At 34.0% G+C, this 144,179-nt stretch overlaps 2 protein-coding genes across 2 annotated transcripts; both read left to right on the forward strand.

Annotated features, from left to right (window-relative positions):
* Positions 1-450: 450 nt before the first annotated feature.
* On the forward strand, positions 451-59,015 carry LOC135962225 (uncharacterized). The gene is made up of 2 exons (XM_065514039.1): positions 451-635; positions 58,755-59,015. Exons 1-2 carry the CDS (start codon positions 521-523, stop codon positions 58,799-58,801), a joined length of 162 nt encoding a protein of 53 aa, XP_065370111.1. The 5' UTR covers positions 451-520; the 3' UTR covers positions 58,802-59,015.
* Positions 59,016-102,491: 43,476 nt separating this feature from the next.
* Positions 102,492-105,223, forward strand: LOC135961239 (uncharacterized). Its single transcript, XM_065512733.1, has 2 exons — positions 102,492-104,865; positions 105,120-105,223. The coding sequence occupies exons 1-2, from the start codon at positions 102,492-102,494 to the stop codon at positions 105,221-105,223; spliced, it is 2,478 nt and encodes an 825-aa protein (XP_065368805.1).
* The last annotated feature ends 38,956 nt before the right edge of the window (positions 105,224-144,179 follow it).

The following is a 144,179-nucleotide window of genomic DNA, read 5'->3' on the forward strand; positions in this document are numbered from 1 at the left end:
TATGCCATTCGATTCCTATGGGTGTCCACTTATCGTTCCCATTCCCAGATATGATGCCCAAGGCCTAATATAATTGTAGCAATATTTTTTCCAATTTAAAACATTTTTTTATGGCATCAAAGTTTGAATGGGCCTGCCCCCTACGTTTAAGTTTTTCTAAAAGAAGTTAGTATGCCATTCGATTGCTATGAGTGTCCATTTATCATTTCTGTTTCCCGATATGATGCAATTTGGCAATTTTTTTTTTGTATATATCAAAGTTATTAAAATTGTTTTTATGATTATTTTATTTTAAGGTTATGTTGCGGTTTGTTCATTTGTAACAAACTTCATTTTGACATTTTAACAAAGTATTACAATAACAAATTTTATTTTTTATATTCACCACACCAAAACAAATAAAAACATCTACTGCAACAAAAAACAATCAGCTGTTTCCAGTTTGTTTTCTTCAGGTTGTTTTGTTCACGGGCGTACATTACATTTTAAATAATAAATAAATAAAAAAATAAATATCGTTATGACTACTCTTAAAGGATTTCGTTACGTATTATTTATTACTGTGCTTGGTGGATTAACCGGTCTTACTTTATATCCGATAGCTATAAAACCATTGTTTAATGTTGATGACTACAGTAAGTTTATTTTGGTAAAAAAAACTCCATAATTAGCATGGCCGGTATATTTCAAGATTTTAACAGCTTGCATTTTAATTAATATAGTTGGAATCCCCCTTTCAAATGACAAATTGTTGAAATAAATCAATTGTTTAATATTGACACACGACGTTTACTTGAAAAATTTATGTCTTGGAATTACAAATTATTTGAAGACAATTTTTAGTAAGCGAAGCCAGTATTCGACATGACATTGGGGATAAAATTCTTCAGTCCGGGTGGAGGCCGGCAATGCAGGAAATCTAGATTTGTTCCCTATTTTTGTTTTTACACAAATAGTTTATTACATGGCTTATTATTTATTTTTCTGGTGGTGTGCAAAACATTTTCACTAGTGATGAGTACATTATGATAACGTGCCATCAATAAAATTTGTTGAATATATAGAACAGAGAATGGATTGAAAACATTTACGTTTTCTGCCTATTCATAAATTCATTGCTATTGCATTGCCTTTAATCAACAATAACAAAAAATATGCCGAGCTATGCGTAAACTCATTTATTTTTCTGATTGCCATATGAAAGAATCTAAAAACCATAGACAACAACTACATAGGTGGCATTTACACTTTGATTTAAAGTCATGTCGTTTTTTTTGTTTTTCTTTTAAAACCCCTACGAAAATCCCCTTGCATTTATACGATGCCTTTTTTTGTCAACCACGTTTGCCTTTTTTTGGCATATAATCGTATCAACAACCAATCAGAAAAGAGCTCAAAGCAGAATATCAAAAAAGTCTTGAAAAACAGAAAACTTGCCTTTTGTTTAGACGTCACAATTTGGTAACTGAGAACTAGGGTTTTTAATTTCCCAACCTTTGTTGAATCGGGAAATTTTTTTCTACATTCCCGGGTACCCGATACTGTAAATTAGGAATATTATAGCCAAATTTCATATAAAAACTTAGTGTTATAATTATTAAATATCAGAGCTTCGAATTAATTAATAAAATTTGAGCTAAATTCACTAAAATCTTAATCCGTAATTAAAAAATTTCACTCCATCCATCCATACCTAATATTTTAATTTTGTTTAAACTGAATTAATTTTAAAGTTAATTAATAACAGAATTTATTCAAACTTTGAATGATTACATTTTTATTAAATCAAATCATTTACAAAATTAATTGAAAAAATTGTCTTAAGCCTTTTTGTACTAGATTTGAATTGAAGAAAAATTTAATCATTAATTTTTAATTCCCGGGATTCCCGACTAAAAATCCCGGGAATCGGGTAGTGAAAAATTGGCAAAATTCCCGGGAAATTTGTACCGGGAATTCCCGGGATAAAAACCCTACTGAGAACCAAAAACAGTGATGAGATTTGAACATTCCCAGCGGATTTTTTTCCCCATACATCTTCCAACTGAGACCAATGACAATGTAGATGCGATTCAGTTTCCACTTACATTTACCCAGCGATGGCCTAGGCCGTCATAATGGTCCAACTCTACCGACAATGTAAGCGAAGGTCGGATGGGTCCAACTCCACCTACATAGTAAAGGAAATTTTCAGCTTTCACTTTTTTTAATCGTCTTAAATTTATAAATAAATAACGGGACAACGGCTGAACCAAAACTACATTACTTAGCCATCCAATTCGTGTGCAAGTACGATGACAACATTTTATTCGATTTTGTCTTGTTCTTTAATTTTAATATTGTTACGTTTTAACCTTTTCAAAACGCTGGTTTATTTCCTTTAAATAAACCGGATACTTTTGATTGCAAATTAAAGCCGCTTAGTAGTTTGAAAATTGTAACAACTCTTTATTTATTTAAAATGTACAACAACTGAATTAAATAGTCACTCAATGTTTTTTTTATACACGTTTATAAATTCTCAGAAATACAGACACTTTATAATGTATACGAATTCACTTGAAAAATACAGCACACTTTAAGGCACTCAGTTGATGTTTATTCAAATAGCGTCTCTGATAAACTGACTCACGACTGCAACCTGTGCCACTATTTATAACACTGCCATCTGCATTCTAGATTGCTCTTTAACTGTCAAAATTCGAATATTCTAGGTCTTACTAATACATACGCCATCTGTGGTGTACTTTCTACAATGTTCTTTAACTGAATATTCGAATACAGCGTTGCCAACTTACGATCAAATCAACTGAAAGCTTTTATTTAATAATGCCCACAGATATGTTACAGTTTGCTATTACAGCACTGTTATTTGAAAGCATTATGCTACTTTTAAATCTGCCCTTAAAATCGTTATATTTGAATTCAAGTACAATTTCGTAACAATATGTATTTCATTTTACAATGGAATAGCAATAGGACTCATCTGAATCGGATACTACACCATTTCCAATTGTATTTCAGAAATTTCTAATTATATTTCAGAAAATTCCAATTGAATTTCAGAAATTTCCAATTATATTTCAGAATTTTCCATTTATATTTCAGAATTTTCCAATTATATTTCAGAAATTTCCATTTATATTTCAGAATTTTCCAATTATATTTCAGAATATTCCAATTATATTTCAGAATTTTCCAATTATATTTCAGAAATTTCCATTTATATTTCAGAAATTTCTAATTGTATTTCAGAAATTTCCAATTGTATTTCAGAATTTTCCAATTGTATTTCAGAAATTTCCATTTGTATTTCAGAATTTTTAATTTATACTTAAAAAGTTTCTAATTGTATTTCAGAATTTTCCAATTGTATTTCAGAAATTTCTATTTGTATTTCAGAAATTTTCTTTTGTATTGCTATTAGAATTTTCTGAAATACAAATGGAAATTTCTGAAATACAATTGGAAAATTCTGAAATACAATTAGAAACTTTTTAAGTATAAATTAAAAATTCTGAAATACAAATGGAAATTTCTGAAATACAATTGGAAAATTCTGAAATACAATTGGAAATTTCTGAAATACAATTAGAAATTTCTGAAATATAAATGGAAATTTCTGAAATATAATTGGAAAATTCTGAAATATAAATGGAAAATTCTGAAATATAATTGGAAATTTCTGAAATATAATTGGAAAATTCTGAAATATAAATGGAAAATTCTGAAATATAATTGGAAATTTCTGAACTTCAATTGGAATTTTCTGAAATATAATTAGAAATTTCTGAAATACAATTAGAAATTTCTGAAATACAATTGGAAATGGTGTAGTTGTATGCTCTTAAAAAATTTTATTTTATGTTTTCCTATTGACATAATAGTATACATTTGGATGTGTTTTAAATTGTAATACAGTCTTGCTTAGGCAATTGCCGTGTAAACAAGTGTTTTCTTCTGCTGTGTTAATATAATATAACGGTGTTCTGTTTTATTTTATTACATAGACATCAACAACAATAAATAAACGTGGTTTACTTTACTCTTGTATACCAAAAAAATAAAAAGTGAATTTTCCTGAACATTTACAATTGTTTTATATATTAAATATCCATTCCGTGTGGGATGGATGGTTCGGAATCCCTTGGTTCTAACGAAGACCTCTCCAACAATAGCAAACGCTTCCGCAAAGAATACTTTGTTCCTCTTCCTGAATTATGTTCCTCATTATGAAAAAAACTGAACATGAGAAGTTAGTACCAACTGGTGCCGCAATCCTGACTTTCGACTTAATTAGACTCCCAGAATACATCAAACTCGGCTGGAAAAGGGTTAAAGTAAACGAGTACATCCCAAATCCAATGCGGTGCAAAACCTGTCAAAAACTTGGCCATACGAAGAACCGTTGCAGAAATGCGGAACTATGTAAGGATTGTGGTGATTTGGTGCCTCATGAACCATGCAAAAAGAAATTCTGTGTAAATTGCAATGTCGAAACACACACCTCATATGATTCCACGTGTCCCACATTTCTCAAGCACAAATCAGTCTTAAAAATTAAAATAAACCGCCGTTGCACTATAAGGGAAGCCTGGAAAATTTATAATGCCAATCCTGAAGCACATAAAATTTACACAAAAAGTAACCCCAAACACACATTCTCTGACGTTACAAAACAATCAAGAAAACAACACAAATAATACAACTATTATTAATGACACAAACGAAACACAATCAATCCCATCAACATCAAACAAACCAACTACTGTAACCAATTCTACAACTAAACCCACCACAACAACTACAACAAAAAACACAACCGTAAAACCTTCAAATCAAACAAAATCATTGCCAATAAAAAATCAACCCCCATCACACCCTCTTGACATCACTTATACCGATATGGAACTTGATAACGTCCAAGACTGTGTATCATTAATGATGGTAACCCTACCCATTTCTCTACACATAACACATTTACTAATATCGACATTACAGCTTGCTCTCCATCCTTTCTTTCAAAAATAGCTTGTAATACGCTTGTTGATATGTATCACAGTGACCACTTCCCCATATTGACCACAATTACAACTAATTTCAACCAGCTCCGAAAATCTCCTTTACATAAATTTAATTTTAAAAAAGCCAACTGGCTGCAATTTGAATGCTTTGTAGATAATAAACTGGAACACTTGAAAACCTCAAGTAACACTAATAAAGATAATGCAATTATTACAAAAACTATAAGAACTGCAGCTAACTCCTTCATCCCGCAAACTTCTCCCGGCCAAAAACGTTATGTCCCTTGGTGGAACACAACTCTAACTCAACTACGTAAAGACAAGTTGGATAAGTGGCATAAATTCAAAAAACACCCTACGTCTGTAAACCTGATCTCATACAAAAAGGCAAACTCTAAATTCAGATTGGATTCTAAAAAGGCCAAAGCGCTGTGCTTTGAAAATTTCTGCAAAACTATATGCAGAGACTCTCCATTATCTCGCTTATGGAAAAAAGTAAACACATTATCTAGTCGTGATACATTCAAACCTGTAACAGTTATTAAAACTGACAATGAAATTTTAACCGATTCAAAAAATATTGCTGATTATTTTGCAAAACAATGGTCAGATTACTCTTTAGACAAAAACTTTTCTCCAGAGTTTGTTACTGCCAAAAATAACTCCCTAAATTACTTAATCACAGAAGCAAGTAATGCTGATGCTCAGACAATTAATTCATCTATAACAATGTGCGAGCTAACAACAACTCTTAAAAAAGTTAAAGGAACCACACCCGGCCATGATCGCATATCGTACCATATGATTAAACACTTAGGCAGCAGTAGTAAAAATCAACTACTTAAACTATATAACCAAATATTTGAACATGGCGTAATTCCACATTCATGGAAAACTGCAACAATAGTAGCTGTACCCAAGCCTAATAAAGACTTAACTTCATTCTCCGGATATAGACCCATCTCTCTTTTACCATGTCTATCCAAGATATTGGAAAGTATAATTGCCAATCGCATCAAATGGTATATTGACAAGAAAAAGCTTGTTGCTGTAAATCAACTAGCTTTCAAACCAAATAAAGGCTGTACAGATGTATTATTGCATATTGATCACTACATTTCTAAAACCCTATCATGTAGAAACCACGCATCGATACTAGGTATTGATTTTGAGAAAGCCTTTGACCGCATAGGAATCCACATCATTTTAGATACATTACGAAAGTGGGATGTTGGCGCAAAAATCATAAATTATGTTAAGTCTTTTCTATCTGGAAGAACAATTCAAGTTACAATAAACCAGCATATGTCAAACAAGTTTCCACTAAATAACGGAATACCGCAAGGCTCATCGCTGTCTGTCATACTATTTCAAATTGCATTCAATCAAATTAGTAATATCATCAGAACCCACAAATATATAGATCATTGCCTTTATGCTGGTGACCTTTTCATTCTATGCAAAAAACAGCGATAACTTGAAAATCAGCGATATGCTTAAGAAAGTACTCAGGGACATAGAGACTTGGACACAACTATCTGGAGCAAAAATTTCTCTCGTAAAGTCATCTATTAAAAGATACTAGGAATAATATTTGAAAAAAACTATCGCTGGCAGGAGCCGATTCTAATGCTTAAAAAATCACTCATTCCCAAAGCCAACTTCCTAAGGTACTTGGCGACAAGGAGTTTCACGCACACTAACACGCTTACTTACCTTGTTAAAACACTTATCTTGAACAAGATTGAATATGGTCTATTTTTGTATGACAACTCCTCAAAAGCGAAATTAAATATCATAAAAACAATATACCACCAAATAATCAGAGCCAGTACATATGCATTCAGAACTACTCCTATACCAATTTTATTAATTGAATCAGGACTTCCATCGCTGGAACAAAAAACTTCTGAATCCCTTAACAGATTGCTCCATAAAGTACTTTCTTTTAACAATTCTATCATAGATGCTGATGTAGCATCTATTATATCATCAAGAAAAAACCCTAGAACCAAATCATCTCTTTATAAGATCGTTAATAATAATTTACTTACCTGCAGAGATAAGCTTTATAAATACAACCCTAAACACCCAACATGGTTATTTGACAACAACTCATGTAACGTGTCTCTGTCGACTTTCAAGAAACAAAACACATCTAATGAAATGTATATACAACTGTATAACGAACTTAAAATAACTCTTGGGGGACCTACCTGGCAATATCTCTACACTGACGCATCAAAGGATAATGAGAATGTAGCATACGCTGTAGTTGATAAAACTGGTAAAGTACTCATAACTAAGTCACTTTCTGACACATCTTCCATATTTACAGCAGAGACAGCTGGAATCATCCAAGCATTATATATAGCAATCAAAACGAAAAATAATTGTCTTATTTTTTCTGATAGCCTTTCCGTTTTATCAACCATCAATAATACATCTAATATAAAATGGCAAACGGTAAACAAAATTCGAGACCTGCTAATTAAATCTAAGAACAAAATAAAAATATATATACCAACGTCCCCGGTCACGTTGGTATATTGGGTAACAACTTTGCGGATCTAGCCGCAAAAAATGGCTGCTTTGCACCTATTGTTAGAGATCCAATAATTGAAAAAAATGACCTCCGTAACACAATCATAAATAAACTTACAATACAAAGAGGAAATAAGCTTAAAGAATACCATTATCCCCACTTTTCACAAATTAACTTAAATTACACACCGCCTATATATCCAACCAACATATGTAAAAACAGGATTAAAATATTTTCAAGACTGCGTATGGGTCACACAATCACTACACACATTCATCTTATAAAAGAAAATGTTGCCAACACTTGTGCCTTTTGTGGATCATCTAATAGCGTAATACATATTCTTTCAACATGTAATCATTTAAAAGACTATCAAAATAAATATCTATCTGGCAACGGAATAAGCCTGCTAAAAAACCCTACAGAACACAATATAAATTCTATTTTTAACATTATCACTAAACTAAAAATTAAAATTTAAAACAACATTTATACTAAACCTAGCCGATGGCCTTGGCAGCCAGTGCTGTTATTATATATTAAACTTATATTTATATACTTTTAATATCAAATAAATAAATAAATTGTAATAACCTGCGGACTGCTGGGTTTATATTTAGTGCCAAATTGATGTATAAATTGTGCCAAAACTACTTTTCACAAAATAAACCGAATTCCTTTTTAACACAATTATTTTATAAATAGCAATTTGTTAAAAAGTAATGGTAATTCAATTGAAACATACTACTTCATTTGCTATTAGTCTCTTTGAATTCGTACAAAGCAAGGCGAATTTACTGTACAGGTGGCGTTGATATTACAACAAGTACAACATTGCAATAACAACATTGTGATTGCGGTGAAAATGTTACCGCTAATGCTCCAAATGTATTCACTTGGCAAATGGTTGTGATTGCTCGAATGCACTCCGGAATTAGACGCTTTGTTGTACTTTTAACAAATCTTATAAACTGTTTTTAAAGCTAAAAAGGTAAACAAAACAAATTTTGACATAAAATAAATTCGTTTTGTAAACAATTTTAGACAAGTTTGCCCCCAAGGCGAACAAAAATAGCAGATCAGCTGTGCTGTTAACGCCACCTGTACAGTTGTTGTTGTAACAGTTCGACTGTGACCGATTGTTCTTTCCTGAAATTATAAGAGTAAATACTATGGGGCGCAAATTTGTAGACCTGGTGGGACAATTAAATAAGTGCATTGTATCGTGAGGAATTTGATGACAGGCAGGGCAACGGTTTAAAGTGCCAGGAACGATACGTTCTCGGTAGGAGTTGAGGAAACTGCACCAACCGACTCTTAATTGTGCTAATATAGTTCTTGTATGCCTTGGTAATTGTCTCTCACAATCCGATATCGCAGGGGTTGTTCATTTAGGACATCTGTTAATGGCTTCAGTAACCGCCGTTTGATGCAACGATTTCCGAGCACTTGCAATAGACAATCTGTCGACGTCCGATTTTATGACGTCTTGGATGTCGCTGCGAAAGCGTCGAAAGTCCATCCGGTTGTGTCGGGGAAGGAGATCCTGCATCAGAATCTGATGGTTGGGGTGACTCGGCAGATGGCATGCCAACAGGAACTGTCTAGGCAACAACTTGTATGTCGCTACAATCGTCTCTTTATTCATGCCCCAAGAGGTGCCAGCTAGAGCTTTAATGACCTTGTTCCTATTTCTAAAGTTTTGGTTGATGTAAGTCGCGTGCCTTGAAAAGTGAAGGAGGGTGTCGAAGACTACCCCTAAAATTTTCGGCTTGGCAAGATATAAGTTGAAGAGCATCGGTGATAGTACTCCTCCTTGAGGCACGCCCATCTTTATCTTGCGGTATTTTGAATTCTGGCCTCTGAACTCGACAAGCGCATGTCTTCCACATAGATAGTTGGCTATCCAGCTTTTGACATCTTTTGGAAGTTTGGAGTTCACGATGTCATTAATCAGCATCGAGTGATCGACCGTATCGAATGACTTGGATAAATCCAGTGCGGCGACACGGTCGTTGCTGATTGAGGCCATTGGCGATCTGGGAGGTTATCTGAGTTAGAGCCGTTGTTGTGCTATGCGCTTCCCTGAATCCATGTTGATATGTGGCGAGCGGGAAATGCTCTTTCAGGGTGGGTAATAGTAGGGATTCTAAAATCTTTGCTATTGGTGACAATAAGGTGATGGGGCGGTATGATTCTCGTAGGGTAGCTGATTTTTCCGGTTTTGGAATTGGGATAACTCGAGCCACTTTCCAGATATCTGGAATCACCAAATGGTGAATCGAGAGATTCAGAAGGTGGGTGAGATATTCCAGACCTACTATACCGAGCTTCTTTAGCATTACCATTGAGATACCATCCGAACCTAGAGCTTTGCGATTTGGAGTCAGTTGATGATTCAGCTGGTCTAACCATTTGTTGCGGCGATGTTCGTCGACAATAAAGTCAATTTCAGCCGTCAACTGCACAATTTGCTCATTAGCTGGATTGCTACCACGTAGGAGATCGCGTTCTTGAGCCAATCGTGCTGCCTGTGATGGAAAATTTGGTCTAATATTCGGTATTCTTCCTGCGGGGATAAAGCGCCTTGCCGCCTGAAGGACTATATTTCTAAAGATTGCTCCACCCCTTCTGGCACATGTGGGGGGGGGGGGGCGGCAAGTGACGTAGTGAATCGTCTATGTAGTTCGTAAAGCTGTGCCAGTCAGCTTTGTTGTAGTTAACGAATGTGCGCTTATCTGGCTCCACAAAGTCGCTAGACTTCTCTACTGTGATCAAGATAGGGATGTGATCGGAGTTTAATGCCGTTTGGGCTTGCCAGGTGGTATGGGCAAGAAGCGACATGCAGACGATGGAAATGTCTGGGTAGCTTGAACATCGAGCAGTTATTCTCGTAGAGAAGTCTTCGTTGATTGCAGCGAAGTTCGAGTCGTCTATCTGGTCTGATAATGAAATACCGCGAGGATCGTTTGGTAGCTAGGAGAACCAACTCTCGTGGTGAGCATTGAAATCGCCAAGTATTATTCTGTTATCTCCTTGCAAAAGGTGGGCTATGCTGGGATGATAACTAGTCTGTAACGGTCCATACTCCTCATGGTCCTATCTCTCAGGAGACCTGCGCTACCTTATTTTACGACCGTGGGCTAATGGTGTGGTGTTCTTGTCTCAATCAAAATTGGTTAAGAACCGTTAATAATTAAATTTAAAAGGTAGCTAAATGAAACCGTGTTAACCGAAAAATAAATAAAAAATAGATAAAAGTTAAAATAGGTTTGAAATCTAACGTCATTAGTTATAAACTAGTGCTCGTTATTGTTTAACTCTCACCGCGTGTGCAGTGTTTTTAGTAAAGTTCTCTGCGAATATTTAAAAAAAAACAAAACCAAAAACAAAAACTCTGTTGTTAACGATAAAGTATTATTCTTTCTTTGTCTTTCGGTTTAAAAAAGACATTTTCCAGCAATATAATTCATATCTACCGTAGCTCCCATCATGGGAGGTATTCTCTTTGATAGGGACAAATCGGTCTGTAACCCTAACTCTATACACCCTTTATTCCTAATAATGAGCAGAGCCGGTGTTCATGCAGAAAGTGGTCTTAATAATGTGTCTCCTTTTCTTATACAAAGATCCATTGATGCTGTCGCAGGAAAAGTTAAATATTGCAAAAAATTAAGATCTGGACAACTACTTATACAGTGCTTCAATGGAAAACAAGCTAACAAACTAATAAATATCTCTTGATATAATCGTGAAAGTAGAAGAACATAATTCACTCAATAAATCTAAAGGAATTTTTTATTCCAATGAACTACGGAGTTTATCTGATGAAGAACTTTTGTGTGAAATACGTGAACAAAACCCCAACGTCATAGAAATTAAAAGACTCAATAGAAGAGACCCCGAAAGCAGAACACCGAGATCAACCGATATTGGATTGTATATCACAACATTTAACGTAAGCGAATTGCCGGAAAAAATTTTACTAGGATACATGTACACTACAGTAAAACCATATATTCCCAATCCTCTTCGATGCTTCAAATGTTTCCAGTTTGGCCATGTGTCAGATGAATGTAAATCACAAGTAAAAATTTGTCCACATTGTAGCAACATTGAACATACTCCAATCGACGAAACTGGCAAACGAGAAAAATGCAACAACCTCACAACAGCTTCTCTAAACAATGTGCTATATATAAAAAGAATATTATATACAAAAAATTAAAGTAACACAGAAAAAAACATTAGCTGAAGCACGAAAAGAATATGATAAACAAAATCAACTACCATCAACATACGCAAACGCAGTCAAACCATGCAAATGTCAAGAAGAAACAAAGACTATTAATACGAATGAAAACGAGAAAGAAAAAATAACAGCTGATTCCACCATAAAAGCAACACCCAATTCCCCAGTACGACAAATAGACAAACTTGATGGATCCAAAATTGATTTGCTGCCAAAAAATATATCAAAGAGGAAAAAACGAGAACTAACAAGTGCCGAAAAAAAGAAGAAAGATAATTCAACAAAAGCATTATCAATGACAAAGACAGCCTAAAACAAAATAACGAAGATAATAAAGATGACTCCAGCGACTCTACCTTAAATGAGTAATCAATATAAAATAATTCTCATAATTGTTTATGGGACTCTTCTAGAACGAATTCAAGAGGAAGAATAGTGGAAAAATTCATAAATAATAACAACCTTAATATATTAAATAAATCTGAGTGTGCTACACACTTTAGTCCTGCTTATAAATCTTTTAGCAATATAGATTTAAGTCTAGTAAGTCCAAACATTATTTTTCGAGTGGAATGTTTGTGAAGATTTGCATAATAGCGATCATTACCCAATTATTATTAGCTTGAATAATTTCTCACCAAATTTCGAACGAAGAACTAGTTGGAATATAAAAAGAGCAAAATGGGAAGATTTTAAATGTTCGTTTACAGAAGACCTATCAAATGATAGTAACATAGATACAATAGAAAAACATATAACTAGTACTACCTTAAATTCTGCTAGTGAAGCTATCCCTATAAATAATATGATCCACAATGTGGATCATATGGAATGGAATGAGAGCATAACATCTCTCATTAAAGAGAGAAGGAAAATGCTGAAAAGATTTAAACGAAATTGTAGCGCTGAGAATCTAGCAACATTTTTAAGGGCTAAATCTAAAACTCGTAGGGCAATTAGAGAGAGTAGGAAAAAGTCCTGGTCAAATTTTTGTGAATCGATAAACCTTCGAACATCTTCGGCGGAAGTATATAGAAAAATTAACTTCCAATGATGATATTGCTAATTTCTTGGCTCAACATTTTGCACGCAATTCATCATCTTCAAACTTTGCGAGGAAATTTTATAATTATTCAAGAAATACAAATTTTTCGATTAATTTTACGAATAATCATGAGGTTTATAATGAAGCTTTTACTTTAATTAAATTGAAATCAGCTCTTGGCTCGTGTAAATGTTTAAAAAAAAGGTACAGATGCTACTAAATATCTCTTAGATTTCTACAACATTATTTGGACAAATCAAGTATTTCTAAGAAACTGGAGGGATGCTGTAGTTATTCCAATACTAAAACCTGGTAAAGACACTCTGAAATCAAACAACTACAGACCAATTTCACTCACTAATTGTATATGCAAGATTCTGGAAAGAATGGTAAACAGGAGGTTAGTTTATCACCTAGAGATGAATAATATCGCTGGCTTAACATGCAAAGGCTCTAAGTCCATATTTTAAAATTTTACAGGAGAGACAAAAAACATTCAAACTTTTTTTTGCGTAAATATTTTTGAATTCTGTAAACTCAATTTTTTTGTATTTTTCTTTGCTTTCGATGTGCGTAAAAGCAAAATGATAACATAAGTATTTGCCGAGATAAAAGGTTTTTTGGACTTAGAGCTTTTTCCATTGCTTAGTTTGTATTTTTTCTATGGACTTAGGTCGTTTTCTTAGAACTTGTCTTTCATTTCTTATTTACTAGTTTTTATATCTGGATTACTAAGTCATTAATATATCTAATGATAGAAATTTCAAAGTCCATTGCAACGATTTATATAAGGCTAAGTTGGTTGGACCTACAATGGGTCAAAATCAGGAAAAATATATTTTAACACGAATTTTTTTTTTCATCAAATATTTTTTTTGACATAATTTTTTTTTTAGTTTTTAAAAATTTAAAAAAATTGTCAAAAATTTAAAAATAAAAAAAAGCTCTACTACATGTTTATCACTAATAATTTTAAAATATTTAAAAAAAAATTTTTTTTTTTAAATTTTAAAAAACAATTTTGAATTTTTTATTTTTTTAAATTTTGTATACCTGTATATTTAAAATTTGTATTTTAAAGTACAATTTGGTAAAGGATATATAAGATTCGGCACAGCCGAATATACATAGCTATAATACGTTTGAGTAGATGTTTGTAACGCCCAAAAATATTAGTCTAACACCCACGTTAAATTATACCGATAGACTCAGAATCAATTTATGAGTCGATAAATTTTTAAGACATTGCGTTAAAATGTGATATACAGACTTTTTTTAGGCCCAAGGACGAAGCCTATTGAAACTAGCTGAAATCAGTCAATTATTTCCCCTAGATCCCATACAAATGTCCTTCCGAAATATTTTATACTATGGAAATAATGTCACCTAATTTCATGGCGATCTATAATTAGTCATATCTCCCATATAGGGCTCGCTTCCAAAAATCACTTTAACGACATAAATCTCTTAAAAATGTTGGTATACACATAAAATTCAACGCAAATAACTAGTCATAGGTCCATAATTAGTCATAGCTCCCAAATAAGACCCTCTTCCGAAAATTACTTTTAAATTTTAAAAGAAAAAAATGGTTGGGCATGACCGACCATTTTTCTTATTTGTTGTAATACATGTCATTGAACAATTTGACAGAAATGATTAAACTGTACTTTTTATAGGGACTTAGAGCTTTTTCTTGTCATAAATTGTGTTAAATTGGACTAAGCGCTTTTGCTCATCACTACAAAACAACAACAAAATGCGAGATAACTCCAATTTTTTTCTTTGTAATCAATGTATTTTTACTTATTGTACATTACTGCATTAAAATCTCAATTTCTAAAAAAAGTGGACTTAGAGCCTTTGCATGTTAAGCCAGCGATATGCTAAATATAAATCAGTCTGGATTCAGGAAGAATAGAGGGACAATAGATAACCTAGCGATATTACAATCTGACATTTTGGAAAACTTTTCCTTGAAAAAGGATGTAATAGCAGTATTTTTTGACATAAAGAAGGCTTATGATTGCGTTTGGAAACAATTAATATTTAAAAAGCTAAATGCTCATAATATACAGGGAAATGTGGCAGCCTTCATTTCGAACTTTCTGCAAGACCGAAAATTCTATTGTTTAGTTGGAAACTCGCCATCAAACTATTTTTATCTCGAAAATGGAGTCCCCCAGGGATCTGTTATAAGTGTCACTCTTTTTCTCTTGGCAATTGATGACATTTTAGATCAGTGTCATAAAGATGTAAAAGCACTCTTGTATGCCGATGATCTTGTAATATATTGTTCTGGTAAAAAACACTTATCCATAATTAATGAAATCCAATCGATTAATAAGCTGGAAAAATGGAATGATAAAAGCGGATTTTAATTTCATGTGGAAAAAACAGTGGCAATTAAATTTTCTAGACGTTTAATATCTTCCGACAATACCACAATAAAATTATATGGCAAAGATATACAATTTGTAGAAGAACAAAAATTCCTAGGTGTTACATTTGACAGGAAATTAACATTCAAATCTCACATTAAAAAAATTAAAGCAAACTCAAAATTGAACATAATTCAGATGTTAAGGTGCTCCCAATTTGGATCTGATCCACAATCTCTTCTTAAAATTTTAAACTCAATCGTTCTTCCCACTTTTTTAAATATTTTAGAACCCATTCAAAATACAGGAATTAGACTTTCTATTGGCACCTTTAGAACTAGTACCGCATGTAGCCTTCAAGTTATATCATCATGTCCTCCTTTACACCTTAGAAGATTGAGATATTTACTTAACTACACACTGAAAATTCTCTCAATGCAGAATCACCCCTTGTATAAAATGATAACTAATAATACGAAAATAGAACATTTTAGGCAAAAACAACCAAGAAACTATCCATTCTATGTAAAATCAGCATTAGAAATGTCCCAAATAACTTCAAAATACACAATAGATAAAAATACCATAGAAAATTGTGTACCATGGTGTTTTTCCGACATTAAAGTTGATTTATCTCTTGCAATATGTAACAAACGCGATATGTCATCTACTGAGATTCAACAGAAGTTTTTGGAATTAATACTAAATACTCGATTCATTATTACTTTTTCACGGATGGCTCTGTAATGAATGAAAAATCAGGATTTGCCATTTATAGTAATATTGTTACCATCATGAGATGTATTTCAAACTACTCCTCCATATATATGTACTAGAGCCCTGCATGGGTGACTCTATTTGTCACACACAATGAGTAATCCATTGCTTTGCACTCAACTCATTTGTTGTTTTGAATATTATTTACAAAGTGTACGTACTTTTGATTTTAATAATTAAAATTTTTGTTCTACTCAATCATTGCGAGTATTATTATGTATGTGTACGTCTACATTCAAATCGAGTAAGTAAACAACTTACGTATATAAAAAGAATACAAAATAAATATTCTGAATCGAGTGAATCGAGTTTTAAATGGCAAAAGAAAAATAATTAAAGCAAATAATAATAAAAAAAACATGAAATCCTTCGTATACAGAATATTGATTTAAGAAATATAACTGCTGTTTTCGACATAATTTGACCCTTTGAAGAAGCCTCGAAGATACTAGAGGGTATTTCTCTCCCTCCAACAATTCATTTGGTCTACATTTATGTAAACAGCCTTCTAAAGAAATACGCTGAAAACAATGAGGATATAAGTATTGCCAAGGCTTTGAAAAACGAGCTTAGGCACTACTTGGAAACTGTCGTTTTTTCTAATTTGGCCACCTGGCATCGAGTTGCACTATTTCTGTTCCCACCTGCAAACAAATTGCTAAGTTTCTCTGAAGAAGATCGAAATCTCATAAAATTGAAATGTATTGAGTTGATACAAAGCCTAATACAGAATTGTGAGCCTATGACAGAACCACAATAACAATCAGTAGCTCCAATCTCATCGAAAAATTTAGAACTGTTTTCAGATTTTATTCGATCATCTGATTTTCAAACCAACGAGGATTCAGTGGCCTCAGAGCAGAGAAGCAAGCCGATTCAAAAATTTCGGCGGCGGCTTATGAGCAACAATTTTCGGCGCCGGCGGCTAGCCGGCTCTACGCCGAGTTTTCTAACGGCTGAAAAAAAAATCAGCTTAGCCGAATTCAAACAATATAAAATTAGCTTTTTAAGCGAATTATAAAATATTTTCATGTCAATTTGTCTCAACAGTATTCCTACTTTTTATAAATACCCAAAAACGCTACATTAAATAAAAATATTTTTATTTATTAAAAATTAATTACAAAACAAATAAATCAAAAACCAAGTTAAAGGTATTCATTTCAAAAAAATGGAAAATTACACTCTGATTTTTTGACACTTTTACACAACAAACACAAGAACAAAAATCCACAAAAATTTGTATTTTTTTAAAAATTTTTTCTTGTGTTTGTGTAAAAGTGTAAAACAATTAGAGTGTAATTTTCCCTTTTTTGGAAATGAATATCCTTTAGATTTCATTTGTGAAAAATATAACTTTTATGAAAAGTAATAACTGCTATGGTTCCTGACAATAATAGATGTGTTCAGATTTTATATGTATATCTTAATTAAGCTTCACACAAAACAGTAAAAACAAGATAAATGCATATATATGGTATCACTGCCACTAATTCAATTAAATACCGATTTTCGTTAGTATTCACTGATATTAAAAAAGAACCAAAAATTAATTGTAACTTAATATTTAATAAAATACGATAGAAAAAATGAAAATCGGCTAGGAATTGAGCCGCCAACCAGCCGAGTGATTCGGCGGCGGCGTGGCTTGTTGAAAAAAATTGGCTGAGCGGCTAGCCGTCTGCCGCGCCGATACAGCTTGCTTCTCTGCCTCAGAGTTGAGACGATACTAAACAACAAAAGTGGCCTTTTTTGATGATTTCGACACACTTAAGTGGTGGGATTCGCATAAGAACGAGTTCCCCTTTTTATACAAATTGAGCTGACGAATCTTAGCAATACCTGCAAGTAGCGCACCTTCATAAAGGGTTTTCTCTTGTACCCGTAACGTAATTTCTGAAAAACGATGCTCGATTGCCTCAAATGATATTGCGGTAAATCAAATTATTTTTTTACACATGAATCACAAAAAATGCAGTTCTACAAGAAGTAGATGCTCTCTTCTTGTGGTCCTTATATTTTATATTTTTCAATTTACAGTAGTTTTGCATACATCTCTAAATAACATTTAAATATAATTATTACATGAGTTAGATTAATAAAATATACATGTAAACAATAATGCGTTTTATTTGTAATCTCGCTATAAAAATTCATAAGAATAGTAATTCGTTCAAAGAATTTCATTATAATTAAATCACATAATAAAGCCCTCTATGATTCGATTCACTCGCTGTTTTGCACTCGATTTGAAACACAGAAACACTCTCAATACTCATATCATGCTATACTCTTTACATTCATGTATTTTGCTTTATTTGAAATTTTTGTCAAATACGTTTTTGTTTTGAATAAATTATTATATTCATTCAAAAAACAATGAGTGAGTCAAAAACAGTGCTTGAAAAAAATTAAATGTTTTAAAATATTATTTAAGTCACTCATGCAGGGCTCTAATATGTACCTCTGAATTACTTGGTATAAAAATCTGTATTGATAATCTTACAAGTTTTGATCAGAAAACTCTTATTATATCTGACAGTAAAAGTGCTTTAGAGGGATTACAAAATCCTTTTAGTAGCAATAAAATCGTAAACCAGATAAGAGAATCCCTTACGAAAATTCCTGGGAATATTAAAAGTTGTTTGTGGATACCAAGCCACTTGAATATATCTGGAAATGAAATGGCAGATTTCTTTGCAAAAGATTCATTGAAACAAATAGTAACATCAGATTACAAATATCAACCATCAGACTATAAACAATGGATTCGAAGATACATATCTGATATTTGGAACTATTCATGGAATAATAACAATGGTCCATAATCATAGTCAAACACTAAAGTCGGTTCTTTTTAAAAACAACTTTAAAATAAAAACCTGCTTTTTATTAATTTGCAACCATAGTCAAAATTAAAGTATGTTTTAAATTGAACCGACTTCAACTGGGTGCCACCGCAAATGTAGAAAATGTTTTCATACAATATACAACAAAAAACAGACAAGTGGCAACGCTGAACAGCTGACATACAAAATTAAAAAAAAAAATCACAAAAACGTAAACAATAAAAGTAATGCATTAAACACATTCAAGACAGCAGGCTACCAACTTCAATCTGTCAAAAATAAAATGCACACGTTTATATGGAGAAGATTATTTTAACGACAGCACAGCTACACGGCCACACGACTACTCATGCCGATGTAGCCGAATTAGGCTAATTTCTATTTTTGTCAACGACAAAACAGAAATAGTGTTGCTAATATAATAAACAAATGTAAATCAAATTAGTGCTTAAAAAAATGTATTTTTTTACTTAATTAAGAGAAGTTTCTGATAACCATATTGAAATAAATTAATAACAGGTACATAATTATTTATAACCATATATATATTTTTACTCAAAATAATTGTTTCAATCTTAATTACTTTGGAATTTTGTACGGTTATTTTTTATTAAAGTGGCACCACTGAATTATAAATCAGCTGTTTTCTTTGTAGCTGTCGTCTTTAAAATAATTCAGTAGCTGCCACACGACTACAACTGTAACCAGCAGAATTTGTGTTCGTGTAGCCTGCTGTCTTGAATGTGTTTAATGCATAACCGGGACATCTAAAGAAAGAAAGTTGTTTGTTGTGGAAAAATGGAAAAGATAAGATTAATATCATAATTACGATATTTTGGTACTAATTTTATTGATAACTGTTCAATAATTGCAAAATCTCTACCAATATCTTGTAACTTAAACATTTTTTACTTTGTGACGAACTTTTTTACTCGGCGAAGAACAGCTGATGCTGTTGTTAAACGAGTTAAAAACAACTTCAGCTAGTTTTATATTTAGAGTCGACTTCAGCGTCAGAAGTATACTTTAACTTGTCTATGATAGACCTAAAGTCCACTCTTAAGTAAAGTCGAGTTTAATTCTCTTAAAATGTACTTTATTTTTGACTATGATTATGGGCCAATATGTCTAAATTATATCAAATCCAGAAAAATATTGATTTTAAATTCAAAGGAACATCTTTACCGAAATCTGATTTTATTAAACTAAATAGACTGAAAATTGGTCACTGCTTATTCTCCCATAAACATATAATTGAGAAAACACAACCCCCACTTTGCGAATGTGGGAATGCTCTAAATGTTCTTCATATATTTAATGAATGTAGTCTTTTACAATAAAAACGAGCGAAACACAAAATAAACAATTGCTATATTTGCTAAAGAAAACAAATTTAAAAACATTAAAGATTTCATAAAAACATAAAGATATATATATGTATATTTTATTTTTATTATAATTATTATACAATATTTTTATTGTATCATACTAAAATTAGAATATAAGAATTGTACATAACCTAATAAGTATGTAATGGCCTATATAACCTTATAGTATTGGGGCCCTAAAAGAAAATAAATAAAATTATAAAATCTATTATGTGAAGCGATGACTTTACTTCCCTATGATCATAACCCTCCCTGCCATGATATCCTATCACAGAACTTTTTGATAGCCCTAATATGTCCCTAACCTTTGTAGATTAAACGTTCATGGAATAAAACAATTATTTAAACCATCATTATATAAAATAACAAATTAAAAATATTTATTGTTGACAGTGAAAATTAACATTTTTAATGAATTAAGTGAAATAAAATTGTAATGAGGTGTATGTAATTTTTGTTAAGAAGTGTATTTTATTTTAAATATTCTAAATTGTAAAAAACGTAATCAAAAAATAGAGGTGGTTTTCAAATGTTAATAACATAAAAATGTTAAAATATTATGTTAATAACATACAATTTTAAAATAACATTAGCTTCAATTTAAAATAGTATTAAATTTAATTTAGAATATTTATATGTAGAGAATTTAAAGAAATTTTAAAACATTTAACCAGATTTTAAGACTCACCAAAATAATATCCAACGATGACAACAGGCCTGATGTGATGCTGGTATTGTTTATATCTCAAAATTTAAATTCTCATAACGTTTTTTTATAGTTTTAAAAATAAATATTGTAAAATTTTATAGCTTGAACCGTAAAGATTTACAATATATTTACCCCCATTTTCTCAATCTCTGGTTATTTTTTATCGTGACGATAAACTGACAGTTCTCATACAAAAAAAATTTTAATTGGAGGCTTATCGTTACGAAAAACGATAACCAGATATTGAGAAAATGGGGGTTAGTCTATCTGAAATTAGTTTCTGTTCATGTGAAAAACATGGATTTTCTAGATTTAGTCCGCAAATTTGCAAAGACTGACCTTGAGCTTTATCAATTGTCATTGCAAATACTAAGCAAATAGGAAACTGCAATCGAATAAAATCAAATGGCATTTCCGAAGTTATAATTCGGTCATTCCGATTAGAGGTCGCTCCGATTAAATTGTTCATAAATTGCCTTACTGTAGGTCGAGTTCCACTACAAATACGCAAACAATCATACATACAAACAAACACACATTGACTTTTATATATATATAAGGGTTTCAAATGTATACAAATTTTAACATTTACTTAATATTGTTGGTAGTCCGCGCACTTCTGTACTAAAAATTAATATTGATAGCTGCTATAGCTTTCCCTATATATAATTTGTCATTATATCTATGGAAGGTGCCACGCCCACTTTTGATAGTTTGCCCATTTTTGGCCTAAATATGTAATTCATACAAAGTTTCATTGCTTTACATATCAAAATTATACACATAGATATGGTTTCTAGTATATAGTTTGTATGGGATGTGCCACGCCCACTATTGATAGTCCTCCCATTCTTGTCCTAACTATTAATATTGATGATAGAATAACCGTGCAAAATTTATGGACTCTATCTCTTATTTAGTATCCCATATAATAGATTTTAATTACTCTTTGTATGGGAGGTACCACGCCCACTTGAAAATTCAAAACAAAAAGTATCCTATTGTTCCTTCCAGATATAGAAAAACATACAGTCAAAATTTCAAGCAAATATGGTTAGCCGTTTAGCCGTCTATAGACGTCAAACCAACAAATATACATATAAACACACATTCACTTTTATATATATAGATGAGTGTATGTGGTAAGTGTGTATGTGTGACAGTGTATAAGTGTTAAAATGTATAAGTGTTTTAGTGTTAAAGTGTGTTAACAAAATTAGTTTTCATTTTAAATTTACGTTAAATTAATTAAGAATTAAGTTAAATTAAATTAGATTTAAGTTAAATTAAATAAGATTTAAGTTAAATTAAAGATAAAGTTAAATTCGATTTAAGAATTAGTTAGATTTAAAAAAATTTAAGTTTTAGAAAAGTTAGTTTAGATTTAGTTATTTAGGATTTGTAATTTTAAGATAAATTAGGTTTATGTTTAGTTAAATTTAATGTAAATTAGTTTATGATTAGTTAAGTAAATGTTAGTTAGTTTTTATGATGATATTTGATTCAAATTTTAAGATAAATATGCCAATAATTGATCTTCGTGGGTTTCAAAATTGTTTGAAGATTATAAATTCAAGTATCGATGAATAAAATTTGCAGGATTTTGTTGTAAATATATTCGTGGTTTTGCCGTTTTTATAACAGAGCCTCAGTTTTTATATAATTATTAATGATCTTGAATGATGCAAGGAATGATAATATCAATCTTGTGTGGAGAACACTTCCCTTTTCTGATGTACAAACATGTCCTTAATTATTGTTCGAATATTAAACCTTTATAATTATTACCTGTATTTATCTTTTCTATATATTTTCTTCCTCAGGATTTTGAAATTAAATAGCCCCACGATTTGCCATTATTATCGGATACTTAATTTATATATTTTCTATTTCTTAAGTTTTTAGTTCCGTTCTAGTGAAAATTTTATTTTCAAATGAAAAAATTTGAAATACAAATTTTTCAATACTAACAAAATGTTTTGTTATAAAATATTCAAAGTATTTTAAACCTAATGAACATTTTATACAGAGATAGCCCTCACAAAACAGATACAGCTTCCCGATATGCATAAGCATATCGATAACTGGATCTGGAAAGGGCAATTATCAATATTTATGGAAAATCAAGTCGGTCCTTAGGTCCAAATGTCCTTAGCATGGTATATACCAGTGGTATCGCTGTCTATATCCTGTAACTCGTATTTGATTTGTCCTATTTTGCGCAAAACTTTAGCCTGAATACCCACTGGAGCAAGTTTTGAATTAAAGTTATTTATTTTTATATATTTGATCACAGTCTGTCCTACTTTAAATTCTTTTGACCGAGAACGTAAATTATATATTCTGACGTTTTTGTCGTAAGCCTTCGTAATCAGATCTCTAATTTTGTCTCGTATAACAGATCTCTAATTTTGTCTCGTCTTGTCGTTCTATTATTGAATCACTGTCAGCCAAAAGATTAAGTCTTCTCAAAAGTTTGTAGTCTTTGCCATGAGTAACTATTGTCTGTCCAAAAACAACTTGATATGGGGTCCTTCCAATGAATTGATGAATACTGTTTCTGAGCGAACAATTTATACTGTAAGTATATAAATCCCACTCCCGTTGATCTTTTCTTATGAAGGAACGCAAAGCTTCGTTGATGCAACGATTAACTCTTTCACTTGCGTTCGCTTGTGGGCTATATACGGCAGTTAACATATGTTTAATTCCATATTTACTAAAAAGTTTTCAAAATCTTTTCTCTTAAATTGAGACCCATTGTCTGAAACTAAAGCTTAGAGTCTAGAATAATTTCCAGATACTTAGCACTATCCGAGAGCTTAAGTTCCACTCCGTTAAGGCGCGGTAATGAGAACGAGTGGATTTTGTACCTTCTGGAGAAAAGCACAAGCTCCGGATTCACACCAAGTCCACTAGCAGTGCTCCACTGGCTGAGTGTGCTTAGTTTGTAGGCATTGTGATAATGTGTCCAGGTGTTTCCCAGAGACGGCTACAGCAACATGATCAGCATATGCAACAGTTTTACATTTCATGGAATCTAGTTTCATGAGCAGTATATTATTGGCAAGATTCCACAAGAGTGGCGATAGAACCCCTCCCTGTGGAGTGCCTCGGTTCGCTAATCTAAAAATAGTAGCAGTTCCCATAGAGGAGATAATGACTCTATTGGTCAGAAGTCTACCTATGAAGCAGATAATAGACTGATCTATATACAGACCGCCTAGAGCCGAAAGAATCGTCTCTGGCGTCACATTGTTAAAGGCCCCTTCAATGTCCAAGAAGGCCACCAATGCATATTCCTTGTGCTCGAGTAATTTTTCTACGAATCCCACAAGCGAATGTAGAGCCGTCTCAACAGATCTGCCCTTCATGTAGGCATGTTGAGACAAGGAAAGTCGATTCGGGTCAATTGATGAACGAAGGTGCAGATCAATCAACCTTTCCATGGTTTTCAAGAGGAAGGACGATAGGCTAATAGGCCTAATGTCCTTAGGTCTCGTATGAGAAGCCTTCCCTCCCTTAGGAATGAAGGCTACAGTACATCTGGTCCACGACTCCGGAATATGTGACCAAACTAAGCAGGCGGAATATATACGAGTCAACCAGGGTATAATTAATTCCTCATTCCGTTGCAGATCATCCGGAATGATTCCATCAGGACCCGGAGATTTATATGGGTCAAAGCTACGCAGGGCCCATTTCAATCTCTCCTCGTTTAAAAGAATTGTGACTTCAAAAGGCCCAGCAGAAGATTCCGCAATGTTACCCTCAGATAGGGGAACACTGCCAGGGAAATGAGCGTCCATCAAAACCTCTAGGGTTTCCTTTCCGATAGTAGTCCAGCTGTTGCTCGATGTTTGAATGTAACTTGGGACAACGGCCGAAGATGACAAGATCCTGCGCAAGCGACTCGTCTCAGAGGAACCTTCCACGCCGCTACAGAAGGACCTCCAGGATTTGCGCTTCGCGTTCCTTACCAGGTTCTTGAATTTATTCACAAATGACTTATAAACAGACCAGTTACCCAGTCTTTTAGCGTCATTGAAAAGTCTGCGACATTCTCTACGAGTGCTCGCAATCTCGGAAGTCCACCAAGGTGGTTTTTCCTACCTCTGCAGATAATACTAATCTCGCTTCAAATCCAAACGCACACAGATTTTTTCATTTGAATCGGAGAGCAGCACGTCTCCCTTGCATTAACAGGCTTTTACACAATTTACACTTTTACGAAATTTATGTTCAAGTTATTTTCTAAAGGGGACTAGGGGCAAATGTAGCCCGATTTCCGCAGTACTTTACAGTATAATTTCAGAGTATTTACAACTTATTTTGTGCACAATTTTATAAGGATTGCCGCATAATCAAGATATTTATGACTGCTCAAACAGTACTCCGGGGGACAATTGTATGGAGCTAGGGGAAATCATGGACCATTTTATTTTAATTTAACGCATTAGTTTTTGATTTGTTATGTTTTTACTTAAATATATTAATGATATAATAGTTTTTATTGTTGAATTTGATGTTTTTGACGTTTAACTAAAATCCCGAAGTCCCGAGAAATCCCGAAAAATCCCGGGGTCCCGGGATTTACATTTCTAAAATCCCGAATCCCGGGATTTCTAAAATCCAGTCCCGTTTGGCATCCCTACTGCCAGCATGGCCTACATGGTTCCTTACACTTAAGCTTCTGCATCGCGTCAAGATGACTACCCATCGCAGAGGATTTATAGAGGGCAATACTGAGTATTAATATTTGCCAAAAACTCAGGTATCGTAATACAATCTTTTTTTATTTTATTTATTATTTTCAATAACCTAGCTTATTGGCCATAATCGGTTATAAATTTCTACTTAATAATTTATTTTTTTTAATCGTCTAAACAAAATTTATATTACATTTTCAAAAACCACGAATGATTTGTTTGATTTACAGTATTGACAATTTGTTTAAAACAATTCAAAAACTTTTTATTTTCATATATAAAAATAAAGTTTGCTGAAAAATATCAATCAACTTCAATAATATTTTAAATTTGAAAAGTGTTAATACTCAGTATTGTGGTCTATAAATACCTTTATATATGGGGGATTTCACGTTAAGTGAACTAACTTTTAAAATCGATGTCTTCCACCAATGTTAGACCTACTGGATAGTAATTCTGACACAATTTTTCAACAAGATCGGTCCAGAACTCTCTGAGTTAGAGGGGGTCAAAATTTGACATTTTGGCCAAACATGTGATTTTTCTCATCCATGTAACCTATTGTTCTTAGCAAAATGTGTTCCATAAAATATCCAAGCTTTCTTTTGAGCAAAAAAAAAAAATTAAAAAAAAGTTCGATTTGCCGAAAAAAAATCAAAAATTTTATATCTTGAGTTACAAAACATTTATTTTGCTATATATCCCACTCGCATCCCACTAAGCGACCAAATAGATCATAAATTACTAGACCCAAGCTTGAAGTCAACAAAGTTTTTAATTTTGCAAAAAAAGTCAAAAATTGCATGTTTTGACTTACAAAACATTTTTTTTGATAGATATTAAACTCGCATCCCACTAAGCGACCAAATAGGTCTTCAAGGAAAATATCTAAGCTTTATTTTAAGAAGAAAAAAAAGGAAAAGGGCCCATTTTAAATATTTTTTTCGAAAGATTGAAGAAATAGCTATCTAAACTATTTGGAACACATTTTGCTAAGAACAATAGGTAATAAGTTACATGGATGAGAAAAATCACATGTTTGGCCAAAATGTCAAATTTTGACCCCCTCTAACTCAGAGAGTTCTGGACCCATCTTGTTGAAAAATATCCAATAGGTCTAACTCCTAATAAGTTTTATATACACAAAATTCATGTCACCAAATTTTATTATGATCGGTCCATAATTAGTCATAGCTCCCATATAGACCCGCTTCCGAAAATCACTTTAACGTGCATAAATCGCTTAAAAATGTTGGTATACATACATAGTTAACTTTAATATAGACATAAATCACACGACCTAATTTCATGGTGATCGGTCCATAATTGGTCATAGCCCCCATATAAGGCCCACTTCCGAAAATCACTCAAAAATATAAATTATTGAAATGGGAAAGACAAATTATTTTTTGGTGTAATTGTAGTTAATGTTGGAGTTTTATTCGGTACTCCAAGATAGTGGTGTTGTTGTTCGCTCATGCGCAGAGAGAGAGTAATTTATGTAGTTTGATGGCGACGCAATTTGCGCGGGTGAAATTACATTTTTTGTTGCTAGATTTTTCACTGTTAAATCTGGTGGAGAACGCTTTACTGAATTTGTAGTTGTTTTAGTAATAAAAACAAAGAAACAAACTTTGTGTTTAGGATTTTGTTATTTTATTATACCCTTCACCATGAGTGGCAAGGGTATATATAAGTTTGTCATTCCGTTTGTAATTTCCACATTTTTCATTTGCGACCCCATAAAGTATATATATTCTGGATCGTTATAGATAGCGGAATCGATATAGCCATGTCCGTCTGTCCGTCTGTGTGTTGAAATCAACTTTCCGAAGCCCCCAAATAACATACATATATGATTCATATATCAATATCTCCGGAATTCTTCCGGCTCAGTTGCTATTTAAAATCGGTCCACAAATGGCTGAGATATAAGGAAAAAACAAGGACAACCTCGATTTTTTACCTATTTTTGACCTATATCTGGATTACTAAGTCTTTAATATAGACAATATGGATATCTAATGATAGATATTTCAAAGACCTTTGCATCGACGTATATAAGACCATAGAAAGTTGGACCTGCGCTGAGATATAACCAAAAAAACCAAAACACAATGTAATTTGTTATTGTTTTCTATGACGTCATGCAAATATATGTATAATAACAAACAAATCTTTATTTGTATGTATGTGTTTTTTTGTCAATCTTCAGCAATGCGAATTTATATACCAGGTGGTGTCGATTCTACAACAAGTACAACATTTACAAAAACCACTTGCAATTTGTTTTTGTTTATGTGGTTTAAGCTGTCAAAGTTTGCCTGTTGTTTTTGTTACTTTTACGTTTGTTGTAGCATTTGCCGCAACAATCACAGGATAATTGACAGCTCAAACATCCAAACAACATTAATCAGCTGTGCTATCAACACAACCTGGTATATAAATTCGCCTTGAGAGAGAGCTTTTTATAATGTGTTCTCAAAAGAGCAACGCTCTCACGCGTACACAGAACCAGTGTTGCTAAATATTTTTTGAAGAAAACTTTTTATTTCTAAGTACATACTAAAATTACAAAACCAAATTGGTACATATATGTATGTAATCAAACTGAGATAATTTATGTGAATTTAGTGCTGGAGACACTTTCAATATATTCAAATCAATCTCCCCATTTAGTGAATGAATTTGGGGACTATCATTTTGAAATCATCGGTTCAACTTATTGATATCACTTTTCCAAAAAAAACTTTTTGCGTCTCAAAAACCTTGCTAAAAAGGAAAAACTTGACATATGGTAACACTGCACAGAACACATATTGTACAAAAACAACAACCACGTTGTTTGAGCACGTTGCGTTTGCGCTTATTTCATTTTTGTTGTTGTTTGTTGCTATTGTCAACAAATAATTGAGCAACGCAACCACTCCCAGCAAGGCGAATCTATAGAAGGTGTCGACAGAACTACAACATGTACAAAAACAACAGGTACTTTGTTTTTGTTAAAAGATAGTCGAACTGTCAAAGTTGCCTTTTTTTTAACGCTTTATTGATTTATTGAATCTGTCTATTTTGACCTTACAATAAGTATTTAAATCTTATAACTAAAATTAAAACTATTTGCTCTTCAGCAAGAGAGCCATAATGGTAAACTGTCACTCATCTTAGCGGGGTGGTAGATCTGCTCTACGGAGCCTGGATCGGGTTTGGGTCTGCACAAGTTGTCTTGCAAGCGTATTGGGATGGTTTCGCAGCTTCACAATATATTTCTCACGGACTTTCTTGAACTTTCTTGAACTCTTCCTTTACCAATGTCACTTCTAGGTCTCTGTGGATGTTTTCATTTCTTATGTACCATGGTGCTCCCGTCATGGTCCTAAGAATTTTAGATTGGGCCCTCTGTATAAGATCAATACTGGTGTTGCTAGCCATTCCCCATAATTGAATTCCATATGTCCAAATTGGTTTTACAACGGTCTTATACAGGATGACTTTATATTCAAGGCTTAATTTTGATTGGTTACTGATTAACCAATGAAAGCTAGAGGCATAATCAGACTGCGGTATATTAACGTTGTTGAGTGTGACAGGTGGGCAATTTCCTCTTCTTAGAGCGAACGTAACATGTTTACTTTTCAGCTCATTTACCTTTATTCGCCAGTTTTTCAACCATGACTCCACACGTACGAGGTAATTCTGCAGTTGACTAGATGCCATGAGTGGGTTTTCGTCTGAGCTAATAATGGCGGTATCATCAGCAAATGTTGAAATTGTTAGTTTATCGCACGTAGGGAGGTCGGAGGTGTAAATCAAATACAGCGTAGGTCCTAGTACACTTCCCTGTGGAACGCCAGCTCCAATCTTGTATTCTCTCGTCACATAATCATTGTACTTAACTCTGAAAAGTCTATTCGATAAATAAGACTCCAGCAATTTATGAGTACATAGTGGTAGTAAACATTTGATTTTATGTACTAGACCCTTATGCCATACCTTGTCAAAAGCCTGAGCAACGTCTAAAAAGACGGCAGAACAATATTTCTTTAATTCAAAAGATTTTCTAATCTCTCCAGTTAAACGATTTACCTGTTCAATGGTGCCATGATGTTCACGGAAACCAAATTGGTGTACTGGGATAATGTTTCCATCATTCAAAAAAGGTATTATCTTTTCCTGGAATATTTTCTCGAATATCTTCGACAAACAAGGGAGTAGGCTAATAGGTCTATAAGAAGATGGCAGGGTTAAATCTTTACCCGGTTTAGGTAACATTATTTTTATTTTTTTTATTTTTATTTATTTATTTAAGTCAATGGATTAAATCCTTACAGACTATTATGAAAATATATAGTATATAATTACAATGAATTTACAAAAAGTACAACAAATAATTAATCATTTAAAAAACGAATAATGTTATATTTAATTACACTTGTTTTAAGAGAAAAATCAATTAGATGATAAAGATTATTGAATTCGCAGTATAATCTCCTTATTGCATCAGCTTGGGCGTAGTTAGTTCTAACGTTTTTGACATACAGTGGCTTGAAATGACGTGACAATCGTTGAGGGACGTTGAAAGTAACATTATTTACAAGGAATTCGGAGCAGACTTCACCATTAATTATATTGATCATAAATGTTACATTAAGCATAGTTCTTCTACTGTGTAATGTAGGCAATTTTATTAACTTAAGTCTATCAATGTATGATGGAAGGTTTATTTCAGGATTCCAACGTAAACCACGTAAACAGAAGAGTAAGAATTGTTTTTGTACAGATTCTATTCGCTGAATATGAATGTTGTAATAAGGATCCCAGATAACAGAGCCATATTCCAATATAGGTCTTACTAAAGAGATGTAAAGTTGTTTTGTGATGTAGGGGTCGCTAAATTCCTTAGCCCAACGTTTTATAAATGCAAGTACACCTCTGGCTTTATTTATTGTCATAGTAATATGCGAAACAAAGTTTAATTTATGGTCTAATAAAATTCCAAGATCAAGAAAATTTTCAACAGAATCAAGCTGATAATTGCCCAAAGTATAGTTGGCTGGAATATAATTACTTCTAGAAAAGCGCATAAGTTTACATTTTTTTAAGTTTAATTCCATTAGGTTTTGACTGCACCAAAAAAAGAAATTGTTGAGATCGGATTGGAGATAAAAATGATCCACATATTGAGAGAAGCTCAAAAAGATTTTGACATCATCCGCATACATTAGAATGCTGCAAAAATTTAAAACATCCGGAAGGTCATTGATGAACAGGGAGAAGAGAATAGGACCAAGGTGGCTCCCTTGAGGTACACCAGAAGTAACCAAAATATTTTTGGAGTATTTATTATTGAATTTAACACATTGAGTTCTATCCAAAAGATACGATTTTATCCAGTTTAGGCTGCGAGATGTTAAACCCAGAAGGTCCAGCTTAATAAAAAGAAGGTTGTGATTTACTTTATCAAAAGCTTTACTAAAATCGGTATATACGGCATCAGTTTGTTTTCTTTGGACAAAGCCTTGGTTTACATGTGTTGTAAGATGAAGGACATTCGTTGTAGTAGAACAACCTTTCCGAAATCCGTGTTGACACGATGACAGAATAGATGATGATTGATGGTACATGTAATCAGTGATAAAATTCTCAAAAATCTTAGGAATTGCACTGAGTTTAGCAATGCCTCTATAATTGGAGATATCAGATTTATTACCGGATTTAAATAACGGAATAATGTAAGAAGACTTCCAAATTTTAGGAAAATAGCCATATTTGATGGATGTGTTGAACAACATTATTAATGGTTTTACCAACGATTGAGCACAATAATGTAAGATGCAGCTTGGAACACCATCAGGACCATAATTATACGAAATTTTTAGTTTATTTAAACTTTCCAATAAATCAACAGAGTCAATATACGGGAACGCTATATCACGGTTAGTGTATAATGAGTAGGGGTAACTATCAGAGACATATTGTGCATCCGAATATGTACTAGCAAAAAAATCAGCAAACATATTACATACGTTAACGTCATCGGAAGATTCACAATTGTTGAATTTCATTACAGAAGGATATCCATTTGTCTTTCTTTTAGAGTTGACAAAGTTGTAAAACGCTTTAGAGTTAAGTTTAAAATCATTTTTCATTTTAAGTAAATATTTATTATAAAGGAAATTGTTGAGAGTATTGTATTCAGCACGAGAAACTGAGTATTTACCATAATCTACGAGAGAGCCAGATTTTTTAAATTTTTTATAATATTTATTCTTTAAATTCTTTAGTTTAGTTAAATGTTTAGAATTCCAAGGAGGACCAGTGTGTTGGTAAAAACTGTGTTTTGGAGTGCATTCATCCATGAATGAATATATTTTATTGTAAAAAATGTCAGCCATGTCATCCAAAGTTGAATTGTTTAAGTATGGGACACACAGTAAATCATTCCAATTGGTATTAGATATTAACTCATTTAATTTAACGTAATTTGTTTGTTTAAAATTATAAACTTTCTCGTGGTTTATTTGAGTTGCGGATTTATGTGCAAGAGGCAATGTAAAAACAAGTTCGAATGTGGGGTGAAATCTATCTTCCGGTAAAGTAACAGGATCTGAGCGAGAAATTACACAATTGCATGTATCGTTTACAAATGACAAATCTAATAATTTTCCAAATTCATTAAAAACGTTATTTAGTTGATAAAGGCAAATATCGAATATATTATTTAAAAAATCATCATCAAAGTTTTTAGATTTTGTTGGAATTAAGTTAGGAGCATCAGGTAACTTTGTCCAGGAAATAGAGGGCAGATTGAAATCACCAAAAACAAAAAAAGCATCATCTGTTTCAACAAGATCAGCAATCATTTTTATGGCATTTACATGTTGTTTATATACTAGTTCATTAGAATTAGGAGGTATGTATGAACAGGTGAGGTAGATTTTATTATTTTTCAGTTTTATCATTACACTAATGAATTCAATATTTTCTGAAGAGCAGGACGAAATTGATTCAGAGGCAAAATGGCATGAAACTGCAATTAAAACACCACCGCCGTTTCGATCATTTCTATTATATCTGTAGATCTGATATTTATTGCAGAGAAGTTCAGAATTGAATACGTTGTCTTTCAGCCATGTTTCAGTAAAAACAATAACATCATAAGTAAAATCATAACTATTTATAAGAAGGTTTGATATTTTAGTGTTTAAGCCTCGAACATTCTGATAAATAAAGGTTAATCGATCAATAAGTTCACAATTCAGTTTTTTGAAATGTTGGAGTTTGAATTATCATTTAATCGGTGACCAGACGGAAGTACAGCAATGTTATGTTTTCTTGGATTATCTTTAAATTCATATTCACGTACCAAAGTATTTGCAGGCCAGAAATTAGGATTTACTATTTGTTCATAAAGATCGTGGGGAACATTGAGTTTGAAAGATGTAATCCTCCTAGGTTGTGCATACGAAAATTTATATGTGGTAAAGTCAGCTTCAAAATTCAATTTTGATTTTATGTAAAAATTTATTTGTTCAACAGTAGTATCAGATGCGAAACGGGATATAAAAATTGATTTATTAGGCGGAATAATTTTTAAGCCAGTATTTGAAATTTGATTTGTAGCAGCATTTGAAGTACCAGCAATATTATCATAATTAACAAATGTAGCGGTAGTTTGCATATGTGAATATTCTGAATCCGATATAGTATTCAACATTGTAGCATAGTTTTCGGGGTTACTCGTTGATGTACTTGGTGTAATTGAATCGGAAACAACAACATTGGAAACAACAGAAGCACCAGGACTTTGAGAAGCGTTTGTTTTATTTTTGGTTCTTGATGATTTTCGGCGCTTAGGAGAAGATTGCGGTGGAGAATTTAGACAATTTAATTGTTTAAATTCTTCATATAGATTACCATAAGCTGCTATCTCACTGGACAGTGCAGATAATTTATTTTGAATATTTAGAAATGTATTTTTAGTGCTTTGATAAAAACGATAATATTCGACACCAATTTTTTGACAGGCATTGCAACACCAATGTAAACCTTTAGTTTTACACACTGCTTCAGCAACCAAACCGGTCAATCCACTGCACTTAAAATGACACATGCCATGACAAAGCCAACAAACCACCATTCTTTCATCATCACCTGATAAAGTACAGCTTTTGTTGAGACATTTAAATTTATCTGCCATAGTAATTTCTTTAAGTGTATGTCGATAATACCGATTATTGTTAAAGAATACAACGCTGACTAATGGTAGATATGGCAGCACTGATAAAATTGACAGATTATATTCAGCAGATCAAATGTTTATTTACGAAGAAATGTAATTCCAGTTGAGTGTAATTTTAATGATAATTAATAATTATTGTATATGTGTTTGTAAACAATAAAATTTAAGATTTAACAATGAAAAATTAAGTATTTATAAATTATTTAAGACACAAGTGTAACATGCAACAGAATGCAATTTTATTACAGAACGAATTTAATTCACTTTAAATATTTAAACTGTTTATTATACCAAAAATAAAAATTAAAACACCAGGACTGAATATAAAGTACGTGCGTTTATGCGTGTGATACGTTGACAACAATATTATATCATAGTTTCAAGATCGCATTAAACAATATAGATAGCACAATTATTGCCACATTTGGTAGGTTTTTAATCATTGATGGCGTTATTAAATCATATCCCGGTGATTTTTCAAGTCTAATTTATTTTTAATTACTCTATTAACATCCTCAGGACTAATATCGAATTGGGCTGCATTAGCCATTGTTGAAGCTGGCAGTTCTTCTAGTTCAAACTCATTTGCCGTGGAGTTGGGTTGAAATACTTCACTTAAATGTTCAGCAAATACTGAGGCTTTTTCTATAGCACTTCGTGCCCAGGTTCCGTCAGCTTTTCTTAAAGCGCTTTGTGCCTCTACCGGTGGCTTAATGTTCCTCGTTGCCTTCCAAAGAGAGAAATTTGTGTATTTTGTACTCGTCAAACTTTTAATATAATTTTCGTTTATGCGATCCTCTTCTAAATGAAGAGCTCTTTTCAGTTTACGTACTGCTGCGGACAGCCTCTGCTTTGCAGCAGGTGATCTATTATGTTGCCATTCTCTTCTGAGTCTTCTCTTTTCGAGAAGAAGTCTTTCAATATCCGAACTAGAAATAGGCGTATTAGTTTTTGGAGGGATCTGGCACCTAGAGTGTTCCAGAGCCGAAACAATCAATGACGTGAAGTCATTGACGGTCCTATCTATGTCTTCCTCACACTGTAAATTAGGATTTGTGTGGATATGACTGCTGATATATTTCCTATATTTTAGCCAATTTGTCTTAAAATACAAAGAGTCCTTAGGAAATCTTGGGATGTTGGGTCTCTCACAATAATTAATAATTACAGGAGAGTGGTCAGAAGATAGATCATAGGATATTTCTGTGGATATTGCATTCCGAATAATATTTCTGCATATGGCGAAGTCTATTAGATCAGGAATTTTTCTAGGATCAGTTGGCCAATAAGTTGGGTGTCCAGGAGACACGAAATCTAAGCAATTTTTGCGATCAACTAGAGCTTTATACAGCTGTCTACCTCTGGGATTTACTAATCGCGAACCCCAATATGTATGTTTGGCATTGTAGTCTCCACATGCCAGAAACCAATCTCCTAGTGTTATAAAGAATTCTTCAAATTTCCCCTTGGTCATCGAAAAACGTGGTGGGCAATATATAGAGCTCAGAGTTAAGTCTCCAGCTGGGTATTCAAGGCGAATCTAGGGCATAGTGTCTCAATCGGTTTCTAATAATGATACCGGTACCGCCATGTGCCTTACCATCCGGATGGTTTGTGTAATAAAATGAGTATCCTGATATATTAAAGTTATATCTATTTGTAAGATGTGTCTCCGAAATTAACATCACATCGATGCTTTTATTTAACATAAAATGGGAAATTTCCGATTTGTGCTGGTTTAAACCATTTGCATTCCAGAAACATGTCTTCAAAAAATTAATTTTCTTGTTAATAGAATTTGAATCATTTGGTTCTGTGCTCTCAGAAGGTCTTATATTGTGTTTTGCATGGATGACATGAAGTTAGTCATATTTTGATTAAGAGAGGAAATATTCTCAGTAAGTGCTTGCATTAGGTTTTCCAACCCTCCCATATTTTGGGGGACTTTTGGCTTTTGATAACCCGTTTTTAAAATACTGGCGTATGAGCTGGCTCCAGCATTAATTGTAGCTCCCTGGCCATTTTCCTGTGATACTGGATGAGCCGCATTTATTTTATCATTTGAAAGATCTACTCCAGAGCTTAGTGGTCTAGATGTAGATACCGAATTTGTAGGTGTTGATTCAACTATTTCACCTCTCAACAGCTTTTGCCTCTCTCTTAATCTTTTTAGTAACTCCTTGTAGACCGGGCATCCACGATAATTAGCGGAATGATCTCCACCGCAGTTACCACATTTCCTACTGAGACCATTATCAACTATATCACATTGTGACGAAGAGTGCAGGCCTCCACATGCAACACATACTGTGCGTAGGGTACAATAATTACGTGTATGTCCAAATTCCTGACAATTGCTACACTGAACTGGACGATTACGCTTAAGAGGTTCCTCTATATTTACTCTACGATTCAACAAATATCTTAGAGTGTATATAGGGTGAGTTTCATTCTTTTTTAATTTCCCATCATCAGGCTCTAACTCAACCCTAAACATTGGCTGAGGAACCTTGTCTCTATTAAAGATATTGACTACATTCTTTGTCTGATAGCCCAATTCTTCCAGGGCCTCCTTGATTTCGTTTGTATCTACACTGGATACAATACCTTTTATGACTACTATCTAGCCCTTGCAACTCTTAAGTTGATATGTATAAAAGTTTTTCTTACTGTCATTTAGGTGTTGAGAGATTTTTGTCTCTTGCACATCTCCTTTTCTTATTGGAACAATATGAAAATTATTTTTTCCAATGAGTTCAATAAATGATTTCACTAAGCTATTAGAGCTAGTTTCACGAAGAAATATTGGTGGTGGTTTTAACGGTTTACGGATGGATTTATCATCATTTTTTTTGATGATTACCCAAGAGAGCAAAACGGTTACTTTTCAAGGGGTTATCAGTAATTTTTTGCCTTTTCTCAGAAGGCAGACTTTTCTGGGGACTTAAATTTCGCTTATTAATTCTTATATATCTAAGCATACCTGTTTGAACTGGAGATTTAGTTTTACTTATCTTATTTCCAACCTTAGGTATAGCACCCCTTGATGTACCATTATATTCCATCACGGTATTTTCAGTGTTAAATACATTAAAACTCTCACTAGGTTTTGTTAGTGGATTATCATAAGCTTGTGTATTTATCATTGTCGACTCTGTTATATCTACTGCAGTATTTGTTGTTGTACCAGAACACTTTTTATTTTCTTTTATGCTTTGTTCTAAACAAGCATTACTAGGTGATGATGTGTGTGCAATATTGTTCTCATGTATTTGTATCACGGGGGAACAAGAGCGCGCTCTCTCAATCGGTTTGGCGGTTAAATAATTTTTGTTAAAGTCTGGATCTCTTATATTTTTGTTAGCACTTCTATTTTCACCCTCCCCGTTCAAAAATATGTAGGCATTTCTACCGTTTAAACTGAGTCTACTCTCATTATGAGAGTTCATATGCTCACAGTAATTTAACGAAATTTGAAAAAAAGAAATTAAACAAATCACTTTTAAACAAATTTCTATTTTTTTTGTTATATTGTATAATTTTTTTTTGTTTGTTTATATTAAACACTAAGAGAAATATTTATTTTTTTTGCGTCCAATCGCTAAATTTTTCCTTTTTATTTAAATTTTCACTGAAACCACTTAAATCGCGGAGCGAATAAAAAACACGTCTGCTTCTCATAAGAATTGTGAACTTAACATGTTTGCTTTTTAACTCATTTACACGTATTCTCCATTTGTTTAACCATGTTTCCACACATCTTAAGTAGCCATCTAGTATACTAGATGTCATCAGCAAATGTAGAAATAGTCAATTCATCGCTCGTAGGCAAATCAGAGATGTAAATCAAATAGAGGGTAGGTCCAAGAACACTTCCTTGTGGTACTCCTGCTTCAATCCTATATTCTCTTGTTACGTAATTGTTGTAGTTAACTGTAAATATGCTGTCTGATAGATAAGATTCCAATAGTTTATGAGTATATATTCCAGGCCTTTGTGCCATACATTATCGAAGGCTTGAGTGACATCATAAAATATTGCTGAACAATATTTCTTTAATTTAAACTTGCTCGATTGTTCCGTGGCGTTCCCGGATACCAAATTGATGAACTGTGATTATATTTTTCTCATTTAAAAATGGTATGATTTTCTTTTGGAACACTTTTTCGAATATCTTCGATAAGCAAGGAAGTAAGCTTATTGGTCTATAGGAGGATGGTACGGTCAAGTCTTTACTTTGGTATCATTATTATCTGAGAAGTTTTCCAATTTGTTGGAAAAACTCCATGTTTAAAGATCGTATTAAATATTGTAGATAGCACAATTATTGCCACACTCGGTAGGTTTTTAATTATAGTAGGTGTAACTGAATCATTTCCAGGTGATTTTCTTAATATTATATTATCATTGATTACTTCGTTAATGTCTTCTGGGCTTATAGCTAATATGTCATCATTATATAATGTTGACATAGGTGGCTCCTCAAATTCAAAAACAGTTGTTGGCGAGTTTGGTTGAAAGACTGTACTTAAGTGATCGGCAAATATTTTAGCCTTTTCCTCCGTGCTGCAAGCCCAGGTACCTTCAGCTTTCCTTAAAGGGCTTTGCCCCTCTACCGGCGGCTTGATATTTTTCGTTGCCTTCCAAAGGGAAAAATTTGTGTGTTTGGTATTTGTCAAACTTTGAATTTAATTTTTATTTCTGCGATCCTCTAGCGATTTTTACTAGCAGCAGAAAATATTGTTCTACACAAGATTTTGTATAGAAAATATTGTTCTACACAAGATTTTGTATAGAAAATATTGTTCTACACAAGATTTTGTATAGAAAATATTGTTCTACACAAGATTTTGTATAGAAAATATTGTTCTACACAAGATTTTGTATAGAAAATATTGTTCTACACAAGATTTTGTATAGAAAATATTGTTCTACACAAGATTTTGTATAGAAAATATTGTTCTACACAAGATTTTGTATAGAAAATATTGTTCTACACAAGATTTTGTATAGAAAATATTGTTCTACACAAGATTTTCTATAGAAAATATTGTTCTACACAAGATTTTCTATAGAAAATATTGTTCTACACAAGATTTTCTATAGAAAATATTGTTCTACACAAGATTTTCTATAGAAAATATTGTTCTACACAAGATTTTCTATAGAAAATATTGTTCTACACAAGATTTTCTATAGAAAATATTGTTCTACACAAGATTTTCTACAGAAAATGTTGTTCTACACAAGATTTTGACCTATATCTGTATAATGATTATCTAATGATAGATATTTCAAAGACCTTTGCAACGACGTATATAAGACCATAGTAAGGTGGACCTACAATGGGTCAAAATCGAAAAAAATATTAAAAAACAATTTCGAAAAAAAAATTCCAAAAAATTGGAAAAATAAAATTGAATTTGTGTTTACCTAAAAATATTTAAAATTTTTATTTTAAAGTATAATTTGGTGAAGGGTATTTAAGATTCGGCACAGCCGAATATAGCTCTCTGACTTGTTTTTCTTTAATTTTTTTATTTTTGTGGTCTTTTATTCTCACAAAATTTAACTAATTTCGCAAGACGCTAATGTAAAATTAATTACATTAGATTTTTGTTTTATTTTTTCACATTGTCGGATCAAATTAAAAAACACGTCCGCACAGTTCGACAGTTAGTGTTAGTTCCCTGTTATGTTATCACGATTTGAAATTTAACAAAGTCTTTATGGATTTTGACTGGTCTTAGAAAATATGGTATTTTGGAGGTATTATCCTCGTTAAATTACATTCCTTCACTTTTTTATAATTAAAATAGAAACTGGACCAGGATTTATATTATATGATGAGAAAAACGTGACTGTGATACCCGATATGTCGAATTTTAATTTCACTAAACAACACAGAATAAATTCATACCTTTTGCAAAAATCTGTTCACTTTCTTTAAGTTGTGCAATTTCAATTTATTATACCCACGATCATTACACCATTCGCAATATGAATCTGCTTCCATCATAAAATTTAATTCTGAATTACGCTATTAAAACAAATATCAATTTATAATGCAATTAAAATTGGAAACACTATCGTTTAATTACCAATAATTCAATTTTTCTTTTTAGCCGATAAATATTTTTCTTGTTGGGAGCTATATGCCATCTCAGAATTTTGTAACAATGTATTGGCAAATTAAAAAAGTCGTCTAATGAACATTTAACATCATTGACGTTATTTTTCGAATAAAAAATCCTTGTTAAAAAACTAAATATTTCTTTATTTAACATTTTAATATTTTTCTAATACACTATTTTTTAAAAAATTCACGTTCTCTTCATACAAAGGACTTGTCACAGAATATAAAACTCATACAGTTTTTATTTTATTATTATTATTTATTAAGGTTAAGTTAGGTTCCATGGGTAGCCACTCTTCAAGCAGCTCACTTGGGTCCATTCAAAACTGATCCCATTGTGATACCCAAGGGGTAAACATCTTGGTATTAATTATACGTCCGTTATTTCCAGGCTAAACCAACCAGATTCTCTGATGAAAGAGTAGATTCGTCTAAGACTTATCCTTGATAGCTCATCTAAGCATGATAGGAATGGTGTTCCGAAGATGCGTTCCCTCAGATTTATCAGAGCCGGGCATTGACAGAATAGGTGTGACACCGTCTCATCCTCTTCTTCATTATGGCAGCTCCTACAGTAGTCATTATACCGTAGGCCCAATCTCCTAGCATGTGTCCCAATTATACAGTGTCCTGTAATGAAGGAGACAATTAGCCTTATTTGCTCACGACGAAATTCCATAAGTAGATTCGTCCTGCTGGCATCATATACGGGCCAAGTAGACCTCGTTGTAACACAGGAAGACTCATTGGTCCACCTGCTTTGTGCAGATTCATATAGTGTCCGCTGAACAGCCATCTTGCATATAGCAAGGGAAATACCAGAAAAGGGGTCGATCTCATCATCATCCATCATCGCCCCCATTTTGGCCAGTTCGTCAGCTATACAATTACCCTGATTACCATCGTGGCCAGGGACCCATATAAGCGTTATCCTAGAATGTCTCGCTATCTCATTAAGGGATACCCGGCATTCCTCGGTTAACCTAGATGTCGTAAAGACACCCGCTATTCCTTTAACGGCAGCCTTGCTATCGGTAAATATACATATATCACCAGATATTTGATAAAACCTCAGCCAGTTGGATGCACGTTTAATGGCCGTAATTTCCGCCTGAAGAGCCGTACAGAAGTTAGGTAGCCTGAAATAGGATTTAATCCCATAGTTCTCAATAAAGAAACCACCACCGACCCTATTGCCCCTCTTTGAGCCATCAGTAAATACCCTTATGACATCATCAGGGGGTAAGAGTCCGCGCTGCCATGAATCCCTATTCGGGATCTTAATATGGAAATGCATATCGAAAAATGGTTTTGCGATGCAGTAATCGACATTACTATGTAAGTACCCATAGTAGTTCAGTATCTTAGAGTGCCCATGATCTTTACCATACCACGAACAACCAGCATTTAGTCTCACAGCAGAGTTGAGAGCCATTTGTATCACCATCAAATCAACTGGTAACCAGTTCAGGATAGTAAAAAGTGCCTTAGAGGGGGTAGTCCTTATAGCGCCTGTAATCAGTATCGCAATAGTCCTGAGAACTCGTTCCACAGCCTTACGGTGAGTAGCATTATCCAAGGCGTGCCACCACACCAACACTCCATAGAACAAGATGGGTTTAACAACTGCTTTGAAGATCCAACTGATACCCTTCGGCATAATACCCCAGTTTGTACCAATTGCCTTCTTACAGGAGTAGATGGCTACATAAGCCTTGTTAATCCTGTTTTGAATATTCAAATTCCAGGACAATCTTTTATCTAGAATGATGCCAAGATACTTCGCATTATCTCTAATCTCAAGACTGATTCCATTCAATCTAGGTGGTCTGAAGTCATCGATCTTATACCTCCTAGTGAAGAGAACCAGTTCCGTTTTTTGTGGGTTCACACTAAGTCCACATGAAATACTCCACTCACTCAGTGTACTTAATGCTGATTCCATACAACTGGATATTGTATCCAGAAATTTGCCAGATATAAAAACTGCAACATCGTCAGCATATGCGACTGTCTTGATCCTTCTGTTGTCCATCCTGATCAACAGGGAATTCATAGCCAAATTCCACAGAAGTGGTGATAAAACACCCCCCTGCGGGGTTCCACGATTGGCCACTTTTAAAACACTTACACCACCTAAAGTAGCACAAATGACTCTATAACCGAGTATCTTTTCGACTAGTCGGCGAACACATAGATCAATTCCCAGTTCATCCATCGCAGATAGGATGGCATCGGGCCTGACATTATTAAAAGCTCCTTCAATATCGAGAAAGGCAACAAGTGAATACTCCTTATGTATTAGCGACTCCTCAATGGAGCCAACTAGCGAATGTAGAGCTGTTTCCACAGATCTGCCTTTGGTGTAGGCATGTTGGGATTTAGAGATGAGTTCCGACGGAATGGTCATTCTCAGATATACGTCAATCACCCTTTCTAGGGTTTTCAGCAGGAAGGATGCAAGGCTAATTGGCCTATAATCCTTTGGTTTAGTGTAAGTCGCCTTACCACCTTTAGGAATGAAGACTACTCTGCATCTCGTCCACCATGTGGGGATATAGGTCCATCTAATACACGCTGTGTATATGCTAATGAGCCATGGTACAACTATTTCTTCGTTCTTTTGAAGATCAGCAGGAATAATGCCATCCGGCCCAGGAGATTTAAACGGGTCGAAGCTTTTGATTGCCCATTGGATTCTATCCCTGTTTATCGGAACAGAGTTATCACCCGGAGCAACAGAATCGGCAGCCCCATTCATAGTCTCATCATCGACTGGAAGGCAACCTGGAAAATGAGTATCTAATAGGACCTCAAGTGTTTCCTTACTATTCAGAGTCCATCTACCACAGGGTTTCTGGATATAGCTTGGTACAACCGGTGAAGTTGATAGAATTTTACGTAATCGGTTAGTCTCAGAGGATCCTTCCACGCCGCTACAGAAGTCCCTCCAGGCTTTCCTTTTCGCATTCCTCGTAAGGTTCTTAAAGTGGTTCACTGAGGACTTATATTCCGGCCAGTTACCCAGCCTCTTTGCCTCGTTGAACAATTTACTACACGCCCTTCTTGCGTGTGCAATCTCAGGGTTCCACCAGGGTGGCTTATTCCTACCCCTGCAGATATTCGGCTTACAGGCCAAATTAGTAGCTGATTGGAACGCTTCTGTAAGTGCCTCAACTGCTACCTCAATATCGTCCCTATTTTCAATAGTGGGCGGGTTTGGTAGAGACCGGGAGAGTACATCACTCTGCAACTCCCAATTGGTCTTCCTCCTATTTAGAATGGTATTATCATTCCTATAAGTTACACTGATATTGAAATCAATATATAGATGATCAGAAAAAGAGCAGTCGTCGGAGACAGCCCAATTGTTAATCATACTGTGGTGCTCAGCACTCACAAGTGTTAAGTCTAGTACCTCACTTCTGTTTGAAACAATGAAGGTAGGTTCTGAACCTCTATTAACTACTTCCAAACTACTATTAAGTATGAAACTGAAAAGACTCTCACCTCTTGTGTTGGTGTCGCTGCTACCCCATACAATGTGGTGCGAGTTAGCGTCAGCACAGATAACCAATGGTATCCTGGACTCATTCGCCTTTTTCACAGCACTACGGATATCATCGTTTGGTGGATGCTCCCCGTGGTCATGCGCCATGTAGCTGGATATCAGCCATAACAAACAGCCTTCATTAGTTTCCCATGAGACTGCTACTGTATCTTCATTACTGTAATCAGACAGAATGAAGATTTTCAAAGAGCTTTTAGCCAATATACAGGATCTAATTTTACCTGCGCCTTTAGCGAAGTAGAGCTTATAGCCCTTCAAACATAGTCCACAGATACGGTCCTGATGGACCCAAGGTTCCTGGACCATGACTAGCTCCTCCCCGTTCTGAGCAATTCGGAGGAGCAGTGCAGCTGATGCTGCTTTAGAGTGGTGAAGGTTTATCTGGGTCACCCTCACCATGCTCCATTTTTACAATAGTGACGTCGGCGTCCTCCTGGTCAGAATTCAGGAGGGCGTCCTCGTCCACCACCTCATCCATCCGTTCAAAGAATGTACCAACTAGTTCGGAGACTGAGTTGGTATCTTCAGTGTCGGCTGGATCAGTGGCGTCATTGCAATCCATGCCCTCTTCCGAGAGCATGGGCTTAACATCACCTGAGGATGTATCGCCTTTGTTGTCGCTACGGTAGACACGCAGGATGATCGTACCAAATCCATAGTAGACCTTCCCTTGTGCCTTCCTTAGCGGCCCCAAAGAGTCCTTATTCAGGACAACGATCGCTTTCCTTGAAGAGCCCTCAGCGTCCGTAACCTTAACAACTTTCCAGTCTTGAGTTGGAAGCTGTGGGTTACAGCACTGAAGGATCTCCAAGATCTCCTCCGGGCTAGATGGCTCAGCTGGTATTTTAGCTATGGATCTAGGCTTTCGGGGTATCTCACTCACAGATACCACCTCAAGCCTAGACCCCGGCCAAACCTCACCCAGTGATGCGACGGCAGTCTTTAGTAGCAACGCTGAGCGTTCATCTACACAAGACATAAGTTTTACGTGACCCTGGTACCAACCAGCGTCATCGCATTGTGGATGAGTGCCTGGATTCTCTTTGAGAACTTTCCAAAACACCCCTACCAGTTTTTGCTTCACCATATCCCAATTCAATTGAGATATGGATCCGTCATTCGCACTCCGGTCGATAACCGCCCTAACAAGACTGTCTTTGACAATCTCGCTAAAGGATTTAGCTAACGACCTTTGTGCCGCTTTGGGACGTTTAGGTCCCGGTTGCTGGCTCTTGGTCGCTGTATCCTCCTCTGAACGTTGCCGTTTAGGCCCCGCTGGTAATTCAGCAGAAGGAGGAGCGGTCTTGAGACCAGCAATATAGGCTTTCGCCCAGGAAAGCGAAGCTTGTTGCTCCTTTCGAGCCAAGTGCCTCAACAAAGCGGTAAGCGGAACGCCTGGTGGTAGCAGCCCTTCTAGCAGGGTTTTTATGCCTGGGGTTTGTTTCAGAGCCGGGATTGGCCAGGGGTGATGCGTCTTCAGGACAGGAGGATTCCTTCACAAGACCTGAGCGCACAGTTGGCATATGGGAAGCATCCGTGAGGGGCGACTTAGTCGCTTCCCCCTTAGAGGCACCCGAAACAGGGGGTTTAGCCGCCTTGACGACTTGGGCTTTCGCGGCTTTGGAGGTACTTGGAGAGAAGTCCAGAGGTACCTCGCCGCTTAGGTCACTACCACCTATTGCCTTGGATTTTTTACAATCAGCCAATCTGGGTATGCCAGATTGACCTCTTGCGACACCAGTAGCATGCAGACTAGTCTGGCCCGGTGTGATCACCTGACTAGCCTGAGTTGCAGTAGCATTCAACTCACCACAGCCCGAAACCATCGCTGTGGGAGTAGGGTCCCCGGAGATTATGAAGCCCCCGACCGGGTACATGGGGCATGCCTTATCCTCTTCCATGTGTCCTGATGGACAATTACTTGCATTTTATACCTGCTGCCAGGAGTTGAGATAACTGCCGCCCCATTGGAGAAACAGACGCAGACCACCAGCCGCCCAATATGGGAAACAGACGCTGGTGGATTTCGGACGGACATTAAAGAGTCCTTACGGACCAGCCGGACTATCCACCTTAACCACCCCTCTCAATGAGGGGAAAATGGTTCGATGGAAATAACATCTGATAGCCGCCCCAGAGGAGAACAGACGCTATCAGACAAAGGGAGGGTAGTTCTTAGTATCATGCTCAACGCGTGCCCTTCTGGAATGGGAGACCCTGCCAGAGACAGCCAACTCAAGTTAAACTGTCCCCTCCAGCATGGCCAACGCGAATCATCGCACTTAAGCCTCTACATCGCGTCAAGATGACTACCCATTTATTGATAGATATAAGTAAATTTTTGTACAGTTCAGGAAATTTACAATGTTTTTACTAATCTATATTTGGCCTAACATAATTGTTGTGTTTTTTTTTTAATTATAATTAATTTATCAGATTTCTTTTAATATAATTACAAACTATTTTTAACATTTTGTAGAGGAGATTAAAAATCAAATTCATTTATTATTAATTTTCTATACTTTAAGCAAATTTCAAGGTATTTATATAAAGAATATGGGTTTATGCCATTTAGTAAATTTAAAACTTCATTATTATTTAATTGTGGTTTACCAAAATATTTAAATCTAAATTCATTATAAATTGGACACGTACCGATGAAATGCTGCGTGTTTTCAGATTCATCCAGATTGCAAATTGTGCATATGCCAACTGAGTCGTTTCTAAAGGCTCTTGCATTAATATCAAGTAATCCACGAGCTCGTACAATTAAACTGGTTGCTCTTGCTGAAAAATTCTCTATGAGTGATGGGATAAGATTGTAATCAAGTTTAGAATACAGATCGTAGAATTGTGAATGAGATGCGTTAAGAATATTAGTATTTCTTTCATTTATTTTTAATAGATTTAATATTTTTTTATAGTGTGTGATGAGCAGGCTAGGATGTACTGGTGAAAATTGTAGAGTTTGACATACAGTGACGGACATTACAATAGAATCACTACCAATATTTCATTTAAAACCAGGAGCAATCATAAGGATTGGTGTGGGCCAGAAAATATAAAAAAGTGGCAAAATGTGTTGTGGACGGACGAAACGACCATTAATTTTATTGGTAGTGATGATAAGACATGGGTTAGAAGTCCAAAAAATGGCAAAAACCAAAAACGTTTAAACATGGTTGGGGAAATATTATTATATGGGGATACTTTTCTTGGTATTGCGTTGGTCTTTATTGGATTAAAGAAAATATGGATTAGCACTTGTATGTAAATATTTTGGAGAATGTTATAAAGCCACATGCAGAATGGAATATGCCTTTAAAATGGCTCTTCCAGCAAGATAATGACCCAAAGCACACGTCTGGTCTTGCCAAAAAATGGTTTTTATATAACAAAATTCATGTTATGGAATGGCCGTCTCAATAACCAGACTTAAATCCTATGGAAAATAGTAAAAGACTGAAAAATCCTGACCTGAAAAATTTAAAAACAAGGAAGAACTTTGGCAGAAAATTCAGGAAATATGGTATGCAATTTCCCGATCTGATTGATTCTATTTGAATGTCGCATATTTTATTTAGTCTTTTAGATTTGACATCGTTTTTAACATAAGAATGTGTTATTTTTTTTATTTTATTTTTTTCTATTTATTGTTTACGCTATGAGCATTAATATATAATGAACAAATTTTAAATTTTGAAATCAAATTTTGTAGTTTTACCGCTTTAATCGAATTCATATGTAGTGATTCTATTATATTGTCCGTCACTGTATAGTTGACCATTATTTTGCCCAATACACATTAAGGGCTATAACCTTCTCCGCAAGTATACGTGGAAGTCTGCTTTGTTGCATTTTTAAGACTTTGTTTATGTAATCAAAGTGCAATTTTAGGGTAAAAACATATAAAGGGTCTAGACCAGTTTCCAGATATAACATATAGTTAGGTGTTGAACTTGGTAAATATAGCATCTTTTTTGTGCAGCATAAAACATAATGGATCTGGAAGCAGCTTAAAATATTTTAAGTTTGTTGTTTTTCGAGATTTTTGGGTGGTTTAAGTATTTGGACCAGGTTGAATTGATTGCTAATTTTGAGTCCGCTAGTTTGTTTCTCAAGTGTTTTTAAATGACAAGTTGTAGTCAATATCGGTCCCAAGGTACTTATAACTGTTTACAATATCTATATTATCTTCACCAAAATGCCACTTTAGGTTAGAGCAGATTCTTGTTCCAGAGCGAAAGACAATTATTTTAGATTTATTAAGGTTACCTTTTAAGCGCCATGTGAGACAATAACTATGCAAAGCATCAATCATATCTTGTAATCCAGTTGGAGTTTCCGAAAGAATAACGATATCGTCAGCATAAAGTAAAATCTTCACATTTATACCCGCTACATTTACACCACCAGGTAAAATATCTAGTAAATCATTGAGATATAGTGAAAATAAGTCTGGGCTTAATATACATCCCTGTTTGACACCAATTTCAACAGGAAATGAATCGGACAAATTATTACCATCCCACACTCGGCTATAAGTACTATCATATGCAGATTGTAAAATTCTTATAATTTTAGATGATAATCCCATGCAGGAGAGTTTATAAAATAAACAGTTTCCTGGTATAGTATCAAATGCACAAGAAAAGTCAACGAAAAGAGCGTATTTCTTTTTACCGTTATTGAGGTTTAAATGTACAATATTAACAAGGTTGAAGATGTTGTCCACAGTTGAATAATTTTTTCTGAATCCGGCTTGGATCATTTAATATGTTGTTGTTGTCAATCCATTCAGTAATACGGTTCAGCATTATAGTATTAAAGATCTTGCAGAGTGTGTCGATCAGCGATAAACCTTGAACAGGAACTTTGTTTAGTTTTAGGGTTTTGATAACCGACGAAATTTCACATAATTCAATAGGAGAATCTAAAAGTGGATCCGTAAAATACGGCATAGACCAACTTACTGTTGGTGTATCTCCAGAATTTTGTAACATTGAGCTAAAGTGCATCAGAAAGTCATCTGCTTTTAAGGTACCTCTAATCGTGTGTGTTTGCGTTTTCATCGATTTAGATAATTTCCACCACTCGCTGCTACATTTTATCGAGTTCAGCTGTACTAAATTTTTATTATACAGTTCTAATTTCTTTGTGTTGCAAATTTCCATATACTTTACTCTTGCTGCAAAATATCGCGACTTATTCACATTTGTGTGATGTTTTTTTATACATACGTAACCTCTTGAGCATATTTTTACGAGACCGAGCACACTTCCAGTCAAACCATTTTTGTTTCGGTTCAAAAACTTTTTTATTTCTTTTAGTAGGATTAGCTTGTTTTATTTTTTGTATTATTGTAGACACAAGATCATCCACCGATATATTTGATTGCAGATCCACTTCACACGAAAGAGAATTGAGATTTACTACATATTTAGCAGCAAGTTTATCGTTCCAGTTTAATCTTTGTAAAGTCGAATTTACGTTTCTGTTTACGTTGTGACAATTACTCATTATTTTTAAACATAATGGCATATGATCTGAGTAGGGTTTAGATGCAATAGAAAAATCATCAACATATTGCAGAAGACTATGTGAACAAATACAGTCATTCGTTTTTCTTTCTTAAGAGACAGACGTGTTTTTAGCTCGCTCCGTACTTTTATTGAAGTTAAAAGTGTTAAAGTTTTTTTTTTTTAAAGTTAAAAATATATACAATATTTGGCGATTTGGACGCTTAAAGAAAAATAATAAAAAAAAACCAATTGTGCACCTAAAACAGTGTAAAAAAAACAAACAAATAGTGCCAAAAAAAAAAATTGTTAAATTATCAAAAATAGATTTAAATTAATAAGAAAGTGTGTTTGTGTTCCTTTTCTTTTGATTTGAGTGAAAGAGCATATGAGTTCTCATGATGAGACTGCTAGGCTCAGCTTAAACGGCAGAAATGCATACATATTTCTCAGTGGGGAGAGTGATCAAAAAAATATAACTGATCGCAATTACAACAAACATTATTTAACCGCCAAACCTATTGAGAGAGCTCGCTCTTGTTCCCCTGCTCTTCAATTATATGATGCAAATAATATGCAATCAATATCACCGAAAAGTGATTGTATAGAATATAGCACAAAAGAGAATACAAAAAATTCCAATATAAAGAACAATACGCCTGTGTTAAACACAACAACAACATCAGAGTTAAACATGTATACACAAGCTTTACATAAACCACAGAAAACTAATTCTAGTGAGAGCGCAAGTGTAATTAACACTAATAAAACCGTAAGTAGTAACAATGGTGCATCGAAGGGTGCCATTCCAAAGGATGTAAGAAATATAACCACAACAAAACCAGCAGTATTACCAGGTATGCTTAGATACATAAGTATTAATAAAAGAATTTTAAGTCCACAAAAAAAGGAGACACCTTTTAAAAAGCAGAAACTAACTACAAGTCCCTTGAATAATAATCGTTTCGCGCTTTTGAGTGAAGATGACAATATTAAGTCTGTTAAAAATGGTAATTCTAATCAGAAACCATTAAAGCCACCACCAATCTTCCTTCGGGAACCTAGTTCTAATAGTTTGGTAAAAATATTAATTGATCTTGTTGGAAAAAATAATTTCCACATCGTCCCAATAAGAAAAGGTGGTGTGCATGAAACGAAAATAGTCATATACACTGAGGAGGATTATAGAAAAATCTCTCAATACTTAAACGACGGCAAGAAGAATTTCTACACATATCAGCTGAAAAGTAGTAAAGGCCTTATAGTGGTCATAAAGGGTATAGAAACTCCTCAACCAATGTTTAGAGTAGAGTTAGATCCAGATGATAAAAAACTAAAAGGGAATGAAACTCACCCAATATACTCTCTTCGTTATTTACTGAATCGTAGAATAACTATTGAGGAACCTCTCAAGCGAAATCGACCCGTCCAGTGTGGTAACTGTCAAGAGTTTGGACATACGAGAAATTATTGTACTCTACGCACTGTATGTGTTGCATGCGGAGACTTGCATTCTTCATCACAATGTGATATTATCCAAAAGGGTCTCAAAAAGAAATGTGGAAACTGTGGTGGCGACCATACGGCGAATTATCGGGGATGCCCAGTTTACAAAGAATTATTAAAAAGATTGAGAGAGAGGCGTCAACCAAAGAGAGATGACTTTTTTGTTCCATCTGCGGGTAACATAGATTTTCCTACACCAGTAAATTCAGTAGCCCGTAATAATGAAAATAAGAACTCTACGACAATGAATGCAAATTTCACACAATTAAACACGGCTAAATCTGGAACCAACTCTTACGCTGGTGTTTTGAAGTCAGAAAATAAGCAGCCTAATATACCCCAAAATACGGGAGGGTTAGAAAACCTGTTACAAGCGCTTACACAAAATATTACCTCTCTTAATGAAAACATGACTAACATAATGTCAACCATGCAAAACACAATACAAGAGCTTTTGAGAGCGCAGAACCAAATGCTTCAAATCCTCCTATCAAAAAAATGAGTTTCTTGAAAGTTTGTTTTTGGAATGCAAATGGTTTGAACCAACATAAATCTGAGGTTTATAATTTTATGATAAGTAAAGACGTCTACCTTACAAATAGATACAACTTTAATATTCCAGGATTTTCATTCCATAACACAAATCATCCCGACGGAAAAGCTCATGGTGGTACTGGTATCTTGATTAAAAGCCGTTTAAAACATTATGCCCTAGATGAATTTTCAAAATAATATATGCAAGCAACTTCCATACGACTGGAATGTTCATTTGGAAATCTTACAGTGAGTTCCATATATTGCCCCCCACGATTTTCGATGACTAAGGACAAATTTGAAGAATTCTTTGAAACTCTAGGAGATCGTTTCCTGGCATGTGGTGATTACAATGCGAAACACACATACTGGGGTTCACGGCTAATTAACCCTAGAGGAAGACAGCTCTACAAAGCCCTAGTTGACAGTAGGAATTGCCTGGATGTCATATCCCCTGGCCAACCAACATACTGGCCTACTGATCCTAGGAAAATTCCTGACCTTATAGACTTTGCCATATCCAGAAATGTAGATCGAAATTCAATATCTACGGAAATATCTTTTGATTTATCTTCCGACCATTCACCCGTAATAGTCACCTATTATGGGAAAAATATACCAAAATCTCCTGAAAATATTCCGTTTTACAAAACAAATTGGCTTAAATACAGAAAGTTTATCAGTAGCCATATCCACACAAATCCAAATATACAGTGTGAGGGAGAGATAAACGAATGCGTCAATGACTTCACGTCATTAATTATTTCGGCTCTGGATCATTCAAGGATCGAGATCTCTAGAAAGCCAAAAATGCATATTTCCAATTCAGATATTGAACGATTGCTTCTCGAAAAGAGAAAGCTTAGAAGAGAATGGCAACAAAATAGATCACCTGCTGCAAAGCAGAGGCTGTCCATCGCTACTAGAAGACTGAAGAGAGCCCTTTGTTTAGAAGAGGATCGCAGAAACGAAAGATACATTGAGAGTTTGACGAATACTACACATACGAACTTTTCTCTTTGGAAAGCCACACGTAACATCAAACCACCGGTAGAGGGAAAAACTCCGTTGAGAAAATCTGACGGTAATTGGGCAAGAAATGATAAGGACAAAGCATTAATTTTTGCCGAGCACCTACGTAATGTATTTAAGCCAAATCCACCCAACAATGATTTTGTACTGGAAAATCCTCCTGTTCACGAGACAGCGGATGATCATATCAGAGTAAGTCCCGAGGACGTTCGAAAAGTTATCAAAAATAACACAAATACAAAAAAATCTCCAGGATATGACAAAATTACGCCATCCATGATTAAAAACCTACCGAATATAGATATAATCGTGCTATCTGTATTGTTTTCTGCGATCATTAGACTAGGCGTTTTCCCAACTAATTGGAAAATTGCTCAGATCATAATGATACCTAAACCAGGAAAAGATTTAACAATGCCGTCTTCATACAGACCTATAAGTCTACTGCCATGCATATCAAAGTTATTTGAGAAAGTATTGCAATGTAAAATTATTCCATACTTAAATAACCAAAATATTATCCCAGTTCATCAATTTGGTTTTCGTGAACAACATGGAACCATTGAACAAGTTAATCGATTGACTGGAGAGATCAGAAAATCTTTTGAAAATAAAAAATACTGCTGTGCTATCTTTTTGGACATCGCCCAGGCCTTCGACAAGGTGTGGCATAAGGGGTTAATTCACAAAATTAAGTGTCTACTGCCACCAAGTACGCATCGATTGCTGGAGTCATACATATCAGACCGAGTTTTTAGAGTGAAATATTGCGATTATGTAACAGGAAACTATGAAATTAAAGCTGGTGTTCCACAGGGAAGTGTTCTCGGACCAACACTTTATTTGATATATACTTCTGACTTGCCTGTGTGTGATAGACTTACCATATCAACTTTCGCTGATGATACGGCAATACTTAGCTCACATGCAGATCCGCAGGTAGCTTCTACGAAATTGGCAAATTATCTGAGACTCGTGGAGATATGGTTGAATAACTGGAGAATACGAGTAAATGAACTCAAAAGTAAACACATCACATTTACTCTCAGAAGGGGTGATTGTCCACCTATCACACTAAATAACATAAACATTCCACAGACAGATACTGTTACATACCTTGGTATTCACTTGGATAGACGACTTACTTGGCGTCGTCATATAGAAGCCAAGAGACTTCACATGAAGTTAAGAGCCTCTAGCCTTCACTGGTTACTCAATCACCAATCAAAATTAAGCCTTGACTATAAAGTCATCCTGTATAAATGTGTTTTAAAACCAATCTGGACATATGGAATCCAATTGTGGGGAACGGCCAGTAATTCCAGTATTGAACTTATACAGAGGGCCCAATCGAGAATTCTTAGGATAATGACAGGTGCACCTTGGTACATAAGAAATGAGAACATCCATAGAGACCTACAAGTACCGTTGGTTAAAGACGAATTCAAGAATGTCCGTGAGAAATACATCATGAAATTGTGGAACCACCCGAACCCGCTTGCAAGACATCTCACACAGACCCAAACAAGATCAAGGCTTCGTAGAGCCGATCTACCACCCCGCTAAGATGTGGCCCTTATGAACATCAACGCTCCCGTCAGAGAGCATTTAGTTTTAATTTTAGTTATAAGATTTTATTACTTATTGTCAGGCCTAATTAAGGCAGATTCGATAAATAAATAAACGTTAAAAAAAAAAAAAATAACAGAACTACCCATAACTCCACAAAAGCTGTATTCTCCCTGTGCATCATTTCCAGTCCTAAATAGTGCTAAATGACTATGCCGCCGAAATTTCCAATCAAATCTAACAGTTTTTTACCTTGGACGTTTAATTCTTTATCTTTTGAGTGTCTAAATCCACTAATATGCGATAAACCATGCAAAAAGTTGTCATCTAAAACTTGTTCTTCAGCGATTCTAGCATTTAAGTCACCAAGTATACAGAAATTTGTAGCATTAAGCTCTTGTAGGAATACTTCAAAGTTAGCCATATCACAATTCCAATTTGTGCAGTTCAGATATTTTGGGATAAAATAGAATACGCTTCCGACAAATTTAGCAGTTAGTACAGCATTATTAGAAATATTTAAAAATTTAAAAGAATAAAGTTTTTGTAGCTCATTTCTAAAGCCATACAAACAACCTCCACTTGCACGACCTGATTTAAGTGTTTTCTTTGCTGGAACCCAATGTAATGTATAATCTTTAAAAAATAATGCGAAATTATTTTGTTTTTCTGATATTACATCAAATTTATTAATATAATTTATAAAATTGCCATACTTAATTGAATTTGCTAGATTCGCTACATTGTAAGACACTAAATGGCATAAATTAAATTGCTATTGGTTTGAATAAGCTTCCATAACAGTAGTTATATTCTTTTGACCTTCTTTAACGCAGACATCCATTGAGCAGTTACATTCAGCAGTACTTTTATTAAATATTCAGCATCAATATTAGAAGTAGCGAGAATTTTGCCATTGGACCATGTATATCTGTTGTTATTTATAAAAATACATACAGTTTTTATTGTCTTACGGCATAAAAAATTTTCTGTATTGCTTTTGATATTTTTGTCGTTGCATTTGAAATTTTTTCGATTTCAAACATGTTTATCAAACTAACGTGTATTTTAACATAAGTGGCTATGTTAAACTTTAATATCTTGAATTTATAAGAAATATTGCACCTTTTACCTTCATAAAACAAAAAAAAATTAAAAGTAGGATTCATATAAACGTTATAACGTCTATTGGCTTCATTTCCATATGGTCTATATGAGTGACAAAGAAGCGTTAGTCCAAATATGCCCAAAAATCCTCAGAGAATCGCTGAATTTCTATAAGTTGAATTTTCAACAAAATTTTAAAAATCGTATAAGAAATATTGCACCTTTTACCGTCATAAAACAAAAAAAAATATTGAAACTTAGGATTCATATAAACGTTATAACGTCTATTGGCTTCATTTTCCATATGGTCTATATGAGTGACAAAGAAGCGTTTGTCGAAATATGCCCAAAAACCCTCAGAGAATCGATGAATTTCTATAAGTTGAATTTTCCAAAAAAATTTAAAAATCTCAGAAATACATTTCAGTCTAATAGAGTGGTCCTTGGCTTCATTTTCCATATGGTCTATATGAGTGACAAAGAAGCATTTGTCCAAATATGCCCAAAAACCCTCAGAAAATCGATGAATTTCCCAAAGTTAAATTTTCAAATATTTTTTAAAAATCTCACAAATACAATTCAGACTAAAGGGTTACAGGGTATGATAGAATGGTCCATTGGCTTCATTTTCCATATGGTATATATGAGTGACAATGAAGCATTTGTCCAAATATGCCCGAAAACCCTCAGAGAATCGATGAATTTCTCAAAGTTAAATTTTCAAATATTTTTTAAAAATCTCACAAATACAATTCTGACTAAAGGGTGACAGGGTATGATAGAATGGTCCATTGGCTTCACTTTCCATATGGTATATATGAGTGACAAAGAAGCATTTGTCCAAATATGCCCAAAAACCCTCAGAGAATCGATGAATTTCCTTAAGTGAAATTTTAAAAAAATTTTTAAAAAACTCACAAATACAATTCAGACAAATGCTTTATAGCGTCTAATAGAGTGGTCCATTATCTTCGTGTTCCAAGTGGACCATATGAGTGATAAAGATGCATTTGTCCAAATACCCAAAAAATCTTTCATTGTAATTGAATTAAGAAATTTCCACAATTAATTTATTTTAATATGTCTTCAATAGTTAAATATGTCGTTACGTCATAACATATTTAACATTGGAGGTAAATATGTAATAACGTAAGTTGTTACGTCGAAACATATTTAACTCGGCATATTTATCTTCATACACATCCATTATTTACCCAATTTTACAACATTCAATCGTTTTCCGGCACGTGTTCTAGTTATCCGATTGCACTTAAATTTTGCAGTAGTCAGTTTTAGCTACTAATGAACAAAATAAGACCCATCCAAAGCAAATCTATTTTTTAAGGGCATGTCTAATGTACTTATTCACAAAGAGTTTAAGGATTTTTCCTTTTTCTGCTTAAATGTAATATTTAATTTTATAGTATAGTTGTTGTTGTAGCAGCAGTGATTGCTGAGTTGACAGTATGGCCGAGTGAACTCGGGTCATTCCGGTGCGTAGAACCGGCTGTCGTGGGAATGGTAGTTGTTAGTAATTTAATATAATGAATGAATGAAAATTTCCAAAAAAGACCTATATGAAATTGTAGTAGTTTCCGCATAATTGTCCCCCGCTTTATTGATTTGCCCGCTTATTTGATCAAGAAAAAACGCTAATATTAAATTCCATACAATATATTCAATAAACTTTTCGTTTAATTGAGTTATTTGCGTTACCCTCTTAATTGACTTATGTATTAAGAATTTATTTTTGTAAACAATACAAAAAAATCCGCATAATTATCAAACAAAAAATTCGATTGCAAAACAAAAAAGTTGACTTGTAATCCAGTTATTGAGCAAAACAGGTGAAAATTGGTAAACAATTTAAAAAAAGGTAATTTTTGCGATTTTTAAGGCACTGGATGCACTTTTTTCGGGTATGCTCCGCTTTTTTTTCCCCTATTCAATATCTACCACTTTGCTTCAGACACAAAAGAGATACATACATACAGTGAATGTCACTTAAAATCGTACACCATCGTAGTCAAATTTTATTCATTAGTTTTAGAAAGTTGATGTTTTGGAAATATTTTAAAATGATATTTTTATATTGTGTGTGCTATTACCTATCAGAAAATTGGGTATAATTTTAATTGCCCTTATTCACAAATAAAAAAATTGGGTAAGACTGTCAGTGCCCAGAATATCAACGCTTCATTTAAAATCGTAAAGGCACTAAAAAATAGCAAATGATACCCTACAAAGTATTAGGATTATTTAATATTAACATTTTTTTTAATTTTTAAAGTTTTAATTATAATTTAATATAATTGTACGAATTTAAGTGAAATATTAATTTTGTGATTTTCTTTAATTTTCATCAATATTTTTTTAACGAATTGAGGTTTTGTTAACTTTTTTGTTGAAATATGTACATATTTTTTGTTCCAATTAATAAAATGACTTTTAATTTTTTATATAATCACCTATTATTGCCTGTATAATTCCAAAATATTTAAAAAAAAATATGTTGTACGATTTTGAGTGACACTCACTGTATATGTAGATCTCATTTTTATGTGAAGTTAATTTAATTTATTCCTTTTACCTTTTATTTACTTTTTGTTATTGTTTATTTTAAGAAGTTATTGTTATAAACATTGTTTCTAATAAATGAATTAAAACAATAAAATTGGGGCAATATGAACGTTTAATTGATTCATAAACGGGTGTCTTTTAATTGAGTTGCTGAATCAATTAAGAATATCGGGTAAATGATTTTTCGGATAATTGCAGCAAAAACTGAAACATTTTTGAAAATCAATTAAGCGAAAACTACTGTTACATATATATTTTTTATTTTTATGATAAAACATAAATCTACTTACTATTCTAAAGGAGGGGCCAGCTCAGAAATATGATCGTATTCTGAATAGGAACATTTGGAATTGTAATTTTTAGACAATCTATTTATCTTGACTGCAACCAAATCAACATCCGCAAGAAGAAGAAGTCTATCCGTAGGATATTGTCTTGGTCACAAAGTACCAAACAGGAACTGCATAAAAAATAACTGCTTGGAATGTATTAAAATTAAATCAATCAGTTAAAGGTAACTTTAAGCAATAGAAAAATGTACCCCAAAGGTAACATTAACTATAACGGCAAGTTGTAATAATGGCCCTTAATGTATTAGTTAGCATTTAGTTACGGCTTCACCCATGATCATTGCTATCTTATTGTGCAGAAAGTAACCAACTGTGAATAACTTAAATAGGTTAAAGTTAACACTAAGAGCTAGTTTCTGGGATAGAGATAATCTACATTCTTCGCTTAAACCTAAATTAAACTAAAAATTGTGTTTCTCACTTATTGTTTATATGCTATATAATCTAGGTTTAACTGAGCATCATTGGTGAGTTAAACTTAAGTATAAAATGCCAAAGCACAAACAGATGGAAAATAAAATAAACAATTCAGCACAGCAGCTCTTTGTTTTTATTTGCTTTATTAACATCAATATAATTTTTAATATACATTTTATATACTTTTATGTCGCTTTTTCTTTTAGAAAGTTAAAATTTACAAAAAAAGTTATGTAACGCGGTTGCTTTTTCTTATAAAATGTATAGTATTGCCATATTTATATGAAAAAATTTTAAGAATAAACATGTGATTTGACTGAAAAGTATGGCAATGCTAACAAAATTAATCCACTAGTGAGAAACACAATCATTGGTTAAATTCCGGCAACGTTATGAATATGCGCCAATAATAATGACGTGAATCGGCTAATAGATTTTCATTTAAGTGCTAAAAATTAAGATGGTATACATTTGCATTATATTACAACAGTTTAACTTTTCTTTCTTTTTAGAAAAACTGAGGAAATTGCAAAGCTGGGAAACTTTTAAAAGGTCATAACTTTTAAGGTAAAGTCTTGCTTGCAAATATTAAAATGTTATTCATAGATATTTCAAGTTTTCGCCGTTAAAACCAGCAAAAATGTTCGTAAAAAATGGTGGTTTTCCTGTTTATCTACTGTTTCCGCATAAGTAACATGTATATCATTTAATACTATTGTAATATTCTGTAAATTTGTTCTCTGTAAAAAGTATAATAAAAGTCATCCAGTAAATTTGATTTATTTAATTTATTCGAAAGTACTTAGATTTTTTTGATTCTTGGCCCAGCACTCAGGGGTTTATCACTACTCATGCAAAGTATTGTGTTGGAACTAAGAAAATAGGTTATGGGAGGGAGGAAAGTGGGTGTAGTGTGTATGGAATTTGATTTGAACTTTCCTACATTGAAAATGACGAAGGGAAACCTTTAGTGTGTTGTGTAGTCCACTGGCCAATCGACCACAAAAGGATTTGTTCTTGAAGAAAACCGTGTATTACGTAAAAATTACTGTCACCAATAACACTAGTTTACAAGGTTTTTGCTCATGAATTGAAACATATGGGGATTTGTGTATATAGGTCTTCTAACTTCGGAAAAAATATTAAAAAAATTCCAGGACGTCAAACTTTTGAGATATTTATTAAAAACGAAACATATAAAAATGTACATTAAATTAGGACAACAAAATTAAAAGTGAAGTGTTAAGTCCTCTTTTTATAATTATTTTCATTTGTCTCCCTCACGACACTTCAACAGTAGTCTCCTAGCATATTCTGATCCCAAAAACCTTGATAATTCCTCTCAAAAACTTCAAATCTTGATGGAAACGCTCTCCATGTTCGTCACTCATGTGTCCGAGGTTTTCCGGGAAAAAATCCACATGAGAATATAAAAAGTGATTTTTGAGGGATATATTTACACCCATCAGTTCGAAATTATGTAATAAATTCGCAACAATATCTTTGTAATTTTGACTTTTCTTATTCCCCAAAAATTCTTGAACAACAAGTTTAAAAGAATTCTATGCTGCATTTTCAACATCGGTTAATAGGCACTCAAATTTGGTATCAACCAAATTTTTTCTTCTTTGAGGACCCGCAAATATCCCTTCTTTTAGTTTAGCCTCAGAAAGACTCGGGAACACGCTGCATAAATATTGAAATGCTGGTTTTGTCTTATTTAAAGCTTTTACGAAATTTTTTAATGTAAATAAGCGTTTTGCAGTGTTTGTGTTATAGGAAAACCTCGATTTGACTGAATAATTTTTCCGCATATAACACAAAAATGGTCTGGGTTTATTTTACAATTCCTAGAAGACATTTTAAAATAGTTTTTACTTTAGAGTTTTGTATTTAATAGCGATTTATTAACCTTTATCTACATGAAAGATGTACTTTTAAACAGTATTTATTTTTTTCCCGTTAATTTTTTTTGGAATTTGTCAAAAGAATACAACTCTGAAAGTATCTAGTAGCTTCGCCAGAGTGTTGAGTACCCAAAAACGATGTAAATACTTAATTACTACAATTCGGTACACTACAGTATGTATTAGTAGTACTCAGGGCAGGTGAAAAAAATTAAATTTTATCAAAATCGTGCACTCCCAACGCCTACTTCCCATACAATCCAAATCATTTTTTTCACATAATTGGTTTATGAAACCAATAAGAATTTTTTGGATATTTCGTTTATTATTTGACAAAAAATTTTATGTTTTCATCCTGTTCCGAAAACTTCCGAGAACAAATTTTTTAACTTTAATTTTTTTAAAACAACAGCTTGGGGGAAAGTGGGGCTATTATTTTTATTCCATGGAAAATCAAAAAAATCCTTATTAACATTTAAAAACATTTTCCTGGCAAATTTTTGAATACTTTGTATATTTATTTATGTGAAATTTTCATTAAATTTAATATTTTTAGTCGAAGTATTTGTTAAATTCTCCCTTTTCGATTTTTTAATTTTTTGTTTTTAAAAATACAACTCTGAAAGTATGGAGTACTATTTTTTGCTTATTATAGGAAATAGTAAGTATTCAGTAATCAACACCTGGATACTCGATACTTTTATGTCACTTTATTGGAGAACCCAACTTTTTCATTTATTTTCGATTATGTTAACGGTTAGTTTGTGCTTATCATAATAGAGTATTTCATATTATTTTTCTTTGTCCCAATAAACCAAACAATGTTAAAACGATATCGAAACGATATCATCTAGATGAAATAAACTATCATATATGATATCGTTTGCGTGTCATAAACGATAGTTTTTGCGGACTAAATTGTACCGTTCCTTATAATATCGAAACGTAGGGCCATATAAAAGTGAGCTCATTTTGGTAGGGTCCCTTAGTGTATCGAAGCCACAAATTGGGCATATGAGGTAAAAAAAAAAGTTGGATCTAAAATAGACAAGAACATAAAAAAAATATATAACCTGAAAAGAAAGTAAAGAAAATGATATATCACGAATTCCACAGAAAAGTCATCCGTATGGGTAAAAAATTAAATTGTAAAGAGAGAAGAGAAATTATGTTCAATATAATCTGTAGATTTACAACATCATTTGCAAAGTTGAATTTTTAAAAATAACGGCCTTTTTCCTTCGTTTTCCGTTACTTTTGTGGGTGATAAAGTCGGGCTAATGTTTTGCAGTTTTTTAGCATAATTTGCAGGAAGTGCGTGCGTTCGTTATTACCGAAAGTAAAAAAAAAAACTTTTTTCTAAAAGTTTGTTTATAAATTGCTTATATTTATATATAATACATACCCAGCAAAAACTTTACTTACTTAGTAAGCCAGCAAGTAATATTGGAGCCAAGGCATAACTACTTATTATTTGACTGAAACACTACTTACCCTTGTTCGAGATTTGTAAAAAATTCATGGGTCAAGCTTACAAATGTACTTACAATCAGTTAAAAAATAAGTAGTAAAAAAAAATAAAGATGTAGATAAAAAAAAAACACAAAAAATATTGCCTTGTGTGGGAATCGAACACTCACATTATTTGCTTGTGTTTGATAGTCAAGCTGCTAACTCACTACTCCATGTACGAGTTATTTTATTGTAAGTTAACAATAGTTTTAACATCAACTTATAAATGAATATGATATGAACAAAAAAATTAATGGCTTTGACAGGTTTTCCAGTCAAACACACTAGATAGCTGTGCTAAATGCAAAAGTTCATTACCAACCTGTATAAAAATAAGTACTTATTCTAGTAAATAAAATAATGTGCTGAGTAACCACCACTCATTACAAAAGAATGTCATTAGAAAAATTTGCAAAATTTTTGCTGGGTAGGAATAAATATCAACGAAATTCCAAGATAAATGAAGTTTAATAGAATAAGAAATAATGTAACATGTGCGTTACGAAATTGATATATGTTTCAATCCAGTCTCTGATATTAGAATTTCTTTCCCGGAAAATGGTATTATGTGTGGGTTTTGAGATGGTAAACCCGATTTAAAACATTTTGATATTATATATCCATTAAAAACGCGTTTCGCACATGTTATACTTTTTTTTCTTCAATACATACAACTTGTGTCTGGACTAAATATGACTCAGTCAATTGCAATTTTGATAAAATTTGGTACAATCAATTTGTTCGACCTAAGGACGAAGTCTATTGAAACTGGCTGAAATCGGTCTATTATTTCACCTAGCCCCCATACAAATGTCCTATCGTAATTGAACTTTATCGGTCATAAATGTTTAATTCATATAGGTATCTACACAAATTTCGCTCCAAATAAGTTTTATATATACAAAAATCATGTCACCAACTTTTATGATGATCGGTCCATAGTTAGTCATAACTCCCACATAAGGCCCGCTTCCGAAAATCACTTCAACGAGCATAAATCTCTTAAAAATATTGGAATACACATAAAATTCAACAGGAATAACTTTCATATAGACATAAATCACATGACCTAATTTCATGGCGATCGGTCCATAATTGGTCATAGCTCCCATATAAGGCCCTCTTCCGAAAATCATTCACGAAAATAAATGATTGTGTAGGGTATTATATGGTCGGGCTTGACCGACCATACTTTCTTACTTGTTTTGTATTGCATTTTAGACGTAAATAACACGACCTAATTTAATGATGATCGGTCCATAATTAGTCATAGCTCCCATATAAGGACCGCTTTCGAAAATCACTACAACGAGCATAAATCTCCTAAAAATGTTGGAATACACATAAAATTCAACAGGAATAACTATCATATAGACATAAATCACATGACCTAATTTCATGGCGATCGGTCCATAATTGGTCATAGGTCCCATATAAGGCCCTCTTCCGAAAATCATTCACGAAAATAAATGATTGTGTAGGGTATTATATGGTCGGGCTTGACCGACCATACTTTCTTACTTGTTTTGTATTGCATTTTATTTTTTAGGATGTTCGAAACAACCAAGTATGTATTATAAAAGTACGGTGTAATTGTGCGTGACTAATGTAACATGTGCGTGACGATGTTAAAAGTTAAAAATATTAATATAAATATATTTTTTCCAGATAAAATAATTATTTATATAATCTAGGATAGCTACTTATAGCTGTAAAAAAATATGAAAATTCTATCTGAAGTAATTTCGCAGAAATTTTTGATTGAAACTGACATTAAATTTTAAAGTGATAAATTTTGTAGCGCGTGCGTACGATACATTTTGTTTTATACCAACAAAACTAGAAAACCGATTAATAAATCCTTTACACATTTTGGAAAGTGTATAAAATTGAAAAATAAAAATGATAAATCTGCATTAAAAAAAATTATTTTCTTAACAAAATCAGTTGCAATTATTCGCACGCTGCACAGTGGGGGATCTGAAAAAAAGTGGAAATAAATCTGTAACTTCTAAACGAATAGCCCGATTTTAATAAAATTTCCCATGGCTATAGAGGAGGTGTCGATAAGTTTAAGTTTTGAAATTGGGCTTAAACAACCAAGGGGGGCCGAGCCACAATGCCCAACAGTGGGGCACCTCGGGTATATCAAAAATTAAAAATGATGCCAAATTTTTGTTTGCGATCCGATGGAATGTACTAGACGAGATCTAAAAAAACATTGCTTTAGCCATATATTATCTCGTATAGTTTACGAGTTATTCGCATTTGAAAAGTAAAATTTTATTTTTTTTTTGCCTACCATGGTCTGCCATTTTGCTAATAACGGATCCAATTCTTTTCCGAAATAATATCAAAATTCGTATTATTGCGTGGTCCAGAGCCTTCCGAAGTAGACCTATTTTTTATGTAAATTTCAACTTTAGACAACATATTCTAAAATCGCATAGCTGCTTTCAAAAAATTAAGACCAGTTTTGTATGTCCCAATCTGTTCTTCAATATCATGCAAAGGGATTTCATAGTCCCGAGCTTGGTACCTTCAATAGATCCAAAAATCAAAAAACCCCAATTTTGGGATTTTTGAAAAGTTTTTTGGGAATTGTGGGATTCTCAATAACAAATCTAAATCCAAATTTTCACTTTTGCATTCCGAAAAAAAATGTCTATATAATTGTAAAATTTAATTAAAAAATATTCATAAACCAAAAAGTTATAGCAGTTTAAAAATTTAAATTTTCAACGAAAAATAAAAAAATGTATCTTTTTTTTGCAAAAACTCTTCTATGAAGTTTTTAATTTTCAATATATTTAAACATTTTTGAAAAGAATATACAATTTCCAAAATATTGATGTATAATATGTCTACCTTATTTTGTCCACGTGTCACAGTAATGAACAAATGATTAACATGTCTAGTGAAATTTCATCACCAAGTTATTTTCTTCCATAACAACTTCAATGTTAGGTACTTATATCTTAACTCTTTTTTAACAATGAATACCAGGTATAATATGAAATACCTGGGATATCCCTAAAACATATTTCATACATAATATAATTTTTACTACAGGTAATAGAACAGGTAAATTTCCAAATATACCTTCACCTATATAAACGTTGACTACAGGTAACCTATTATATGAAACTCATGAAGAATAATTAATATATAATCATACTCAATCCACAATTGACATTAGTTATAATTAGCTAAAGATGACGATCACATTAAAAAAAAACTTTGTCCTCCATTTTACTTAAACATAAAACTGATCAATTTCAAGATAAAGTCAACCTCATATTGAAATTTATCGAAAGTACGCATAATAATAAAGTGGATAAAACGGAATTATGTAAAATCGAAAAGTTTGTTAAATCCTTTGACATAAAATGAAAAACCGTAAAATTTTCTGCTACAAAATTTGAATCCAAATATTGTGATTGGTTGGATGAAAATATAGAATTTTATGTGTCCACGTCTGCCTTTGGTGCCCAAAATCCAAGAAAAAGCGGTTATCGGATTCGCTATCAACCCTGTCTACTGAGGAAGTTTCGGATACATTTAAGGCTATGTTAAAGCAAGAAAAACAGTCTTTGGAAGCTGTTAAAATCGCTGATATTCTTCCGAATGCATCGCCTAGACGATTAAAACGAATTGTTAAGAGCATACCTACACCATCATCTAATACTGCTTTTACCGAAGAAGAGGCTATTGCGCTTATGTTGCAGCTGTGACTAAGCCGTGATAATTATATAACTTTAAGAAAGACATTGTTGGGAAAAGGAGTTGAAGTGTTACCATCATATGGCTCAATTCAGGAAAAGAAAAAGAGTATTATACCATCACCTATTGAAGTTACTGATCGGAAAGCTAGAATTGGACTCTCCACTCTACTCGAAAATACAGCATTAAGGATTGCTTGCGACTTTGCTACAGAACAGCTAAACAAAATAAATACTTATGATCTGCAACTAATCTGTAAGTGGGGATGTGATGGCTTATCATCACTTTCGGAATATAAGCAAACTACATCGAGTCAAACATCATCAGAGTATAAAAGTGTATTTATTTCATCATTGGTTCCATTAAGAATTCGGAAGTATGCTGCCAGTGATTCTCCATCAACTAGTTTTGAGGATATATGGATTAATTCAACTCCTGGATCGAAAGCCTTTTGTAGGCCAATATGTTTCGAATATACAAAAGAAACAAAGATTACGACACAAGATTTGATCAACTAATTGAATCTGAAATTAAAGACTTGGTACCGGTTACAATCCAAATAGCTCAATATTCCTTCAACGTTTCTTTTAATATGAAACTAACGATGATCGATGGAAAAGTCAGCAACGCCATAACAGGAACATCATCTACTTGGAACTGTTCCATATGTGGTGAAAAAAAATCGGAATTTTCGAATATATCCAAGGAAAGAACAATTAACGAGGAAGTGCTCAAATTCGGAATATCTCCTCTACATGCCCGTATAAGATTTCTTGAACATTTTATACATCTGGCATATGATTTAAAATATAGAAGCATACCAGAAAATATCAATAAATCAGTAAATAAAAATGAAGAACTGATGGAAATGAAAGAGAAAAGAAGAATTCAAAAAGCAGATTGGATTAAACATTGATAAACCACTCGTAGGATATAGAAGCACAAATGATGGAAACACAGCTCGACGATTTTTCAAAGATTTTGAAACAACCTCAGATATAACGGGAATTAATATGGAATTACTGAAAAAAGTCAATATTATTTTAATGGCAATAAATAGTAAGCACAAAGTGAATGCAACAAAATTTGGCGAGTATTCCACAGAAATTTCAAAACTTCTATTATCGTTGTACCCTTGGAAAGAAATGACACCAACAGTACATAAAGTATTATGTCATGGAAAAATCATAATTGAACATAATATTTTGCCCTGAGGAGAACTTACAGAAGAACCCCAAGAATCGAGAAATAGGGACTTCAAGTATGTTCAGCAGTTCAGCTCCAGAAAGTGTTCTCGACAATCTCAAAATGAAGACATTTTGAATAATCTAATTTTATCATCAGATCCAGTCTTATCATCTATGAGGAAACGTTGGATTTGCTACAGAAGTTTGACGTTTGAAAATAGTCATGACTTTAAAGATTTGCTTTATCTTTTAGATATGGATTGCTCTGTTTCTGATTATTTTACTAAATTAAGCTAATTATAAATTTAAAAATAAAAAATATTTTCCCAAAAAAACATCACTTGTTTCTTTAGTTTTTTGTTTATTTATCAAATATTTCACATGAAATGTATGCTATGAAATCTACCTGTTCTATTACCTGTAGTAAAAAAATAGTATTATGTATGAAATATGTTTTAGGGATATCCCAGGTATTTCATATTATACCTGGTATTCATTGTTAAAAAAGAGTTGCAATCGCTTAATGTTTGTACTTATGTATTATATAAGTACCTAACATTGAAGTTGTTATGGAAGAAAATAACTTGGTGATGAAATTTCACTAGACATGTTAATCATTCGTTCATTACTGTGACACGTGGACAAAATAAGGTAGACATATTATACATCAATATTTTGGAAATTGCATCTTCTTTTCAAAAATGTTTAAATATATTGAAAATTATAAACTTCATAGAAGAGTTTTTGCAAAAAAAAGATAAATTTTTTTTTTTATTTTTCGTTGAAAATTTAAATTTTTAAACTGCTATAACTTTTTGGTTTATGAATATTTTTTAATTAAATTTTACAATTATATAGACATTTTTTGTCGGAATGCAAAAGTGAAAATTTGGATTTAGATTTGTTATTGAGAATCCCACAATTCCCAAAAAACTTTTCAAAAATCCCAAAATTGGGATTTTTTTGATTTTTGGATCTATTGAAGGTTCCAAGCTCGGGGCTATGAAATCCATTTGCATGATATTGAAGAACAGATTGGGACATATAAAACTGGTCTTAATTTTTTGAAAGCAGCTATGCGATTTTAGAATATGTTGTCTAAAGTTGAAATTTACATAAAAAATAGGTCTACTTCGGAAGGCTCTGGACCACGCAATAATACGAATTTTGATATTATTTTGCTTTTATAATATTTCCCGAAATGTTATCTTTCAGAAAAATATAAACACATTATTTATTTTTTTCTCATTTTCTGTATAATTTAAAATTAATGTAGGTACTTTTTTCGATAAAAAATGGCGAAAAAACGACTTTTTATTTTTTTTAAGTTTGAATGCACATAACTTTTGACTCAGTAGATATTTTTTAACAATTCTTTCTTAAGATTATTAATAAATTTGTTGTTAATTCAAAAAAAGAAAATCGGGAAAGAATTGGATCCGTTATTAGCAAAATGGCAGATCAAGGTAGGCAAAAAAAATAAAATTTTACATTTCAAATGTGAATAACTCGTAAACTATAAGAGATAATATATGGCTAAAGCAATGTTTTTTGTAGATCTCGTCTAGTACATTCCATATATATATAAATCTTTCAAATCGGATCGCAAACTAAAATTTGGCATCATTTTTAATTTTTGATATACCCGAGGTGCCCCACTTTGGGGCATTGTGGCTCGGCCCCCTTGGTTGTTTAACCCCAAATTCAAAACTTAAACTTATCGACACCTCCTCTATAGCCATGGGAAATTTCGGGCTATTCGTTTAGAAGTTACAGATTTATTTCCACTTTTTTTTCAGATCCCCCACTGTGCGACGATTTGTACCGAATTTTGTCAGTGTTGCCGCAAGCCTACATGAGCGAAAAGTATCGCCAAAACAGTCTCCGTACAGTTAACCGTTTTAATGCAAGGAATCCCAATATTAAACTTAATTGCATTTAATATGTGGTAGGTCATCCTTTCTGAGCAATTGCTTCATTTTAATGGCTGTGCATGGATTGGACCAGCTTTGTTTTTGTCAGGGAATCCAAAAATAAGCAAATTTTAATGGATAGAAAGAAAATTATTATTAACTTGCAAAATGAAGGGAAAAATCTAACCGATATCAAGGATATTGTAAAAAGACCACGCTCTTCCATTCAGTACGTTATTCAACAGTTCAAAGAAACCGGTACAATGGCAAATAAACAAAGAACTGGCCATCCAAGAAAATTATACCACCACTTAGAGAGAAGAATTGTACGATTTGTAAAAGGTAATCCAAAAATTAACGCATGTGTAATTGCGGGAAACTTGAATACTAGTGATGAATTAACGGTAAACGCCCAAACTGTAAGAAACGCTCTTAAACTAAATGGATGCAATGATCGAGTAAGCCGTAAGAAGCCCCTTGTTCGAAAAGTGAACATGAAAAAGAGATTGGATTACGCTATCGAGCATATTGATAAAGATTTTTTATTTTGGGATCGAGTTATTTTTAGCGATGAAAGTGAATTGAATGTTTTTGGTTCTAATGGAAGAGAAATGTTATGGAGAAAGCCAAATACTGAAATAAATCCGAAGCATTTGACGCTAACCGTAAAGCATGGAGGAGGTAACGTTATTGTTTGGGGTTGCATGGCTTCATCTGGGGTGGGAAATCTTATTTTTAATTTCAGTAAAGTTTTACTGATTACTGAAAAAATGTTCAGTATTCAGTAAAGTTTTACTGATTACACTAGTTTACAAATCAAACATTTTTGTATGCTCATGGAATGAAACTTATATTTTTGAGAGGACCTAGGGACGCTAGTTAATTGACCATTTTTTGTTTCCCACCTATACGTCAAAATTTTGAGATATATGGGTTTCTATTTTTCACCTGCCCTGAGTACTACTAATGCATACTGTAGTGTACCGAATTGTAGTAATTAAGTATTTACATCGTTTTTGGGTACTCAATACTCTGGCGAAGCTACTAGATACTTTCAGTTGTATTCTTTTGACAAATTCCAAAAAAAATTAACGGGAAAAAAATAAATACTGTTTAAAAGTACATATTTCCTGTAGATAAACGTTAATAAATCGCTATTAAATACAAAACTATAAGTAAAAACTATTTTAAATGTCTTCTAGAAACTGTAAAATAAACCCAGACCATTTTTGTTTTATTTGCTAAAAAATTATTCAGTCAAATCGAGGTTTTCCTATAACATAAACACTGCAAAATGCTTATTTACATTAACAAATTTCGTAAAAGCTTTAGATAAGACAAAACCAGCATTTCAATATTTATGCAGCGTGTTCCCTAGTCTTTCTGAGGCTAAGCTAAAAGAAGGGATATTTGTGGGTCCTCAAATAAGAAAAATTTTGGTTGATACCAAATTTGAGTGTCTATTAATCGATGTTGAAAATGCAGCATGGAATTTTTTTAAACTTGTTGTTCAAGAATTTTTTGGGAATAAGAAAAGTCTAAATTACAGAGATATTGTTGCGAATTTATTACATAATTTTGAACTGATGAGTGTAGATATGTCCCTCAAAATTCACTTTTTACATTCTCATGTGGATTTTTCCCGGAAAACCTCGGACACATGAGTGATGAACATGGAGAGCGTTTCCATAAAGATTTGAAGTTTTTCGAGAGGAATTATCAAGGTTTTTGGGATCAGAATATGCTAGGAGACTACTGTTGAAGTGTCGTGAGGGAGACAAATTAAAATAATTATAAAATGAGGACTAAACACTTCATTTTTCATTTTTTTGTCCTAATTTAATGTACATTTTTACACGTTTCTTTTTTAATAAATATCTCAAAAGTTTGACGTCCAGGATTTTTTTTAATATTTTTTCCGAAGTTAGAAGACCTAAATACACAAATCCCCATATGTTTCAATTCATGAGCAAAAACCTTGTAAACTAGTGTTACTGAAAAAAAAAATCAGTAATCAGTAAAAAATTACTTGATACTGAAATTTTTTTCAGTAATCAGTAAAAATCTATTTTTACTAAAATTTTACTGGTACTGCAAAGTGCCCATCTATGATATTAAGGTATGCATATTTATCAGTATTCAGTAAATTTTTACTGAATACTTAAAAAAATCAGTAACAGTAAATTGAAATCCATTATGCAATTACCGGTAAAATTTTATTAATTATATGTTAGTAGAAAAATATGTTACACTTCTTAATAGATATGTTATTAGTAAAAATATTTATTTTGGATTTGAACCGAGAGCCTCACGTTTTATTAATTGTGCGCTTATTTATTAATTGTGCGTTTTTAAATACTATGTACTTTATTTTCTGTTCGTGTGAAAAACAGTTTAAAAAATAAAATAGACAAATTAACAAAATATACATATTTCGATTCAAAATGTATGCATGTAAACAACGCACACTTTGTTTTGTATTTTTTTTATTTTCTTTCGACATAAAAAATAATAGGTATACTTGTGGTTTGTATTTTTATAAAAGAGAAGAAAATTTGTAAATTGGTTTAAACGAAACTTTTTATTTTTTCAAGTTGCAACTTCAAGAAAATCCCCATATTACTACTTTTGCTACAAAAAGTGCTAAATTGGCATGACTGATTGTAGGATAGTAAATGAAGTTTTTGTTGAGAATATAAAATATTTTAAATTTAAAATAGTTTTAAAAAAAAAAAATATAAAAAATAGTCAACAAATCTAGAATTCGAACCAGCGATGCCAATCTTGTAGTCCACTGTTCTACCCACAATACCACTTCGTAGCTATCTGATTCTATGTAAATTATTATTAAATATAAATAACAGTTTCCTTTCCGTTTTAAACAAAATATTTAAAAATAAATTCGGCCAATTGACAAAATATAACTGTTACATTTTTTGTTTATTAACACTTTACACGACTACAAACTGTTTCAAAACTCACACTGCAATTAAAAATGTGTTTCTAAAATATAATGCCCCGTTGCCCTCGTCGTCGTGGAATTGTAAATCGTTCTAGAAGACAAAAACTGAGTGACGCAAATTTTTAAATGTTGGTGTTAAGAAAAGCTAACGGTGGAAAATAAGACTTATGTATTTGAAAATAAAACAAAACTTTTTTTCATCAAAAAATATTTTTTTAACAATAAATAAAATAAATATTAATTCTTTTTTTAGGTGTGTTCATTTACTTTCCTAGTAAGAGTGAGTCGAATATTAACATGTAATTCATAAAATTTTACCGGTAATGCATAATAGACTTCAATTTAATGATACTGATTTTTTTCAGTATTCAGTAAAAATTTACTGAATACTGAATTTTTTTTCAGTAATCAGTAAAATTTTAGTGAATACTGATTTTTTTTCTTCAGTAGTCAGTAAAATTTTACTGAATACTGATTTTTTTTTCAGTAATCAGTAAAATTTTACTGAATACTGATTTTTTTTTCAGTAATCAGTAAAATTTTACTGGTAATGCAATCTAAATTTCATTACCAGTAAAAATTTACTGAATACTGCAATGCTTAATGCATTAGAAATATAATTAATGCAGTGTGCCCATGTATGCTTAATATATTTAAAGAAAACTTAAAACAAAGTTCTGAAAAATTAGGCTTGGGACGTTTGTATTGCTTCCAACAAGACAACAATCCCAAACACACCTCTAGATTAGTAAAGGAATGTCTTATTTATAATGTTCCTAAGCACTTAAATCGCTCAGGTCAGTTATCAGATCTGAACCCTATTAAGCATCTATGGGATCACTTGGAAAGAAAGATTCGGCAGCACAATATAACGAGTGAAGATCAGCTAAAAGCCGTTATAATGGAAGAGTGGTATAAAATAGATTCCCTGACAACAACAAAGCTGGTCCATTCCATGCACAGCCATTAAATTGCTGCAGTTGCTCAGAAAGGAGGACCTACCACATATTAAATGCAATTAAGTTTAATATTGGGATTCCTTGCCTTAAAACGGTTAACTGTACGGAGACTTTTTTGGCGATACTTTTCGTACAATTATTGAATTTATGTAAATTTTTATGTTTTTAATGAAAATATTAGTAGTTTTTTTATGTTGATTTCTAGTTTATAAGATTTTTTATAAAATTAATTAAAAAAAGGTTTAAATATGTATTGAAAAGTGACCATAAATAGCTAGTTTATATTATGAATATGTCTGTACGGAGACTTAATTGATTCAGTGTATATAGCTAACAAAATGTAGATTTGCTCAAGTTGTGAGGAAAGGATAGCTTAACCAGCCAAAACACAAATCCCTATAAATAAATATTTAGACACTTACCTTTTTGTTCACCGTACGATGGTTAGGGTAGTCCAATTATTCCGGGTTGTTGATCCAAATTTTTGTTGCACCCTAATAATCAGCCGGTGCAATTCCATTATTAAATCCTTTTGAATTCCATTTTTTTATTACTGCATCTCCTGATCTAAAGAAAGGACTTGGAACTCACAAAAGATTTGACGTCCAGAAGCTAAATGACACCCGTATTAAAACCGCTTACACATATGCCTTGAGGGATTCAGCTGAAACCAACCAAACTTTCCTAGCTGAATTTGAAAACGTTAGAAAGCTCATATGTGATGCAGCAGCGAATCATATTGGATACAAGATTCATGAAAGGAAACAGTGGATATTCGATGATACGTGGAATCTCATAACAACGAGAAAGAGGATAAAGGCCCAACTAAATGTTGCCAGAACCCGTATGGAGAAATCCAGGCTCCAGGACAACTACACTTCTCTGGATAAAGAAGTAAAGCGCAGCTCTCGCAGGGACAAGCGGAAATGGACGAATGATCTGGCAACAGAAGCACAAACGGCAGCCGAGTCAGGTAGAACCCGCGACTTATACAGGATAACGAAGAAGCTAGCTAATAAAAACTTTAATTCCTCAAAACCGTTGCGAAACAACAATGGAGATCTCATCACCTCAAAAACAGCCAGCTAGATATCTGGGTACACCACTACTCCAATATGTTGTCAATGGACGTGCACATACCCCAACCATTATGTAACTGCACTCGGCATATCGAAAGGGACGACATACCCACAACCTTCCCCACTATAACCGAAATAGCAAACGCTATTTGCGCCCTTAAACACCACAAGGCTCCAGGACCTGACAACATCAACCCAGAGCTGCTAAAAGCAGATCCTCAAACAAGTGCCTTTCTGCTTCAGAATATGGTGCAAAGACTCTGGGATGATAATGAACTTTCCGACGAACTGAAAGAGGGTCTGATCATCAACATTCCTAAGAAAGGTGATCTCACGGAGTGCAAAAACTGGAGGGGGATCACACTCCTAAGCATGATAAATAAGGTGATCGCAAACATTATCAACATGAGACTTGCTAACTCCCTCGACAAAGACTTTCGTTGCGAACAGGCTGGATTCAGAGCTCAGAAATCATGTGTAGACCACATAAACAGTCTCCGCATAATAATTGAGCAATCAGTAGAATGGAGGTCCCCCCTATACCTGGTCTTCATCGACTTTGAAAAAGCTTTCGACACACTTGTCCACACTACCATTTGGAAAGCACTCACATGCAAGGGCGTACCCAGGAAAATAATAGGGATTATCCAAGAGCTATACAGAAACGCAAGCTGTCGTATACTTCACCGGAATTCAGTTAGCGATAAGGTTTCTGTTAAAGCTGGTGTGCGACAAGGCTGCATCTTGTCGCCGTTACTCTTTAACGTAGTGCTGGATATTGTCATGAGAAATGCAACGAGCACCAACAGAGGCATAACATGGGGTTTAGGCGGCCGACTGGCCGATCTTGACTATGCTGACGACATATGCCTTCTAATACATAGTCACTCTGACATGGTGCAAAGCCTTCAAATGGTAGAGACAGAAGCTGCAAAGGCAGGACTCAAAGTAAATATAAATAAGACGAAGGTAATGTGAGTAAATGCAACATCCAACCGGCCATTATCTATCCAAGACATCCAACTGCAGGACGTGCACCACTTTAGCATCATAACATCGACTGGAGGCTCTTCTGATGATGTCTCAAATCGCACCATGAGAGCTCGGCAAGCTTTCGGACAACTAAGCACAGTTTGGAAATCACCATCAATCTCCACCCGGCTAAGCTAACAATTTTCAATTCGTGTGTTAAGTCTGTGCTCCTTTATGGCTGTGAAACGTGGAATATGGCGGCTAGAGACATAAACACTTTGCAAGTTTTCCACAACAAATGCCTAAGAAGAATACTAAAAATCTACTGGCCCAACAGAATATCAAACACACACCTCTGGACAGTCACAAATCAAAGGCAAAAACATTCCGAAGTTTTGAGAAGGAAATGGCGATGGATAGGCCACGCACTACGAAGACCACCCGGAGATGTAACCCGCAATGCCATTGACTGGAATCCGCAAGGTAGTAGAAGGAGAGGATGGCCTGCCCACACTTGGAGAAGACAGTTAGACATATAGGCTTCGCTAGCAGAAAAAAGTTGGAATGAAATCAATAACCTAGCATCAAACAGAAACGATTGTAAATCTTTTGTTGAGGCCCTATGTTCCTTATAGGAACTAAAGGAATTAATAATAATCTCCTGAAACCAGATAAGAAAAGAATTAGGTCATATTTATACACAAATCAGTAATGTAAATTGTGATATCCTTACCTACAGGCTTTAATTTCCCGAAAAAGTCGCCCGCTATATAGATATATAATTGATGTTATTTTGATATATTTCTGATTTTTATTTGAACATCTGATTCATTTTGATTTTTTTTATTTGAATTTTTGATTTTATTTCATTATTATTTTGATTTTTTTATTTGAATTTTTGATTTTGATTTTATTTCATTATTATTTTGATTTTTTTATTTGAATTATTTTGCCTGAATTTTTAGTTATTTTGATTATTTTTATTTTGATTTTTTATATTGATTTTTTTACTATTTGATTATTTTATTTTTGAATTTTTTATTTTAGTTTTGCTTTTCCTTCGATGAAAAGGCAAAATTGGTTTTTTATATACTTTTTATTTTTGTTTGCAAAAGATTCTGTGTTTTTGAATTTGGTGCGAAATTTTATTATATTATAAAAACTTTTTCATTTAAAATTATTCAGATATAATTTAAAGTTTTTAATTTACATGGTTGTAACACGTAGTGCGAGTCGGTTACAGCTAAACAACGCCATGGCTACGACTATACTTCCACCAATACTCCTACCACCGAGTCTATCGGTACTGTTAGTAATCCCGCAGTCAGTACGATTACTAAAGGTTCAATTAGACGTACCATAGCCATAACCATATAAAACATTTGATTATTGGTGACATACCATAACGCCATAGCCATAACCGTAACCGTAGATATCAACTGAATTTTGGTTTTCTGCCATAACCAGCTGATTGATAACTTAACGTATTTTTTTGTATTTTTATCATTTGACTTTTATTTTTCATTGTTGCTGAATTGTTTGGTGAGTTTTAATTTATATTTTTCATTTGTTTCTTTTCATAATTCAAAATAAACAAATGAAAACATCAAAAACTGCTGTTTATGGTTATGGGACCACAAATCTAGTATTGTAAAAAATGCTTATGTTATGGCTATGTTTACGGCTATGGCGATATGGTATGGCACGACTGATTGAACCTTAACACGGCATTCAGTATGACAAACCCAGTACTCAGCACACAAGCATCACATGATCTGTCCATTAGTTCTGAGGCAGATCAGACTGTAATTTCCCCGACGTTCTTGAGTGAGACAGCTCAGAACATACGCAGAGAAGTGAGAGAAGGTAATCAACGAGCGGAACAGGCACTGCAGGTCAGAGACGTGCAAAATATTGTGAGTGCTTCGGTCGGTTTGCAACAAATACAACTGATGAAAGAAGTGGACTATAAGATCCAAAAAGCACTCAATGACGTCAAACAGCTCATTTTGTCTCTGTCCGCTCAGAACCAAACGCCTACAAATACTTCTCGAGTAAATGATGAATTACACTTGAGGCATCAGCAACCTCGTGGGAAGCGAACACATCGAGGTATGTGCAGCCTGAGGTACCACATGTGCAGCCAGAGGTAACACATGTGCAGCAAAATTATGCACAACCACCACCGCTAATACCAGCACCAAATTGCGTACCAATTGGGCAACATGCACCCCAATTTGTTGAGGCATATACAAGCCAAACACCTGCAGTAACACAATATCAACAACAACTTCTGCAGCAGCAAAATCCTCTGCCATATTACGAACTCCCAGCTCAGCCGTATGTCCAGCCACCGCAGTCACAAACGCAAGCTCCCTACCAAGGGTATCAAAGGTATGAGAACACTCAGCCTAGGTAGCCACAGGACGCCTGGTCTGGATCAGTAGCTCAGCCACCGCCACAACAACAACCACAAAACTACGACGTGGCAATGTATATGCCAAGACAACCTGAGCCGCTAGACAAATTTAAATTAGATAAATGGGGTGTGAAGTTTGATGGCAAAAACAAAACAATGAATGTGCAGGAATTTATCTTTAGAGTGGGAGCGCTGAGGAGGGATTATGGATAACGTGATCCTACGCAGTTTCGATCTCCTGCTAGAAGGTCCAGCCCTGGATTGGTACTGGGACTACCGAAAAATCGTCCATATAAACACCTGGGAGGAACTCGAGAGGGCTTTATTGGCTCAGTATCGTCGGTTCGAACAAGAACATGAGATACAAATGCGCATTCTAAATCGCCGGCAGCTACCACAAGAGTCCTTTGAAGAGTTCTATAATGTTATGATAAAATTCCGAAACCAGCAGCAAAATCCATATATTGAAGAGCAGATTGTAGAGATCATGAGAGGCAATCTAAAACCATCGCTGGCGCAGATGATATTCTCGGTGAGATTAAAGACATTGTCCGAGTTCTGTCGCGACGTCAGGCGTGCTGAGATCTTGTTAGCCAACCAGAGATAAATGTATCAACGTGTAAACGAATTGTACTGTGTGGAAGATGAGCAGTCGTTGATAGACTTGGAGGTAGATGGTATTCGGTCAACCAGTCATTACACTTGCTGGAATTGCAAGGTCGTTGGCCATAGCTTTATGGATTGTCCCGAACCCATAACTATTACATTTTGTTTTAGGTGTGGTAGGGAAAATGTAGTGGCCACTAAATGTCCAAAATGTCAGGGAAACCGTCCCAGGAACCCGTATCGGACTGGGGAGGCGAGGTCCACCGACGTGTAGGCCCAGTAGAAGTAGGTCTACAACAACAAGTGAGAACAGAAATAAGGGTTTTAAAGAATTCGAATATGTCGGAGTTTGAGTCAAAACCGCAGCCTCGGCTTAGGGAACTCAAACCCCTACATATTCGAATTCGAGAGTATAATAAGGCCAAAAATAAAATCTTTGGCAAAGTATCTAGTAAGATTAAAAAGGCCCGCGAAAGGTATAATATAAGAAAAAGTCTCCGTAACGAGATTGCGTCAGTTTCCCTATACGAAGGAGAAGATTCGAGGCTTTACACAAAAATTGAAATTGGTGGGCAGGAAATTGTAGGTTTACTTGACAGTGGGGCTACGGTAACTTGTTTCGGCCGTAACTGTATGGAATTTATAGACAAAACCGGTATCGCGATAAATGACTTCAGAACTGTTATTAAAACAGCGGATGGAACGGTCCATCCCATAGTCGGCCGAGTTAGGGCAGAAGTTTCGTTCCGTAATACAGTAAATGTAATCAATTTTTATTTAGTGCCTTCTTTGAATCGAGAACTATTCTTGGGTGTCGATTTCATGAAGGTTTTTAAAATGTTTGCCTGCCTAGATAGTCTCACGACAAACGATATTAGTCTCTGTGAGGAGGCAGAAAATATACTAGATGTCGTGACCCATAAGCTGACAGTTGATCAGCAACAAAAAATAGATTTAGTCATATCGATGTTCCCCTGCTTTAGTAAGAAAGGATTAGGAAAAACAAATTTAGAAACGCATTCGATAGATACGCGTGATGCTAATCCAGTAAAAGATCGTCACTATCCTGTTTCTCCGGCTGTGCAAAAATTAATGTTCGCGGAGCTGGATAGGATGCTTGACCTTGGTGTGATTGAGCTTAGTGAGAGCCCATGGAGTCACCCGGTTACTCTAGTCCGCAAGGGCGAGAAAAACCGGTTATGCCGGGACGCTCGTAAGCTCAATGCACTGACCGTCAAGGATGCCTATCCATTGCTAGTAAGGAGAAAACCGCATTCACGGTGCCAGGACGACCGCTTTACCATTTTACGGTCATGCCTTTTGGGTTGTGTAATGCTGCCCAAAGGTTATGCCGTCTAATGGATAAAGTGATCCCCGCAGCACTTCGCGATAGGGTTTTCGTCTACCTAGATGATCTTTTGATAGTGTCTCTAGAATTCGAGACATATCTGGATTTGCTGAAACGTGTATCTATTTGTTTAGCAAATGCAGGACTGACCATCAATGTGATGAAATCTAAATTTTGCTTTAAGGAATTAAAATATCTATGGTATATAGTAGGAGGCGGCAAACTAAAACCTGATCCGGCTAAGGTGGAAACCATAACTCGTTTTGCTTATCCTAAGTCAGCAAGACAGGTGCGGAGTTTCATGGGAGCAACAGGCTGGTATACAAAATTTATATCAGACTATGCTACCATTGCGGCTCCAATCTTTTAAACGCTGAAGAAGGGTAAGCAATTCAAGTTTTCGGAGGAAGCTAAAGTCGCTTTTGATTGGGGCAGTTCTTTTTCAGAAAGATAATTCTGAGGAAAAGCACCCAATTGCATACTTTTCACACAAGTTAACATCAGCGCAGAAAAATTAATCAGTGACTTAACGTGAATGCTTAGCGATTAAGAAGTTTAGGCCCTATATAGAATTACTGTCATTACGGAACATAGCAGTCTGAAATGGCTCATGAGTCATAAGGACTTAACCGGTCGTTTAGCTAGATGGAGTCTATATCTACAAGCCTACGATTTTACGATAGAGCACAAGCAGGGGAAACAAAATGTAGTACCCGATACCCTGTCGCGCTATGATATGGACGAAATCTCACTAAACATGCCAAGCTCGTCGACATGAACTCGGACGCTTTTCGATCGGAAGAATATTTGAATTTGATAAGTACCATAGAGAAAAACTCGGAACAATTACCCAATTTAAAGGTATCGACGGTTTTATCTATAAACGCACCAAGCCATATACCGGAGAGCCTATTAGTGAAGATTTTGCATGGAAATTGTGGGTACCTTTAGAGCTGACTGAAGATATCGTAAAGACGTGTCATGACTCCCCACAAGCTTCTCATGGAGACATCGGTAAGACTCTACATAGAGTAAAAGAATATTTTTATTGGCCAAATCAGAATGTGTAAGTTAGAAATTTCGTAAGAAACTGCCAGACTTGTAAGGAAGTTACACCTGCGAATATAACGCTTAGGCCACCAATGGGTGCCGAAACAAGAAGTGAAAGACCATTCCAGCGTATACTCATAGATTTCCTTGGTCCTTACCCGCGATCTAAAAACGGAAACGTGTACATTTTTATCGTTTTAGACCACCTCACAAAATATGTTTTCTTGAAAGCCTTGTCAAAGGCCAACGCTAAAAACGTCATCAAATTTTTAATTTCGGAGGTTTTTCACAAATTCGGTACTCCGGAAAGGAATTTGAGGATATGGTAAAAAACTTTGGGTTTAAACATATTCGCACGGCTATACACTCACCACAAGCGAATGCGTCAGAACGCGTGAACCAATCGATTCTGGCAGCCGTATGATCGTATCTGCAAGGTGACCACACCGAATGGGACAAGCAATTGTCAGAAAATTACGATCTTCGGTGCAGACATCGATTGGTATAACGCCATATTTTGCCTTATTTGGCATGAATATGATTGGACATGGTAGTGTGTATAGTCATCCCTAAACCAGCAAGAATGGAACTTATCCGGCAAAAGATACGCGAAAATCTACATAAAGCCTACGCTCGAAACGAGAAAACTTATAACACGCGCTGTCGGCAGGTTAAATTCATTCCCGGTCAGGAAGTGTACCGTCGCAACTTCCAACAAAGTGACTTTAAGAATAATTTCAATGCAAAATTTGCTCGTAAGTTTCTTAACCCTAGGTCTCCACGTAGCAATATTTATTGCTGCAATTGTCAAATTTGATTGCGTCAATGAAATTTGCGAGTGTAGACGGCAAATTGCCATATGTAGCAATCCATTGCGCAATGATTGCTCTACTGATTGCCTGAGCAATTATTGCTAAGCAATAAGCTGTCATTTCAGTTGTCATTAATGTAAAATTTCTTCTTTCTATGATTCGGTGCGATTAATTTATACATATTTAATTTATTTAAGTACCTAAAGTAAAAAAAACAAAGAAATTAGTGAAAAAAATCATCCAATACAGAATATGGGCAAAATACAACACAGTTTTTCATAGAACTTCTCGCGTTGAAAATTTTGTATTTGTGACGAACGTTTTCTCCACCTAAAGCAATCAGCAATCACTCTGCTGTTGTTCTGCCGACGTTATTGCTTGTGCTTAGCAATAAAAATTGCTACGTGGAGACCTAGGGTAAATGTCGTATAGTAAGACCAGTCGGGAATAGTTTGTATGAGGTCGAGGATACTCAGGGAAAATCGTTAGGGGTATTTCACGCCAAAAATTTAAAGCAATAGCTTTAATATCTTTGGTGGTCCTAGTCCTAACATTTCTGTCCAAGCGAGACCATGCATTTTTAGAAAAGATTATTTTGAAGATGTCATGTCTTTTGTTTTTAGTACTGTCATGGTCATTCGTGAGATCTTATCGAAAACTACCCGGATTCCCAGTAAAAAATATATTTATAACTACGTATTTTTCTTAAAATTATTTTCTTATTTAATTAATGAATTACTGTGTGGCGGTGTCATAGAGTTATCATGAGCAGTATTGGGTTCTGTACTATCTTTCATTCTTGTCATGTCAGTAGAATACATATGTAGCTTTTAGAATGAATAATTATTTGTTTGGTTCGACTAAAAACTTACGTTTCTAGCTGGTTACATTTGTAACCGTCATTACCCTATTATTAGGTGCAACCTCATCAGAACTTTTGGGGAACTATACCATACAAAGCTAGAGGTTATTAGACACCTAGAGTAATGACATACTTCTTAGTCCGATCTTACAGTAAGTCGAAACCAAAGTTAAATAATTGTACCATACATTTTGGCAGACCAACATGTAATTGCAGATTCTAATGGGCTATGATACGAATGATTGATTGTACAGACATTTTTATCGTTTTAGACCACCTCACAAAATATGTTTTCTTGAAAGCCTTGTCAAAGGCCAACGCTAAAAACGTCATCAAATTTTTAATTTCGGAGGTTTTTCACAAATTCGGTACTCCGGAAAGGAATTTGAGGATATGGTAAAAAACTTTGGGTTTAAACATATTCGCACGGCTATACACTCACCACAAGCGAATGCGTCAGAACGCGTGAACCAATCGATTCTGGCAGCCGTATGATCGTATCTGCAAGGTGACCACACCGAATGGGACAAGCAATTGTCAGAAAATTACGATCTTCGGTGCAGACATCGATTGGTATAACGCCATATTTTGCCTTATTTGGCATGAATATGATTGGACATGGTAGTGTGTATAGTCATCCCTAAACCAGCAAGAATGGAACTTATCCGGCAAAAGATACGCGAAAATCTACATAAAGCCTACGCTCGAAACGAGAAAACTTATAACACGCGCTGTCGGCAGGTTAAATTCATTCCCGGTCAGGAAGTGTACCGTCGCAACTTCCAACAAAGTGACTTTAAGAATAATTTCAATGCAAAATTTGCTCGTAAGTTTCTTAACCCTAGGTCTCCACGTAGCAATATTTATTGCTGCAATTGTCAAATTTGATTGCGTCAATGAAATTTGCGAGTGTAGACGGCAAATTGCCATATGTAGCAATCCATTGCGCAATGATTGCTCTACTGATTGCCTGAGCAATTATTGCTAAGCAATAAGCTGTCATTTCAGTTGTCATTAATGTAAAATTTCTTCTTTCTATGATTCGGTGCGATTAATTTATACATATTTAATTTATTTAAGTACCTAAAGTAAAAAAAACAAAGAAATTAGTGAAAAAAATCATCCAATACAGAATATGGGCAAAATACAACACAGTTTTTCATAGAACTTCTCGCGTTGAAAATTTTGTATTTGTGACGAACGTTTTCTCCACCTAAAGCAATCAGCAATCACTCTGCTGTTGTTCTGCCGACGTTATTGCTTGTGCTTAGCAATAAAAATTGCTACGTGGAGACCTAGGGTAAATGTCGTATAGTAAGACCAGTCGGGAATAGTTTGTATGAGGTCGAGGATACTCAGGGAAAATCGTTAGGGGTATTTCACGCCAAAAATTTAAAGCAATAGCTTTAATATCTTTGGTGGTCCTAGTCCTAACATTTCTGTCCAAGCGAGACCATGCATTTTTAGAAAAGATTATTTTGAAGATGTCATGTCTTTTGTTTTTAGTACTGTCATGGTCATTCGTGAGATCTTATCGAAAACTACCCGGATTCCCAGTAAAAAATATATTTATAACTACGTATTTTTCTTAAAATTATTTTCTTATTTAATTGCAATGAATTACTGTGTGGCGGTGTCATAGAGTTATCATGAGCAGTATTGGGTTCTGTACTATCTTTCATTCTTGTCATGTCAGTAGAATACATATGTAGCTTTTAGAATGAATAATTATTTGTTTGGTTCGACTAAAAACTTACGTTTCTAGCTGGTTACATTTGTAACCGTCATTACCCTATTATTAGGTGCAACCTCATCAGAACTTTTGGGGAACTATACCATACAAAGCTAGAGGTTATTAGACACCTAGAGTAATGACATACTTCTTAGTCCGATCTTACAGTAAGTCGAAACCAAAGTTAAATAATTGTACCATACATTTTGGCAGACCAACATGTAATTGCAGATTCTAATGGGCTATGATACGAATGATTGATTGTACAGAAACACCAGTTTTGACCATGATACATTAGAGTTCCGTGGTAATAACAAGTTATTTAGGACCATGTAATTATATTTAACTAAATATATGTTATTACCACAGAATTCTGCATTAGTAGAAAAATAAACTGTCTTACAATATCTTATTCGAACTAATACTACTTATCTACTTTGTTAATATTTCTATATTTTGCTTTGTTTTACTCACCCAGATATTTCTGCTCACATTTGTTGCTGCCGTCGTTGTTGATGTAGATATCTTGTAGTTTACTTTTCGTTGTGATGCTCATTTGTTGAGTAATTGAAGCCTGAAAAATGAATTGAAAACTTGAATTAGTATATATGCTAATATATGGTTTAATTCGAAAAATATTTTAAATGTTTATACTTGCCAGTTGTCAAGACTTTCACTGTTGGTGGTGCCAAACATTTTTTGGTTCTAACCATTTGAATTCCCATAACCTGTGAAAAGTTCAAATTTATTATATTTTATGACCACAAAGAGTTATAATGTATGGAAAGTTTAATAACTATTGAATTAATTAAAAATTTTTCTGAGAATTGCAGGAGTAGTATAAATATAGGGATTCTGGCTTGATTTAGAGGGATTTCTTAATCATTGATGGCGTTATTAAATCATATGCCGGTGATTTTTCAAGTCTAATTGATTTTTAATTACTCTATTAACATCCTCAGGACTAATATCGAGTTGGGTTGAAATACTTCACTTAAATGTTCAGCAAATACTGAGGCTTTTTCTATAGCACTTCGTGCCCAGGTTCCGTCAGCTTTTCTTAAAGCGCTTTGTGCCTCTACCGGTGGCTTAATGTTCCTCGTTGCCTTCCAAAGAGAGAAATTTGTGTATTTTGTACTCGTCAAACTTTTAATATATTTTTCGTTTATGCGATCCTCCTCTAAATGAAGGGCTCTTTTCAGTTTTCGTACTGCTGCGGACAGCCTCTGCTTTGCAGCAGGTGATCTATTATGTTGCCATTCTCTTCTGAGTCTTCTCTTTTCGAGAAGAAGTCTTTCAATATCCGAACATGAAATAGGCGTATTAGTTTTTGGAGGGATCTGGCACCTAGAGTGTTCCAGAGCCGAAACAATCAATGACGTGAAGTCATTGACGGTCCTATCTATGTCTTCCTCACACTGTAAATTAGGATTTGTGTGGATATGACTACTGATATATTTCCTATATTTTAGCCAATTTGTCTTAAAATACAAAGAGTCCTTAGGAAATCTTGGGATGTTGGGTCTCTCACAATAATTAATAATTACAGGAGAGTGGTCAGAAGATAGATCATAGGATATTTCTGTGGATATTGCATTCCGAATAATATTTCTGCATATGGCGAAGTCTATTAGATCAGGAATTTTTCTAGGATCAGTTGGCCAATAAGTTGGGTGTCCAGGAGACACAAAATCTAAGCAATTTTTGCGATCAACTAGAGCTATATACAGCTGTCTACCTCTGGGATTTACCAATCGCGAACCCCAATATGTATGTTTGGCATTGTAGTCTCCACATGCCAGAAACCGAATTCTTCAAATTTTTCCTTTGTCATCGAAAAACGTGGTGGGCAATATATAGAGCTCAGAGTTAAGTCTCCAGCTGGGTATTCAAGGCGAATAGATGTTGCTTGCATATAATCCTTTGAAAATTTGTAATTTGAGTAATGTAGAAAAAATGCTGTGTGTTGTATTGTGTGGAATTGATTTTGTTTTTTTATTTCATTAGTTTTGTTGTACTATTGTGTAGAGGCTTTTAATGCAGCTTTAATAGGAGGGTTTTCTTTTAATTAGTCTACATTAGGGTATACAATTTTATTCAAAGGGAATATTAATTTTTTGTTGAGTATGGTCATGAATAATTTTGAATATTGTAATAATAAATTAATGGGAGTATTTTTTTATTCACATTAAACAATATTTACATATGGAAGCTAAATTAAGATTTTCGCAATTTGAAATATTAAAGAGAAATTTGTACAATATTTGAATAAATTTACCATTTTTGTGAAACATTGTTTTAAGTAGGTAATTCATATTTTTTTCTTAAAATTTGGTTAAAGTAAAGACTTATTAACATTTTATTTTCGTTTTAAAGTTATATTTAGTGGAGACTTGTGAATTAAAGGCTTAGTGAGACCTGTTATAGTTATTTAAATTTTTATTTGAATAGAGAGATTTTTTATTGTTCGTGGTTATATTTGCTACTATGAAAATTGTTTAGATTTTATGTTATACTGAGGAAACTTTTAATTTTTGTGGTTATATTTGCTATTATGATGTACAATTTTTTAATTTGATGCAACAAAAAATTAATCTTCCCTTTGAATAAAATTGTATACAATAAGAACTATTAATTTGGATAAATTATTTAATATTTTCTAACATTTTTCCAATAACTCCACTTAAAATGTATGAAATAATAATTGGTAGAAATCTTTTTAAATTAGTTGTTTCCTCTTTTGTTTCATTGAGGTTTCTGGTGAACAAACTTTTCACAAAAAATGGTAAATTTATTCAAATATTGTACAAATTTCTCTTTAATATTTCAAATTGCGAAAATCTTAATTTAGCTTCCATATGTAAATATTGTTTAATGTGAATAAAAAAAATACTCCCATTAATTTATTATTCCAATATTCAAAATTATTCATGACCATACTCAACAAAAAATTAATCTTCAGTTTGAATAAAATTGTATACCCTAATGTAGACTAATTAAAAGAAAATAAACCCTCCTATTAAAACTGCATTAAAAGCCTCTACACAATAGTACAACAAAACTAATGAATTAAAAAAACAAAATCAATTCCACACAATACAACACACAAAGCATTTTTTCTACATTACTCAAATTACCTGAAGCAAGAAAACAAAAATTTACAAATTGTCGCTGCCTTTTTCTCTGCCAACAATTCCTCATAACAATTTTTCAATATTCCTCTTCTCTGCCAAAAATTCCTCATAACAATTTTTCAATATTCCTCTTCTCTTGCAGTTTAGAGGAAAAAATAAATCTAAATCAAGCCAGAATCCCTATATTTATACTACTTGCAGGGGGTACTACTCGCCAGAGATATAAAAACCTCTGGTGATTTTAGTCCTTGTAATTCGTCCTCACCTCTCTGAATGAGACTAATTTATTGACAAATTAGACTCATTACTAATATTTTATTTCATTATATATTTTAGTCATATATTTATACATATATAATATTTTGCTTTTTATTCCCTTCACCTCGATTTTTTACCTATTTTTGACCTATATCTGGATTACTAAGTCGTTAATATAGACAATATGGATATCTAATGATAGATATTTCAAAGACCTTTGCAACGACGTATATAAGACCATAGTAAGTCGGACCTACAATGGGCTGAGATATAAGCAAAAAACCAAAAAACAATGTAATTTGTCATTGTTTTCAATGACGTCATGCAAATATATGTATAATAACAAACAAAGCTTTTTGTTTTTTTGTAAATCTAAAGGCGATCTGGTTCACCCAGGTTGGCTGAATGTAAAAAATTTTATACAATAGGTGGTAGTGACCTAAGTGGCGAGGTACCTCTGGATTTCTCTCCTAGTACTTCCAAAGCCCAAGTCGTCAAGGCGGCTAAACCCCCTGTATCGGGGGCCTCTAAGGAGGAAGCGACTAAGTCGCCCCCTGCAGATGCCTCCCACATGCCAATTGTGCGATTAGGTCTAGTGAAGGAATCCTCTTGTCCTGAAGACGCATCACCCCTGGCCAACTCCGGCTCCGAATCGAATCCCAGGCATAAAAACCCTGCTAGAAGGGCTGCTACCACTAGGCGTTCCGCTTATCGTTTCATTGAGGCACTCGGCTCTAAAAAAGCTGAGGAACTCACTAAGGAGCAACAAGCTTCGCTCTCCTGGGCGAAAGCCCATATTGCTGGTCTCAAGACCGCTCCTCCTTCTGCTGAATTACCAGCGGGGCCTAAACGGCAACGTTCAGAGGAGGATACAGCGGCCAAGAGCCAGCAACCGGGACCTAAAAGGCCCAAAGCGACACAAAGGTCATTAGCCAAGTTCTTTAGCTAGATTGTCAAAGACAATATTGTCAGGGCGGTTATCGACCGGAGTGCCAATGACGGATCCATATCTCAATTGAATTGGGATATGGTGAAGCAAAAACTGGTAGGGGTGTTTTGGAAAGTTCTCAAAGAGAACCCAGGTACTCCTCCACAATGCGATGATGCTGGTTGGTACCAGGGTCACATAAAACTTATGTCTTGCGTAGATGAACGCTCAGCGTTGCTACTAAAGACTGCCGTCGCATCACTGGGTGAGGTTTGGCCGGGGTCTAGGCTTGACGTGGTATCTGTGAGTGAGATACCCCGAAAGCATAGATCCATAGCTAAGATACCAGCTGAGCCATCTAGCCTGGAGGTGATCTTGGAGATCCTTCAGTGCTGTAACCCACAGCTTCCAACTCAAGATTGGAAAGTTGTTAAGGTTACGGACGCTGAGGGGTCTTCAAGAAAGGCGATCGTTGTCCTGAATAAGGACTCTTTGGGGCCGCTAAGGAAGGCACAAGGGAAGGTCTACTATGGATTTGGTACGATCGTCCTACGTGTCTACCGTAGCGACAACAAAAGCGATACATCCTCAGGTGATGTTAAGCCCATGCTCTCGGAAGAGGGCATGGATTGCAATGAAGCCATCGATTCAACCGACATTGAAGATACCAACTCAGTTTCCGAACTAGTTGGTACCTTCTTTGAACGGATGGATGAGGTGGTGGACGAAGACGCCCTCTTGAACTCTGACCAGGAGGACGCCGACGTCACCGTTGTAAAAATGGAGCATGGTGAGGGGGACAAAGATAAACCTTCACCACTCTAAAGCAGCATCCGCTGCACTGCTCCTCCGAATTGCTAAGAACGGGGAGGAGCTAGTCATGGTCCAGGAACCTTGGATCCATCAGGATCGTATCCGTGGACTATGTTTGAAGGGCTATAAGCTCTACTACGCTAAAGGCGCAGGTAAAATTAGATCCTGTATACTGGCTAAAAGCTCTTTGAATATCTTCATTTTGTCTGATTACAGCAATGAAGATACAGTACCAGTCTCATGGGAAACTAATGAAGGCTGTTTGTTATGGTTGATATCCAGCTATATGGCGCATGATCACGGAGAGAATCCGCCAAACGATGCTGTCCGTAGTATTGTGAAAAAGGCGAATGAGTCCAGGATACCTTTGGTCATCTGTGCTGACGCTAACTCGCACCACATTATATGGTGTAGCAGCGACACCAACACAAGAGGTGCGAGTTTTTTCAGTTTCATACTTAATAGTAGTTTGGAAGTAGTAAATAGAGGTTCAGAACCTACCTTCATTGTTTCGAATAGAAGGGAAGTTCTTGACTTAACACTTGTGAGTGCTGAGCACCACAGTCTGATTAATAATTGGGCTGTCTCTGAAGGCTGCTCTTTTTCTGATCACCAATATATTGATTTCAATATTAGTGTAACGTATAGGAGTGATAACATCATTCTAAATAGGAGAAAGACCAATTGGGAGATGCAGTGTAATATACCCTCCCGGTCTTTATCAAACCCGCCCCCCATTGAAAGTAGGGAAGATATTGAGGTAGCAGTTGAGACACTTACAGAAACGTTCCAATCAGCTACTAATTTGGCCTGCAAGCCGAACATCCGCAGGGGTAGGAATAAACCTCCCTGGTGGAATCCTGAGATTGCACACGCCAGAAGAACGTGTCGTAAACTGTTCAACGAGGCAAAGAGACTGGGTAACTGGCCGGCATATAAGTCCTCTGTGAATCACTTTAAGAACCTTACGAGGAACGCGAAAAGGAAAGCCTGGAGGGACTTCTGTAGCGGCGTGGAAGGATCCTCTGAGACTAATCGATTACGTAAAATCTTATCAACCTCACCGGTTGTACCAAGCTATATCCAGAACTCTGAATAGTAAGGAAACACTTGAGGTCCTTCTGGACACTCATTTTCCAGGCTGCCTCCCAGTCGATGATGCGACTGTGACTAGGGCTACCGATTCTGTCGCTCCGTGTGATAACTCTGTTCCGATGAACAGGGAAAGAATCCAGTGGGCAATCAAAAGCTTCGACCCGCTTAAATCTCCTGGGCTGGATGGCATTATTCCTGCTGATCTTCAGAAGAACGAAGAAATAGTTGTACCATGGCTCACTAATATATACACACCGTGTATTAGATGGACCTATATCCCTACATGGTGGACGAGGTGTAGAGTAGTCTTCATTCCTAAAGGAGGTAAGGCGACTCATACTAAACCAAAGGACTACAGACCAATTAGTCTCGCATCCTTTTTGCTGAAAACCCTAGAAAGGGTGATTGATGTATACCTGAGAATGACCTTTCCGAATGAACTCATCTCTAAATCCCAACATGCCTACACTAAGGGCAGATCTGTGGAAACAGCTCTACACTCGTTAGTTGGCTCCATTGAAGAGTCGCTATCACATATGGAGTATTCACTTGTTGCCTTCCTTGATATTGAAGGAGCTTTTAACAATGTCAGGCCTGACGCCATCCTATCTGCGATGAAAGAACTGGGGATTGATATTGGTGTTTGCCGGTTAGTCGGAACGATACTCGGTTATAGAGTCATATGTGCTACCCTAGGTGGTACAAGTGTTTCAAAAGTGGCCAATCGTGGAACCCCACAGGGTGGTGTATTATCTCCACTTCTGTGGAACCTGGCTATGAATACCATGCTGGTCAGGATGGACAGCAGAAGGATCAAGACAGTCGCATATGCTGATGATGTTGCAGTTTTTATATCTAGTAAATTTCTGGATACAATATCTAGTTGTATGGAATCAGCATTAAGTACACTGTGTGAGTGGAGTATTTTGAGTGGACTTAGTGTGAACCCACAAAAAACGGAATTGGTTCTCTTCACTAGGAGGTATAAGATCGATGACTTCAGACCACCTAGACTGAATGGAATCAGTCTCGAGATCAGAGATAATGCAAAGTACCTTGCCATTATTCTAGATAAAAGGCTATCCTGGAATTTGAACATTCAAAACAGGATTAACAAGGCATATGTGGCCATCTATTCCTGTAAAAGGGCAATTGGTACAAACTGGGGTATTATGCCGAAGGGTATCAATTGGATCTTCGAAGCAGTTATTAAACCCATCTTGTTCTATGGAGTGGTGGCATGCATTGGATAATGCTACTCACCGGAAGGCTGTGGAACGAGTTCTTAGGACTATCGCGATACTGATTACAGGCGCTATAAGGACTACCCCCTCTAAGGCACTTTTTACTATCCTAAACTGGTTACCAGTTGATTTAATGGTGATACAAATGGCTCTCAACTCTGCTGTGAGACTGAAGGCTGGATGTTCGTGGTCTGGAAAAGACTATGGGCACTCTCCACACTCCGTGTGGAGTTCTCAGTCTCCCATCGGACGCGTCCCAGGTGGCGGATAGGGGGAGCAACTGCCTAGTCTAGTGATACTGTTTTGACAACAGGTCACTAGCCTTGACAAATGCTCAAGCGATGTCAATATCTTAAGATGCATTTTTAACAAATGGTCTGAACTTCTTGACATAGCTAGGTCGGTAAACGGAAATGTGTCAGCCGACTATCATAATACTGTGATGCATTTTATAACAAATGGTCACAGTAGGATGTAATTGGTGTTAGGATACTGTTATTACTGGTGATACATTTTTGACAAATGGTTACTAGTGCTAACACATTCTCTCTCTCTTCTAGTGTTACTACCCGCGGACCAAAACTGTTCTTTCTCTCTCTACTCTTTCTTTCCCCCCCACTTGTAAGGTCAAGGTGATGGTAGCAGTGCCGAAGACCTGAATGGCTAGTAAGTGGTTAAAGATAACTAGTCGCTAACAGCTCCCCTCCGACGCCAGGGCACGGGTCGGTTGTAATACAGTTTTCGCCTAATCCATGTACGCCGTCCCTGCATGGAGTGTCCATCCCCTTACGCGCTCACTCGTGGGAACAAAAATGAATAACACAACACAAAACAATAATAATAACAAAAAACAAACAGCAAAAGGCCAGCAGGGGAAACCTATGCTGGCTGATTGCAAACAGTCGACTGTCCAACCTTCTGGTGACAGTTTGACTAAAAGCAGCGAGGTAGCCTTGGACTTTAAGCCAAGCACCTCAAAAGCTGCATTAGCCCTCGCTGGTAATATACCAGCAACAGCCCCTGCATTGGACACTGTCGAGAAGACAGCTGTCCCTGCGAAAATGCTACAGGTTGGATCGTCGAACCAGAAGTCGGGTCCAACCACCGTAGCCCCACCCGCCACTACGGCAGAACCGAACGCCCCCATTCGCAAAGAACCATCCAGGAGGGCTTTCGTGCAAAGGCGTGCCGCCATGCGCATTATCGACCGGCTTGGATCCAAGTCGGCCGATGCGCTTAACATCGACGAATTGTCGAAACTAAGTTGGGCTAAGGCTCAACTGGCTGAGCTGGACAGCTCAAACACTCCTCCAAGCGCAGATGCAGCGAACCAAGGCGCATCTGCTGGGCCCAAACGGCAACGCTCAGAGGAGGAGCTGCTCCAGCAGCAAAACACACAGCCGAAGACTAAACGTCCGAAGCAAGAGGCTCGTGTGATAAGAAGGCCTTACAGTGAAGTTGCTCGCAATCCACTTGTAAGGGCTATTATCGACAGGAGTGTTGATGACGGAGCTATCTCCCAGGAGAAATGGCTGAAAATCCGTCAGGGTATGCTGGGGGTATACTGGAAGATTCTCAAGGAGAATCCCGGTCCATCCCCGCAAAACGACGATGCTGGCTGGTATCAAGGCCATGTAAAACTGCTAGCGTGTACCAATGACCGCTCAGCTCTACTGCTAAAATTAGCAATTGCGTCCCTAGGGGAATTGTGGCCTGGCGCGAAACTGGACGTGATCCCGGTAAACGAGATACCTCGTAGACCGAGATCAGTCACAGTTATTCCGGCGGAGCCACATGAACCTGAGGAGATTCTGGCATACATTCAGAGCGGTAATCCCGATCTACCAACCCATAACTGGAAGGTGGTTAAGGTTTCCGCTCCTGAAGGTGCGCATAGAAAGGTGGTCGTAGTCCTTAACAAGGAATCCTTGGCGCCACTACGTGAGAGGCAAAGCAAGATTTACTATGGTTTCGATAGTATCAAGCTGCGCATCTACCGTGGTGACGACAAGCTCGACCCCGAAACTTCTGGTGTTAAACTGGAAGCTCCGCAGGATATGGACTGCAAAATTAAACTGGACGACCCCGCAAGCTCTGAGGACAAAATGGAGACCCAATCACACTCCAGTATGGTTGGGGACCTATTCTGCGCTCTGGGTGATGTGGAGGATGAAGATGTTCTTCTGGAATCATTTGATAAAATGGGCCATACGGAGTTTTGACTCTTACAAGTCTCCGGGCCCAGATGGTATAATACCCGCTGATCTACAGAATAATATAGATCTAGTCACTCCTTGGCTGATAACTATCTATCATGCCTGTCTTGCATGGTCCTACATACCAAAACGGTGGACCGAATGCACTGTGACATTCATTCCGAAAGGGGGGAAAGCGTCACACACCAAAGCAAAAGATTTCAGACCGATAAGTCTATCATCATTCTTGCTGAAAACCCTTGAAAGAATCATCGACATCCACATACGAGTGTCTTTGAAACAAGGATCAATATCTCCCTCTCAACACGCCTACATGAAAGGCAAATCCGTTGAGACAGCACTTCACTCCTTAGTGGGATATATTGAGAAATCCCTTGAATTTGGTAATTTCTCGTTAGTGGCCTTTCTGGATATAGAAGGAGCCTTCAATAACGTAGAATCTGCAACTATCGTTTCAGCTCTACAGGATCTTGGTTTAGACCAATCAACTGTAAGGTTCATCACAAACCTTCTACGATACAGGATCATTCGCTCCGAAAAGGGAACGGCAGTGATCACGAGAATGGCCACTAGGGGTACACCTCAGGGAGGTGTCTTATCACCACTTCTGTGGAATTTGGCCATAAATTGTCTGCTCAGGAAATTGGATCTCTTAGGTTATAAAACTGTCGCCTACGCGGATGACGTCGCGGTGGCAGTCTCTGGGATCCACTTGGACACGATATCACAACGCCTGGAACATGCACTCAGTATACTGAGTCGGTGGAGTACGGACAGTGGATTGAGTGTAAACCCAGGCAAAACTGAACTTGTACTGTTCACAAGGAGGTACAAGATTCCTCATTTCTCGCTTCCCCGATTAAATGGTGTTGAAGTAACACTATCGGACAGTGCAAAATACTTAGGAGTTATTCTGGATAGTAAACTATCCTGGAAACCCAATACCCTTTCAAGGACGTCAAAAGCCTTGACGGCTATGTATGTCTGTAAGAGGGCGATAGGTACGCAATGGGGTATTAGACCCCAGTTTGTCAACTGGCTATGTGATGCGGTCATTAAGCCGACACTATTTTATGGAGTTTCTGTCTGGTGGAAGGCACTAGACAGTGGCTCGACGTGTATGCTATTCGAGAGAGTGTTAAGGAGAATGGCAATCCTGATAACAGGAGCTTTAAGAACGACCGCAACAAAGTCGCTCTTTACTATATTGAACTGGATCCCTGTGGATCTTATGGCAAGAAAAATGGCATTTACTTCTGCCTTTAGGCTAAACGCGATTGGTGCGTGGAAACACGCTCCATATGGTCACGCCAGCATAATAGGTAGTATTCAGACTCTTCCGGAGAATATCGATTACTGCATTTCTAGGCCCTTCTTAGCGAGGAATTTCGATTTCTCAATTCCGTGTGGTACGGAAGCAATGAACGGGCCCTTACATGACACAACGGGTCTCTCAGTCTATACGGACGGTTCTGTGAAGGGAGATCGAGTTGGCGTAGGTGTCTATATTCGGGAACTCGATATTAGGTTATCTTTCAGACTTCCGAATGAATGTAGCATTATTCAGGCTGAATTATCGGCCATCAAAAGGGCGGCTAACTGGCTTAGTTATAACAAGATATCTGACAGGGATATTTGTATATATACTGACAGTCAGGCAGCTATAAAATCCCTGACAGGTGTATACACAACATCTAACTTAGTCCAGGAATGCCGGGCATCCTTAAACAGGATGGCGAGACATTCAATAGTCGTACTCAAGTGGGTACGGGGACACGGGGATATTACTATTACGGGCAACTGTGTTGCCGATGATCTGGCGAGAAAAGGCGCCATGTTACCTGACGGAGACATAGATTTCCTATGTGGGATTCCGTTATCCAAATGCAAGCTACAAATTAGTAACTTCTACTATGAGCTCGCTCAGGCAAGATGGGACTGTGAACCCACATGCACTATGACCAGGACGATATGGCCCCGACTAAATCGGGGACGGACAATTCATCTTCTTGGCTTTACACGCTCACAATTGAGTGGTGTAGTGGCGGTCATAACTGGACACTGCACCTTTGGTAACCACGCTAGGAGACTTGGTTTGCCGTACCACGACTTCTGCAGAAGTTGTCAAAATGAGGAGGAGGATGAAACTATTTTTCATCTTCTTTGTCATTGTCCGGCATTAGGAGATCTACGCCTAAGGTTTCTGGGGCATCGTTCCCTTGATAGTCTCTCTGAGCTCTCGAATATGAGGCTTGAGGGCATTAGTGCCTTTATAGGTAGAAGTAATTGGTTGAAAAGACCAGACACGGGGATCACTTTAGAGTGACCCAATGATCGCCGACTCATTGGCACGTAAATTCTCCAAGATCTCCTCCCTCTCTTTTTCTTCTTACATCTCCTCCTTAACTTCTTCAATCTTCTTCTTCTCCCTTTTTCACTTATATCTGTCCCTCTTTCTTCTTCTTTCTTCTACTTTCAGGTAACACAAAAGGACCATTGATGGACCCATGTGAGCTGCTCTTTCTCTCTTCCTTATTTCGTGGCTGCCTGGAAAACCTAACCTAACCTAACCTAACCTATGGGCACTCTAAGATACTGAATTATTATGGGCACTTACATAGTAATGTCGATTACTGCATCGCAAAACCTTTTTTCGATAGGCAGTTCCATATTTTGATTCCGAATAGGGATTTATGGCAGCGCGGACTCTTCCCCCTGACAATGTCATAAGGATATACACCGATGGCTCAAAAAGGGGCTGCAGGGTCGGTGGTGGTTTCTTCATTGATAACTATGGGATTAAATCCTACTTCGGGCTACCTAACTTCTGTACGGCTCTTCAAGCGGAAGTTACGGCCATTAAACGTGCATCCAACTGGCTGAGGTTTTATCGAATATCTGGTGATATATGTATATTTACTGACAGCAAGGCTGCCGTTAACGGAATAGCGGGTGTTTTCACGACAGCTAGGTTAACCGAGGAATGCCGGGTATCCCTTAATGAGATAGCGAGGCATTCTAGGATAACGCTTATATGGGTCCCTGGTCACGATGGAAATCAGGGTAATTGTATAGCAGACGAACTGGCCAAAAGGGGGGCGACGATGGATGATGAAGAGATCGATCCCTTTTCTGGTATTTCCCTTGCTAATTGCAAGATGGCTGTTCAGCGGATACTATATGAATCTGCACAAAACAGGTGGACCAATGAGTCTTCCTGTGTTATAACGAGGTCTACTTGGCCCGTATATGATGCCAACAGGACGAATCTACTTATAGAATTTCGTCGTGAGCAAATAAGGCTAATTGTTTCTCATTACAGGACACTGTATAATTGGGACACATGCTAGGAGATTGGTCCTACGGTACAATGACTACTGTAGGAGCTGTCACAATGAAGAAGAGGAGGAGACGGTGTCCCACCTATTCTGCCAATGCCCGGCTCATTCCTATCATGCTTAGATGAGCTATCAGGATTGAGTCTTAGACGAATCTACTCTTTCATCAGAGAATCTGGTTGGTTTAGCTTGGAAACGATGGACGAATAATTAATACACAGACGTTTACCCCTTGGGTATCACAATGGGATCAGTTTTCTTAATGGACCCAAGTGAGCTGCTTGAAGAGTGGCTACCCATGGAACCATCTCTGTTGCTATTTGAAATCGAAATCCCGGAGACATAAGAAAAAAAACGACGATTTGTTGTTGTTTTTACTACGGCATGTAAATAGATAACATAAAAAGTATATAAAGCTTTAATTCTTATTTTTTGTGCTCCAATTTCATTTAGTACCATAGCTGCCAGTTTTGACGATTTATCGTCATTTTAACGATTTTTGGTTTCAAAAATAGCAAACAAACTTTAAGGGTACATTTTTTTTTTGCTTAAAGTTACCTTTAACAATAAAAGCAAGTTGTAATAATGGCCCTTAGATTTTGAATTTTGTCAATTAAAATTTTTAGATTTTAAATAAATTTTTGGAAATAATTTACTGAAATAAAGCGGGAAAATTCTACGACAACTTTTTCTATTTAGACAATATTTATTCAGAACATATTGACATTAAACCATTCAACCATTTTTTTTTTTCAACAAAAAAACTTTTTTATGTACATATTAAAATTACAAAACCCAATTCGTACATATATGTAATCAAACTGAGATAATTTATGTGAATTTAGTGCTGGAGACACTTTCAATATATTCAAATCAATCTCCCCATTTAGTGAATGAATTTGGGGACTATCATTTTGAAATTATCGGTTCAACTTATTGATATCAATTTTCCAAAAAAACTTTTTTTTAAAACAAAAACCTTGCATAAAAGGGAAAACTTGACATATGGTAACACTGCACAGAACACATATTGTACAAAAACAACAACCACGTTATTTGAGGAAGCTGCTTATTTATTTTTTGTTGTTGTTTATTGCTATTGTCAACAAATAATTGAGCAACGCAACCACTCCCATCAAGGCGAATCTAAAGAAGGTGACGCGAGAACTACAACATGTACAAAAACAACAGGTACTTTGTTTTTGTTAAAAGATAATTGAACTGTCAAAGTTGCCTCTTGTTGTTTTTGCTTTTCGGTTTGTTGTATTTTTCGCCACAACAACCACAAGTGAACAATTCGCTTGACTCCCATATTGTTATTCTATTTTGTTTAGCCGTTTTTAACCATGAAAGTAAATAACAAACATTTCAGAAAAACCTTTTTGTTCGATTGTTGTGTTTAATTCTTTTAATACCTTTAAGCATAAGTGGCTAGGCTATATACATATATGTAAGTTTGTCATTCCGTTTGCAATTTCTATAAAATTTTATGAAATTTCAACAGATTATGTAAACGATTCTATATTGAATTTGCTGTTACGGTTTCATATGTGTTCTCCTATTTTAAGATTTTCTTTTCTTTAAATCGTATATACAGGGATGGAAAATTATATTTTTGTTCCGTATTAAAATAGTATTAAAAAATTACTTTCTTCATTACCAGAGTACTTAAAATTTTAATATTTTCATATTACAGTAGCTTTATGTTGTAAACAGTCGCCTGTTATCACAAAATTGTCTATACAAAGTGCTGTTGAATACGAGATTTTCTATAGAATATACTGTTATAATAGAAAATATTTTTAAAGAAAATGCTGTTTTTCATACGATTTTCTATAGAAAATACTGTTATACACAACATGTCCAAAAAATATAGTTATAGACAAGATTTTTATATAGGAAAAATATTTCTTTTTCCTATATAAAAATGTTACACTCAAGATTTTCAACAGGAAATATAGTTATACCTACTTAAGATTTTCTACAGAAAATACTGTTATACACAAGATTTTCAATAGAGAATATTGTTATACACAAGATTTTCTATAGAAAATATTGTTATACTCATGATTTTCTATAGAGAATATTATTATACACAAGATTTTCTATAGAAAATATTGCTATACACAAGATTTTCTTTAGAAAATATTGTTATACACAAGATTTTGTATAGAAAATATTGTTATATACAAGATTTTCTACAGAAAATATTGTTATACGCAAGATTTTCTATAGAAAATATTGTTATACACAAGATTTTCTACAGAAAATATCGTTATACACAAGATTTTCTACAGAAAATATTGTTATACACAAGATTTTCTACAGAAAATATAGTATATTCTGGATCGTTATAGATAGCGGAGTCGATATAGCCATGTGGGTTGAAATCGACTTTCCGAAGAAATCGGTCCACAAATGGCTGAGATGTATTTTTGACCTATATCTGTATTACTAAGTCATTAATATAGACAATATGGATATCTAACGATAGATATTTCAAAGACCTTTGCAACGACGTATATAAGACCATAGTAAGTTGGACCTACAATGGGTCAAAATCGAAAAAATATTTTTTAACCCGAACAATTTCGAAAAAAAAATTCCAAAAAATTGGAAAAATAAAATTTAATTTTTGTTTACCTAAAAATATTTAAAATTTTTATTTGAAAGTATAATTTGGTGAAGGGTATTTAAGATACGGCACAACCGAATATAGCTCTCTTACTTGTTAAATTTAATTTATATATTTACCTTTATGTTTCTCTTCTCAAAATGAAGTTAAATGAGGTCCATGAATTAGTATGACCTGTAAAAGAGATAATAATAAGTTTAAAGTATAAATATATGCAGATTGTTTACCTTTAGTATAACAAACCTCTTTTTTCCTTTGGCACTTCAAATGAAATTCTTAAAGCCTGTAAATAAAAGGAAAATCGTTATTTATTTCAAAAATTAACAAAATTTTAAAATTAAAAGTTCTAAAAGTTGAGTTTTGAATTTTTACTATTTATTTTAGTATTCGACTTTTTGAATATTTTACTTTTTATATTTCATATACATACCTATATATTGTCATTTTTTTTACTTTTTCAGAGAGAAACAAGGGGTATTTTCCGCCAAAGACTATTAGTTTTTGGTGGACTTAGTCCTTGTCTCTCTTCAATTTGCCTAAATGTTTAATTTTAGAAACTATAAAAACTGTTTTACTTAAATATTCTTTGATAGTTCATGGAATCCTGTGGTTTCCGTCATTTTTTTCTTTTCCCCTTGAATATAAAGATATGAATCTGAAAGAAAGGAAAGTAAGATACAAAAATTTTAGTAATTTGTTAATATTATTTTGTTTAAAATTTATTTACATATACCTTATTTTTTTACCATTTTATTTGCTTCAATAATTTTTTCTAAATATGTAAAATGAATTTTAAATGAAAGCAATATATAATAATGAAAAGTTTTAGAAAAATTTATGAAGTCAAATTCCTTTTTTTAGTTTTATTTTTTTAACTACAATTTTTAATTTTTTTCACACTTCGATATAACTATCATCACGTTTATGGCTTTTGGTAAAATTAATTTCATAAAAAAAAAATAAAAAAGTTTCAAAATAATTTTTATTTACACAATAAATTTTTTTTTGATACACACTGTACAATATAATTTTTTATTACTTAACATAAAAGTAATTTTGATTTATTGCACTTTGTTATTTTTTTTGTCACATAACTTTTAAATTCCACTGTAAAATCTGAACAGTAAAAAAAAAATGTTTGATTATATTTGTGTGTATCAAAATTGATTTTTGACACACAACTTTTGAGTTTCACTGTAATTAAAATTTTTTATTTATTCACTTTAACCATCACTGTAATTTGATTATCACTAAATTTTTTTATATTTACACTTTTGTCACCCACTGTAAATTCCAATTGCACACAACATTTTTTTATTTACACTTTCTAATTTTTTTTTTTCAAAGAAAAACACCGATTTTCACTATTTAATTAACTTTTAATAACTCTACGCTACGTCACTTTTTGTTTACACTTTAAACATAAACTAATTAAATCACAACACAATTTTTAATTAACTTTTTATGTAAATAAATCACTTTACACTTACCTTTTTAGTAATCCATTGCCATAAACGAAGATGTCCTTTTTATTTGCATCGAAATTCCCATACCTGAAAATAGAACAAAAAACATGATTTATGAATAATCACTATAATAAGATTTATATTACATTTTTACACTTACCAATAATCCACCAAGAATCTGCAGCATCCTTCGTCTTTTCATGAAAAGAATATAAAAAAATAATTAAATTAATATGTTCCTACATTTTGCCTAAAAATGTTTTAATTTTATAAAATTTCATTAATAAATAAAAAATTCATTAACATATACTACTTACTTGATCACCGCCATTGAAAAATTAATTACGCATTTACACATGCGTAGTTTTTCTATTCCTCCTCCTCCCGTTCTTAAACTTAAAACTAAATAAAAACTTTAATATAAACATTGTTCACATCTGTGAACACATGTGCATGTCCAACCCTGCCCTCAAACACATCACACCCACATCAACTGCAACTAACTTCATGTGAGAGATGAAGTTTGCAATTCGCCCCACAAAAACAAACACAATCGATCAACCCTTTGATGCGAGTACGTGCGTGATCCGAATCTTTGAAGAAAAAGTGAAACCCGAATTATAAATATAATTTAAAACCTATAATAAAATTTATATTTACTTACCCTAAACCCTATATTTAAATTAAAACTTATACTTACCTTGAACCCAATACTTACCGTAAATTGTGAATTAAATTAATTACTTAAATACCTACATCCCAAAAATAGAATACATAAACATAATACATAAATGAGTTCAATAAACACCTAAGACATATAACGTTTTAATAAAAGTTAAAGTGTTGTTATTTACTTTATTTAATTATAAGGTCAAGTATTACCCAAACCCTAAAACCCGTTAAAACATGGTCCTATCGAACCTCTAAAAGTGAAGCAGTGACATTTCAAAAAAAAAAACAAAAAAATACAGTCCATAATAATAATAAATAAATTAAAACCCACCCTTAAATAAAATAAACAAATAAATAATACCCTACAAAAAAAAATCATACTAAACAATACAATACAACATACAAACATAAAAACTAATAAATAAAAAAAAAAAAAAAAAAAAAACCCAAAAGTTTATAAAACACAAAACAGTGACAGTGAACAAGAATATGAAAAACACAAATTAAAATAAAAACAAATATTTTTCACAAAAAACATACCAAAAATACACAGTGAAACACAAAATATTGATTACAAAAAACATACCCTAAAATAATATAAATAAAAATATTAAAATATAAACACAAAATTTAAAATAAAATAAAATTTTAAACAAACAATTACATATAGCACACACAACATTTACAAAAACAAATACACAATAAAAATATTAACAAAATTAATAACATACAAAGTATTATCACAAAAAACAAAACAATAAGTTGCTAATATAAAAGCGACAACAAAATAACAAAACTCCAAATAAATAAAGCACACAAACAATATACACACGCTTAAACATACATACCAGACCCAGCTTACAATTTTACAACAACAACACTACACACAAGATCACCACACATCATAGCGGGAAGAAGAACAAAGAAGAAATTGAAAAACACAAGAGAGTATTTGGTTTCTCTTGTGTAGGTTTGTACCCTACACCCAGCAAACAAGGTAAGTCTGTATTATTACAACTTACATTAAAATTATAATTTCCAATTTTTTGTGATAAATTTCGGCTTTATTTTTCAATCAATATTATATAAAAATATTTCAATACCCACCCATCAACCCAATTCAAAGTTTGTTCGAAATATTTTTGATATTGTTTTTAAAAAACAAATATTGCCTTTTAAGTTGTATAGCGTACACATATACACAAAAAATACCCTGTTGGAAAATTTGTCTGCTGGTACACATTTTTCTTTTGCTCAATAAAAGCATTAAAATTTTAGTTTATTCTAATAAACAAAAACATATTTATATTTTAATAAAATAAATTGTTTTATTTATTGCTTGTTAAAAAAAACCCGATCATGTCCGAATTAATATCTTTGGCCGCCGATTTAATGCGATATATCCAAATGGATTTAAAGTCATTTGATGACGATTATAGATCTACCCCAGAAAGTTTCCAATCCCTACCCGCTTTAAAATTTAAAAAGCGCGAATTAAGCGAATTATGGTCTAAAATTTACCGTAAATACACACAAATTAGGGAATCTTCTGATTTAATTGACCCAAAGAAGGCTGAAACCATAAATTTAACGGAAATTGCACAAAACGTTAGATCTGCTAAGAGTTTTTATAGAATATGTATGATCTCGATAGATGAATCGATTGATAAATTCAATAAGGCCAATGAAACCCGACCCTCTTTACCCGAACCCCCACGACCCGATAATTCCGTAGCATTTAATGTACCACCCTGTGATATGCCAACATTTAATGGAGATTTCAAATCTTGGCCCTCTTTTCGAGATCTTTTCAAAGCCATCTATGGAAACAATACCCGCATAAGTGAAGTTGAAAAACTCTTTTATCTTAAGCAAAAAACAAGCGGCGAAGCCAAAGAAATCGTTGACGATGCACCCTTAACGAATGAAGGCTTTCTCATTGCGTGGACCCAACTCGTCTCTCAATTTGAGAACAAACGAATGCAAATTAATGCGCAATTAAAAACCCTTTTTAATTTACCCTCAGTAAGCACCATGTGTAGTGCTTCTATAAGAATACTACAGAGAAAGATCAATTGCTGTATTGCAAATTTAAACTCATTAGAGATTGATACGGATAATTGGGATCCTATCTTTATATATCTCTGTTTAACGAAACTACCCAGGGAAACCAGAAGAGAATTTGAAAGAACTCTTCATGATTGCTCTGAAATGCCTTCTTGGACTGATCTAGATTTGTTTCTAACAAATACATTTAAAGAACTTATATCTGTCGATGATCTTCCAGATACTAGTTCATACCCTAACCCAAACCCAAAAACTAAACATAGATCAGAAAATACAAATCACAATCACAGAAATTACAATGTCAGTAGTGTTACCCATGAAAACGATACCCGTGACAAGATAAAGCCTCAACCCAAACAAAATCTCTCCTACCCTACCCAAACCCTACACACTAATAAGCCTAATGGCTCAATATGTACGCTTTGTAATGCTACACACACTTTGAGAGATTGTCCATCATTTATTTCAATGGAAGTAAATGACAGGATAAATTTTGTAAAAAACAGTGGATGTTGCTATAATTGTTTGGCTATATCTCATGGCGTCAAGGAATGCACTAGTTCATTCACTTGTAGATACTGTGGAGGTAAACATAACACATTCCTTCACAGACCCAATCAAAACACGAGTTCGAACCCTAACCCTACAGACGAACAGCCTTCGGTGTCATCTCAGAACTCTTCACAATCGTTTTCTACTCTGACCCATCATAGTGAAACATTATTGGACGATAGGAAGAAACTACTGGGAACAGCAGTTTTGAATATCGAAATTGATGATTCTCTATTACCCGCACGAGCTCTTATAGACCCAGCATCTGATTTCTCGTTTATTTCTGATCAGTTTAGACGTAGATTACGTTTACCCACCAAACCCATAAAAGCTGAAATATCAGGTTTGAACGAAGTTGTATCAGCTAGTTCAAACCAAATGTGTGAAGTTACTCTTAGGTCCAATACCCAAAAAGAGTTTAGTTTAGAAATCCAAGCGATAGTGATCGAAACGCTAACTAGAACATTACCCACCCAAAGCATAAACCCAAATGTCAAAAAAGATTTAAAAAATATTCAGTTAGCAGATCCAAGGTTTTACGAAAGTAGACCTATCGACCTTATAATAGGAAGTGATTTCTACCCACAGATTATAAAATCTGGTGTTAAGAATAATATTCTTAACACACTTTTAGCTCAAGATACCAAATTTGGTTGGATCTTGACAGGACCTGTTGAAGAGACTCACCATACTCGAACCCAACCCCAAACCCAAAGAGTAGTTTCATATTTCAGCTCAGTAACCCAAAATAAAAGTTCAACTCAAGAACGCAGTAAGTCTGTTGAAGAAACTAAATGTAAAGATATTTTCTCAAAAACAACCCAAAATATACCCGATGCGCGTTATCAAGAGCTTCGCACCCGTAAATTTAAGTTGAAAGAGAATAATGTCATAAAGAACTCAAAAACAATGGTAGAAGCTGATAACGTGCTTCAAGAATGTGTTGATCTATGTCACACGAAACCCACCCAATTCAAAAAAGATAGTTCTTCAACGACTTGGAATTGTCTACCCCATCATGCTGTTGCTACACCCGATCGTTTTATGACGAATTTTAGTTTCAATGTTTTGAGCGATACCTTGAACGATAACAGCTTAATTGACGCTTTGTACCCGAGTCCTACTCTAAAGAATGAATACCCCACAGAGTTAAATAAAGGATGTACTCCAGCCGATAGAAATGTGATCTGATGATAGAAACCCTAACCCAAATGTTACTCCTTCAGACCTACCCAATTGATACTCTAAGTCTGTCATGGCGGGGAGAATGTTCACACGGTGAACAAATGGTACCAAATTGATCATGGTATCGTCTATTCAATAAACACCCAATCTCTGAAGTATCTTAAATACAATTACCCTATACACTTTAAATTTTAGTTGAACATATAAAAATAATTGTTCTTTTCTTCACAGGTTGCCAGGCCCGGGAGAATGTTCACATCTGTGAACACATGTGCATGTCCAACCCTGCCCTCAAACACATCACACCCACATCAACTGCAACTAACTTCATGTGAGAGATGAAGTTTGCAATTCGCCCCACAAAAACAAACACAATCGATCAACCCTTTGATGCGAGTACGTGCGTGATCCGAATCTTTGAAGAAAAAGTGAAACCCGAATTATAAATATAATTTAAAACCTATAATAAAATTTATATTTACTTACCCTAAACCCTATATTTAAATTAAAACTTATACTTACCTTGAACCCAATACTTACCGTAAATTGTGAATTAAATTAATTACTTAAATACCTACATCCCAAAAATAGAATACATAAACATAATACATAAATGAGTTCAATAAACACCTAAGACATATTATAACGTTTTAATAAAAGTTAAAGTGTTGTTATTTACTTTATTTAATTATAAGGTCAAGTATTACCCAAACCCTAAAACCCGTTAAAACAAACATAAATAAACCTTAAAACTGAATCAAAAAAAAAACCTAAATAAATAAAAAAACTTAATTAAAATAAAACAAAAGAAAATTAAATTAAAGCTAAAACAAATAAAATTAAAGCTAAAATAAATAAAACTAAATAAAAAATAAAGAAACAGAAAAAAGACAATATTTAAAAATAAAACCACCACTTCCGCCAAATTCACCATCCGCCACATTATCGATTCCATCCGCATCCTTACACCAGTTACAACCACATTCCATATTCACATCAGTTCCATATATCCGTCAAAATTATTCATTCACATCCGCATAATCATCCGTCATCTACTAGTCATCCACATTTCAACAGTCGTCATCAATCTATTTTTCCACCAACCGCAATAGCCATCAGAAGTCCTCATCTTTTCATCCGCTAGTCATCAGCCATCCTTCTGATCTGTCTCCATCATCTCTAGTCATCCTTATTACCATCATCATCATTAGTGTTGTCATCCTCTTCAACATCATCCACCAAAGTCAGGGTCACTTCATCGTAGCCATCACATCCATAAGCTCAAGGTATCTGTAAAATAAAAATTTATGTATTTATAGTTATTTTAATATATTTAATCTATATTTTTTTTTTGGAAAAACGGTTAAAATTAGATTTAACTTTTTTATTACCTAAATAATTGATCCCTATAACAAAGTATTTGCGAGGGAAACTTAGGGCCATATAAAAGTGAGCTCATTTTGGTAGGGTCCCTTGGTGTATCGAAGCCACAAATTGGGCATATGAGGTCTAAAATAGACAAGAACATAAAAAATATATAACCTGAAAAGAAAGTAAAGAAAATGATATATATAATAAAAATATTTTACATAAAGGCATAAAATACATACTTACCTGAAATTACCTGTAGAGACTGAAAATTAAACATATATAACGTAAATTTTATTAATCCTGTAATAACTTACCTAAATAATAATATAATTGAATTTTAAATCAATTATTAAATGAGTTGTCAATAAAGAAATAATTTTTTATAATGTTTAAATTAAATTTTTTGAGTGTTATCATTTAATATGATTGGCTAAATAAAATATTAAACGGCGGTAAGTAGGGGAAATTTAGTTTGCAGGTATGGTTTGGGACGTCAAGAAGAGGGCGTCATGGCGAGGGTCAAACCTCGAGTGTGAGGGCAACACATTTGTGTATAGATATGACCGGTAGGGAGATGCAGCAATTACTTCGTGCCCCTAATTAGAAAAAAAACATACAATGCTGGTATGATTTTTTGTGTAAGTGTGTGTCTAAGGTCCAGATTGCCGTGTTCGCGTGCTTCTTGCCTACCCATAGTTCAAATCAAATAATAGCTTATTAAATGATTTAATAATTATTTTGTTTCCTTCTTGCGTTTGTTGTTTTAATTTAAATTATTTTTCAGTTTGAAGTTTTTTTCAAATGTTTGTAATTTATTTATTTTATTGGAAGGAAAATATTTGAAAATTATTTTATGATAATATCGTTTTCAATAATAATATATGATATCATAATCGCCCCCATAAGGTAATATCGATTTTGCTATCATATCGTTTTCTGGTTTATTGGGATATTATATGTATATTGTTATATTTGGTTTTTTTATACCCTACACCACCATAGTGGGGAGGGTATAATGCGTTTGTGCAGATGTTTGTAACGCCCAAAAATATTAGTCTAACACCTATTGTTTCTTTAGGGGTTAGAGAGAGATGGTGTTACTTACGCGGGAATTAGGAATTGGGTAAATAAGAAGAATTATGTTTTGGATAATCGTTATAATTCATATGTGTTTATTGAACTTTTAGGTAAGTATATAAGGTAAGTAAATATATTAAGTATTTAAGATATAACACAATTATTAGGTTATGGATTTATGTTAAGGTAAGTATTTTAGGGTTTTAGGATAAGTATTTATATTTCACTTAACACACTTTTAATTTTCCCAATATATGGGTATAAAATATTTTATTTTATTTATTGGGGTTTTGTCACTTACAGTGATTCACAAAACTTTTGGTACCCACCAACTTTAAATAGTTTTTGCATGAATTTGTTCATATATTAGACGAAACCATTTAAGTAATCTTTGTTAATTATTTCTTTGTATGTCCTTTATTAGATTATATACTCAAAAGATACATTTTTTTTCAAAAACTTACGAAATAAGCAAAAAAAAGTTAAAGATACTCCAAATGAACGCCGCAAAACTCATGGTACCTTTTCCTAATATATACATCTCTGCCAAAAATACATCTCTGATTCGTACGAAATTGAACCGTTATCCTACGCTTACATCATGATACATTGAGGCGAAGTCTTTTATTAAGTTAAAAAGTTAATTAACAGTGTTTGTGAGAAAAATCCTAGAAAAGAACTAACTATTGAACAACGAGAGATAATAATAAATTGCCACAAACAGGGTAAATCTTATAATGATATTGCAAAAATAATTGGAAGATCTAAATCAACTATTCAGAAAGTAATAAACCGATTCAAAAACGAGAAGAGAGTTGAGAATAAGCCCAGAAGTGGACGTCCTGCAAAACTAACTGAAAAAGAAAAACGGGCAGTTACTTCAATTATTAAAAGAAATCCATTTGAAAGGGCAACTAAAATAGCGTTGGATATTGAAAAGTCGTTCAACAAAAAAGTTTCTGCCGAAACAGTTCGCAGGGCTATTAAAAGTGCTGGATATCAATCACGAGTAGCTCGTAAAAAACCCCTTGTAAACGAAAAAAATCGAAAAAAAACGTTTACATTTTGCAAAAATTTATGTAAATAAAGAAATAGATTTTTGGGACAGCGTTATATTTTCAGATGAGTCAAAATACAATATATTTGGCTCTGATGGAAAGCCACGTGTATGGAAAAAAGCAGGGATGAACTCAATCCGAAGAATACATGCAAGACTGTGAAACATGGAGGCGGAAGCGTGATGGTATGGGGTTGTATGTCATCTGCAGGTGTAGGCAACATAGTTATAATCGATGAAATTATGACTAAAGAAGTTTATTTGGATATACTGAAAAATAATTTACACCAAAGTGCAGAAAACTGGGACTGCTTGACCGATTTTACTTTCAACAGGACAATGATCCCAAACACACTACTGGTATTGTCAAAATGTGGATCATTTACAATACTCCCCATATTCTTCAAACCCCTCCCCAAAGTCCTGACCACAATCCCATAGAACATCTATGGGACTATCTAGAAAAACAGATTAGAAAACATCAAATAAGTAACAAATCTGACTTGAAGGCAGCTCTCATTCAAGAATGGCAGAAAATTTCACCTGATTTGACCAGAAAGCTTGTTCATTCCATGCCAGACCGGTTAAAAGCAACAATACAACTAACAGGAAATCCTACAAAATATTAAACAAGTAAAAGTTTCAATATTTGGTAAAACAAATTTGTGTTACTTGTTTAAAGTTTTAGAAAGGTACAATGACTTTTGAGACTGAATTTTTGAAGTTATTTTATGTTTGATATAATGTTTATATATTTTTGTTAATACTGTTGAATTCTTTTGTGTTTTTGTTATGCATAATAGAAGAATGAATAAATATGTTAAGTTATTTTGTTTATTTGACCCAATTATTTTATATTTTAACAAGTTTTTAAATAAAAATTAGTGAGGTACCAAGAGTTTTGTGAGTCACTGTAAGTGATTTTAACTTTAAGCAGGCGCACTTGTTGTTCTTAAGGTTGATTATTAAGAAGTAAAAAATAAAAAACGAAAAACTGCAGCTGACGTTTATATGCAAATGAAGTTGGTTGCAGTTTGGTGTGGGTGTTGATTGACATCAAGGATGTACAATTATATGTGTTCACTGATGTGAACATTCTCCCGGGCCTGGCAACCTGTGAAGAAAAGGACAATTATTTTTATATGTTCAACTAAAAGTCACAGGGTATAGGGTAATAAATGTATATAGAATACTTCATTTGATGTTTATTGGGTCAAAGATCCCATGGCCAGCCAGCCAAGGGTGGAATCTTGTGCTATTAATGATCCACCATCGATGTGGATCACGTTGGGTTGCAAAATGTTTGTGTACAAATCTCCTCCTATCTCCATAGACACGCGTTTATTCGAATAAAACTCGGGGTCAGCAAACAATATGCGACAAACTTTGTTTTTAATGGTTTCATCCATTTGGTTTGGGTACGGAGTTTTCGGCAAATCTTTAACAACCTCCATACAAACTTCATACCGTAGGTTTGATGTAAGATTCGGTGTAATTAACACCTTTACATAAACCTGATTGTCCACTTTGAAGGGTGCTAGGGTACTGTCACACACAAATACGGATGCAATTCGGGATTTGGTCAAGCTTGGGTTCAATATTGCAATTGCGATCCGATTTCCTACCTGTACAACTACCGTAGGCACGAACGTTTTTGTCATCGACGTGGTTATAGGTGTGGTGACTTGGTTGACTAAAGATAGTCGTGGAGCTGGTATGGGTGGTGTGATTGGGCTTGATTGGGTAGGTGTGGTCGAACTTTCGGTGTTTAAATTTCTTAAAATTTGGTCTGGTCCATGTAACATAGTGTGATGTTTACCACCACACTGCTGACAACGAGTCCTATTTGTGCAATTGGCAATTAGGTGATTCCTTGCTAGGCAATTCACACAGTAGTGGAGTTTTACTGCGGTCTTATATTTTTGGGCCAAGTTCATTTTGGTGAATTTGTGACAGTTGGTCAACCTATGGTCAGCCTTACAAATACCGCAACCATAATGTTGTTTGGGTTTTGAGTGGTGGTTTTGGCTTCGGTTACCCTTGTTGTGAGAAGCATTTCTCTCTTGGGAGCGCTCATTGTGAAGACCAGAACGTCTAGAATTCGATCCTCGGTGATTGTTGGGTGCCATTCTGTATGAAAATGAAAAATGGGTTATGAAATGAAATATTATGAATGAGTTAGTGGGTTAGGGTGAAGGGTTAAATGATTCATAATAAATTTGGGTTAGTGTATGGGTTAGTTGAAATAATTAACGATATTCGGTAAGGGTTTGAGTAAAAGTATTAGACTAATTAGCGGGTAAAACAACAATTTTAGTAATTGGTCGGGTTAGAGTTCCAGTTGAAGTTTGTAAGTCAACTACTCTATTTCTACCATCAGAACCAGGGTATGTTTTGGTCACACGTCCAAGTAACCATTCATTGGGTGCTAAATTGTCTTGTCTAATTACTACAATATCATCTACTTCAACTTCTCGTGTAGGGTTTTTCCACTTATATCTTTTATGGAGCTCTTTAAGATATTCATCTTTCCATCTTTTACAAAAGTTGTGATGTTGTATCTTTAATTTTTGCCATCTGTTTGCCAGGGTTATATTATCACTGCTTGTATCGGGTTCTGCAGGGGTAAGTATGGGTGAGCCAATTAAAAAGTGTCCAGGGGTTAACGGGTTGAGATCTTGTGGGTTTTCACTTGACAGGCTTAAGGGTCTCGAGTTTATGCATCCTTCTATTCTGGCAAGGAGTGTAGCTAGCTCTTCAAATGTGTATTTAAGTGTGTTTATTTTTTTCAAATGTGCTTTAAAGCTTTTAACTCCTGCCTCCCATAAACCGCCCATGTGTGGTGCACTTGGGGGTATAGAATGCCATGTCAAATTCTGAAAACTGCTGGTAGATATAACAGATCCTTTCAATTGACTGATGAATTCCTGTCGCTCTTTCTTCAGCAGCTTGCTAGCTCCAATGAAATTTGTCCCATTGTCAGAGTAAATAGCGACAGGGCATCCCCGCCTCGAAAAAAATCGAGCGAAGGCTGCCATAAAGGCTTGGGTAGACAAATCAGATGTTGGCTCCAAGTGGATAGCTTTTGTTGCAAAGCAAACAAAAACACAAACGTAACCTTTCGTTATTTTACAAGTTCTGCCATTGTATGCTTTGACGTCAAATGGTCCTGCAAAATCTACTCCAACATTTGTAAAGGCTTTATCTATTTGGGTTCTTTCTGGTGGCAACGCCGCCATAAATTGGGTTGTTTGTCTATTCCTATATCTTATGCAGGGTGAGCATTTGTTAACAACACTACTAATCAGATTCTTAAGTTTCGGAATCCAATATCCTGATCGGATTATTCTCAACATAAGTTGATTTCTACCATGAAGGGTAACCAGATGGACGTGTTGTACTAGTAGTTTAGCAAATGTACTTTTATAGGGTAATAATATTGGGTGTCTTTCGGAATAGGACAAACTGTTTGAATTTGCTAGTCGACCATTGCACGCATTATCTTTGTAGAATCTATAAATGGCGTTAGGGTAAGCAGGTTACTTTTGTTGGGTATAGGGTATTTTCTCTTCAAACAGTTATATTCGTTATTAAAATATTCTGTCTGACAAAGAATGATAAGTCTATCACGTGTAGATTTGATCTTTGAATGATAAGTCTATCACGTGTAGATTTGATCTCTGACGCATCAAGTTCAATACTTGGGTGGGTTATTAACAAACGTAGTCTATCATTGACTAGTTGTGGGTTATTTCGATCAAGAATAACTCTATCATTTCGAATTGTATTTCTTCGGGTATATGATGCGCGATTACAAAATCGATAGACATATGTCATTACTCTAAGAGCTTTTGACAATTTTGAAAATCTTGATAATATATCTGGGTTTTCAGTATTCGTATTATCCAAGGAAGGGTGGGTATTAACTGTCGTAGTAAACGACTCACTAACTTTAGCTTCAACTTGAGTTATATAGGGTTTATTTGTTGTCGGCCATTGTGAGACAGATCCTTTCAACCATGAAGGACCATTCCACCATAATTTGTCTTCTTTCAACTCATCGGCGTTACATACTCTGCTAGCGACATCAGCTGGATTATCGTGTGAGGCAACATTATTCCAGTTGTCCACACCTACTGTTTCCAAAATTGTAGAGACTCGGTTTGCTACAAACGTGTTCCATGAGTTGGGTTGTTTGCTGAGCCAGGCCAGTCATATTGATGAGTCAGTCCTGAAATATATTTGATGTTGTGGTAAGTTGAGTTGATTTATTAAGTTGTGTGTCATATTAGCCAACAACACTGCACCACAAAGTTCTAGTTTCGGTAACGAAATAACTTTGATTGGGACAATTCTCGTCTTAGCGAAGAGTAGGGTTACGGAATTAGTCCGTCTATGGGTGTGACTCGTGCATAAAGAACTGCAGAGTAGGCTTTTTCAGAAGCATCTGAAAAACCATGAAACTCAATTTTAGCTGAGGGTGAAAAATTAATCCGTCTTGGAATACGAATTTTATTAATATTGTCATAGAACTGCAAAAACTTTTGCCATTTTATAAGGGTGAGTGGTGTAAGAATTCATCCCAAGCTGTATTATCTTGCCATATTTGTTGCATAATAATCTTGGCAGATATAATAATTGGCGCTAACCAACCAGCTGGGTCAAATAGACGAGCGATATCTGATAAAACAGTTCGCTTTGTATATGCTGATTTCCTTTCAATTAAGGGTAAATTAAAGAAAAACGTATCTTCTTTCGCATTCCATCGAATGCCTAACGTTTTAGCATTATTTGATTCGGGTAGGGTGAGTAGATCAACATCGAGTAGATGTCTTTCGGGTAAATTTTGTAATAATTCCTTTGTATTGGAAATCCACTTTCTTAAAGGAAAACCAGCAGAGTCAAGAGCTGCGATCAATTGAGTTTGAGCTTCTCTAGCTTCCTCAATAGTATGACCGCCAGCTAAGACATCGTCTACTTACATGTTATTTCTCAATACTTGTGAAGCGATTGGGTGGGTATTTTGAATGTCTTTAGCTAATTCGTGTAGGGTTCTGGTAGCTAAATAAGGGGCACAATTGACACCAAATGTGACTGTTTGCAGTTCGTAATCTTGTATGGGTTCATTGACACTTTTATGGAATAGTATTCTCTGAAAGGGTGTGTGTATTGGGTTTAATAAAATTTGCATGTACATTTTGGTTATGTCGGCATTAAAAACTATTCTATAAAAGCGCCATTTCAAGACTAGTACAACTAAATCTTGTTGTAGGGTAGGACCAACGTGTAGGGCATCATTTAAACTATTGCTGTTCGATGTTTTGCTAGAAGCATTAAACACAACTCGAACCTTTGTCGTAACACGATCAAGTTTAACAACAGCATGATGGGGTAGTAATAATAGGTATTTGAAGACGTGTTTGGGTTATATTTAACGGGTTTCATATGACTTAAGTCAATATATTCTTGTAGCACGTTATCATATTCTAGTTTCTTCATAAGGTTCTTCTCATTTCTCAAAAATTGAGCCATTGCTACATGACGTGAATTTCCCAACTCGACTGGGGGGTACCGAAATGGAAGATTAACCTGATAACGGCCACTGGGTAAACGACGGGTAGTTGTCGTGTAATTTTCTTCACAAGAAGTTTCTTCTTCAGATATATTGGGTTTTGTGGGTATATCTTCAATTTCCCAGAACTTGGTCAAAAACTTGTCCAACTTGACAGAACTGAAGTATGAGACAATGGGTTGAGTGTTGTGTGAATTCTGAACAGGTCCTGTTAAAATCCATCCAAACTCAGTTTCTTGAGCTACTAATGTATCAAGAAAATCTTTCTTAACACCTGATTTTAAAACTTGAGGGTAGAATTCGCTGCCTATAATGAAATCGATTGGTCGACTTTCATAGAATTTCTGGTCAGCTAATTGAATATTTACCAAGTCTTTATTAAGGGTGGGGTTCAAGTTTTGGGTGGGTAAGTTTTTTGTAAGGGTTTTTACGACAATTGCTTGGATGTTCAATTTAAATTTATCTTGGGTGTTTGATCTTAATAAAACTTCACAAAGTGTATTTGATCTTGCTGAAACTACTTCATTTATTCCAGAAATTTCAGCGACAATTGGGGTAGTGGGTGTAGTTTACGTCCGAGTTTATCGGAAACGAATGAAAAGTCTGAAGCCGGGTCAATAAGAGCTCTTACAGGGAATAATTCTCCCTGGACTTCAACATTAAGGACTGCTGTTCCTAATAACTTTGTTCTGTCATCTAATATGGGTTTGTTTGATTGAGTATGCGTCGAGAAAGACTACTGTGTTTCGGGATGTTGACGGTTGACATGAGCAATATCTAAACAATTGTAACATATTCCATTCTTTTTTACAAATTCTATCCTCTCGTTTACTCCTAAGGACGTAAACGATGAACATTCTCTTAAGGTATGACTATTTTTGCATAGTTTGCAAATACACCCATCGGGTTTATTTTGGGTGTTTAGGGTATTTGGGTTATTTTGGATTGGGTTTGAGAATTTTCGTTCACGAGGGTTATTTTTTGGGTGAGTATCATTTTTCGAATGTGTTACAGTGTGAAAAGCTTTGCCTCTTCTGTCAAATTGATTTTTGTTTTCATGAAACTGGGTTTTGGGTGTGTGTTAGGGTTAGAATTCGAATCTAGAAAGACGTTAACTGATGTCAGTTCCTTAAGAGTGTTTGTTAAAAACACATCTAAGTCAGTCCAGGAAGGCATTTCTGCACAATCTGGAAGAGATTTCTCAAATTCTCTTCGGGTTTCTCTGGGTAATTTTGAAGAACATAGATATACTAAGATAGGATCCCACTGATCTGTATCTATATCTAAAGAGTTCAGATTCGAAATACAGCAATTTATCTTTCTCTGAAGCTTTCTTATAGAAGCACTACATGTGGTGCTTACTAAGGGTAAATTGAATAGGGTTTTTAGTTGCGCGTTAATCTGCATTCTACGATTTTCAAACTGAGCAGTTAACTGATTCCACGCAGCAAGAAAGCCATCATTAGTTAGGGGAGCATTGTCTACTATTTCTTTGGCTTCGCCGCCTGTTTTCTGTTTGAGATAAAACAGTTTTTCAACTCCGCTTAGACGAGTATTATTGCCATAAATGGCCTTAAAAAGATATCTGAAGGAAGCCCAGCATTTGAAATCTCCGGTGAATGTTGGCATATCGCAAGGGGGTACATTGAAGGCTACGGAATTGTTGTCTTGTGGGGGTTCGGGTAAAGAGGGTCGGGATTCATTGGCCTTAGTGATTTCCTTGTAGATTCCCTAATTTGAGTAAACTTGCGATCAATTTTTGCCCATAATTCACCTAATTCTCGTTTTTTGAAATTTTAGAGCGGGTAGAGATTTGAAGCTTTCGCGGGAAGAACGATAATCTTCATCAAATGATTTTAAATCAATTTGAATATATCTCATTATATCTGAAGCCAAAGATTCTAGATTAGACATTTTGATTTAAATTGAAATAATTTCAGAAATAAAAACTTTATTTAAAAAAAAAATTAAAGAGAAAAAGTGTGAGTTTTTAGGCTTTTAATAATACAAAATAAAATTTGCACCAGAAGAAAAAATTTCCAATTGGGTACTTTAATGTTAATATTTGCGCTATATTACTTAAACGCAATATAAGTTCCTTAGAAACAATATAACAATATATTTTCACAATTCTATCAAAAGGGGTGGGTGGGTTCAGTAGAAAATATTTTTTTATTATATTGTTGAAAATTAAGGAAGCATTTTGCCCAAAATAAATTGGAAATTTTATAAATATTTTGTAAGTTGTAAAAAGTTCAACTCACCTGGTTTGCTGGGGGTAGGGTGTACAAACCTTCACAAAAAAAATCTCTTGTGTTTTTCTCTTCTTTGTGTCGTATTCCCGCTATGATATGTGTTGATTTTGTGGGTAGTGTTGTTGTTGTAAATCTGTTACAGTCGCTGTAAGTAACTTGTGTGTGTATATATTTTCTGTGTTTTATTTTGTTTGTTGGATTTTGTATGTAAATATTTTGATGTTTTGAAAATACAGATTAGTGATTGTTTTATTTAACGTTTGTAGTTATATTTATATTAACTTTAATAAATTTGTGTAAAAAATTAAATAATTATCATTAATAATGAATGTTTGTATTGTTTATATGTATAATTTGTTTAAAAAATATATATAAGAACAAATTTAATAAATGTTTGGGTAAATGTGTTGAAAACTGTTTTGTGTTTCACTGTATTTTTGGTGTATTTTTTTTGTGAAAAATATTTGTTTTTATTTTAATTTGTGTTTTCACTGTTTTTATGTTGTTTGTAACTTTTGGGTTTTATTTTGTTAATTTTAAATTCGTGTAAATTTTGTTTGTTGTAAATTTTTTTTTTTTCGTTTATAGCTAACTTTGTGTTGTTCTTTTTTAAATTTTTTATTTAGATTTTTGCTTTTACATAAGTTTTGTTTTTAATAATTTTGTTTCGCTTTAAGCTTTTATTTTATTTGTAATTTAACAATAGTTTTAAGTATTTATTATTTTTAATTTATAAGGTTTTTATAATTTAAAATTTTTGCACACACTTCTTTAGATTACTTTATCTAACACTTCACACACTTCTTTTGATTTTTTGCGTTTCTTTTTTCAATTTGTGGACTGTATACTTTTTTATCGGTTCGTGAGGACCATGTTTCTTTAGGGGTTAGAGAGAGATAGAGAGATGGTGTTACTTACGCGGGAATTAGGAATTGGGTAAATAAGAAGAATTATGTTTTGGATAATCGTTATAATTCATATGTGTTTATTGAACTTTTAGGTAAGTATATAAGGTAAGTAAATATATTAAGTATTTAAGATATAACACAATTATTAGGTTATGGATTTATGTTAAGGTAAGTATTTTAGGGTTTTAGGATAAGTATTTATATTTCACTTAACACACTTTTATATATATATGTATTTTAATTTTCCAAATATATGGGTATAAAATATTTTATTTTATTCATTGGGGTTTTGTCACTTAAGTGATTTTAACTTTAAGCAGGCGCACTTTTTGTTCTTAAGGTTGATTATTAAGAAGTAAAAAATAAAAAACGAAAAACTGCAGCTGACGTTTATATGCACGACGTTTATATTGTCCATCAGGGATGGACAATTATATGTGTTCACTGATGTGAACACATACCTTAAAGTATACCGATCGACTTAGAATCACTTTCTGTATGTAAACCTTGTTCGCAGAGTACAGGTCGCAATTTTGAAGATATTTCGATGAAATTTGGTACATATTATTTTTTCGGCTCAAAGATCAAGCCTATTGAAACTGGCTGAAATCGGTCCATTATTTCACCTAGCCCCCATACAAATGTCCTTCGGAAATTGGACTTTATTGGTCATAAATGTTTAATTTATATGTATATGTATCTCCACAAATTCCGCTCCAAATAAGTTTTATATACACAAAATTCATGTCACCAAATTTTGTTACGATCGGTCCTTAATTAGTCATAGCTCCCATATAGACCCGCTTCCGAAAATCACTTCAACGTGCATTAATCGCTTAAAAATGTTGGTATACTCACAAAATTCAACATAGTAAACTTTCATGTAGACATAAGTCACACGACCTGGAAGGAATGCAAATGAAACTTCTAAAGTAAACAACGAGAAACTTCTTGCTGAAGTTAAAGAAGAAAATAAAATAATGGAAATGAAATTTGAAGAAACTTCTAGAGCGACAGACGAGAAGCTTCAGCAAATATCGGAAGTTATAAACAGCAGAGTGGATGGCATTGAGAAAAAGGTGTCCGACTTAGAAAGCTGTTTAGAAATACAAGCCATAGACGTCAATAAAAAACTCTCCGACTTAGAGATTGGTGTCGACAATAAACTGCTCGATCTGGAAATGAAAATTAATAATCTTCAATGCCAAGACGGACCGGTGCGAGTTATTTCAGAAACATCGAGTAGAATAAAGGCTCCTAGTTTTGATGGCACCACACCATTTAATGTGTTTAAGTTCCAGTTCGATACGGTTGCCATTAGAAACAAGTGGAAAGACGAAGAAAAAGCCATCGAATTGATTTTGGCCTTAAAAGGAAATGCAGCGATAGTTCTTGAAATTGTTATGATGACATAATGGAGGCGCTACAACGTAAGTACGGTGGCGAACATAAAAAAGAATTATACCGAATAGAATTGCGTGGTAGAGTGCAGAATTCCAATGAGACGCTACAAGATTTTGCGATGGAAATCGAGCGTTTGCTACAGCTAATTTATCCAGGGGAGAACCATCCGATTTTGGAGCATTTGAAGATAGAGGCATTTCAAAGCCCAGTCTAACATCAGAACAGATTTAGTAAAGAAGTCGATGGAACCAATTTGCAATGTAAGTCTACGCACCGCTACTGGAGAGCCTGCCGCTGTCCATGGTAAAGTTAATGTGAAACTAACTATTGGTGGTATTAGCGTAAATCATGTCTTTGTTGTTGCCGATATTGTGGACGAAGTAATCATTGGTGCAGACTTCATGATTAGTCACAGCATTACTTTGGATATGGGACAAAAAGTCATGAATTGGCGGAATGTTAAAATACCCCTTGACGTCGGATATGAGAGCAAGTCTCAAGTAAGAAAGTTAGTTTTTGTTGAGCACAAAAGGTTGCCACCGCAGTCAGAGGATTTGGTATGGGCCCGTGAGGAAGTGGAGGATTGTATAGACAATGGTTTGTTGGTGCTGGAACCAGCAGAAGTGAAAAGTGGCCATGTAACAATGAAGGCCCCCTTTGAACAGTGCAACGGCGGAATGGTTCCTGTTGGATTGCTTAGTCTGTCCCGCAGTGAAAAGATCGGTGGCATGTCACAGTGTTCATTGACATAATGTCCATGGACATTATGACACCCCATAAAGTGACATTATGTCCATGGACATTATGTCATTTCGGTAGTGTCATAATGTCCATGGACAATATGTCACTTTGCTTATGGATATTATGACACTTTTGAAAGTGTCATAAGGTCCAAATTTTGTTTAAAAAAAATAATTTTTATAAAATTGTTTATCCCAGTAACAGTTTATATTTTCATATATTAGAAAACTTCATGTAGCGAAGCCACCTGCCGCGTTCCATGGAGGAGAAAGCCTCTAAAAGCGGCTGCAGGCCGCCAATAAGAAATACCTTTTTCTGCGATACCGAATAGTTGCTCGCCATGCTACTGAGTGCATAAAATATTTATATTTTATATTACCCATTTTAATACTTCTACTTTTTTAAACTTTAAATTTGTGACGTCTGAACTCCATTAAATTCAGATAACATATAACTAAAAATCGCAGCTATCGTCTTATTACTACTTTAAATTTACAACGGTAAATTCTATAGAAGTTAAATTAAAACATAAATACTTAAATTATTTTTTAAATATCATGGACATTATGTCACTCCAAAAGTGTCATTATGTCCATGGACTTTACGACACTTTACACATGGACATTATGACACTACCAAATTGACATAATGTCCATGGACATAATGTCATCTTTTGGAGTGACATAATGTCAATGGACACTGTGACATGCCACCGAAAAAATCATCAGACCGGGTTCCAAGATGGATGAAGGTGCTTCAGCAGAAAAAGAAATGCATGAACTCGTTCGGAGACGAATTAGAATGACAAATGACCAAATGAAAACCAGATATAGCTCACAACGTAATAAGGGTTTGTCATCCAAATTAAGGAATCACTGCAAAGGATCACATAGGGCAGTTAAGAAATTGGACGACATGGTTTATAGAATACGGAAATGTGGAAGACCTATATCGGGAATTAAGGTTGAACATCTGAAACGACTAGCTCCCTATGGGAGGTTGCAGTCGTTAGTCAGTTTATCAGAGACGCTTTTCGAATAAACATCAACTGAGTGCCGTAAAGTGTGTTGTGTTTTTCAAGTAAATTCGTGTACATTATAAATTGTGTCTGTATTTCTGCGAATTTACAAACGTGTATAAAAAACATTGAGTGACTATTCAATTCTGTTGTTGTTGTACATTTTAAATAAATAAAGAGTTGTTACAATTTAAACTACTAAACGGCTTTTATTTCCAATCAGAAGTATCCGGTTTATTTAAAGGAAATAAACCAGCGTTTTGAAAAGGTTAAAACGTAAAAATATTGTAGTATTGCTAATTGGGCCTTAATAGGCTTACGGCATTTTTTTGAAATAAATAAATAAAATATTTTTTTTATTTATGGAGATAGGCTATATTTTTCAAATATGTTAAAGGTAAATGGTATTTTCAGGAAAATTATAAACACATTTCATCTTTAAACATTTCTATACAAAATTTTGATTTTTGAAATTGAGTTGAAGAAAAATAGGGTTTTTGACACCAACATTCTTCTGTGCGCCGTTCCATACATTGGAATTGTATTCCATTATGGGTCGGATATATATAGATGATGTAAATAGTGAGGAAATCAAATGGAGTGAAATAATTGCTACTTTTTGCAAATGTTTAAAATTAAACATAAAGCAAATTATATCGTAAAGCTAAGATGTCAAGCAATAATTATGTGCAGAAATTGTAGTTATTGTATCAACAGAAGTGTTCGAAAATGGCAACAGAACACACTACATTCGACTTTAAAGATTTGGGGAGTTAAAATTATAACATATTCAAGGGCGTATTTTTAATATTTAATATTTTTTTTTTTGGCCAGAATTAAAGTTTAACTTATAATCTAAAATATATATCAAAACTAGCGGCCTTTTCGTGCCTATAAAAAATGGCATGCAAAAATGTTGAGCATCTCAGAAATTAAAAAAAAATTATCAACTTTCTTGATTTTAGTTGATTTTCATTGCTTATAAAAATGTATACCAATGTGGAAAGAAAATTTTGTTCTTAACAATACATAGTTTTAATTTTTTCAAATCGGATGAAATTTTCATTAAAACCTTTTATAGTATTTTCTCGCCAGCGCATATGAATAAAAAAAACAAAAAACTCTAAAAAAAATATTTGTACAGTTTTTTTTTTTAAATATTTAGGCCCTAATTTTATAAAACGCAACGCCTCCATTTTCTTTGCGTTGCATTAAATTACTGTTTGCAAATCACTGCGTTCAAGCATGTGACTGCTCGCGTTGTAACATCTGATTGTTAAGTTATTGTGATTGCAGTTGTTTGAAATTGTATATTTTATACAACGCAACGCTTACTTTTTTTGTCACTTTGACTGTCAAATTTAACGCTTAAATTTTCTTGGCGTTAGTTTAAAAAGTGGTCAAATATTCTTTAAAAAAATAACAAATATTTAAACATTTTTAAATATAATTGTTTCTGAAATAAACATACTTATGTAACTACTTTAGGTTTGGACTAGCATCAAATGTCTGCCCAGTACCGCAATTCTTTAAGTTTTTATATATTCCTACCGATGTCGTTAAGTAACGAAAAATATCGGTTGCTCTAACGAATTTAATATTCAGTATTTGAAGTTAACGATTTCTCTCGGTAATACATATTAACGACGAATATAGTTAAAAATATAAATTTCATTATTTTTGAAATTAAAAAAATCATTTTTATTTATTAAAATGTTCACTGTATTTTCGTGTTGGTAGATAAAATTGTAGTCGTGTGAATAAATAATCGCATTTATATTTAAAAATCAAACACCAGTAGTGCGATTCACTAACTTTTAACGAACCGACAATCGTAATGTTTATCGACATAAATAATCGCTTGCAGTAACGATAGTGTGATTCAGTAATTTATTTTTAACGATTGTTGAAGATATAACATCTCTGTCTACAAAATATCAAAATAAGCGAAAAGTAGAAAACCATTATTTGACACATAATGAAATAATTAACCAGTGGTGTAGTGAGTACAACGTTGAATAGCAATCGGAAGGTTGTTGGTTCGACACTTGGCTGCGACTTTCATTTTTTTATTTATTTCTTTTTTAAAAATACATAATTTTATAAATAATTCTACTAACAAAACAACTTATTTCCTGCCAAAATGTAAAGGATTACTTTTGGGACATCGCGAACAAAAATAAGTACTTGAATAATTAGTAGTACTATAATCGTCAAATTCCCATATTTTTTATATTTTATTGTAAATATTAATAAGTTAAGTAAACAAAAATGTGTTTCCATTATTTTTACGATAGTTCCAGCTACAAAAGATGATGATGACGAAGAAAAAATTGCAAATACACTTTATCGATTAAATAAACACAACTTAAATTATTGTCGCTAACATAACGAAAGAAAAACTGCATAAAGTAACAGCTGACTTCAACCGACAGCGAATGTCGTTAAAAATGTTACTGAATAGCAAATTCGATAAATTTTCGTTATATTTATTTTAACGATACGATTATCGTTATAAAAGTTAGTGAATCGCAGTACAGCTCCCCCAAATACATATATTCGCGAAACCTACTGAAAACAGAAGAACAAGAGTTTTTTTTTTCTAAAAATCAAAGTAACCCAGTGTAATCCATATGTCTATGCCACCAGAAATGATCATTGATTCAGAATTTAGATATTTGTTGTTATAAGCGCCGTCGAAAAATTTGGATGAATTTCCTTCTAAGAAAACGGTCTTAAAAACGATTTTTTAGCTTTTATATAAGTTTATACTCGTATCACATCGCTAAATAAATTGCTCACTAGGAAATTTGAATATAGGGATAAACATTATACAATCCAGAAATGTGTTAAATAAGGATATTATGCCCCATATAAAAGTTGTTCTTAAAATTCGAATACTATTTTTTAAAAGCAAATGATAATTAAGGCAAGTTAATTTGTATATTTAAAACTCAAATCAGTCTGTATCTAACGAACACAAAAAGGTTGACCAATCGTACTTTCAAAGAACGGCTTATTTCAAATATTTATGTTACAAAACTAACTTCTTAACAATTATCGTTATGGCTTAACTAGAACATTTTATTTGTTGTTAATCTGACAAATGTCGTTATTTACCGACTATTTTTAACGAAAATAATCCGTATAATTCAATTCGGAGTATCTCTTAACCATAAGTATTGTTAACTTATGAATTTTAATAACTTAACGACAAAATTTTGTTGTTAAAAAGTTACAGAATTTCGGTACTGAGCATCACAAGTATCGTTCTCTACCCCAGCAGAAAACTTCACTTTTATGTTTTTAATATTTATTTTGTTATATTTTTGTGTCTGCTTTGGACAAATATTTTATGGATTCAAAAATAAATAAACGCCATACAGCTGTTTGGCTTACAGCATTGCCAACACGATATAAGTACATCTTTTTGTATGTTTTTATTTTAAATTTTAGTATCAACTTATACAATGGCAACCACGGCTACGTAGAGATTTGACAATAGAAGTGACATCGTAATATTTCGGCGTTGACTAAACGCAATGCCGTAGTGATTTATAAAATTTTATATTTTTTGTTACGCGTTCACAACAGCGTTGGTGAAGCGTTTAACGCAAGTGATTTACAAAATTAGGGCCTTAATAACATTTATAATACAAAAAAATAGGTTTTCATAGAAAAAAAGTAAAATAACTATTGTCGAATTTGAAAAATTACGAAAAAAAAAGTTAAAAAAAAATGCGAAACTTTTTATAAAAACTTACATCATTTCTAATATACTTTTTATTCATACATTTTATGAAAGATTAATTCATTGCCTACATAACTCAAAATTTTGAGGACGTTCAAAATCTTTGAAATCGGTTTTAAACTTTAAACTTCGAAAGCATTTTTTTTAGTATGTTATATTTGATACAAATATAACATACTAAAAAATTTTTTTTTCAATTAAATTTTTGCAAAATTTCGTGTTTGAATTTACAAATATATTTTGTCTGATTGGGTGAATTTCTAGATTGAATCAGAAATTTAATTCTTTCTGTGTTGAACAATAACTAACTCAAAACTTTGTGTACATATAATGTGACATATACGATGATGGGTCAATAAGTCCGGGATTTTTTGAATTTCCCAGACTACCTCGTGACTTGAGGAGAAATTGGAAAAAACATCACTCAAATAAAGGCTAAGCTTCAAAAATACTAAGGTCATTCTGCACCATCAATTTCAATGGTAAAAAAGTGGTTTAGATCAAGGTGTACTTATTAGCCCAGCTGATCATCAGCTGTTTTATCCAAATTGTCAAAATTTATATTTGTGTTGGTGCGCGCCATAATATGTTTGTGTTTGTATTTGTGTGTTTTTAATGCGTCCACTATTTTCTGTTGTTTTATATTCAATTTCTTCTGTTTCTCCACGCGTTTGAACTCATCATCAAATATTTTAACATCCTCCACATGAATTGAAGCTATACAAATATATATTACACTAGTTTTTTGTTAAATTCCACTTCAATATTGAATTCGCCTAACTTGTGTTTTTTGACATTGGGAAAAAAGCAAAAACAAAATGTAGGTTGTTTTTGTATTGTTGTAGGGACGCGTACACCTTATATGAATTCTTCTTGGTTTAGATTTCGTTATGGCCGTACAATCACGGAAGATTTTTTTTTTTTTTTTTTTTTTTTTTTTTTACGTGATAATTTTTTTTCAGTATCTTTTTTCTTTATTGAATCTTTCTTTTTAGAAATTTACAAATAAGTATTCAAATCTTAACCTAAACTAAAACTAAAGTTGTTATTGCCGCTGCAATATCCAACATGAGTGCTCGATGATTATCTGGCCAGATCCAGTGTTTCCAATCGCCTCAGTCGTCTATGACCCTCAAATGACAGCAACTCCCTGGCGAGGGGGTTTGGATGATCCATTAGTTTTGAAATGTATTTTAGACTGGAGAGTTTGATCTCCTCGCGTATTATGGGGACATTGAGATCCCTATGGATATTACTATTGCGAATGTACCATGGGGCACCTGTTATTGTCCTTAACAGTGCTGACTGCTTTCTTTGCAATTTTTCAACGTTAGATGAGGAGGCTGTTCCCCATAGCTGAATGCCGTATAGCCATATCGGTTTTATAATTGTTTTGTACAAAAGCACTTTGTATTCCAAGTCTAGAGCAGACCGTGGGCCAATTAACCAGTACAGTTGGACTGACTTTAATTTTATTTGCGTAACCTTGGCTTCAATATGGTGGGACCATGTTAAACGGCGATCAAGATGGATACCGAGATATCGCACATGGCTCTGTTCTGGGATTTTGATATTATTTATCTGTATGGAAGGGCAACTTTCTCGTCTTAAAGTAAATGTAACGTGAATACATTTTGTTGCATTGACCTTAATTTTCCATTTGTCCAGCCATTTTTCCAAATCGCCGATGTGAGACTGGAGTTGTTCAGAAGCTATTACGGGATTTTCATGTGTACTTAAAAAAGCGGTATCATCCGCAAATGTAGATGTGTGAGTCAGTGCGCTCGTGGGCATATCTGCAGTATATAAAATATATAGGAACGGCCCTAGAATACTTCCCTGTGGTACACCAGCGGATATTTTTCGACGTGTTGAGATCACATCCTTTGATCTGATTTGGAAAGATCTTTCTTGTATGTAATTTTTAAGCAGTTTATGTACGTTCGCAGGTAGTAATCTAGTAATTTTGTGTATTAGTCCATCGTGCCAGACTTTATCGAAGGCTTGAGATATGTCAATAAATAATGCGGAACAATACTGCTTGCTCTCGAAGGTTTTCCGAATAAGTGTAGTTATCCGATGTACCTGTTCGATAGTACTATGTTTCCTTCTGAAACCAAATTGATGGTCAGGAATAATGCAATTTTCGTCAAGGTGCACTATAAGTCTCTCAAGTAACAACTTTTCAAAAAGTTTTGAGAATATTGACAATAGGCTAATGGGACGGTATGATGTCACTTGAGTGACATCTTTTCCCGGTTTCGGTATCATAACTATATCAGATATTTTCCATGAGGATGGGAAATATCCAATACGTAGTATTGAGTTAAATATGAACAAAATAATTCTCAGTGCTGAGTTGGGCAGATTACTTATCATCGTGGTAGTAATTTTATCTATACCAGGTGATTTTCCAGCCTTAAGACCTTTGACCGTCGTCCTCACGGCAGAGAACCGGAATTTTAGTGGGGCTGGCACCACATTATTTATGACATTATCTCTAATATATGAATTTGTATCATTTGGGGTAAATACATTCTCCAAGTGATTGGCAAATGCTTCGATTTTTTCTGAAGTATTTTTTGCCCATTCTCCGTTCTGAAGGCGTATGGGCGACTCATATACAATAGGGCATTGCATATTTTTCACAGCTTTCCAGAGACTATATTCTGTGTTCTTAGTAGGGTCTAAGTTTCTAAGATAATTTCTCAGGTTAGATTCTTTATTAATCTTTAAGGCGACGTGAAGTCTTCTTTGGCACTGATTAAGTTTAGCCTTTACGTTCGGAGATCGCGATTGTTGCCATTGACGTCTGAGGGTTCTCTTTTCTTTGATAAGAGAATCAATGTTTTTAGGACATTTTGAATGTCTGTAATTCCCCAGGGTGACTGGGGGCGTGGACACTTTAACGGCGTTTGTTAAAATGTCTGTAAATATATCGACAGCGGATTGTATCTCATACTCATTTTTCAATGAGATGTTTTGTGGCAAGTGTGAGCTAACATACATTTTATACTTTAACCAGTTCGTTTTCTTGTTAGGGAAACAAGAGTAAGAGTTTTCCAATTTACTTGGAACTGCTAATAACGTTAAAACTGTAGGCGAGTGGTCTGACGAGAGGTCCAGCGAAGGGATCACTGAAATAAATTCTCTTTTTATATTCTTGATTACAGCGAAGTCAATTAGATCGGGAATCTTATTGAGGTCTGTAGGCCAATAAGTAGGTTGGCCACTAGATATGGCATCTAGTCTGTTAGACGATATTGCTTCTAACAGTTGCCTCCCTCTAGGAGTAATAAGGCGAGAGCCCCAAAATGTATGTTTTGCATTGTAATCACCAGCTGCTATAAATCTTGGACCTAGAGTCCTAAAATATTCGAGAAACTGCTCTCGATTAATATTATACCTAGGAGGACAATATATTGAAGATATTGTAACTCTACCATCAGGTATATTTATAGATGTGGCCTGGATGTGATCCGTTTTATATTCTGGCATTGGGAAATGCCTAATATCCTTTCTCACTAATATAGCTGTTCCACCACAAGCTCTACCACTTGGATGTTTTGTGTCATAAGTATAGTATCCGTTAATTCTGAAACAGTTCTTTATGGTAAAGTGTGTTTCATAAACGAGTAGTACATCAATTTCCTGAAGGTGGAGAAATTGTTGTACATCATTCTTATGTTGGCTAAGGCCGTTAGCATTCCAAAAACAAATTCTTAGAAAATTCATTTTTTATTTAGCAGGATCTGCATGAGCATGCTTTGATTCTGCATCAATTGTTGAAACATATTTTGCATGTTCGTCATGAAACTGTTCATGGTTTGAATTAGATTCTCAATAGAGCTTTGAGAGTTATTGTCGGGTACTGGTACACCCTCTTTTAATGCATGTGCATATGAAAATAATGGGGAATTATTTCCATTGCTTCTTTTCATTTGGGTAACTGAACCCTCATTTGTCGTATTGGCATACGATTTGTTTTGATAATTATCATTTACTAGCTGACCCGGTGCGCTTCGCCACCCCAATTAGAAGAAATAAATAGTACTATCAAGTCTCACTTTGTGAATCTAATTGTAAATGTCTAATTTCATATTTCCATTATTATAGAAAATGCAAAATGTGTTCCTAATTTTAAATTTTTATGTTTATTATTATAAAATATTCAAAAAGTACCATTGCAATAAGGAAATAGTACCATTGATTATCACTTTTAAATTCGCATTCACTAAACCATAACCCGTCAAGCTTGAATTTTAGATTTGTATATCATTTCCTATATTATCAACTAATTTTGTTTCTATAATACTTAAGATTTAATAAATTATCACAAAACCGAAACCGATCGGTTTTTAATTTTTTAAAACCGAAACCGCGGTTTTGAAATTCTTCGATTTTTTGGAAAGTCTAGGTCCATTATTATAGGAAATTCAAAAAAGTACCATTAGAATATATAAAAAGTACCAAAAATCCCCCACTTGTGGTTTCCCACTCACTCGGGTCCATATAAGCTTAAATTCATGGCTTTAGGTTCATTGGTGTAGAAATTACAAAAAGTACCATTCGAATAAAGAAAAAGTACCAAAAAGTCTCCCCTAGAATTCTAACTCACTTAGGACCATGTATGCTTAATTTCATGTTTTTAAGTCCATTGCTATAGAAAATTAAAAAAAAAGTACCATTAGAATAAACAAAAGGTACCATGAGGTATCAGCTTGAATTTTCAATCACTTAGGACCATATACGCTTAATTTCATATTTCTAGGTCCATTATGTTATAGAAAATTCAAAAAGTACCATTAAAATATAGAAAAAGTACCAAAAAGCACCCACTTGTAGTTGCTCACCCACTCGGGTCCGTATAACCTTTATTTAATGTTTCTAGGTTCATTGGTGAAGAAATTACAAAAAGTACCATTTTAATAAAGAATAAGTACCAAAAATTCTCCCCCTAGACTTCTCACTCACTTAGGACCATATATGTTTAATTTCGTGTTTCTAAGTCCATTGTTATAGAAAATTCAAAAAAGTACCATTATAATATAGAAAAAGTACTAACAAGTATACACTTGTGGTTTTCCAGTCACTCGGGTTCATATAAGCTTTATTTCATGATTCTAGGTTCATTGGTGAAGAAATTACAAAAAGTACCATTCGAATAAAGAAAAAGTACCAAAAAGTCTCCCCTAGAATTCTAACTCACTTAGGACCATGTATGCTTAATTTCATGTTTTTAAGTCCATTGCTATAGAAAATTAAAAAAAAGTACCATTAGAATAAACAAAAGGTACCATGAGGTATCCGCTTGAATTTTCAATCACTTAGGACCATATACGCTTAGTTTCATATTTAGGTCCATTATATTATAGAAAATTCAAAAAGTACCATTAGAATATAGAAAAAGTACCAAAAAGCACACACTTGTAGTTTCCCACTCACTCGGTTCCATATAAGCTTTATTTCATGTTTCTAGGTTCATTGGTGAAGAAATTACAAAAAGTACCAATCGAATAAAGAAAAAGTACCACAAAGTCTCCCCATAGAATTCTCACTTTACTTAGGACCATATATGCTTAATTTAATGTTTCTAAGTTCATTGTTATAGAAAATTCAAAAAAGTACTATTAGAATAAACAAAAAGTACCAAAAAGTCTCCCCCTAGAATTCTCACTCACTTAGGACCATATATGCTTAAATTCATATTTCTATGTCCATTATTACAGAAAATTCAAAAAGTACCATTCGAATATAGAAAAAGTACCAAAAAGTAGATTCCCACTCACTCCGGTCTTTATTTCATGTTTTTAGGTTCATTGGTGAAGAAATTACAAAAAGTACCATTCGAATAAAGAAAAAGTACCAAAAAGTCTCCCCTAGAATTCTCACTCACTTAGGACCATATATGCTTAATTTCATGTCTCTAATTTCATTGTTATAAAAAATTCAAAAAAGTACCATTAGAATATAGAAAAAGTACCTAAAAACCCACACTTGTGGTTTTCCACTCACTCGGTTTATATATAAGCTTTATTTCATGTTTCTAGGTTCATTGGTGAAGAAATTACAAAAAGTAAAAGTTCCAAAAAGTCTCCCGCTAGAATTCTCACTCACTTAGGACCACACATGTTTAATTTCATGTTTCTAAGTCCATTATTATAGAAATTTCAAAAAAGTACCATTAGATGAACAAAAAAGTACCTATAGTACAGTTCACACATTATGGTACCTAAATATTATCCCCTATTCCTAACACTAACTTCACTCAAATAAATATCAGCTAACTTTAATGTCGATAACTGAAATAATTTAAAATTTTAAAAAAGTACCATTAGGAGAAAAGTACCAATTTCCCTTTTCTTACTTGAACACCCCTCAAGTTTGAAATTTAAAAATATTCCATTTTGCCAAAATTGTTTATGCTATAGGCATGTATCAAAATATTAAAATCTGTGTTAATGTGCCCAAGAATAAATATGTTTTAAAAAAAGTACCAAACTGTTTACCCGGATTTGGCCCAATATACACCTTGGTACTCGAGTTCCAAATAACACGCTGTTAGTTAATTTTTGTATGAATCCAGGAACCAACGTTAAAAAAAATTATCAAAATTGGCTTAATAATTTCAAATATAATGTATTTTCCCGATTTTATCCCCTTTTTGGTACCTTTTTTATCCCCATTGAGGTGGTACAATTTCATTCAAATAAATTTCTGTAACGTGGTGGGAGCTCATAATAAAATATTCGTATGTCTACGTCAAATTATAGAAAAACATATTTTATGAAAAAGTACCAAAAATTAACACAATTTTTATCCCTTAAGGGTTCGAATTTCCAAAAAGTACCAAACTTATATTTTTTATTTTTTGTTAGTTAAAGAATACGATTTAAAATTTGTTTCTATGTTTATTGGTTTAAAAGATACATAGGGTGCAAAAAAAGTACCAAAATACAGTTTTTACCCGTTTTCTCCCCTAAAAGTTTCGAATTTCCAAAAAGTACGAAACACCTGTCAGCTTATTTTTTAAATGGAGTAACATGCTATTTTAAGTTTTTTTGTATCTTTATTAGTTTTGAAGATATGAGGTTACCGAATTTACCCGTTTTTACCCTTTTTTACCCCCTAAACGTTCGAATTTCCAAAAATCCCTTCTTATCGGATCGTTTTGGGGAGGGAGGAACCCACAGTTAAAATTTCGTGATTCTAGCTTCAGCCGTTTGGGCTGTGCGATGATGAATCAGTCAGTCATTCAGTCAGTCAGTCAGTCAGTCAGTAACGTTACTCTTTTATATATATAGATGATGCCCCTATATTGAGCACTAGAAGCACCTGTGTTTGTTTTCATTTGGGTAACTGAACCCTCATTTGTCGTATGGGCATACGATTTGTTTTGATTATTGTTTTTTATGATACTTCTATATTGAGCACTAGAAGCATCAGGAAGGCTTGGAAAGTTAGAAGCCGTATATTGAGCATATAAAGGTCTTCTTGCCTTCGTTGATTCCTGTATGCGTAGGAATACTGGGCATCCACGGTAGTTTGCGGAGTGATTTTGACCACAGTTACTACATTTTCTTATATTATCTGTTTTTGAGTGGGGGCATTCTTGACTTTTATGAATATCTCCACATCTTACACATACAGAAGGTAATTTGCAGAATGTTCGGGTGTGACCGAACTCTTGGCAATTAAGGCACTGAGGTGGACCTTTGCGCTTAATTGGTTCTTCTACAATTATTTTACGATTTAGAAGATATCTTAAACCGTATATTGGATGAGTGCCACCCTTTTTCTTTAATTGAGAAGAGTTGAAAGTGATTTCAACACTAAAAATTGGTTGAGGAATTTTATTTTTATTTATTATATTGTGAATGGACTTCACTTCAAAGCCTTCAGACTCTAGCGCCTTTTTAATATCATCAGTTGGCTCAGAACTATCTATACCTTTGATGACTACTGTCAAACCTTTTGCACTTTTCAGTTGATATGTATAATAGTTTCTTTTCTCGGAATCGAAATTATCAACAATCATTCTGAAATTTTTTTCCGAATAAGTTTGTACCTTTGTCTCTTGAATATTTCCTTTACGTAGAGAGACCACGTGGAAATTCTCCTTACCTACAAGTTGGGACAATTTGTTCACCAAAACATTTGTAGTAGGTTCGCGCAAATAAAGAGGAGGTGGCTTATAGTCTTTTACAGGCTTTGAGGGTTTTTCTTTACTTTCATGATTGTCAAGAATTGCAAAACGATTTTGACTTACCGGATTTTTCTTCGCCTGTTTTGGATTTGGTTCCAATTTTGATGTCCTAGGACTGGACTTGCGTTTAGTTATAGTGATGTAACGGTCCATTCCTGTTAGGATTTTTCCCGTATTTTTCACTATACTATTTTTTGGTATGGCACCAGTATTTTTTAATGTAAAACTCGATTGATTTTGCTTATCATCACCGGTTTTTATAGAGTTAATATTTTCATTACTACTATTTGTGACATTGATCACAGTAGCATTACTTTTTTCAGCAACCATTTGAGTTGTTGTTTGTTTTTCTATAATTTCTTTTATGTTGTCTTCTACACAATTGTTTTGTTTTGGCGCACTAGAGAGTGGAGATCTCTCGTTTGTTGTTGTTCTTACACTTAAATAATTTTTGTGATCTTTTGGATCATATGTATTATTATTGTTGTATGGAGAGCTCACAACAATGTATGCATTATTTCCATTGCTGCTGAGCCTCCTTTCACTTGTTGGAGAGTAAGAGAAACTCATACACAAACACACAAACACTACACTCTTTATTTAGGGTTTTATTTATGTTGTTGTTTTTTTTTTTATTACTTTTGCTTTGTTTTTTTTTTCTGATTATTAATATTTGCATTAACAAACAGTTTTTTTTTAATTTTATTTTGGCTGTTTAAATCAATATTTAAATATATTTATAAGTATTTAATAAGCGTCCATTCGCTGTTACTTATCTTTGTATATATTTTTTTTTGTATTTATCTTCACAATTATTTTATTTCTTTAGTGAGAGCGATGTAAAACACGTCTATCCACTGTAAACGGCAGAAATGATTCTCATCACGGAAGATGCCAAACGTTCTGGACGTCCAGTTCCGGTATCTACTAGGGTATTCAATTAATCGGATTTCTGGTTTAATCGATTAACCGAGCAAATAATTAATCGGGGTTTAGATATATTCGATTAATTTAAAATTATTCGATTAACCGAATAATGTCTATTTTAATTTTAAATTGAAAATACAACCACGATAAAAAACAACCAGATCATAACAATTCAACCAAAAAATAATAGAAAATATGGTATTTGAAATCCTCATTTGAGTTTTTTTTTAGGATTTAAGTGAGATCTTCTGAAATAATATAATTTAATTTTTTTCTTTTAAACGATTTTTTTCCTTTACATTTAATAAAACTTGACTTGGAAAAAACTCTCTCGTTGATTGTATCTCGTTGATATCCAATATCTCAGTTTTTTCTAAATCTTTCGTTATACCTTTTTTGTCCTTTTTGAATTGTTTTAGATATTGAATACTTTTGATAGTTTTGTTTAGTTTCGCTAAGTTCTGTACATGTAAATGCAAACAAAGTTTCTAATACATGTAAATTAAATATGTCAGTTGTTATTCTCACTAAAAATTTTTCTTGGATGTTTGAAAAAATATATAATTTTAATTTGTATTTGAATTGAAATGGAAAAATAAATACCAAAAAATATGTTAAAGTGTAAAAAAAAGGAATTTCGGTTAATCGACACAAATTAATCGGTTTATTTGGTATTTGAAAATCTGCAATTTTAAATTATTCGAACAGTTAACCGTCCAAAATTAATCGGTTAACCGATTAACGCTTAATCGATTGAATACCCTAGTATCTACTAAATATATTTCACACTAGTTGCCTATTGAAAATTGTATTTTTTTTGTGCCATTTTTGGCACTATTACGTTTTGAGTGGCACAATGGCACACTCGATACTATTTTAGCACTTTCTATACTTTTCAAATTAAAAATAGTTTTTTGAATTAATTTCGGAAATAGATATTAAAAATGTTCAAGTTTTATTTTCTTATTTTAAAAATAACGAAGCTTTGACCGATACCAGCACTTTTTGCAATACAAAATAGAATTTAAAAAAAACTGTGGAACTAAAATTATTAAAAAAAATATTCTTCTTCAAATCGAGTCATTAAATTAAACATCTGTACTAAAGTTCGATTATTATTAAATAATTGCCCGAAAAACTAAAATGTATCAGATTTAGTTAGACATGTTAGATTTTCATTAAAAATTTATGATTGTTACAAAATATACAAAGAGTTTGTAGGCTCTTTGAATTCATATTTTTGTTATAGTTTGTTGTTATTTACTAATTACTTTTAACACGTGTACTGGCCAGGAATAACCAACAGAAACATCTGTTGTAATGTTGGTGTTACCAGATGTTGGCGGCGCTGGTATAATGGTGTATGCCAGGCTGAGGCTCGCCGGATGGGGTGGTTCTTGCCAACATTGGTACCCTTGTTCTGGCGTACAAAAAAAAAATATATATACCAGCAATTGAGATGAATTAAGAAAATTTTAGGAACCCGAAGTGAGTGATGAAAATTTAATTACAATTCATGTAAGTTATCACAAATCAAAATAATGAGTTAATATACATTTTTTTTACAAATTACATAGCATTTTATACTCTTTTTAGCAGCTTTTACAGGTTATTTTATTCAGGTAAGTTTAATTTGTATTTATGTAAAAAAAGGTATTTATAACATATCAAATTTTCTTCCTTTTCAGGTTTTTTTTTATTCAATTTTAGATCTAACTTTTTTATTTTACCAAATGTGTCAAATTGTGACTTAAATTAAATAAGGAACCCTATCAAAATGAGCTCACTTTTATACTGTCCCTACCTATTTTCCTTCCGAATTCTTTAAAGGATTAATTACTTAGGTATGCAAACAGTTAAATCTAATAGCTAACCAAAAAAAAAAATCTAAAAAAATTATATATTTTATATATGGGGGATTTCATGTCAAGTGAACCAACTTTTGAAATCGATGTCTTCCGATCGGGATGAAATTTGCACCAAGGTTAGCTCTATTGGATAGTAACTCAGACACAATTTTTCAACAACATCGGTCGAGAACTCTCTGAGTTATAGGGGGTAAAATTTTGACAATTTGGTCAAACAGGGGTTTTTTCTTATCCATGTAACTTATTACCTATTGTTCTTAGCAAAATGTGTTCCAAATAGTATAGATAGCTATTTCTTCGATCTTTCGAAAAAAAATATTTAAAAAAAAAAATAAAAAATTTTTAATATTTTTTTTCCGAAATCAAAAACTTTTTTGACTTTTTTTTAAAATACGCTATTTTTTTTTATTTTTTTTTTTTTTCTTAAAATAAAGTTTAGATATTTTCCTTGAACACCTACTTGGTCGCTTAGTGGGATGCGAGTGGGATATCTATCAAAATAAATATTTTGTAACTCAAAACATAAAATTTTTGACTTTTTTTGCAAAATCAAAAACTTTGTTGACTTTTTTTTTTCAAAAGGGACCCTTTTTTAATCTTTTTTTTTAGGTCAAACAAAAGCTTAGATATTATCCTTGAAGACCCTTTTGGTCGCTTAGTGGGATGCGAGTGGGATATCTATCAAAATAAATATTTTTTAACTCAAGACTTACAATTTTTGACTTTTTTTTTTGCAAATACGATTTTTTTTCCAAATGGGCCCTTTTTTTAAAATTTTTTTTGTAGTCAAAAGAAAGCTTAGGTCCATTCCTTTAAGATATTTTTAGTCCCTTATTGGGATGCGAGTAGGATATCTATCAAAATAAATATTTTGTAACGCAAGACATATAATTTTTTAATTTTTTTTTGCAAAATCAAAATTTTTTTCCAATATGGGCCCTTTTTTAATTTTTTTTTTGCTCACAAGAAAGCCTAGATCCATTCCTTTAAGATATTTTTAGTCCCTTAGTGGGATGCGAGTGGGATATCTATCAAAATAAATGTTTTAACACAAAAATTGTATGTCTTGAGTTACAAAACATTTATTTTGATATATATCCCACTCGCATCCCACTAAGCGATCAAAACCATCTTAAAGGAATAGGCCTAAGCTTTCTTTATAGCAAAAAAAAAATTACAAAAAGGGCCCATTTTAAAAAAAAGTCAAAAAAGTTTTTGATTTTGCCAAAAAATCAAAAATTGTATATCTTGAGTTACAAAATATTTATTTTGATAGATATCCCACTCGCATCCCACTAAGCGACCAAGTAGGTGTTCAAGGAAAATATCTAAACTTTATTTTAAGAAAAAAAAAAAATAAAAAAAATAGCGTATTTTAAAAAAAAGTCAAAAAAGTTTTTGATTTCGGAAAAAAAATATTAAAAATTTTTTATGTTTTTTTTTAAATATTTTTTTTCGAAAGATCGAAGAAATAGCTATCTATACTATTTGGAACACATTTTGCTAAGAACAATAGGTAATAAGTTACATGGATAAGAAAAAACCCCTGTTTGACCAAATTGTCAAAATTTTACCCCCTATAACTCAGAGAGTTCTCGACCGATGTTGTTGAAAAATTGTGTCTGAGTTACTATCCAATAGAGCTAACCTTGGTGCAAATTTCATCCCGATCGGAAGACATCGATTTCAAAAGTTGGTTCACTTGACATGAAATCCCCCATATATGTATACTAGGGGTATAACTATTGACATTTTTTTGGAAATATGCAAATTGGCATAGCATAGTCGAATAGAGCGTTAACAAATATGAAAATCCACGGTTGTTAAAAAAGTTCACGCACCAAACGCAATAAAGTTTTTTATCAATGCACTATAGTTCAAATTATCACTTTTTCGGTGCGAAATTAATAACTATTAAAGTATTCTACTGTTTGATACCAAAATTGGACCATAGGTAAAAATACTTATATTTAAAAAAAATTTAAGAAAAAATTAACCCTTTGTCGAATATTAACCCATCAGGAGAAAAATAAAGTAAATTCATTGCTTTTGATTAGAAAAAATTTATTTCATATTAGTTTTCAGTCAAATTAGTTGAATCAGTAATTCATCTTGTAAACACCTTTGATTCAATATATATTAATTGAAGTATCAGATAAAACTTCGCACAGTGGTATAGAAAAAAAGAGGAAAATAAATCTGTAATTTCTAAATCCTTAGTCCTTAGTTAGATTTGAATAAAATTTGACATGCGCAAAGAAGAAGTGTTGACGAGTTTAAATTTTGACCGCATGAGCCCACCAGGGGTGCGGCCTGGGGTCCAAATATTAGGACACCTCGGGTATGTTCAATTTTTATAACGATCCTATTTCTTCGTCTGTGTCTTATATCATCTGCTTCGAATGTATTAATACCTTTTGTACTGTGGATGTCATTGGTAACCAAAGATACAAATCTGAAAGCATATATCACCATTAAGCCATATAGTGCTTTCATTTCGAAAATTATCTTCCTTTCTTCTGCATTTTTGACATTTTACTTTTAAGTAATTGTAGACAAAATGGCGGACTTTTTCATCCAATAATTTCTTACATCCCTTAGGAATAACAGGAGCACTAATTTTCTTCACAATACATTTAATAATAGCATCATACGTTGTGTCTTTTGGGCGTTTTTTTAGCCAAATTTCAAAAAAGTTCATTTTTTATAGCACAGTAACCTAGAAAAAATTAAATTACTCAGAAAGTGCAAAAATGCGCAGTATGAAATAAAGTGAAATGAATTCACAACATTTCAATATATTTATTTCCTTTTATTTCAAGTTTAACAAACGTTAACATTTTTTTAAAAGCTTTTATAAAGTTAAAGTTTTGTAATCAAAAGAAATTACTTTAAGGTTATGTTTAAAAATTGTAATTTTTAATATAAAGGGAAATAGTTTTCAAATATTTAGGAAAGAAAAATTAAGTACTTAGACGTCTCGTTGTTTTTCATTTTAAACATTATTTAAATTATTCACACACTTTCCACAATTAACGGTTAAATGTTACAATACAATATTGATACTATTCACAATTTTTTAAAAATGTATCGAAACTTTGATTTTGAAGGCGTGCTGTCAAGCAGTATTTTGTATTTTACAAAAACCAATTGCGAATTTGATTGCACCGGAGTTTTAGTAACAGATTGACAACAAAAAATAATGAATAATAAAAACTTCGAAATTTGAATTTAGCACTGAAAAAGTGATACTTTGAACTATAGTGCAATGTATTCAATTATTTTGAAATACAATATATTTTATTTTAATAATAACTGTGAACATACTTCAAAAGACAATTTTTAAATAAGGGAAATATCCCTCACACTTGCAAAAAAAAATAAGAATTTATTTATATAATTTTCAGAAAAAAAAATTTGGTGCATTTTAGAAATTGGTGTTGGTGCGTGATGTTTTTGATTCCAAATGACCTAAAAAAGTGATTTTCATTACTTATACAACATTGGCCATCACGTAGTGGTATGCCAAAAATTTCGCTAAAATTAGTTACATCCCTAATGTATACGTATATATTTTGTTTTGTTTTACAGATACCTGGTGCTATTGTTTTATGCTGATTGACTGATGGTGCTGTTAAAAATGTGGATGATGTTGAAGAGGATGCCAAGCGGATGATGTAAAATGTGATGAAGGATGACTAGACGGATTACTGAAGATGACCAGACTAAAAGGATGGTGCGCTCAGGCGGATGACAGGATGGCTGATGAGGAGGCTGATGTACTATGGAGATGAAAATAGATGACTAGGCTGATGGAAACGATTAGGCGAATGATGAGATGGCTGATGTCGGATGGAAAATTGTGGATGTAGGATTGTGGCGGATGTGGCTGACAAAAATGGCGGTTTTTTTTATTTTTATCTTTTTAATTCTTCAGTTTTAGTTTTATTTTAGGTTTAGGTTTAAGTTTTATTTTATTTCTAGGTTTTAAATTTCCTTTAATTCTAAGTCTTATATTTAAATTTTATTTTCTTTCATAAATTCTTTCATTTTATCTTAACTTTTCTTTTATTTTTAACTAAACTTTTTTTATCTTTTATTTATTAAATAAAATCTTCACAACACATTTGTTATAAATTTTTATTTTATGGTGCGCCACTTAACCACTTACCAATCCTATCCAATCGCAAAAAAGTGATAGATCCACCGGTAAAACCTCCGCTCCGGTGTCATTTTATTTGTTCCAGGCAAAATAGATTGTCAGCAATCTACTTTGCCTGGCGCCTGTATTTTGTTTGTTTATTTTTATTTACTCCTTTCTAGTCTGTTTCCTTTTTACCTTATGTCAAACCAACTCTGACATCTGTCATCATGTGTCGCGTTGTCAACCTCTTCTCCAACATTGTCATTTTATTTGTGTATCGAAACTTTGATTTTGAAGGCGTGCTGTCAAGCAGTATTTTGTATTTTACAAAAACCAATTGCGAATTTGATTGCACCGGAGTTTTAGTAACAGATTGACAACAAAAAATAATGAATAATAAAAACTTCGAAATTTGAATTTTTTTTTTTTTTTTTTTTTTTTTTTTTTTAACGTTTTATTGATTTATTGAATCTGTCTATTTTGACCTTACAATAAGTATTTAAATCTTATAACTAAAATTAAAACTATTTGCTCTTCAGCAAGAGAGCCATTATGGTAAACTGTCACTCATCTTAGCGGGGTGGTAGATCTGCTCTACGGAGCCTGGATCGGGTTTGGGTCTGCACAAGTTGTCTTGCAAGGGAATTGGGATGGTTTCGCAGCTTCACAATATATTTCTCACGGACTTTCTCGAACTCTTCCTTTACCAATGTCACTTCTAAGTCTCTGTGGATGTTTTCATTTCTTATGTACCATGGTGCTCCCGTCATGGTCCTAAGAATTTTAGATTGGGCCCTCTGTATAAGATCAATACTGGTGTTGCTAGCCATTCCCCATAATTGAATTCCATATGTCCAAATTGGTTTTAAAACGGTCTTATACAGGATGACTTTATATTCAAGGCTTAATTTTGATTGGTCACTGATTAACCAATGAAAGCTAGAGGCTTTTAACTTCATGTGAAGTCTCTTGGTTTCTATGTGTCGGCGCCAAGTAAGCCGTCTATCTAGATGAATACCAAGGTAGGTGACATAATCAGACTGCGGTATATTAACGTTGTTGAGTGTGACAGGTGGGCAATTTCCTCTCCTTAGAGCGAACGTAACATGTTTACTTTTCAGCTCATTTACCTTTATTCGCCAGTTTTTCAACCATGACTCCACACGTACGAGGTAATTCTGTAGTTGACTAGATGCCATGAGTGGGTTTTCGTCTGAGCTAATAATGGCGGTATCATCAGCAAATGTTGAAATTGTTAGTTTATCGCACGTAGGGAGGTCGGAGGTGTAAATCAAATATAGCGTAGGTCCTAGTACACTTCCCTGTGGAACGCCAGCTCCAATCTTGCATTCTCTCGTCACATAATCATTGTACTTAACTCTGAAAAGTCTATTCGATAAATAAGACTCCAGCAATTTATGAGTACATAGTGGTAGTAAACATTTGATTTTATGTATTAGACCCTTATGCCATACCTTGTCAAAAGCCTGAGCAACGTCTAAAAAGATGGCAGAACAATATTTCTTTAATTCAAAAGATTTTCGAATCTCTCCAGTTAAACGATTGACCTGTTCAATGGTGCCATGATGTTCACGGAAACCAAATTGGTGTACTGGGATAATGTTTCCATCATTCAAAAAAGGTATTATCTTTTCCTGGAATATTTTTTCGAATAACTTCGACAAACAAGGGAGTAGGCTAATAGGTCTATAAGAAGATGGCAGGGTTAAATCTTTACCCGGTTTAGGTATCATTATTATTTGAGAAATTTTCCAATTTTTTGGATAAATTCCTAGTTTCAAGATCGCATTAAACAATATAGATAGCACAATTATTGCCACATTTGGTAGGTTCTTAATCATTGATGGCGTTATTAAATCATATCCCGGTGATTTTTTCAAGTCTAATTTATTTTTAATTACTCTATTAACATCCTCAGGACTAATATCGAATTGGGCTGCATTAGACATTGTTGAAGCTGGCAGTTCTTCTAGTTCAAACTCATTTGCCGTGGAGTTGGGCTGAAATACTTCACTTAAATGTTCAGCAAATACTGAGGCTTTTTCTATAGCACTTCGTGCCCAGGTTCCGTCAGCTTTTCTTAAAGCGCTTTGTGCCTCTACCGGTGGCTTAATGTTCCTCGTTGCCTTCCAAAGAGAGAAATTTGTGTATTTTGTACTCGTCAAACTTTTAATATATTTTTCGTTTATGCGATCCTCCTCTAAATGAAGGGCTCTTTTCAGTTTTCGTACTGCTGCGGACAGCCTCTGCTTTGCAGCAGGTGATCTATTATGTTGCCATTCTCTTCTGAGTCTTCTCTTTTCGAGAAGAAGTCTTTCAATATCCGAACTTGAAATAGGCGTATTAGTTTTTGGAGGGATCTGGCACCTAGAGTGTTCCAGAGCCGAAACAATCAGTGACGTGAAGTCATTAACGGTCCTATCTATGTCTTCCTCACACTGTAAATTAGGATTTGTGTGGATATGACTGCTGATATATTTCCTATATTTTAGCCAATTTGTCTTAAAATACAAAGAGTCCTTAGGAAATCTTGGGGTGTTGGGTCTCTCACAATAATTAATAATTACAGGAGAGTGGTCAGAAGATAGATCATAGGATATTTCTGTGGATATTGCATTCCGAATAATATTTCTGCATATGGCGAAGTCTATTAGATCAGGAATTTTTCTAGGATCAGTTGGCCAATAAGTTGGGTGTCCAGGAGACACAAAATCTAAGCAATTTTTGCGATCAACTAGAGCTTTATACAGCTGTCTACCTCTGGGATTTACCAATCGCGAACCCCAATATGTATGTTTGGCATTGTAGTCTCCACATGCCAGAAACCGATCTCCTAGTGTTATAAAGAATTCTTCAAATTTTTCCTTGGTCATCGAAAAACGTGGTGGGCAATATATAGAGCTCAGAGTTAGGTCTCCAGCTGGGTATTCAAGGCGAATAGATGTTGCTTGCATATAATCCTTTGAAAACGCTTCTAGGGCATAGTGTCTCAATCGGTTTCTAATTATGATACCGGTACCGCCATGTGCCTTACCATCCGGATGGTTTGTGTAATAAAATGAGTATCCTGATATATTAAAGTTATATCTATTTGTAAGATGTGTCTCCGAAATTAACATCACATCGATGCTTTTATTTAACATAAAATGGGAAATTTCCGATTTGTGCTGGTTTAAACCATTTGCATTCCAGAAAAATTTGAATTTAGCACTGAAAAAGTGATACTTTGAACTATAGTGCAATGTATTCAATTATTTTGAAATACAATATATTTTATTTTAATAATAACTGTGAACATACTTCAAAAGACAATTTTTAAATAAGGGAAATATCCCTCACACTTGCAAAAAAAAATAAGAATTTATTTATATAATTTTCAGAAAAAAAAATTTGGTGCATTTTAGAAATTGGTGTTGGTGCGTGATGTTTTTGATTCCAAATGACCTAAAAAAGTGATTTTCATTACTTATACAACATTGGCCATCACGTAGTGGTATGCCAAAAATTTCGCTAAAATTAGTTACATCCCTAATGTATACGTATATATTTTGTTTTGTTTTACAGATACCTGGTGCTATTGTTTTATGCTGATTGACTGATGGTGCTGTTAAAAATGTGGATGATGTTGAAGAGGATGCCAAGCGGATGATGTAAAATGTGATGAAGGATGACTAGACGGATTACTGAAGATGACCAGACTAAAAGGATGGTGCGCTCAGGCGGATGACAGGATGGCTGATGAGGAGGCTGATGTACTATGGAGATGAAAATAGATGACTAGGCTGATGGAAACGATTAGGCGAATGATGAGATGGCTGATGTCGGATGGAAAATTGTGGATGTAGGATTGTGGCGGATGTGGCTGACAAAAATGGCGGTTTTTTTTATTTTTATCTTTTTAATTCTTCAGTTTTAGTTTTATTTTAGGTTTAGGTTTAAGTTTTATTTTATTTCTAGGTTTTAAATTTCCTTTAATTCTAAGTCTTATATTTAAATTTTATTTTCTTTCATAAATTCTTTCATTTTATCTTAACTTTTCTTTTATTTTTAACTAAACTTTTTTTATCTTTTATTTATTAAATAAAATCTTCACAACACATTTGTTATAAATTTTTATTTTATGGTGCGCCACTTAACCACTTACCAATCCTATCCAATCGCAAAAAAGTGATAGATCCACCGGTAAAACCTCCGCTCCGGTGTCATTTTATTTGTTCCAGGCAAAATAGATTGTCAGCAATCTACTTTGCCTGGCGCCTGTATTTTGTTTGTTTATTTTTATTTACTCCTTTCTAGTCTGTTTCCTTTTTACCTTATGTCAAACCAACTCTGACATCTGTCATCATGTGTCGCGTTGTCAACCTCTTCTCCAACATTGTCATTTTATTTGTTCCAGGCAAAATAGATTGTCAGCAATCTACTTTGCCTGGCGCCTGTATTTTGTTTGTTTATTTTTATTTACACCTTATGTCAAACCAACTCTGACATCTGTCATCATGTGTCGCGTTGTCAACCTCTTCTCCAACATCTACAGGGTGCACACGACAGACGATTTGAGTGGAATTTATTTAAAATGGAAAATTTTTATAAATAAACAAACTAATATAGAAATGATTAAGATTTCGTATAGCTATTGGCCCATAAACATAGTCAAACACTAAAAAAGGTAAACAATAAAAGTAACAACGGAATCTAAAGAAAAAAACAGTTTGTGGTGGAAAAATGGAAAAGATAAGATTAATATCATATTTAGGATATTTTGGTACTAATTTTATTGATAACTGTTAAATAATTGCAAAATCTTTGCCAATATATTTTAACTTAAAAATTTTTACTTTTGGCCGAACTTTTTTTACTTGACGAAGAACAGCTGATGCTCTTGTTAACGCTGCGTTTACACATGCAAGTTGATTGATGATAGTTGATAATACGTATTATTATCGAAAATGTCGAAAATACATCGAAATGTCT

Source organism: Calliphora vicina, chromosome 5, assembly GCF_958450345.1.
Source record: "Calliphora vicina chromosome 5, idCalVici1.1, whole genome shotgun sequence".
Classification (NCBI taxonomy): Eukaryota; Metazoa; Arthropoda; class Insecta; order Diptera; family Calliphoridae; genus Calliphora; species Calliphora vicina.

What these genes read in the sequence shown, in the direction of transcription:
- LOC135962225 (XM_065514039.1), top strand. Translation starts at nt 521, where the DNA reads ATGACTACTCTTAAAGGATTTCGTTACGTATTATTTATTACTGTGCTT. An exon ending in GTTTAATGTTGATGACTACA is followed by an intron (nt 636 to 58,754) that starts GTAAGTTTATTT and finishes CTTTCTTTTTAG; the next exon opens with AAAAACTGAGGAAATTGCAA.
- LOC135961239 (XM_065512733.1), top strand. Translation starts at nt 102,492, where the DNA reads ATGGATTTAAAGTCATTTGATGACGATTATAGATCTACCCCAGAAAGT. An exon ending in CACAGAGTTAAATAAAGGAT is followed by an intron (nt 104,866 to 105,119) that starts GTACTCCAGCCG and finishes TTTTCTTCACAG; the next exon opens with GTTGCCAGGCCCGGGAGAAT.